The sequence below is a fragment of the Gorilla gorilla genome, chromosome 1 (genome assembly GCF_029281585.2).
Source record: "Gorilla gorilla gorilla isolate KB3781 chromosome 1, NHGRI_mGorGor1-v2.1_pri, whole genome shotgun sequence".
NCBI classification, from domain to species: domain Eukaryota; kingdom Metazoa; phylum Chordata; class Mammalia; order Primates; family Hominidae; genus Gorilla; species Gorilla gorilla.
The window spans coordinates 199,704,500-199,848,678 of record NC_073224.2 but is presented as its reverse complement, the minus strand read 5'-3'; the positions used below and the strand labels follow the sequence as shown (position 1 = coordinate 199,848,678).

Sequence of the window (144,179 nt, the reverse complement as noted above, 5' to 3'; positions counted from 1 at the left end):
AATTAGCTCAGCCACCGTGGAGAGCGGTTTGGAGATTTCTTTTCTTTTTTTTTTTTTTTGAGACAGTCTTGCTCTGCTGCCCAGGCTGGAGTGCAGCGGTGCAATCTTGGCTCAGTGCAACCTCCATCTCCTGGGTTCAAGCGATTCTCATGCCTCAGCCTCCAGAGTAACTGGGACTACAAGTGCACACCACCATGCCTGGCTAATTTTTGTATTTTTAGTAGAGACAGGGTTTTGCCATGTTGGCCAGGCTGGTCTCAAACTCCTGACCTCAAGTGATCCAACCACCTCGGCCTCCCAAAGTGCTGAGATTATCCTGGCATAAGCCAGCATGCCCAGCCTGGAGATTTCTTAATGAACTAATATTTGAACTACCATTCAACCCAGCAATTCCATTACTGGGTATGTGCCCAAAGGAAAATAAGTAATTCTACCAAAAAGACACATGCACCTCTATGTTCATTACAGTGCTGTTCACAATAGCAAAGACATTGAATCAACCCAAGTGCCTATCAATGTGGATTGGATTTAAAAAATGTGGTACATATATGCTATGGAATACTATGCAGCCATTAAAAAGAATAAAATCATGTCTTTTTGCAGCAACGTGGATGTGGTTGGAGGCCATTATCCTAAGCAAACTAATGCAGAAACAGAAAACCAAACATCTCATGTTTTCACTTATAAGTGGGAACTAAACATTGAGTAAACTTGGACATAAAGATGGGAACAATGGGAAATACTGTTCACTGGGAAACACAAAACATTGGGAAATACAAGAGCAGGAAGTGAGGGAGTGGAGCAAGGGTTGAAAAGCTACCTATTGGGTACTATGCTCACTATCTGGGTGACAGATTCATTCATACTCTGAACCTCAGAATCATGCAAAATGTCTTTGTAACAAATCTGTATATGTACCCTCTGATGTTAAACATCAAAAAAAGATTAAACGAGAAAAAAACCTGTTAGAACTAATACGTGAATTCAGCAAAGTAGCGAGATACAAAGTTAGCACACAAAAATCAGTTGCATTTTGATACACTAACAATAAGCCATCTGGAAAAAAAATTAAGAAAACTATTCCATTTACAATAGCATCAAAAAGAATAAAATACTTAGAAATTAATTTATCCAAGAAGATTAAAGTCTTGGACAATGAAAACTACAAAACATTTCTGAAAAAAATTGAAGAAGACATAAATAAAAAGACATCCCATGTTCATGAATCCAAAGATTTAATATTATAAGATGTCAATACTATCCAAATAGATCAACAGATTGAATGCAATTCCTATCACAATCCCAAGGACTTTTTTGCCTAAATAAAAAAACTCATATGGAATCTCAAAGGATCCTGGATAACCAAGACAATCCTGAAATGGAAGAACAAAGCTGGAAGACTCACAGTTCCTGATTTCAAAACTGACTACAAAGCTACAGTAATTAAAACAGTGTAGTGGTACTGGCATAAAGATAGATATATGTACAACTATATATGTATATGTACATAAAATATGTACAACTATGATATTTCCATAAATTTTATAATAATTTAGTTTTTTAAAAGATTGATATAGACCAATGGGATAGCATAGCAAATCTAGAAATAAATCCTTGCATATATGTTCAAATAATTGTTTTACAAAGGTGCCAAGACCATTCAATGGGGAAAAGACAGTCTTTTCAACAAATAGTTTTAGGAAAACTAAATATTCACACACAAAAGAATGAAGTTGGATCCTTATTTAACACTATACACAAAAATTAACTCAAAATGGATTTATGACCTAAATGTAATACTTAAATTATAAAATTCTTAGAAGAAAACATAGGACAAAACTTACAACATTGGATTTGGCAATAATTTCTTGGATATGACACCAAAAACAAAAGCAACCAAAGAAAATATAGACAAATTGGATTTCATGAAAATTAAAATATTTTGCACAGCAAATGACACTATTAACAGAGTAAAAAAGGCAACTTACAGAATGGGAGACCTTTTTTGCAAATTATATATCTAGTAAGGGATTAATATTCAGAATATATAGAGAATCTCTAAAACTCAGCAAAATAAGCAAACAAAGCAATTCAAAAATGGGCAAAGGACTTGAATAGACATTTCTCTAAAGAAGATATACAAATGGCAGATAAGTAGATTAAAAGATGCTCATCATCACTAATCCTTAGGGAAATGCAAATCAAAACCACAATGAGGTACCACCTGACACCCATTAGGATGGTGTTTGAGATAGAAAAAACCAAACTTTTCTTCCTAATCTCACACTCAGTGCAGCACAAAATGCTTCTGACACCAGATTGGGTTGCTTTTTTCCTACCCCCCATAAATCAATTCTCCAGTAGACACCAACTGATTGTCCTATAATTCAATTCAATTCTGACACTGGCCAGGTGCGGTGGCTCATGCCTGTAATCCCAGCACTTTGGGAGGCCGAGGTGGGTGCATCACCTGAGGTCAGAAGTTCGAGACCAGCCTGGCCAACAAGGTGAAACACTGTCTCTACTAAAAATACAAAAATTAGCCAGATGTGGTGGCAGCTGCCTGCAATCCCAGCTACTCGGGAGGCTGAGGCAGGAGAATCGCTTGAACCCAGGAGGCGGAGGTTGCAGTGAGCTGAGATCACGCCATTGCACTCTAACCTGGGTGACAGACAGAGACTCCATCTCAAAAAAAAAAAAAAATTCTGATACTGTCTACCTGGAGTTAGAGTCAGATCCCACAGGCTAAGGGCTCAGCCCCACAAGACTGCCCCCAGCTTCAGATGCCAGTCAAAAGTCTAGGCCTCCGGAACATCTGATGTACTGGCTATAAACCGGGGATTCCCCTGATCCCACCCTTGGGTTTGATTATTTGCAAGAGCAGCTCACAGAACTCAAGAAAGTGCTGTACTTACATGTACTAGTTTATTATGAGGAATGTTATGAGGTATACAGATGAACAGCCAGATGGAAGAGATGCATAGGGCAAGGCTGTGGGAAGGGGCATGGAGCTTCCCTGTCCTCTCTTAATGTGCCACCTTCCAGGCACTTATACGTGTTGGCAATCCAGAAGCTCTTGGAACCTCGTAGTTCAGGGATTTTTTATGCAGGCTTCATCACGTAGGCATGATCAACTATTGACTTAATCTCCAGACCTCTCCTCTTCTAGAAGTATGCTGATGGGACTGAAAGTTCAAAGCTTCTAATCTTATCTTGATCTTTCTGGTGACCAGTACTCACCCAGAAGTCTATCAAGAGTCACCTCATTAGAACAAAAAATGCTCCTATCCCTAGGGAATTCCAAGTAATTTGGGAACTCTGTGTCAGACACTCCTATCACTCTGAAAATTACAAAAGTCTAAGGAGATTTGTGTCAGGAACTGGGTCAAAGACCGAATACTAGAAGAAAAGATTCTCCTAGCACCCCTATCAGCAAGGGTATTAGGAACTCTGTCTCATGAACTGCGGCAGAGACATATTTCTTATTTCTTAATGGTTTTTATTTATTATTATTTCACAGATGGCTACTATTAAAACAACACAGAAAATAACAAGTGTTGGTGAGGATGTGGATAAACTGTAACCCTCGTACATTGTTGGTGAGGATGTAAAATGGTATAGCTGCTGGATAAAACAGTACGGTGGTTCCTCAGAAAATTAAAAATAGAATTACTATATGATCCGCATTTCCATTTCTGGATATATACTCAAACAATTGAAAGCAGGGTCTTGAAGAAATGTTTGAACACCCATGTTCACAGCAGTATTATTCACAATAGCCAAAATGTGGAAACAACCCAAGTGTTCATCGAAGAATGAATAGATTAACAAATGTGGTCTATGCATACAATGAAATATTATTCTGTCTTCTCATTCTACTTGTTTCTCCTGTTCCTAACCTCTAAAGGTAGAGTGTCACCCCTTAGTCCTGCGGTCTCTTCTCTGTTTATACTTACTCCCTAGATAATGTCCTCTGGCGCCATGACTTTAAAAACAATAGCGGTGGCTCACGCCTGTAATTTCAGCACTTTGGGAGGCTGAGGCAGGCAGATCACCTGAGGTCAGGAGTTCGAGACCAGCCTGGCCAACATGGTGAAACTCCATCTATACTAAAAATACAAAAATTAGCCAGGCGTGGCGGCAGGTGCCTGTAATCCCAGCCACTCGAGAGGCTGAGGCAGGAGAATCGCATGAACCCAGGAGGTGGAGGTTGCAGTGAGCCAAGATCATGCCATTGCACTCCAGCCTGGGTGACAGAGTGAGACTCCTTCTAAAAAAAAAAGAAGAAGAAAACCAAATATCTTTATGATGATCTCCAAGGCCCTTAACTCCTTAACTACATCCACACCCCCAGCCTTACGTCTCTGGTTGCATCCCTCACCCGGCCACCCCTCATTCACTGAGCTCTAGCACACTGGCCTCCTGCTTCTATGAGGCCACCAGGTCGACTCACACCTCAAGACATCTGCTGTTCCTTCTGCCTGAACTGATCTTCCTCCAAGTATTTGCATGTTTTTCACCCTCACTTCATTCTGATCTCTGTTCAAAGGTCACCTCCTTAGAGCCTTCCCCAAGCAATATATAGTCATCCCTCAGTTTCCGTGGGGAATTGGTTCTAGGATCTCCTCTGATACCAAAGTCCAAAGAGCTGAAGTCACTTACATAAAATGGCATAGTATTTGCATGTAACCTATACACATCCTCCCATATGCTTTAAGTTATTTCTAGATTTCTTATAATACCTAATATAATGTAAATGCTGTGTAAATAGTTGTTATACTATATTGTTTAGGGAATAATGACAAGAAAAAAAAAGTCCATACATATTCAGTACAGACAAAACTACCCTCTTTTTTTCCCCAAATATTTTCCATACTCGGTTGGTTGAATCTGCTGACAGAGAACCTGCAGATATGGAGGGCCAGTTTTATATGCTCCTATCACTCTTGATCCTCTTTACCATTTCGTTTTCCACCTAACATTATATGATATATCCATTTGTTTATGACCTGCTTTGTAAGTGACATAAAGAACTTGTCTTGTTTAATACTATATTCCTGACAACTAAAACACTTCAGAGCAGAAGCACACAACCAAGAGTTGTTGAGAGAATAAATGATCGAATGGATGGGTCTTAGATAAAGGTGGAAGATGGCTCTGCTTTTGAACACTCCAGGATGAGGGGATGTTACTCTCTCATTCCCCACCTATAGTTTCTCCTATGCTTAGTGCTGGCCTAAACCATGCTGTGTCCCTTTAATATTCAAAAGGTTCGTTCTTAGGGTGGGACCAACAAAATGGGTATAACCATGTATTGACTACTCCTTTAGGAGCTAGCCCAGAGGAGCTCTCTGTCGCCCTGTGAAAGCACTGACTTGCCTGAGTGAATCTATTGCCTCATCTGATAGTGGGATTGTGGATGCTGCTAGCTGATACCCCAATTCTTCCTATTTGTCTTTGGCAAGCCCAACTTTTCTGACACCATCTTCTGCTCAATTCCAAAACCATTGTCAGGCTCTGCAACTCTGCTCTGCCCCAGGGTCTCAGGTGCCTGAATATGTAATTCATGGCCTCAAAAAACCTAACAAGAAGTCTAAACTTATCTGCAGACCTCAAGATAGCATCTGGTTAACCACCCTCTGAAAACAGAAAGAGGATGATTCCAAACCCCACATTGTGGCCTTGGAAGCCCTACAGAGTCTGTTCCTACCTATCTCTCCAAACTCATCTCGGGCCCCTCTCCTCTTTGCTTACAAAATTCTAGCCAAAATGATCTTCTTTCTGTTTCTCAAATACCCCAAGCTTATTCCCATTTCATGGTGATGCAAGGCAGACAAGCCCCAAAATTGGGGCTTAACCCAGGAGGGTTTTGGCTTTGCCAGGAAATAATTCAAGGGCGAGCTAGTGGTGTTAGTAACTTTTATTGAAATGGCCGTGTACAGTTGCAGCAGCAGCAGTAGTATTGCTCCTTGAGGAGCACGGCTACACCATAGGCAGTGTGCCCACAGTAGCAGCTCAGTGGCAGTTCTGGAGTCATCATTATACTGACTTTTAATTATATGCAAATTAAGGGGAATATTATGCAGAATTTTCTAGAAAAAATGTCGTCAGGTCATTGCCATGGAAAGGGTGGTAACTCGTCAGGTGTGGTGGCTCACACCTGTAATCCCAGCACTTTGGGAGGCTGAGGCAGGCAGATCACGAGGTCAGGAGTTCAAGACCAGCCTGCCCAATATGGTGAAACCCCGTCTCTACTAAAAATACAAAAATTAGCCAGGCATGGTGGCACGTGCCTGTAGTCTCAGCTACTCAGGACGGTGAGGCAGGAGAATCATTTGAACCCGGGAAGAGGAGGTTACAGTGAGCCAAGATCATGCCACTGCACTCCAGCCTGGGCGACAGAGCGAGACTCTGTCTCAAAAAAAAAAAAAAAAAAAAAGAAAGAAAAGAAAGAGCAGTAACTTCGGGCGTTGCCATGGAAATGGTAAACTGACATGGCACACTAGTGGGAGTGTCTTACAGAGAGGTACTTTGGACTTTTCCCTGTTTTAGCTATTTCTCTATCTGGTCCGAGGTTCAAGCCATGCCTCTGGAGATGAGTTTCACCTCCTACCTCAATGGCATTTACGGTTGCCTCACCTTCTTCCTAAGACATTCTGTACCCAAATCTTTGCATGACTGGCTCATTCTTTTCATTAGTTTTTCAGCTCAAATGAGAGTCCCTCGGAGATGCCTTCCCAAGACCATCAGTCTACAATACAAGGCAGCAGTTTTTTATTTTCTTCAGAGCAATGTTTACTCTTGTCCATTTTTGTTTACTTGATTATTATCAAACTCTTCTCTCTAAAAGAGGACTAACCAGTAGAATTTTCTGCAATGATGGAAGTATTGTTATATTTGAGCTGTCCAATACAGTAGCCGCTAGTTACCATATGACTCCTATGCACTTGAAATGTGGCTAGTGTGAATGAGTAAACGAATTTTTAATTTAATTTAATTTAATTTTAACTGATTTAAATTTAAATAGCCAGAGGTGGCCAGTGGCTACTGTACTGGACAACACAGTTCTAGTATGTAAGCTTTGAGAGAGCACGGATTCAATCTTATGCTTTGCCATATCTCCAGAACCTAGAACAATTAAATACTTCTAACCAAGATATTCTTTGGAGGACGGAGTCTTGTCAGTGTCTAACATTGGGTCAGATGTGGCCAGCAATGAGTCATTCATTGATTTGGCTTTTGTCTTAGGAACATCAAGATGAAGATCAAGGAGATCCCTTTTCTTCAAAACATTGCTGAAAAAGATAGTGTAACAACATCGCAGAAAAAATTTTAAAAATAAGTAACCTCCTACAATTCTTCCAGCAAACATTGCAACTGTTTTAATTTTTTGCATACTGTCTTCCAGACTTTGTTCACATGCAGGTGTCTTTTCAATATTTTGCAGACACAGAGGACACCATCAAAACTTTGTCCTTGGGGGCCGGGCATGGTGGCTCATGCCTGTAATCCTAGCACTTCGGGAGGCCAAGGCAGGCAGATCATTTGAGGTCAGGAGTTTGAGACCAGCCTGGCCAACATGGTGAAACTCTGTCTCTACTAAAAATACAAAAATTAGCCAGGAGTGGTGACGCGTGCCTGTAATCTCAGCTACTCTGAGGCAGGAGAATCGCTTGAACTCAGGAGGTTGAGGTTGCAGTGAGCCAAGATTGCGCCATTGCATTCCAGCCTGTGCGACAAAGACTCCATCTCAAAAAACAAAAACAAAAACAAAAACAAAAACAAATACCTTTGTCCTTGGAGAACATCTCCAATGCCCACCCAGGTCTCAGCTCAGAAGGAGCCTGACTATTGGAGTCATTTCCTGTGGCTCACCCAGTGAAGAGATCTTACCACCCCACAGCCACTTGGAGAGCCCCATGCATTGAAGACACTGGGCTTGGCCCTGGGTATACAGCAATTGATGATCATTTGTGAAGGACAGATATTGAAGAAGGCAGGGGCTATGCTGGCTTATTCATTCATCCAACAACTACTATACTCTGCTATTGAATCTCATAAATATTTTCCTTATTTCTACAGGGTCTACTATTTTCCTTTTTATGGCTGAGTGGCAGACACACCAAAACCTACTAAACCTATTCTTTGTTGGATTGTAGCGCATTTAACTTATGCCCATTATTGGACCTTACAGAATTCTGTAATTAACTCTTCCTGCATGGAGCTTTTTACTTTTGTTGTATTATTTCCTTATAGTGTAGTAGTTGGTTATGAGTATAGGTTCTGGAAAGAGATGATCTGATTTTTAACAGTATCCATGGTAGTTTGGGCAAATTTCTTAATTTCTCTATATCTCAGTATTTCATTTATCAAGAAGGGTCACTAATAACACCTTCCTCATAGGATTGTTGTGAGAATTGAAATGAATAAATTACATGTAAAGTGCTTGGTTCTGAGTTAGTACTCGATACAGAATAACAACTGCTGTTATTATTAATTCTTGATCCAGGAGTAATTTCAAGGATACTAATATTTTCAAGACTGTTTCCAGATTGTGGTAATGGTTGTACAACTCTGCAAACATATTAAAAGTCATTGAACTATACACTCAATAAAAGCCTGTTGCTAATTATGGCTATTTTGTTTTCCCAAATGGTATTCCTATTTTCATTCCTATTCTCACCTCAATTTTATCACAATCTCATCAGAAATGGGGGCTACTATTTTAAATACACTTTTCTTTATTTGAGAAAGTTCAAATAGAATCCTTAATGTACTTTCTCTTGCATTTTTTACCTTATTGCTAGCATTTTTTACCTTATTACTGGCAACGAATGCATGTATTGTTTACTCTTTGCTTCCTATTGAATATTTGCTCCCTCTTGATCTAACTCTGCCCATTTTACTTCTGTGGCTGAAGTCCTTTTTCTTGAATAATCTATTTCTTAGTATATCTAATTTACTAATAATAGTGAGTTGGTCTCTAAAAGGAAAGCTTCGAAAAAGCTAACTGTTTTCTCCTTAAAGGGCTCCTCAATATTCTACTAGACCTATGTTCTCATTAGCCAAGGGCCTTCTCCCAACATAGTCTTTCCATCCTAATGTACCTGCAGCATTTTTCCCAGGGCCTGCACTCTAAAGACTTGATAAGAAAAAGCTTTGAACACATGCTCCTTTCTTCTTGCTCTTCATATCTACTGATTGGGCTTGGAATTCTGCCAAGATAAACAGTGTCCTCTGCTCTTCAGGAAAATGCAAGGCTTCTCAACCATCTTTGAGGGGCCTGCTTCAGATGACAATTTCACAACATGTTCACAGGGCAAACTTGGATTGAGAAGACCCCCAATTTAGAGACAATAAATCTCCAACTGGAAAGAAAGCATCACTACTTTCCCTAATACAGTAATGTTAATTGAAATATACAGAATGTTGTAACTCTTGCAGTTCCATTTAAGTGAACTAGGGATGACAGCAAAAGAGGCTGACAAGCTGGCCAAACAGGGACTTCCTAGCCCAGGGTCTGAGCTCTGTCAGTGTGCCCAAAGAGGATTAGGCTCAAAGAGTAGACTCATAATAACCAAACTCACAGGAGTTTGAAGTCTATACCTTCATAAAGGATTTCTGAAAGTTCTGTTTGTGACAGACATGCCCTGAAGATGAGGCAAGGAGTGCAGGTGTTAGTCTGTTTATGTGGGAAAGGACTGGAAACTCTCTAAGGGCACAGAGTGTTCTTTGCTGGGTGTATATTGCTTGTTCAGATGACACACTGAGACCACAGATGGGTCCTTGGCTTTTTCCTTCTGAATATACAACTGAAGATGTTAACCCAGGATAGTCTGCGGTTCAGGAGTGGCCACTAGCAGCACTTCCAGGCACTTCCATCCTGAGGGAGAACACTGCTAGGAGAAGGATGGGCAATTAGGGAGAATGAGGCTGTTGGGTCATTGCTTACTCCTTTGTCTATTGGTACCCAATAAATAAGCATCCTTCCCCTTCTTAAAATAGCCTCATGTTAGGAGGGCTCCATTCAATTGTTTCTTGTGGGTGGATTTGAAAGAACTGAAATTTCTTCTATCCTTAATTCTCTTGTCTCACTCAGGAACGAAATATGCCAGTGTATTAATAAATATGCTCTTTGATGAGAATGCTCTTCTCTTCTCAGAAGCAAAATAAAATGCTAGCAGTTCAGGCCTGAAAAGCACTAAGATCCTGAAGCTCAGCTTTATTGCATTTGGCTAACAACACTAGGCCGTTAGAAAAAAAGAGAATCTATTCAAGCGGACACAGCTCATTATTTACTTAGAAAAAATACAAACTCTTATTCTAAGTAAAATAAAAAATGCACACAAGATTATTTCACCATAACAGTTATCGAAACGTGTAGACTTTACTCAAAGTAATTGAACTATACAGGCCTCAGGAATTCCTGATTGTTTGCTGGCTGCGCCAGAGTTATTTTTATGTCAGCTACCAGAATGTGATGACTTAGTAATAGTTAAATGGCATTTTGTAATAAACAGACAAGCTAAATTATAATGATCAATGGCCCTTAGTAAAATTATATGATTATAGCCATCAGAGAAAAAAAAAGCCACAGGTAAGAAAGAATTGGATAACTGCATTAAATGTTTAATCAGGCTATGCAAAAATAACACAACAGAACACTTTTAGAGAATGTAGCTGGTCTCAAATATGCCTTCTATTTGGGAGTCATAAGTTTCCTTTTTTTTTTTTTTTTTTTTTTCGAGACAGAGTTTTGCTCTTGTCGCCCAGGCTAGAGTGCAATGGTACGATCTTGGCTCACTGCAACCTCCACCTCCTGGGTTCAAGCAATTCCTTGCCTCAGCCTCCCGAGTAGCTGGGATTACAGGCACCCACCACCACGCCCAGCTAATTATCCTTAAGAACTGCTCGGGGAGACAGATTTGAGTAATAATAAAACTCTGTTCTCCCGCACAGCAGGCTCTGCTTGAATTACTCTTTCTGTATTGCAATTCCCCTGTCTTGATGAATCGGCTCTGTCTAGACAGTGGGCAATGTGAACTCCTTGGGCGGTTACACAACTGGGATTGGAGACGAATGGAGAGTATTATAGGCAGAAGGAGGAGGCCCTGTGGGACGAGTAAGTGTAGAATCTACCTGTCATGTTGGTGCTCTTAACACTGTGGATCAGATCAAAACCACCAGAAAGCTATGTATTTGTTAGTAGCCATACCTACCAGGAAGAAAAGACCAGTAATTTTTACCAACATTTATTGAGCACTTACTATGAACCATGAACTTTCTTAGAGGTTATGAAAATTAACTAATTTAGTTAGTTAATTAAATTCAACCACCTTACGAAGTGAGCTCAATCATCCTCAATTTTCAATGTAGAAACCAAGACATGAAGTTAAGGGCAAAGTGAGACAACTAGCAAGAAACAGAATTTGAAGCTAGTAATTCTGACTACAGAGCCAAAGAACCTAACCCGACTGCTACATATAGCTTGCAAGGTCTTAGGAGACTTTAGGAGCTCATGAGGCACAATGGCATCTCGGGGTCAGACACAGTTCTGAGGAATCAACTTTTGCAAAGGATTTTAATGGCCTCAGCCTGTACATACTAAACCATTCCATCCCAGTCCAGTGCCCCTTCTCCATCACAATCAAGTGCCATAATCAGTAGTTTATAGGCAGTAGTAGTTTATAGAGGATATTTTTGACTGAGAGAGCTGGGAAGAGGAAGACATTTTGTCCAAATTAAGAGGTGTTTGCTGCCTTACCTTCTCGTGAGATCTTGATGCTTGGAATGTTTTGGAACAAACATTCCAAGCAAATACATGTTGCTTGGAATGCAAGACGTAGCATCTTCCCATAAGCCTTGGTAATGCTCTCAGATGGACACTCAAAAATACCTGATACCAGCTGGGTACAGTGGCTCATGTCTGTAATCCTAGCACTTTAGGAGGCTGAGGTGGGTGGATTACTTGAGCCCAGGAGTTCGAGACCAGCTTGGGCAACATAGCAAGACTCTGTCTCTAATTTTATTTTTATTTTTTAAAAAATATTTCTTAAAAAATAAAATGAAATAAAGACATAAAAAAGAACACCGATACCACATACAACAAGGCTGTTCCTTCCCCAATATTTAGCAATATACCAAGAGAAAATAAATTCTGAGAACATTTTCCAACAATTCTCCATACTGCAAAGAGGAGATTGTACAATATTACTGAAAGAAAAACGAAGAAACATAGAAACAAAAAGAAGATAAATCAGGTCAAGATGTCCAAGGACTGCAGACTTCTGTACCCAAAGCTGGGTGCCTGGTTTTCTTAATGACCATAATGTCCCATCTTCATTTCTACTTTATTTTTTGTGTTCTTGACATAAGTGGATTCAAATACCTTTTTTTATGAATTAGAACACAAATAAATCTATTTAATAAGTCATAAATTATTGACATAAAAATCTTTACTTATGAGAAATAAGTGCGGCATAAAGAGACCAAGAGTAGGAGCCAGATCATCTTATAAGTTTTTTTTTTTTAATTGAGACAGTCTCACTCTGTCGCCCAGGCTGGAGTGCAGTGGTGTGATCTTGACTCACTGCAACCTCCATCTCCCAGGTGCAAGCGATTCTCCTGCCTCAGCCTTCCCGGTAGCTGGGATTACAGGAACGTGCCACCACACCTGGCTAATTTTTGTATTTTCACTAGAGACGAGGGTTTCACCATGTTGGCCAGGCTGGTCTCAAACCCCTGACCTCAAGTGATCCACCCTCCTCGGCCTCCCAAAGTGCTGAGATTACAGACATGAGCCACCGAGCCCGGCTTTTTTTTTTTTTTTTTTTTTTTGAGACAGGGCTTTGCCATGTTGCCCAGGTTGGCCTCGAACTCCTAGACTCACATAATCTGTCTGGCTAGGCCTCCTAAAGTGCTGGGATTACGGCCATACCCCCAGTTTTATAAATAAAAAAGTCTAGGTCAGGTGAGGTGGCTCACCTATTAAAAATGCAAAAATTAGCTGGGCGTGGTGGCAGGCACCTGTAATCCCAGCTACTCGGGAGGCTGAGACAGGAGAATCACTTGAACCTGGGAGGCAGAGGTTGCAGTGAGCCAAGATTGCACCACTGCACTCTAGTCTGGGCAACAGAGTAAGACTCAGTCTCAAAAATAAACAACAACAGCAACAACAAATGGGGGTAGGGAGTGATGGAATAAATTATTTTTATCAATTCTTTTTTTTTGAGACAGAGTCTGGCTCTGTCACCTAGGCTGGAGTGCAGTGGCATGCTCTCGGCTCTCTGCAACCTCCCCTCCCGGGTTCAGGCAATTCTCCTGCCTCAGCCTCTGGAGCAGCTGAGATGATAAGCTTATAAGCTTGCCACCATGCCCAGCTAATTTTTGTATTTTTAGTAGAGATGGGGTTTTACCATGTTGGCCAGGCTGATCTCGAACACTTGGCCTCAAGTGATCTGCTAGCCTTGGCCTCCCAAAGGGCTGGGATTACAGGTGTGAGCCACCACTCCCTGCTTCTTTTTGGCAATTCTTTCAGCTCCAAGATTTTGTGCTTCTATAGTGTCAGATTTATCAATATAACTTAATAGTTCTCTACCTCTTTTTTTTTTTTTTTAAGGAATACCACTAAAAAGGACAGGAAAGAAAATTGTACCATATCTGGGAATTTAAATTAAAAGTTGTAGGCAACATCTCCATATTTAGATACTGAAAAGAAAATACTCAAATTTCAGTTCAAGACAATATAAATGTGCCAAACTAGTTGTGTTAACTAGGAGCCATGTATTGAGCAAAACAGTAGAATAGCTGGGCATGGTGGCGTGCACCTGTAGTCCCAGCTACTCCAGAGGCTGAAGCGGGAGGATCACTTATGCCCAGGAGTTTGAGGCTGTCGCGTATTGTGATTATGCCTGTAAATAGCCACTTAACTCCAGCCTGGGCAACATAGTGAGACCCTGCTCTAAAATAATAACAATAATCTGAAGTTATCTTACTTTTTTTTTTGAGGAGAGTCTCACTCTGTTGCCCAGGCAGGAGTGCAGTGGTGTGATCTCTGCTCACTGCAACCTCTGCCTCTCAGACTCAAGCAGACAGGTGTGGCAGCTTACACCTATAATCCCAGCACTTTGGAAGGCTGAGGTGGGAGAATTGCTTGAGGCCAGGAGTTGAGAACCAGTCTGGGCAACAAAGCAAGACCCTGTATCTACCCCTGCTCCCCGCCAAGAAAGAAAAAGCTGGGTATAGTGGCGCATGCCTGTAGTCTCAGCTACTCTGGAGGCTGAGACGGGAGGATTGCTTGAGCCAAAGAGTTTGAGGCTGTAATGAGCTACGATCACACTACTGCACTACAGGTTGGGTGACAGAGCAAGACCTGTCTCAACCAAAAACTGAAAACTAAAGTCAGAGATGGAGGATGTCAGGAGTGTAAGAGACTAATCCATGAATTTTCAAAAAGTCTTGTCTAGAGTTAAGAGTGTATTATTGGCCGAGGGCAGTGCCTCACACCTGTAATCCCAGCACTTTGGGAGGCTGAGGTGGGCAGATCATCTGTGGTCAGAAGTTTGAGACCAGTCTGGCCAACGTGGTGAAATCTTGCCTTTACTAAAAATACAAAAATTAGCCAGGTGTGGTGGCTTCATGCCTGTAATCCCAGCTACTCAGGAGGCTGAGGCAGGAGAATCGCTTGAACCTGGGAAGTGGGAGTTGCAGTGAGCCGAGATCTCACCATTGCATTCCAGCCTGGGTGACAGAGCGAGACTCCATCTCAAAAAAAAGAAGGAAAGAAAGAAAGAAAGTGCTATTAGGTATAATTTACAATACATAATTTAGATTTTTAATAAATACTTGGTTTTAAAATGTCTTTTGGAAATTTGGGATAGATATTGAATAGTGAATGCCTATATGTTTTTAAAGGCTTTGGAAATAATCAAGTGTATTCATTCAACTTATTCAATAAATATTTATTGACAGCTACAGTATCCCAAGCACTGGGACAGGTCAGTGAGCAAAACAGATGAAGACCCTTGTGATGCTTGGGGAAGACAGACAACAGCAATAGACATGCTAAATAACCAATGTAAACAATACATTCTAAGGCAATAAGTAACAGGGAATTTAAAAAAAGAAATAGAACAGGACAGGAAGGAGTGCTAGTGACTACAGGAATGCTGTAATTTTTTTTTTTTTTTGAGACAAAGTCTCTCTCTTGTTCCCCAGGCTGGAGTGCAATGGCGTGATCTCGGCTGCGCGATCTCAGCTCACCGCAACCTCTGCCTCCTGGGTTCAAGCGATTCTCCTCCCTCAGCCTCCCGAGTAGCTGGGATTACAGGTGCCTGCCACCACGCCCAGCTAATTTTTGTATTTTTTAGTAGAGACGGGGTTTCACCACATTGGCCAGGCTGGTCTTGAACTCCTGACCTCAGGTGATCTGCCCACCTCGGCCTCCCAAAGTGCTGGGATTACAGGCGTGAGCCATCGCGCCCGGCCAGGAGTGTTGTAATTTTAAATAGGATGGTCAAGGTAGGTCTCATTGAGAAGGGACACTTGTTCAAAGACTTGAAAAAAGATAGGGGATTTAGCCATGTGGTCATTGGGGGAAGAGGCTCTTAAGCAAGAGGAATAACACATGCAAAGGCTCCAAGGAAAAAGTGAGCCTGGTGTGTTTGAGAAACAGTGACTAGGCCAGTGCGCCTGAAGTAGAGTGAGCAATAAGGAGAGTGGAGGGGAATGACAATAGAGGCAGCCAGAGCCAGAGGAGGTAGAGCTTTATAGGTAGAGCTTTATAGGCCATTGTAAGGACCTTGCGTTTTCTCTAGATCAAGGTGTCTCAGTCTCAGCACTATTGACGTTTTGGGATAGATAATCCTTTTTTGCAGAGGATTGCCTAGCTCAAAACATTGTAAAATATTAAGAAGGATCCTTGGGGCTGGGCCTGGTGGCTCATGCCTGTAATCCCAGCACTTTGGGAGGCTGAGGCAGGTGAATCATCTGAAGTCAGGAGTTTGAGACCAGCCTGGCCAACATGGTGAAACCCCGTCTCTACTAAAAATACAAAAATTAGCCAGACATGGTGGCACGCACCTGTAATCCCAGCTACTCAGGTAGCTGAGGCACGAGAATTGCTCAAGCCTGGGAGGTGGAGGTTGCAGTGAGCCGAGATCACACCACTGCACTCCAGCCTGGGTGACAAAAGCAAGACTCTGACTCAAGAAAAAAAAAAAAATGAAGCATCCTTGGCCTTTTCCTACTTGATGCTAGTAGTCCCCTGCCAGTGTGACAGCCAAAAATGTCTCCAGACATTGTTAAATTCCCCTAGAGAAAAATCCTCCTCTCCTCTGATCCTTGTCAAGAACAACTAGCCTACATAATATCAAAAGCCTTTGGAGAATTGTAAGTAAAGGAGTGACATCTGACATGCTTTAAAACAACTTTATTGATATATAATTATATACCATAAAATTCACCTACAGGGTAAAATCTGTGGGTTTTAGTATACATAGTTGGGCAGCCACCACCAGAATCTATTTTAGAATGCTGTAATCACTCCCAAAATAATCTTGTACCCATTATCAGTCAGTCACTCCCCATTTCCATTCTTTTGAATGTAGATATCCAGTCGTACCAGCACCTTTTGTTGAAAAGACTATCTTTCTGATTGAATTGTTTTGGCACCCTTGTCAAAAATGAATTGGTCATAATAGGAGAATTTATTTTTGAACTCTCATTCCTATTCCATTGATCTATATGTCATTCCTACACTACCACCACACTGTTTTGATTATGGTAGCTTTGTAGTAGGTTTTGAAATCAGGAAGTGAGAGTCTCAAAATTTGCTCTTCTTTTTCAGAATTGTTTTGGCTATTCTAGTTCCCTTACATTTGCATATGAATTTTAGAATCAGCTCATCAATTTCTGCAAAAAAAAAATCCAGCTAGGATTTTTGTAGGGATTGCATTGAATCTGCAGATCAATTTGGGGAATATGTCCATTTTAATAATAAGTCTTCTGATCCATGAACATAGGAGGCCTTTCCATTTATTTAGATCTGCTTTAATTTCTTTCAATGGTATTCTATAGTTTCCATTGTACAAGTCTTGCACTTCTTTTGTTAAATTTATTCCTGAATACATTATTTCTTGATGTTATTGTACATGGAATTGTTTTCTTCATTTGGAGAACAGCCTGTTGCGTGGCCAGAGTAATGCCATTTTCAAGCAAAGCCTACATAATGACCCATATTTGACTCCTGCATACCAAGGCAGTCCCACAGAAACAATGCCTGTAGCATAGATAACCCCTCATAAAGATGCTTATCTAACTTCCCCAGTGGTCATGAGTTTTGCAAGAGCGTCTGAGACATGACTAACTGCACGTGTTTTACCAAAAAAAAACCTTGCTATATAAAGGATATTTTCTGGAGGGCAGGTGCAGGTGTCCACTGTCTTGTAGCTGCCCAAGATAACGCTCTGTTCTACCCGTCCTCACCTTCTTCCCCTGACCCATTCCCCAATGGGAAGCTTTTTAAAAATAACTCTGTTGAAAGACGTTTTTCCTCTCTTGTGCTTACCTTCATATTTCTAAATAATATACTATGCCACCATTCCTTGATTTGTCTATTTTTGGATTAAGCTAATACAATCCTCCTCTTCTCTCAATGCAGTTACAGGACTGACTGTTTTAGATCCTCTCTCTCTCTTTTTTTTTTTTTTTTTTTTTTTTTTTGAGAAGGCGTCTCGCCTTGTCGCCCAGGCTGGAGTGCAGTGGCGCGATCTCTGCTCACTACAAGCTCCGCCTCCCGGGAGTCCAAGCGATTTCCCTGCCTCAGCCTCCCAAGTAGCTGGGATTACAGGCGCCCACCACCACACCCGGCTAATTTTTTGCATTTTTAGTAGAGACGGGGTTTCACCATGTTAGCCAGGATGGTCTCGATCTCCTGACCTCGTGATCCGCCTGCCTCAGCCTCCCAAAGTGCTGAGATCCCAGGCGTGAGCCACCGCGCGCCGGCCTTTTTTTTTTTTTTTTTTAATTTACAAAAGAGGTTTATTGGACTTACAGTTCCACGTGGCTGGGAAGGCCTCACAATCATGGCAGAAGGTGAAAGCCACATCTCACATGGCAGCAGATAAGAGAAAAAAAGGTAGTGATCTTTTAGTAAAGAAACCTGAGACTGGTAGTGGGCTTGGAGCCAGAGGATCGCTTAAGTCCGGGAGTTCGAGACCAGCCAGGGTAACAAATTGAGACCCCCCCCCACCCAACTTTAAAATTAAAAAACGAAAGAAAAAATAGCTAGGTGTGGTGGCTCACACCTGTAATCCTAGCACTTTGGGAGGCCAAGGCGGGTGGATTGCCTGAGCTCAGGAGTTTGAGACCAACCTGGGCAACATGGTTGAAACCCTGTCTCTACTAAAACATAAAAAATCAGCCAGGTATGGTAGCGTGCACCTGTAGTCCCAGTTACTTGGGAGGCTGAGGCACAAGAATTGCTTGAACCTGGGAGGTAGAGGTTGCAGAGATCATGCCACTGCACTCCCAGCCTGGGTGACAGAGCAAGACTGTCTCAAAAACAACAACAACAACAACAACAACAAAAACAAAAAAAAAAAACCTCTCAAAAAAATGAAAAAAATTTAAATTTAAATTAAAAAAAAAATGCTGCGTCTGATGGCTCACGCCTGTAATCTCAGCACTTTGGGAAGCTGAGGCAGGCAGATCACAAGGTCAGGAGATAGAAACCATCCTGGCCAACATGGTGAAACCCAGTCTCTACTAAAGAAGGTACGCGCCTGTAGTCCCAGCACTCGGGAGGCTGAGCCGGGAGAATTGCTTGAACCCGGGAGGTGGAGGTTGCAGTGAGCCAAGATTGTACCACTTCACTCCAGCCTGGCAACAGAGTGGAACTCCGTCTCAAAAAATAAACAAAATAAAATAAAATAAAGCAAAAATAAAAAATGTAAAAAAAAAAAAAAAAAGGGAAAAAGGAAGCTGATTGCCTTGGTGAGTCAACACTGGGTATTTTCTGACCACTATTTGAAACAAAAAAGGAAACCACTGATATTCTATGCAAAGATCTGTTCCTGGAAGCCACTCTGCAGAGACACCAGGAGAACTTTTATCAATCCTTCATTGATTTGAAGTAAAAGTGCTAAAGCAATGGTTGTCGGTGGCAACCCATTAGCAGATCACAAAATCACTGTAGTGGGTAACTAAACAAGAGGAAACACAAGACGGCATCCTGTGTAACTGGGGTTAAGCATTACTCTCTGAAACTCATGGCATCAGTTTCCTCTTAGGCTCTTCCAACAGAGTATAATCATGTCATTTCAGTTTACAATCCTTGCAGTCCCATCGATTTGTGAGATTATACCCAGGTCATCCACAATGGAGGTCTGAAAATGTTCTTAGTTGTACTCTAATTTCACTAACTGCCAAAAGGTTTTCCAGAATAATCTCAGTTGCTTCATTCCTTTAAAGGTGAAGCCGGAAGAACGCATGGCGATTACTTTAGAGGAACAATTAGCAGCAGAGGCAGGGCTGTGCTGATCCCATCTGGCATCGCTGGGAGCTAACACACATTAAAGACATGGCACTTTGGGTCCGGGTCCAGGTCCTGGTTCAGAGCAGCTGCCACACCGTGGCTACTAAAGGATCCTTTTCCGGCTTTGGAAACTGAGGCTGACTGCACCATTTACAGAAATTTCATCATGAAGATCCTTACACTTAACACCTTAAGGTGATGAGTTTTCACATGACTGTCTTCAAGGCCACAGCCAACACCTTTAATCATCATCACTAAAGGCCTGAGACTGCTCGCCGTGCTCAACACCGACGGGAGTGGCCATGTCTTCCAGCCACGCGGCCGACCTCGAAAAGCTTTTTTTTTTTTTTTACATGGAGTCTCGCTCTGACCCCCTCCCTGGCTGGAGTGCGGTGGCCCGATCTCGGCTCACCGCAACCTCGCCTCCCAGGATCAAGCGATTCTCTTGCCTCGCCCTCCTGAGTAGCTGGGATTACAGGCATGTGCCACCACGCCAGGCTAATTTTGTATTTTTAGTGGAGATGGGGTTTCACCACGTTGGTCAGGCTGATCTCTAACTTCTGATCTCAGATGATCCGCCCGCTTGGCCTCCCAAAGTGCTGGGATTACAGGCGTGAGCCACCGCGCCCAGCCGGACACCTAGTTTTTTTAAAATGCAGATATCAGAGACTTTCCCTTTCCTTTCAGCATTCTTCCCCACGTTCACCCTCCAACTTCTATCATGTGTAGTTTCACTTTTACAAGATCAAGATGGAAAACATTTACATTCAGTCTTTCGTGCTTTGTCTATAAGCTGATGCCAAGTTGAAATCAGCAGGGACTACTTCCATTGACTATGTAATTATGCAGAGCAAAGCCAAACCATTAATTATAATTTATATAAATTAATTTATTTCCTTTCTTGCTTAGGGTTTTATTTTTTTAATTATTGTCAAAGCTGTTTATGACAAAATATGAGCAAAGGAAGCCATTTTTCCCCTACTGACAGGAAATAAAGTAGACCTTTTTTTTACAAGATCACTTAACCAGTGTCAATGGATGTAAAAATTCAAAGAGGGATGAATAAATTCAAATTTTATTTTTGTATTTATTTATAAAAATAAATAACAATAAATATAAATGTTATATTTATTATAAAAATAAATATAAATTTAAGGTATTCGATAACTTATGGGACGTCTCAATTTGTGCTTTAAGGGCGCACGGCGCAGAGAGGCGCAGCAGAGGTTTTCCCGGTTTCGGATGCCAGGGGCCGGATGGTGAACTCCTCCCTGCAGCGAATCCTCAAAAGCCACTGCTTTGCCAGAGAGAAGAAAGGGGATCAAAGCCAGCGCCACCGTCCACGCCAGCCGCACCAGGCCGCTCCTCAGCCTGCACAGCCGAAGCGGCCGCAGCAGCAAGAGTTCCAGGGTCTCCCTCTGCTGCTGTAGTAACCCAGTCCGGGATCTCGGTGGTGTTCCTGATGCCCCTCGCGCACCCCTGATGCCGGTCGCCCACCCCTGAAGATTCCGGGTGGGCGAGGGAATCGTCAGAGGGATCACGATCTTTCAGCTACTCTACTCCTATGATCGACTGCATGTAACAGAGATTTTAACGTCCAACGACAAGACGAGGATTCTCAACGTCCACTCCAGGCTCACAGATGCCAAACTGGCATTAACTGGCGAGCCGTGCTGAGCGGCGGCAGCCTCTGCATCGGAGATTCCTGGTGGTGCGCTGCCCCAGGGGAGCGAGGATAGCTTTGCAGTTCTCCAGCAGTTCGCCGAGGAGCAGCTGAGCGCGGACCATGTCTTCATTTGCTTCCACAAGAACTACGAGGACAGAGCCGCCTTGCTCCGGAGCTTCAGCTTTTGGGGCTTTGAGATTGTGAGACCGGGGCATCCCCCCCTTGTCCCCAAGAGACCCGACACTTGCTTCATGGCCTACACGTCGGGGAGAGAGTCTTTGGGCGAGGAGTAGTAGCGGCCGCAGCGGGGCCTGGGCATCAAGCTCCTGAGGCCGCCCCGGCGTCTGCCGGGTGGGTGCGAACGGTAGGCTCGCTCATCTCGCCTGGGTTTATCCACATGTTGTAAATGCAAATGAATGCTAAAAAAAAAAAAAAAAAAAATTAGCAGGGCGTGGTGGCGCCTGCCTGTAATTTCAGCTACTTGGGAGGCTGAGGCAGGAGAATTGCTTGAACCCAGGAGGCAGAGGTTGTGGTGAACCAAGATCGTGCAGTTGCACTCCAGACTGGGCAACAAGAGTGAAACTCCGTCTCAAAAAAAAAAAGAAATGAAAATTGAGACATGATATGTTGGAAGATATAAGTGCCATTAACGAAATAGAGCAGAATAAGAGGGATCAGGAATGTTGGAGTGGGAGGATTGTAATGTTAAATAGTTAGGATTTTGATGTAGAATTTTAATTTTATTTAGAATTATTATTTGTATTAGAGTAAGATAAAAATAATAAGATTAGAGTTAAATTGAATCCATGACTCTGAAAAGTGTCATTCAGCCAATGAAATGGTTAAATGTTTGCTTTGTTTTTGGCCCTGCTGACACCCTACGGTCACTGAAGATGATACATTGCAGCCCTGGTGCCTAAATCCTCCATGTTAACCTTCATAAATATAGTGGCCAGTGCCAAATCTCCAGGCAGAGAAATGCCTGATATATTTTGTTACTGATGGGAAGGAGGAATTTTTTGGGGATTTCAAGTATAATGTTGCAGGAGTCAAACAGGAAGGTTTGAGAAGAAAGTTTTCACGCCCAGGGACAGTCAAACCATGACAGGTTGAATACGGAAATCAATGCCTATAATCAACTGGAACAAGTTAAATCTATATATACACCCTGAATCCAGGATAATATAAAATAAAGAGATGTTAACATGAGATATGGTTAAAATATAGTTACAATGTAGAAGTAAATTATCAATATATGTTTATAAACATTTGAGAATATTATTTATTAAGTCAAATTATGAAAGTTCCACCTTAGAGCTATGGTCATGACTTGAGTAAACAATCACAATTATTGCCATATAAGGAAGCATTGTCCAATAGAAATAAAAATGTGAGGCAGTGGTTCACGCCTGTAATCCCAGCACTTTGGGAGGCTGAGGCAGGCGGATCACGAGGTCAGGAGATTGAGACCATCCTGGCTAACACGGTGAAACCCCATCTCTACTAAAAATACAAAAATTAGCTGGGTGTGGTGGCAGGCGCCTGTAATCCCAGCTAGTTGGGAGGCTGAGGGAGAAGAATCATTTGAATCTCATACTAGGTCTCCTCCTCCTCCTCCTCCTCTTCTTCTTCATACTAAGAATCACTTGAATCTCATAGTAGGTCTCCTCCTCATCCTCCTCTTCCTCCTCCTCCTCCTCTTTCCCCTTCCCCTTCTCCGTCTCCTTCTCCTTCTTCTTCTTCTTTTCTTCTTCAACAGGGTCTTGTTCTGTCACCCAGGCTGAAGTATACTGGCATAATCATAGCTTACTGCAGTCTTGAACTCCTGGGCTCAAACAATCCTCCCACCTCAGCCTCCTGAGTACCTGAGACTACAGGAGCACAACAACATGCCCGGCTAATTTTTACGTTTTTTGTAGAGACAAAGTCTCCCTATGTTGCCTAGGCTAGTCTTGAACTCTTGGCCTCAAGCAATCCTCCTGCCTTGGACTTCCAAAGCACTGGGATTATAGGTATAGGCCACCATGCCCGGCTTTGTACTAAGTCTTTGAAATCTGGTGTGTATTTTACTTTTTTTTCTTTTTGAGACAGAGTTTCACTCTGCCACCCAGGCTGCAGTGCAGTGGTGTGGTCTCGGCTCACTGCAGCCTCCACCTTCTGGGTTCAAGTGATTCTCCTGCCTCAGCCTCCTGAGTAGCTGGGATTACAGGCGTGCACCACCATGCCCAGCTAATTTTTGTATTTTTAGTGGAGACGGGGTTTCACCATGTTGGCCAGGCTGGTCTCGAACTCCCCTCAGGTGATCCACCCGCCTCGGCCTCCCAAAGTGCGGGGATTACAGGCGTGAGCCACCATGCCCGGCCAGCTCTTCTCAGTTTGTATTAGCCATATTTCAATTTGTATTACTCATATTTCACTAAAACTGTGATACTGGCATAAAGACAGACATATTGCTATATGTGGCCACAGGTTACCATATTGGACAACGCAACCACAGGGCCTGAAAAATGAGTTGCTTGCCAGGCACGGTGGTGTGCACCTGTAGTCCCAGCTACCCAGGAGGCTGAGGTGGGAGAATCATTTGAGCCCAGGAGTTCGAGGCTGCAATGAACTATGATGACACCACTGCACTCCAGCCTGGATGACAGAGGAAGACTCAATCCATGCTTATTGTCATAACAAATTCCCCATGTATCCAAGTTGTAAAGAAAGGTAAGATGTACCTAATGAAGGTGTGGGCTTCATAATAAATCACAGAAATATCTGTTTATAATGATAGCCAATATTTATTTAGCACTTTCTATGCACCAGGCACTGTACCACAAGCTTCACAAGGGTAATCTCATTTATGTTAATCCTCACAACACCTAATAAGAGAATAATAATGGCTGATATTTACATAACATTGTTCTAGACATTTTGCATATATTAACACATTCGATCCTCAGGGAACCCCATGATGTAGTTTCTACTAGTTTTCAATTTTAAAGATCTGAGACACAAAGAGTTTAACAGCCTTACCTAGTAAGTACAGAGCCAGCATCTGTGTACATGTATTTTAAAAATATACATTATTATTTTTATAATCTTAGAAAGAGAAGAGTCATACTGAATGATTTGATTTCAAGTACATTGAGCAAATGAATCAAAGATCATTTTATTCTGTTGAATGATACATGGCCATAAAAGATGTTGTGACTATGCAGTACTTGTTAAATTTTATCTTTATCTTTGAATAAGATAAAGCAATCCTATCAAAACCCACTAAACTCTTTATGACCCCCAAAAGGCCTGTGGAACAAATAACCCCATGAGAGATGAGCCCTCTTTTCTGATGTAATAGCCTTGGGGGAGGTGGACCAGAAAGCTGCTGAGCCTGCTCTAACTGGCACAAACAGGGAAGGAAAAAATCTCATAAAACGTTGTCTTGGGCTTTTCAACTTTCTCTGGACAGGATTCCAGTACTATTAAGGCATAGCTCAAAAGTGCCCCTAATTTCATGTCTGTGGCCAGTCATGACTATTTTAAGAACACCCTGAATTATAAGAATAGGTAATGGTGCCATCTCCTTCTATAGAAAAGCATTTTTAAAACTTTTTGTTTTATAGAAATATCCATCCTAAAATTTATGTGAAATTTCAAGAGACCCTGAATGGTCAAAACAATCTTTAAAAAGAAAAATAAAGTTGTAGGTTTTACATTTTCTGATTTTGAAACTTTTAATGAAGCCAGAGTCACTAAAACAGTGTGCTCCTGGCATAAAGACAGACATATAGACCAATGGAGTAGAAATAGAACCCAGAAATAAACCCTCCTATATATGATCAAATGACTTTTGGCAAGGGTGCCAGGTATATTCAATTGGGAAACGACAGTCTTTTCAAGAAATAATTTTGGGAAAACTGGATATCCACATATAAATGAATAAAGTTAAAACCCTACCTTAAACCATATACAGTAATTAATTCAAAGACCTAAAATAATTAGATCAAAGACCTCAAATAAGAGCTAAAACTATAAAACTTTTAAAAGAAAACATAACATTGTTTATAACGATTGTTCATAACGTTGGATTTAGCAGTGATTTCTTGAATATGACACCAAAAGCACAGGCAACAAAAGTGAAAATAGATAAACTTAAAACTATGCTCTAGGCCGGGCGCTGTGGCTCACGCCTGTAATCCCAGCACTTTGGGAGGCCGAGGCGGGCGGATCACCTGAGGTCAGGAGTTCAAGACCAGCCTGACCAACATAGAGAAACCCTGTCTCTGCTAAAAATACAAAATTTAGCCAGGTGTGGTGGTGGGCGCCTGTAATCCCAGTTACTCAGGAGGCTGAGATGGGAGAATCGCTTGAGCCTGGGAGGCAGAGGTTGCAGTGAGCTGAGATTGTGCCATTGCACTCCAGCCTGGGCAACAAGAGTGAAACTCCGTCTCAAAAAACAAACAAACAAACAATGCTCTAAAGGACACAATCAGGGTGAAAAGGCAACCCACAGAATGAGAGAAAATAATTGCACTCCTATATCTGATAAGGGGTTAATATCCAGAATATACAGAGAGTTCTCACAGCAAAACAAACAACCCAATTAAAAATTGGGCAAATAAGCTGGGCACAGTGGCTCACGCCTGTAATTCCAGCACTTTGGGAGGTTGAGGCAGGAGGATCATGAGGTCAGGAGATCGAGACCATCCTGGCTAGCACCGTGAAACTTTGTCTCTACTAAAAATACAAAAAAATTAACCAGGCATGGTGGCGTGCACCTGTAATCCCAGCTACATGGGAGGCTGAGGCAGGAGAATTGCTTGAACTGGGAGGTGGAGGTTGCAGTGAGCTGAGATCGCACCACTGCACTCCAGCCTGGGCGACAGAGCAAGACTCTGTCTCAAAAAAAAAAACAAAAAAAACCCCAAAAAAAACAAAAAGGGCAAAGAGCTTGAATAGTTACTTCTCTAAAGAAGATATGCACATGGCCAAAAAGCACATGCAAAGATGTTTGACATCACTAATCATTAGGGAAACGCAAATCAAAACAACAATGAGCTACAACCTTATACACATTAGGATGGCCACTATCAAAAATATGAAGAAAATAACAAGTTTTGGTGAGGATGTGGAGAAATCAGAATCCTTGTGTACTGTTGATGGGAATGAAAAATGGTGCAGCTGTTGGCTGGGCGCGGTGGCTCACACCTGTAATTCCGGCACTTTGGGAGGCCAAGGCGGGTGGATCACCTGAGGTCACGAGTTTGAAACCAGCCTGGTCAACATGGTGAAACCCCATCTCTACTAAAAATACAAAAATTAGCTGGTCGTGGTGGCAGGTGCCTCTAATCCTAGCTGCTCGGGAGGCTGAGGCAGGAGAATCGCTTGAACCTGGGAGGCGGAGGTTGCAGTGAGCCAGCATCACGCCATTGTACTCCAGCCTGGGCAACAAGAGCAAAACTGTCTCAAAAAAAAAAAAAAAAAAAAAGAAAGAAAGAAAGAAAGAAAAAAGAAAAGAAAAGAGAGAAAAATGGTGCAGCTGCTATGGAAAACAGTATGGCAGTTCCTCAAAAAATTAAACATAAAATTTTCATATGATCCAGCACTGATACTTCTGGGTATATATCCAAAAGAATTGAAGGCAAGGTCTTGAAGAGTTATTTGTACACCCATGTTCACAGCAGCATTCACAATAGCTGAAACATGGAAGCAACCCAAATGTCCATCAACAGATGAATGGATAAGCAAAATATGATATATCCATACAGTGGAATATTATTCCACCTTGAAAAGGAAGGAAATCCTGACATATGCTATACCATGGATGTAGCACCTTGACAACATTATGCTAAGCCAGTCACAAAAAGACGAATACTGTATGATTCCACCTATATCAGGTACTTAGTAGTCAAATTTATAGACAGAAAGTTGAATAGTGGTTGTTAGGGGCTGGGGAGAAGGGAAATGGGGAGTTGTTTAATGGGTATAGAGTTTTAGATTGCGAGATAAGAGTTTTGGAGATTGGTTGCACAACAATGCAGATGTACTTAACACTATTGAACTATATGCTTAAAAACGGACAGGTTGGTAAATTTTATTATATATATATTTTGCCACAATTAAAAAATGGTTTTGAATAATTTCACACTTAGAAAAGATTTGCAAGATTAGTACAGAGAATCCTGAAGAATCTCCACCAGAGGCATTTTATCATATTTGCCTCCTTATCTCTTTATTTCTCTCTCTCTCTTTCCATATATATATATGTATATATATATACATAAATATACACGAATTTACACCTAGTAGTTTTAGCATCCATTAATGATTCTTGCCTGGATTATTACTATAATGGCCACCAAATAGAGATTTTCCTATGTCCATTGTTTCTTCTACATTTATTACTTGAATTCTATAGTAAAGTATCATTTCCTTTCCCGTATCCTCTTTTTTTTTTTTTTTTTTTTTTTTTTTGAGATCGAGTCTTGCTCTGTTGCCCAGGCTGCAGTGTAGTGGTGAGATCTCGGCTCACTACAACCTCCGCCATCCAGGTTCAAAAGATTCTCATGCCTCAGTCTCCTGAGTAGCTGGGACTACAGGTGCACGCTGCCACACCCAGCTAATTTTTGTAATTTTAGTAGAAATGGGATTTCACCATGCTGGCCAGGCTGGTCTCAAACTCCTGACCTTAACTGATCTGCCTGCCTCGGCCTCCCAAAGTGCTGTGATTACAGGCATGAGCCACTGGACCTGGTCTCCTGTATCCTTTTTAATTAATTTTTTATTTATATTAGTGTGGGCTTAAGGATTCCCAATTTATTCAATAAGTTATAATTCCTTACAATCACAATTTACTTTGATGACTAGATTGTTCCTGATTTGGCCAGTGGGAGCCTCTTTACACTGGCTCCTGTGTTCTTTTGACATTTCTCATCTGTATTAGTTTGCTATGCCTGCTGTAACAGTGTACCACAAACTTGGTGGCTTAAAACAGCTGCAGTTCTCATGGTTCTGAAGTCCAGACATTCAAAATCAACTTCACTGGGCCCAAATCAGGAATATTAACAGGGCCATGCTTCCTCTGGGCTCTAGGGGAGAATTCGTTCCTTGCCTCTCCCAGCTTCCAGCTGGCACTTGGCTTGTGGCTGCACCACTCCAGTCTCTGCCTCCTGCCTTCTCCTTTTGCGTAATCTCTCTCTGCCTCTCTCTTACAGGGATACTTGTGTTTGCATTTAAAGTCCACTTGAATAATCCAAGACAATCTCCCCATCTCAAGTTCCTTGATCATATCTCTAAAGATCCTTTTTCTGTATATGATAATATTTACAGATTCCAGAGATTAGAGCTTCAGGGGCCATTACTTAGCTTACTACATCCTCATTCTTTGAATACTTCCTTTCTTCCTGAACCAGTAAGATTTTTCACTGCCCTAGTCACGAAGTCAGCCATTTCTCTAAGAACTTTTGGTTTCTTTTTAGTGAAGAATGATACTTGGAAGTCAAGATGTAGATGCTAGGTGCACTCATTGCTATGGGTGTGTCGGTCTTGCAAGTCCTTTCAGTAGGACAAGGAAACAAGATATCAACTAGGAAAAATATGTCTGGACACACACACACACACACACACACACAATCATACGTATGATGTACATTCCGAAGTACTGTAGTGGAGTTGGCTCATATGGACTTGCAAAAGCTGCTTGTTAAATATTCAGGAACTTTGCGGGTGGCTGTGAAACTGGTATTATTTCATGCTGGGAGTATTTACACCATGGAAATCAGCAAATGCTACAAATTAGTGTGTTTTGAAAAATCAGAAAGCCACTATACATATCATAAACACACACATCTACCCTTCTGTCTCTCTTTGTATATAATATATAATATTCACACACACACACACCCCATAGGCTCACACCTCTGACTCTAATTACAGGATTTGTTCTAGTCTTTCCCCTTTTCATACTTATTGTCTCCAAGAGTAAGAAACCTGGCTCTCACTATTCTCAATATATTTTCTTATTTGCTCAATCTCCTGACCACATGGGCCATCTCCTTGGCCCCATTCTTACTGACCCTGACCTTGAGCTGCAGGCTTTGCCATGACCCTGCCATTCCTGACCATGAGAACCATTTATTTGGCTCTGAACCTAGTTGTCCTGACCTTGTAAGCTACTACCTCAGCCCCAGACCTGCCAGCCCAGATCATCAGAGTCTCCTTGGCCCAGGCTCCACCAGCCCTAAACTCACTTAAACAACTCTTGGCCCCAGCCCTACACATTTTCTTGTTTGTCTATTCTTCCAATTAAAAACGCCCACTTCGTCATTGTTTTTAACTGCCTGATGTTGAGTGGTCAATTTGATTTTTTCACATGGTTGGGTTAAAGACAGGGTTGCCAGATAAAATACAGGATGCCCAGTTAAGTTGAATATGGGACATACATACTTATATTTAAAAATTATTTATTGTTTATGTAACTCCAAACTTAACTGGATTCCTTGTGGTTTTATTTGCTAAATCTGGCAATGCTAGTTAGAACTACAAATAAGTGGCCAGGCGCGGTGGCTCACGCCTGTAATCCCAACACTTTAGGAGGCTGAGGTGGGCAGATCACCTGAGGTCAGGAGTTTGAGGCCACCCTGGCCAACATGGTGAAATCCCGTCTCCACTAAAAATACAAAAATTAGCTGGGCGTGGTGGCAGGTGCCTGTAACCCCAGCTACTCGGGAGGCTGAGGCAGGAAGAACTGCTTGAACCCGGGAGGCAGAGGTTGCAGTGAGCTGAGATTGTGCCACTGCATTCCAGCCTGGGCAACAGAGCGAGATTCCGTCTCAAAAAAAAAAAAAAACTACAAGTAAGCATCCTTTAATCCTTCTAATCAGTCCCTGGGTCATCTGAAATACTATACTCAAGTCTGTAACCAAAGACCTCCCCGCACACAATGGGCTCCCAGTACTTCCTGTACCAAGACCTATTACCTCATACCTCGGCAGTCCCACTTTCTGTGCAATACCTTTTCCCCACCCCTGGCCTGCTCAAACTGTTTTTGCTCCCCTCCAAACAACAATCAGAGTTGTAGACAACACAGTTTAGTATACAACTAGAGCATTTGGTTTACTAATTAGCTCTTGTATTTTTATCTTGGAATACTCATAAAAGAGATAAGGCAGCCTCATCAATCCTCCAGGAAGCTTTCCCTTGCTAGATGCCAGTAGTCTCCACACCATAGCATTCTTTTCATTTCTTTCCCATTGTTCTTACCATCTTATATTGCAAACCATCTGTTTAATAGGTTTTGTTATGGACTCATCTACAGGGTAGAATGTTAAGTGTTTGTTTGTTTGTTTGTTTAAAGGAGGAAAACTCAGAGAGAGTAAAGCTACCATACACAAAGCTAACAATACACATACCATATAAAAATTGTGCTTGTATGTAAGTAGAATGCCTCTGAATGGCTGTAGAATAAACTGTTTTCAGTGGTTGCTTTCAACCAAGAGACAGGGTTGGGAGGGAGACTTATTTTTACTATTATTTGTACAGATTTTTTCAAAACCAGATACATATTTTAATTATTCAAGAATATTTAATTTTTTAAGGAGAAATTATATGTTTATGTGTGTGTCTTCCTCATAAGACAGTTAGCTGCTGCTTGAGGTCAGGAACCAGTTCTATTTCAGTTTGTATTCCAAGAGCCCAGCTCTGTGTCCAGGTCAGAGTTATAATACGGGTTCTTACGGTCTTTCTCTGTCTCTCTTATCTTTCCCCACTGATTCATTTCCATTGCTATTGCAGATAGTAGTCAAGTTAAATTAAAATGTATTAAATGGGCCGGGCACGGTGGCTCACACCTGTAATCCCAGCACTTTGGGAGGCCGAGGTGGGTGGATCACGAGGTCAGGTGATTGAGACCATCTTGGCCAACATGGTGAAACCCCGTCTCTACTAAAAATACAAAAACTAGCCGGGCATGGTGGTGTGCCAGCTACTCAGGAGACTAACACAGGATAATCTCTTGAACCTGGGAGGTGGAGGTTGCCGTGAGCCGAGATTGTGCCACTGCACTCCAGCCTGGGCGACAGAGCGAGACTCTGCCTCAAAAAAAAAAAAAAAAAAAAAAGGTATAGAACATTTCTTTCACCCCCAAAAGATTCCATTTGCCCCTTATCCATCAATTTCTACCTCACTTCTACCTCTGGCCACTGGCAACCACATAATAATTACTTTACCATTTATGAATGGATTTTAAATAGATTTAACTATACACATTTAATTTATTAATAGGATAATTTTATTACAAAACAAAAAAAGCAAAAGACTGCCTACAAGAAAGTGCACATTTGATCACATTTTTGCTCCATTTTTTTCCTGACTATTATTAGAGAATAAATTTAGCATGTAGTGTAAGAAAGGAAAGTGGAGAGACTGCCTTACCTTCAACAATAATAGCAGTTGTCATTTATTGAGCAATTATTATGTATCAGGTACCATATTAGCATGTTACATGACTCTTTTCTCATTTGATCCTCACAACAACCCTGAAAGGCAGGTACTTATTATTAAGGATGCTCCATTTTACATGTGACTCTGAAATACCCCTGACCTCAGCTATGGTTAACACAAATGGACTTCACCTTTAGCAATATTCTAAATCTCCGAGCTCTGGATAACCCACCACATGCTTAAGTAGCAACAAAGTTAGGCTTTGCAAACCAAGTCCCCTCCTTGGTTCTCAGAAATCATTAAAACTCCCACTGTCACTGCTGCTCGAGGACTGCTGACCTTGTCAATGTCTGAGCTGCCTTCTCCAAGACCTCTTAACTTTTTGTCTGTGTCCCAACTCCTGCAGGGCTGATCTGGAGTCAACTCCTGCAGGGCTGATCTGGGGCCAACCCCTGCAGGGCTGATTTGGGGCCAACTCCCACAGGGCTGATCTGGAGCCCTCCTCTCCCTCAGGTGTGTCTGAGTAGCTCACAAAGATCCTCAAACATTCCTAGGGTTTGGAGTCTGTTGTCCCAGAAACAGAAGTCCTCTAGGGGGCAGTGTGAATCAACTCATTGGGCCAACCTAATAAAGTACCTCCGCCCAAGTTAAAATTCTATTACACGTAAAGATGAACCCTGTGGCTCAGAGAGGTTAACGAACTTGGTCAAATCACCAGCTAGTCAGCAGCAGGCCTAGGATTCAATCTCAGCCTGTCTGCCTCCAGAATGACTTCTTTTCATTCTGTTGAGCTATCTTCCTAACCATTCATTAGCTTAGAGGGAAAAGGACACAGCCAGTAAACAGCAATTAAATAATTGCAGAGCAACTATTCTGTGCCAGGCACTAATCTATGAAGTGAACAAAAGAGAAAAGATGTCACTTGGGAGAAATGGTGTTCTTTGGGGAAAGCCAGGTCTAAGTTAAAACAGAGAAGAGATCGAGAATATAGGATTTTGCTGATGACAGACCATGAGTTCTATGCACTATAACCCATTCAATCACTTATGCATTCAGCAAATATTCATGTTTTTTACATCCTTGCACTGTGCTAGGCACTGAAAAATAGAGTGGGGAGCAAATAGACATGAATACTGCAAGTTTACAGTCTAGCGGAGGATTAAACAAATAAATGAATATTTAAATATATAATTACATATTTTGGTAAGTGCTATGAAGGAAAAAAAGAACAGGATGCTAGAAGAGAGAAAATTAAGGGCCTTACTTTAAGAGATCAACCCTGAAGATTGAGAAGAAGCTGGACAAGTGAAGAATGTTCCAGATAGAGGGAAGAACAAGTACAGAGGCCCTGAAGTGAGAAAAAGTTTAGGGTTTGCTGAAGGTTAATGTAACTGGGGGCCTCTGCCATGACTGGATGATATGCCCCGTTAATTGTATTTAGTACACATAGAAGGGAGTTCCAAGAAAAGGTGACAAATTGAGCAGACACAAACGCAGGAAAATTATATGTTGGGGGGTGGGGTAGCAACATGTATGGGGTGCTAACAAGAAATTCTGGTGCCTTTAGGAATAGCAGGTGATAAGGCCAGGTGGTAGAACCTAATAGGCAGGCTGAAGATTTCGATTCTATTTGAAGCAAGAAGGGACTGAACAATCTTAAACAATGGAGTCAAATTTAGGAAGATGAATCTCGGGGAGCAAGGGGATGAACTAGAAGCAGGAATGCCTGTTGGGAAGGCCTTGCAATCATTCAAGCAAGAGCAAAGTAGGGCATGTCTAACGGTAGTGGTACGATGAAGGAACTGCAGCTCCCTTAAATCCAACAAATATAAAATCTCCCAAAGGGCAGAGGAAAGAAGGATTCTCCAGGGAGACTTTGGCAGGAGGGGAAAGTCTGAAATAGCATCTGTGAGATTTTTGGATTCCCATCTCCTTTGGGGGTTCTCTACCTTTGGGCCCCCAACCCTTCATCAAAATGGGAGCAACAAAGCCTCCCAGAAGGGAATGCTGAGCCCCTGGGAAAGGAACAAAATGTTCCCAGGGTCCCAGGGAGGTGATGGCAGCAAGTCCAGCCATGGGAAATAATAATCAAAATCAGCTTCTGAAGCACATCCTCTCCCTCACCTGGAAGCCACTCTCACTCTTCAAATGCTTCTCATTTAAAGAACTTTAGAGGACATTATTTTGTGTTATCTATATACTCTCATTCCCCAGGCATGGAGAAGTAGAAGTGGGTAAGAGAAAATATGGGAGAAAGTTTCCTGAGCACAAATTAATAGGACTTAGAATCTAACCTGATTAGATTTGGGGGGTAGAGAAAGAAAGGATAAAAAATAACCGTGGGAGAAGCTAGGGTGTTGGAACAATGGTGGTTTAAGATCCTCTCATTCCCTTTACACCAATTGTACCCTCCCTAAGCAAACTTCCGGTGTTAATTTTGTTTCCCAAGCTGACTTTTCTATAGAGATAGCATTATATTTCTTAAGGTAAATTAGTAATTTGGGCTCTTGTGCCTTAATCACAACCTAGGTGAAATGATAGAATCAAGTTATTGAATTTGCAAATCAGAAATCCTAGCCTAATCAATCAGCTCCTTTGATGATCCACAATATGGGTCTGTCCTCTTGATCATTTTGTCACTCACAGGACAAAGTCGTGAAAATAGATGGCATCCATAGTCAGTAGGTGTGGAGGGACTACAGTAAAGGAAACTAAAGTTATCCTCCGAAGCTGAACCTTATAGGAGTAATACTAGTGACACTGAGTGCTTACTGTGCATCTGGCCTCATTCTCTGCTCTTTGGATAAATCTCATTAGGACTCACAACTATGAGAACTATGAGACACATGCTGTTACAATGTCCACCTTAAGATGAGGAACCCAAGGCTCAATGAAATTAAATGATCTAAAGGCACACAACGAATAAGCAGTTGGAGCTGGGATCCAAACCTAACAAACCTGACCCTAGAGCCCTCTGGATTTTACCCATATTGAGAAAAATTTACCTTGACCATAGTAGGTGTCCACAATGTTCCATGAATCTAAACAGATGGATCTTAAAAATGTAACCACTCTAACTCATCGTTTGTGTCTTACTCATGATGTATTGAGAGATATCTAGGTTCACTCAAGCCGGCAGTTGAGGTTGGGGGGTATGGGGAGGACCTGGGAGTATCCATAGAACTGGAATATGATAAAGAAAGTTGCAATTAAATTAACTGTATTATAACTTCTGAGGGAGAAAAGAATATAAAACCCAGGACTTGTTTTATTTCATGATGTATTTTTAGCCTCTAGGACAGTACCTGAAACATGGTAGACTTTCAGTGAATATTTGTTGAGTAAATGAATGATGCCACTCAACACTGTCCTGCAATCTTCCTGCACATATCTAGTATTCATTCTTTTTTTCTCACTCTAAAACAACTCTAACAAAGTTTTTACTGTCTCCTCAAAGGCTCAACATTGCCTTTCTCTACCACCTCAGCTTTCTCCCACAAGTCATGGAGCAAAAAGAAGCACCCAGGCAATGACTCCCAAATCTCCCACTGCCAAATCTATACACCTACTTGCATCTGTACCCATACTCTCTAGATTCCCTCCTTTTGAAATAAAAATACATATCTAATTTCTATTGCAGATCAAACTTCTTGTATTCTGGATGCCATGCCCTCTTGCCTTCTCAAGGACTTTTCTCCTGCAATCCCCCCACCCTGTTTTCTACATTAAATTTTCTCCTATTTTCCTGTATCATTTCAATACGCATACAACCATGCTCTAGAATCTCCTGTTGACATGGTTTGGCTGTGTCCCCACCCAAATCTCATCTTGAATTGTAATTCCCACGCGTTGTGGGAGGTACCTGTGGGAGGTACCTGTGGGAGGTAACTGAATCATGGGGGCAGATCTTTCCTGTGCTGCTCTCATGATAGTGAGTAAGTCTCACAGGATCTGATGGTTTTATAAAGGGGTGCTCCCCTACACAAACTCTCTGCCTGCCACCATGTAAGACACGACTTTGTTTCTTGTTCGCCTTCTGCTGTGATTGTGAGGCTTCTCCAGCCGTGTGGAAGTATGAGTCAATTAAACCTCTTTCCTTTATGAATTACCCAGTCTTGGTTATGTCTTTATTACAGGCATGAGAACATACTAATAAACCTATCTTTAAGAATTCCTTCCAAAACCTCATATCCCCTTAATAGCACAGCCCCAGTTTTATTCTCCTCTTTCTCAGAAAAACTTCTGAAGAGGGTAATTGCCCTGCTCTTTTTACTTTCATATCTCACATTAATTCTTCAATCTTCTTCAAACAGGATTCCATACCAGAGATCTACAGAAACTTCTCTAGTTGAGGTTACCAACCAATACTCATGATGTCACATCAAATGGACATTTGTGTGTCCTCACCTTACCCAAACTCTTGTCAGCAGCCTACACAGCTGACCATTCAGCTTCCTCCTGCCGCTTTCTTCTTTTGTCTCGAGGAATATCACACTCTTGGTTTTCCCTCTGTCTGTTCAGTGGGTTCTGAACATTCTTTGATGGCTGGATCCTACTCCTCTGACATCTTAGTGTTGGCATGATCCTGGACCCTCCTCCTTCTTTCTGTTTTGAGGTTGCAGACCGTTGGCTCATCAGTCACACTGAACTCACAGGTGGGTATTATTTGGCCTGCAGTTTTCAAAATAGGAAATCGCATTAAAAAACAAAATCAAATAAAAGAAAAACAACAACAACAAAACCAAAACTGAACTTCCAATTTATCTTGGAGAACTAGCAGACCTAGCAAAATGAGTTCTGTATTCTCATATGGCAATAATTTTCTGGAGCTGAGTACCTGCTTCTTGGGTCATTTCTTAATCAACTCATTCTTTCCAAACATCTTATACCCAGCCTGTGTCATTCATTTAGGTGAGCTGACAAAGGCTAGTAGGAATATAAATTTATGACCCTTAGTTTATACTCTCCCCAGTGGATCTTATTTAAATACCCATTTAAATACCATATGCTTTAAAAATGTCTTCTTTCACAACATTGAGTGCACACAATATGCCCGGAACTACTGTACCAGACACTGGGGATACAGCGGTGAATGACACAAGTCACTCTACTTCCAAAGAACTTACCTTCTATAGAGGGGAGACACACACAACAGTGATAACATAAAGCCAAATAATATTTGGGCTGGGCGCAGTGGCTCATGCCTGTAATCCCAGCACTTTGGGAGGCTGAGGCGAGGGGATCATGAGGTCAAGAGATTGAGACCATCCTGGCCAACATGGTGAAATCCTGTCTCTACTAAAAATACAAAAATTAGTTGGGTGTGGTGGCAGGTGCCTGTAATCCCAGCTACTTGGGAGGCTGAGGCAGGAGAATTGCTTGAACCCGGGAGGCGAAGGTTGCAGTGAGCCGAGATCGTGCCACTGCACTCCAGCCTGGTGACAGAGCGAGACTCCATCTCAAAAAAAAAAAAAAAAAGAAAAATATTCAAAAAAAAGCCAAATAATATTTTAAAAGTGGAAGGAGAGCAAGGGGATAGAAAAGGCTCTTTTAGATAGGGTTGTCAGTGAATGCCTCTATGAGGTGATACTTGAACCTCAATGAAATGAAAAAAGAAGAGTTCCACAGGCAGAGGGAACGGTTAAGTGCAAAATTCATGGAGTTTGTTCATCTTGTTTAAGAATGGCAAGGCCAATGTGGCTGGAGCCCAATGAGTGAGATAAAGTAGTGCCTGAGTTGAGAGAGGGAGCAGGGGCCAATATAGGTAGGGCTTTGCAGACTCTGGTAAAGATTTTTTCATGTTTTTCAAGGAGTGATGGGAAGTCACTACAATGTTTTGAGCAGGGGAAGCAAAGCAACCTGAATTATGTTTTAAAAGGATTAATGTAGGCCAGTCATGGTGGCTCACACCTCTAATCCGAGCACTTTGGGAGGCTGAGGCAGGTGGATCAGTTGAGGATAAGAGTTTGAAACCAGCCTGCCCAACATGGTGAAACCCTGTATCTCCTAAAAATACAAAAATTACCTGGGCGTGGTGGCACAGACCTGTAGTCCCAGCTACTTGGGAGGCTGAGGCAGAAGAATCACTTGAACCCGAGAGGCAAAGGTTGCAGTGAGCTGAGATGGTGCCACTGCCCTCCAGCCTGGGCAACAGAGCAAGACTCTGTCTCAAAAAAAAAAAAAAATCTTTTCTTCTTCCCACAAAAAATAAAAAAGAAGAATCTTTTCTTCTTCCCGTAAAATGATTAATGTAGCTATTGTGTGGACAATTGACTCCAGGAAGGCCAGAATAGAAATAGCTAGTCCCCTAAAAAGGTTACTCCTTAAGTTTAGATGGGAGATATTAATGAATAAAACTAGGGTGGTATAGCTGGAGGAAGTGAAAAAAAAAAAAAAGGTCAGCTTGGGAATATATTTTCAGTCAAGAGCCTGAGTTGGATATGGTGAAACCCTGTCTCTACTAAAAATACAAAAATTAGCCGGGTGTGGTGGCACATGCCTGTAATTCCAGCTACTTGGGAGGCTGAGGCAGAGGAAGGAGAATATATATCTATATATGGACCTCCCTTTTCTCTATTACAGAGATAAGAAGACTATATTAGCAGAGTATTTTTGTTTTTTTTTTTTGAGATGGAGTTTCGCTCTTGTTGCCCAGGCTGGAGTGCAATGGCGCGATCTCGGCTCACAGCAACCTCCGCCTCCCGGGTTCAAGCCATTCTCCTGCCTCAGCCTCCAGAGTAGCTGGGATTACAGGAATGCACCATCACACCAGGCTAATTTTTTGTATTTTTAGTAGAGATGGGGTTTCTCCATGTTGGTCAGGCTGGTCTTGAACTCCGGTCCTCAGGTGATCCGCTCTCCTCGGCCTCCCAAAGTGCTGGGATTACTTACAGGCATGAGCCACTGCGCCCGGCCGTTAGCAGAGTATTAAAATAATTTAGGTCACAGCATTTTGGGAATACTAATCCTGAGTGCTGGGAGTTCATATTAATAGAGATGAATAAAAACCTATCAGCTCGTATTGGTCAGATAGCTGGAGACAATACAAGAAGCATTGCAGCTCACCAAAAATGTTTGACCTCCTTAGCCCAGGTAATACTAGATAACAGAATTGCCTTTGACTATGTATTGGCTGAAAAAGGAGGAGTCTGTACAGTACCACACATCACTTGTTGTATCTATGTTAATACCTCTAGAGAAGTGCAGACTCAATTTAAAAGAATAACTTGGTTGGGCATGGTGGCTCACACCTGTAATCCTAGCACTTTGGGAGGCCAAGGTGAGCACATCACTTGAGGTCAGGTCTCTACTAAAACTACACAAATTAGCTGGGCATGGTGGTGGGCGCCGGTAATCCCAGCTGCTCAACAGGCTGAGGCAGGAGAATCACTTGAGCCTGGGAGGCGGAGGTTGTAGTGAGCCGAGATTGTACCACTGCACTCCAGCTTGGGCAACAGAGCAAGACTCCATCAAAAAAAAAAAAAAAAAAAAAAGCCAGGCACGGTGGTTGAAACCGTGGGGCAGATGTTGCAGTGAGCCAAGATTGCGCTCCTGCACTCCAGCCTGGGGGACAGAGCGTGACTCCATCTCAAAAATAAATAAATAAATAAAACTCAAAAGACTAATGGTTATAAGATGTTAGAAAATGGATTCTCTAGGCTGGCACGGTGGCTCACGCCTGTAACCCCAGCACTTTGGGAGGCCAAGGTAGGTGGATCACCTGAGGCCAGGAGTTCAAGACCAGTCTGGCCAAAGTGGCAAGACCCCATCTCTACTAAAAACGCAAAAATTAGCTGGTCATGATGGCACACCCCTGTAGTCCCAGCTACTCAGGAGGCTGAGGCAGGAGAATCACTTGAACCCAGGAGGCGAAGGTTGCAGTGAGCCGAGATCATGCCACTGCACTCCCGCCTGGGTGACAGAGTAAGACTCTGTCTCAAAAAAAAAAAAAAAAAAGAAAAGAAAGAAAGAAAGAAAGAAAGAAAAGAAAATGGATTCTCTAAATGACTTGTTTAGTTGGTTACCCTCAGGGCTAAGTTCATTTTTTCGTTCTGGTCTTCAAGTAATTGTTATCATAATCATAAGTATAGTTTCCATTTTCCTAGTTATCAAATTACTCATGATTCGTGTTTCAGCTTGCTTGTGATCGATAACTAAAACTAGAATAATAATTGCTTAAAAAGTTGCCTTAATTGAAAATAAGTCACACAACCAGAATCAGACCACTAAGTTATACTTTCCTTCTGTTGTTTATAATTAGGCTTTAGCTTCTTTCGGCTTATGAATTAAACATTTCCCCTCTCTGTGGGACATGACTCTCTAGGAATGAGACTTCCTAGTGATGTGAGATATAACTACTCTCTAACAAATGCTTCTTCTGTAATGCTTTCTTCAAAGATCTTGAAGAAAAGGGGAAAATGTGAAAGAAAAGGAATAGTCTGTCTATTTGGGGCTTCTAAAAGCTTAGGTTTTGTGGAAGATTGACTTTGGAGACTGAGTCACAGAGCATGACCTCTTAATCTTGACTTTTTATTATAGATTAATTTCCTTTCTTATTTTCTTGTACCTGACTCAGATGGTACCTGAGATATAAGACTCCTTGACTGAGTCTATATAAGTCTCCTTGACTGATTCTTGACTGAGATATAAGACTCCTTAGGCCGGGCGCGGTGGCTCACGCCTGTAATGTTGGTCAGGCTGGTCTCGAGCTCCTGACCTCAAGTGATCCACCCACCTTGGCCTTGCAAAGGTCTGGGATTATAGGCATGAGCCACCAAGCTCCGCCTTTAGCTTTACTTTTTGATGTTAACATGTGAACTAGTTAGTATAAATTAGAAAAAAAACAACAGGATCATAAGCTTGAATATTCCATTCAAATTGTCTGGTAAAATGAGTAGGGTCCAGGTGAGAGTCAGGGAATTCTTTAACTATGCCTTTAGATTTCACCTTGGTTCATAAACCAAGGTACGTTCTCCCCTACCAGACACCAGCTACTCACAAAATGGAGCCAGAACAATGGGAGTAGAAGTGAGAGGAGGAAGAAAAAGTAGTTGAGATAATGAAGGATAAAGAGAGGGAGGAGTTGAGGAGGAGAAATTTCAGCAGCTTTTTTATTTCAGAAATTGTTTCAGAGAATCTTTTGTTTTCTTTCTGTAAAGAAAGAACTTTATCAAAACCTCTTTTGGAAGCCTCTAAATGCCATTGAAAATAACTTTTCCAATTGCTCTGTTTTATTTTAGAGCCAGCTTATTCTAATTGAGCATATAAGTAAACTAGATTAGGCATTTCAAAGGCACACCATTTTGGCCATTATAATTTGGAGTCATTGTGAGTTATTCACGAGCAATTTTCTAAATACTTACCTGAAAAGGTGTCATGTCATATGTGTTAACTATAAATCCAGCTGGAGTTTCTAATAGTGGGTCTCTCTTAAGGAGGAAGGTTCAGTTTTAGATGCACAGTTGCCCATAGTGCATCAAAAGACTTAGGGAAAGTTGTTTTGAGATCAAGAAAGTTGTTTTGAGATCCCTAAGACCAAAAGACTTAGGGAAAGTTGTTTTGAGATCAAGTGTGCTGCTTGCGAAAACAGCTCCTCAAGGTGTCACTCTTGAGTCAGTTCTTCTCACATACAAATCTCCATGATACCAACAAACTTGGATGCTTAAGATACAGGGTAATCAATCCTTTATGTGTGCTCACCAGATTAAGCAAGGTTTCCTTTAAATTCTACTTAAGGGATTTCCTGTGAGACTGTTACTTATCAGGAGGATTAACTCAGATACTCACACTAGACCTTAGTTGCTTAAGGTGCCTTTTAGCTGGGAGAAACAGTGTCTATTATCTTCAGGACTTATTTCATCCTTATACAGAGTATTTCATAATTTTGGTCACTCAAGAAGCAAGCTTGAATTTGTCAATTGAACCAAGCCTCAGAACCTGGTTAGCTTTAAATATTATAACATTTTTGCTTAAACCACGAAGATTTACTTCCTCTTTTTAAAAATAAACTGTTTTTCACCTTATCAACATTTTGAACGAGAGAAAAAGTTGTAAAAACTCTAAGGAGTAATTCGAAACAAAAACCTTAACCTCCCAGAAAAGTGAAAGTCACAATTTTTTTTTTTTTTTTTTTTTTTTGGTGACATAGTCTTGCTCTGTCACCCAGGCTGGAATACAGTAGTGTGATCTCGGCTCACTGCAACCTCTGCCTCTTGGGTTTAAGTGATTCTCCTGCCTCAGCCTCCCGAGTAGCTGGCACTACAGGCATGTGCCACCACGCCCAGTTAATTTTTGTGTTTTTAGTAGAAACGGGGTTTCACCATGTTGGCCAGGCTGGTCTTGAACTCCTGACCTGAAGTGATCCGCCTGCCTCGGCCTCCCAAAGTGCTGAGATTACAGGTGTGAGCCAACTGCACCCGACTGAAAGTCACAAATCCATGTTCAGCAGAATCTCTACAGAATAACAAATGAAACTCCTATCTTGCAGCAGAGCTTTAATTCTTACTCCCTCCAGTTAGAAGTGTATAGCTGAAATAAAGTCTGAATCCTCATCAAAGCCAAGAGGGCTACAACCTGAGAGGAGCCTTACCAGGGATCCCCATTAGTTCCTTTGAGGGTGGATGAACAAAAGTTGTTCATGCTGGTACCAAGATTTTGGCTGTTAGTGAAATGACAGGAATCACTGGAGTGAAGGTTTGCCTTAGGTCCCTTCATGGTCGCCAAAATGTCAACCTTAATAATGAAATTCAGGCAACAGTATTAAATATTGAGTTTATTCGAGTGTAAATTTGAGGGTGGCCATCTGAGAGGATATAGACTCCAAAAAGATGGGGTCAGTGCTCTGAAATGGAGAGGTTTGAGGGTGCTTAAATAGGCAAAGTCTGGGGAAGCTTACCAGGATTTCAACATTTTGCATACAAGATTAATGCATAGATACAGCAATTTGATTGATTATATGCAGTGTTTCTTTTGGGGGAAGGGTATATTTCACATTTCACATTAAGGATGTAATAGTCAAGGGGTCTTTTTTTCTTGTTTGAGCCAAGTAAAAGAAAATAGGAAGGAAGTTAATCTATAACAAAAGGCCGCCACGCACAGTGGCTCACGCTTGTAATCCCAGGGCTTTGAAAGGCTGAGGTGGACAGATCATTTGAGTCCAGGAGTTTGAGACCAGCAACCCCATCTCTACAAAAAATGCAAAAATTAGCTTGGTGTGGTGGCATGTGCCTGTAGTTCCAGCTACTTGAGGGGCTGAGGCAGAAGGATCTCTTGAACCAAGAAGTTGAGGCTGCAGTGAGCTGAGATCACTGCACTCCAGACTGGGTGACAAAGTAAGACCTTGTGTCAAAAGAAACAAAAACAAAAAAACAAAAATGCCAGTAAACAAGAGGTCATGCTTTGTGACTCAGTCTCCAAAGTCAACCTTGCTTAGGGCCTAACAACTTTTAGAAGCTCAAAATAGACTATTTATTTTCTTTCACAATTTTAAATTAAAATTAAGTAAATAATGCTAGAATTGTAAATTTCACTTAAAAAACAATTCAGTCTTATTAAATATTTTTGTACAAATATTCCAAATGCTAATATTCATTGTCTATTTATGATTATGTAAATGTTCAGTCTTACTCTCTACTCATGTTACATCTAGACAGATAACATGTATATATCAGTGTATACGCATATGTGTGTATGGAGACAATTAAAAAAAGGAACATCTGCCACTACCAAGAAACAATACATGGTTATGCAAGAAAATGCATTTATGCTATCTAAGAGGAAGAGTATGACAAGCTAATTTGTGTTTTCTCTTACTTAAGTGCTTCTGTAGCTCGAACACACTGTACGTAGCATTTCAAAAACAGTGTGCCTATTTCTCTTAAGTAGCACAACCCAAAACCTTCAAGACATTAGGATGCAGTTGTCTTTCATTTTTTTAATGGTGGTAAAATATGCATAAGGTAAAGCTTATCATTTTATCCATTTTTAAGTGTATAGTTCAGTGGCATTAAGTACATTCACATTGTTGTGCAAGCATCACCACCCTCCATCGCCGAAACTTTTTCGTCTTCCCAAACTGAAATTCTACATCCATTAAACAATAACTCCGCTGGCCTCTCTCTCCCCCAGCCCCTGGCAACCACCATTATTCTTTCTTACTCTATGAATTTGACTACTCTATATACCTCATATAAGTGGACTCATACAACATTTGTCTTTTTATGATGCTTGTTTCACTTAGCATAATCAACATTTATCCATGTTGTAGCATGTGTCAGAATTTCCTCCCTCCTCCTGCTTTTTCAGGAATGAATTTCTTTCCTTTTTAAGGTTGAATAACATTCCATTGTATGTCTATACCACATTCATTTATTTATTCATTCATTCATTCATGGACATTTGGGTCGTTTTTATCTTTTGGTTATTATGAATAACAGTGTTGTGAACACAAATGTACAAATATTTGTTCATGTCCCTGGTTTCAATTCTTTTGGTGCCTTTCAGCTTTGAGTATATGGAGCAAGAGACGTGATAAAGAGGTTCCCTAAAGCCTGAATAGTAGTGGTAAAGAAAGCAAATATTTATCCGGGTGTGGTGATGCACACCTGCAATCCCAGTTACTCAGGAGACTGAGGCAGAAGAATCTCTTGAACCCAGGAGGCAGAAATTCTAGTGAGTTGAGATCACCCCACTGCACTCCAGCCTTGTGACAAAGGGGAAACTCTGTCAAAAAAAAAAAAAAAAAAAAAGAAGAAGAAAGAAGGAAAGAAACAAAGAAACAAAGGAAGAAAGAAAAGAATAGAAAAGGAAAAAAGCTAGGCTTGTTGTTGCGTTTCTGTAGTCTCAGCTACTCAAGAGACTGACATGAGAGGCTTGCTTGAGTCCAGGAAGGCCAAGGCTGCAGTGAGCTGTGATCATACCACTGCATTTCAGCATGGGTGACAGAGTGAGACCCTGCCTCAAGAAAGCAAATATTTAAGATTGTACTTGTGCTGAGTGCTGGATTTCAAATGATAGGGGTGCCCATGTGTTCTTTAATATAGTTACTGTGTGTGTGTGTGTGTGTGTGCGTGTGTGTGTGTGTAAGAAAGAGAGAGAGAGGTTTGTATAGTCCTCTAAAGTGTGGGACCCAGGGCAGGGCCCTTCTTGCCTGGACTTAGGGTGTATTGTCATAAGCACATACATGTATTAGAACTGGGTGAGTGTAGCAGTGAGTGTAGATAGAAAAGAAGTTGACAGACTATGCCTGGGACACTTAGAAATCGCAAAGAAAAGAGAGAATAAAAAAAAAGAAATCAAGAAAAAAAAACACCAGGAGAATGTGTAGACTTGGAATCCAAGTGAAATTAAATGTTGGGGAATTATCGACAATGCCAAATACTGCTAAGAGATTGACTAAACAAGGACTGATAATTCACCTTTGGACACACACAAAAGTAGAACTCACTGGTGATGTTAAAATGAGCTGTTTCATTGACTGGTGGGGATAAAACCTGACTGAGAAGAGTTCAAGTAAGAATGAGAAGAGGGTAAGTAGAAACAGAAGGTCTGGCCAGCTCTTTAGAGAAGTTTTTCTATAAAAGGAAGCAAAGAAGTGGGATGGAAGCTAGATGAAGATGTGGTGGAGTCACTAGAGATTTATTTTTCTTTTTGCCTAATAGAGGTGGAACAGCTGATGGCCCCACATCTTCAGCTGAAGCTCCACAGTCACACATACAAGTGCCTATATGGCATCTCCATTTAAATGTCTCATAGGAACTCACAGGAAAATCAAACTTAACCTGTTCCAAATAGAACTCTTGATTCTCCCTCACTCTATCCCCAGTCTGTTCTTTCCTAAGCCTTCCTTTTCTCAGTAAACATCATTGCTCGCCATTCAAACCAAAAGCCATGTAGCCATTCCAGATTATTTCATTTTCCTCACAAACAGTGCATCAGCCTGTTAGTTCTACTTCCAAAATACATCTCTAACTTGATCATCTGGAGTACTACAATAGGTTCCCTGCTTTCATTCTCGCCTCTCACCACCTATTCTCATATGGCAGCAAGAGTGTAAATCAGACAAAGTTACACCTCCACTTAAAGCTTTGGTTACTCAGTAAAACAATGATTACTCAGTACACTTCAAATCCCCACTGCTTACCTTGAGCTATACTGTCCTACATGACCTGGCTCTCTGCTCCTTCTCCAATCTCATCTTCACTTCTTTCTCTCTCTTGCACCATACTCCAGACATGCTGGCCTAAACCTAATTATTTGTATTACAAAGATACAAAAAATAGAGAATAATATTTATATATATATATACATATATATATATTTTTTTTGAGACAGAGTCTTGCTCTGTCGCCCAGGCTAGAGTGCAGTGGCGCAATCTCGGCTCACTGCAACCTCTGCCTCCCTTCACGCCATTCTCCTGCCTCAGCCTCCCGAGTAGCTGGGACTACAGGCGCCCACCACCACGCCCGGCTAATTTTTTGTATTTTTTTAGTAGAGACGGGGTTTCACTGTGTTAGTCAGGATGGTCTCAATCTCCTGACCTCGTGATCTGCCTGCCTCGGCCTCCCAAAGTGCTGGGATTACAGGAGTGAGCTACCGAGCCCAGCCAATAGGGAATAATATTATTAGATATTATATATATTATTAGATATTATATTAGATATTAGATATTAGATATAATATTATTAGATATAATATCTAATAATATTATAGATTGTAGAGCCAGATCTAATACTTTAATTAATACTTAGCTACATGTACCATTAAAATATAAACTACATGTCTTTTCTGAATCTCTATTACCTGAAAAAGTGCCTAACACATAACATATGCTCAATGCATCTGGTATAATTGAACATTTGCTTCACATCAATAAATAAGTAAAACATTACAGATACAGTGAATGCTCCTTATACCTCCTTCCCTTCCTCTTTCCCCAGAAGAACTACCTACCATTCTAAAGGTGATATATGCCATGCCTATAATATCCCTAGTTTTAATATTTTGTTACTTGAGCATTTGTTTTCTATGTTTTCAAAATTTACAGTATGGAATAATACGTTAAATATCCCTTGCAATTTGTTTTTTTATCATGCTTTATGCCTATTATGTTGATATATGCAGTTTTCATATGTTTTTTGGCTGTATATTTCAGTGTGTGAACATACCATAATTTGTTTATCTATTTCTTACTGTTGAACATTTAGGTCGTTTCAAATATTTTGTTATTCCAAATAGTGCTGCAATGAATATGAGCAACATGACAGTTAAGAGGGTGGATTCTAGAGCCAGACTACCCAGGATCGAATTTCAGGCACCATCACTAGTTGTGTCACTTTGGGCAAGTTACTTCTTTGTGCTCTAGTTTATTTAATTGTAAAATGATGGCAATAAATTTTCATGATATTGTTAGTAGAATTAAATGAGTTAATACATATAAAGAACTTCGAAAAGTGCCTGGAACATATTAAATCTCAATGAATATTGACCATTATTATTATTACCCTTATTATTAGGAATTGCTTAATTACAGGACATGTACATCTTCTATTTCATTAAAATATTACACATTATTCTCCTAAGTGATATGTCAATTTATGCTTCCACCAGGGGTATATAAGTTCCATTTTCCTATTTCCTATACTAATTAAAAATTCCTGTCAATCTAATGGATATGAAATTGTTGTTTTACTTGTACTTTGATAGTTACAGCAAAATTATATATTTTTTCTTGGGTTTATTGGCCATTCAGTTTTCTTTTTTGGTGAACTGCCTTTTTTCCTACTTTTCTTTCTCTCTCTCTCTCTCTTTTTTTTTTTTTTAGTGTCCCTCAGGCTGGAATGCAGTGATGCCACCTTGGGTCAATGCACCACAGCTTTGATTTCCAGAGCTCAAGCGATCCTCCCACCTCAGCCTCCTAAGTAGCTGGGACTAGAGGCGCATGCCACCACGCCTGGCTAATTTTGTTTTCATTTTTTGTAGACACAAGGTCTCACTATGTTGCCCAGGCTGGTCTCGAACTCCTGAACTCAAGCAATCCTCCCGCCTTGGGCTCCCAAGTACTGAGATTACAGGCATGAGCCAAAACGTCCAGCTTTTTAATGTACTTTTCTATTGGGTTGTTTGCCTTTTTCGATTTTGGGAACTATTTGTTTGTTTGTTGAGACGGAGTCTTGCTCTGTCACCCAGGCTGGAATGCAGTGGCGCGATCTCGGCTCACTGCAACCCCTGCCTCTCAGGTTCACGCCATTCTCCTGCCTCAGCCTCCCGAGTAGCTGGGACTACAGGCGCCCGCCACCACGCCCGGCTAATTTTTTGTATTTTTAGTAGAGACAGGGTTTCACCGTGTTAGCCAGGATAGTCCCGATCTCCTGACCTCGTGATCTGCCTGCCTCGGCCTCCCAAAGTGCTGGGATTACAGGCGAGAGCCACCTCGCCCAACCCGGGAACTGTTTTGGATACTAATCAAAACAATGGTTATGGCTGGGCGCGGTGGCTCACGCCTGTAATCCCAGCACTTTGGAAGGCCAAGGCGGGCGGATCACTTGAGGCCAGGAGTTCGAGATCAGCCTGGCCAACACAGTGAAACCCCGCCTCTACTAAAAATACAAACATTAGCCAGGCATGGTGGCGGACGCTTATAGTGCCAGCTACTTTGGGAGGCTGAAGCACGAGAATCACTTAAACCTGGGAGGCAGAGGTTGCAGTGAGCCTAGATCGTGCCACTGCACTCCAGGCTGGGTGACAGAGTGAGACCCTGTCTCAAAAAACAACAACAATAAACAATGGTTATATATATGGGGAATATCATTTAGTCTGTGGCTTGTCTTTGTGTGCTTTTTCAACTTGTTATACGGAAGTAACACATTTTAATACAGTCAAATCTAAATATTTTCCCTTATGGTTTGTGCTTTTCCGGTCTTATTAAGAAATTCTTAGCCGGGCGCGGTGGCTCACGCCTCTAATCCCAGCACTTTGGGAGGCTGAGGCGGGCGGATCACCTGAGGTCAGGAGTTCGAGACCAGCCTGACCAACATGGAGAAACCCCATCTCTACTAAAAATACAAAATTAGCCAGGTATGGTGGCGCATGCATGTAATCCCAGCTGCTCCGGAAGCTGAGGCAGGAGAATGTTTGAACCAAGGAGGCGGAGGTTGCGGTGAGCTAAGATAGCACTGTTGCACTCCAGCCTGGGCAACAAGGGTGAGACTCCGTCTAAAAAAAAAAAAAAAAAAAAAAAATTCTTCCCTATTTTTGACATTATAAAGCTATTTTTATTTTCTGAAAAATGTTTTCAGGTCTTTAATCCATCTCGGCCTTATTTTTGGATATGGTTTGAGGTAGAAATCTAATTATTTATTTCCCTTTTGGAAAAAATGTCTCATCGCCATTTATTGAAGAGTCCGTCCTTTCGCCCACTGACTTGTAATGCCGTCTTTATCATAAACCAAGTTCCCTTGATGTTACTCTTCATTTCGGCCTCACAATTTTTGCTTGTTTTCCTTCTACCAGGGATGCTTTTCGCTATGTTCCTTTCAGGGCTACCTTCCTCTTGTCCCTTCAGATCGCAGTTCAAATGTCATCCCCCTCAAATCTAGATTGCTCTACAGGCATTTCTGGCTCCGTGATCCCATGACCTCAAAGGGGTCTAGGTGGGCATAGCCTCTAGGCAGTTATTGCTAGGCTGTTGTCAGGACTGGCGATGCGTAGGCCACTGAGAGCACCCGGAGTCCGAGTGACGGAATCAGTCGGGCGCCCGCGTCGCTAAGGAGTGCGTCACAGTGCGCGGGCGGCCGGGGGCAGGGCCAGGGCTGAGTCACGTGGCTTGGTTGCCTACGCGCTGGTGGGCCGTGGGAAGATGGCGGACGGAAAGGGAGACGCCGCCGCTGTCGCCGGGGCTGGGGCTGAGGCTCCGGCGGTAGCGGGAGCCGGAGATGGAGTCGAGACTGAGTCCATGGTTCGGGGTCATCGCCCCGTATCTCCAGCGCCGGGAGCCTCGGGACTGCGGCCGTGTCTGTGGCAGCTGGAGACAGAGCTGAGGGAGCAAGAGGTGTCGGAGGTCTCATCTTTGAACTACTGCCGGAGCTTCTGCCAGGTGAGGGGCTGACTGGCTGGCTGAGGGCGGCGGGGCGGGGAAGTCAGGGAAGGAGGCCCTGGATCCTCTGCAAGCAGCCGGGTCCAAACTGAAAGGCGCCACCTCCGTGACTCGCCGCGCCCCCGGGCCGGGAAGGCCCAGCTCGGAAGCTCGACCGCTGGCCCCCCTGCGCCACTGCCCGACTTTGGCCACCGCTGGGGCGTTTTGCTCTGAGCCTTATTGAGATCCCGGAGGGCCCTGGCGGGTCCCTGGAAGGGCTGTGCCCTGTCGCCGTTGCCTGTGTCCTGGCCGGGTGGTTGGAGCGCCACTGCCCTCTGAGGGATTGATTGCTTGTCCCTGCCGGGAGATCCTTTTTTGAGTGGAGTGCAGATCTCCGAACTGGTAAACCCGGGTTTTTCTGAATAATCCAGAGAGGTGTGTTGGGGCCAGAGACTTATTTTTGGAGTTAACATCTTCTGGGCTCCTAAAAGGTATGACAGTTGGCTTCGAAAGGCGTCTAGAGCTTTCTGATTAGGGATTGCGGAGCCGGTTGGTTGTTTGGTTTTTGCTTTTTTTTTCACGTTTAAGCCGTTCTTTCGTCTTTTCTGTATTTCTTTGAGAGGATTGTGCTACCGAGAATAAGGCTGACTCTTTGAGTAGAAGAGGATGGGAAGAGGGATGTAGAGTGTGGCCTCTTTTGGCAGTCGTATGATCATTTCTGTGCCTTGGTGGGTCCTAACCTATGATTACATATTTATGGGTGTGTTTAGTTTAGTCTCCATGACCACTCCGAGATTTTTCTGTATGTTTTCAAGTCTTTTACAAATATAAATATTGGCCATTATTATTTCTGCTTCCAATGTTTGTTCTGTCAGGTTTCAGAGGCACCCCTCAGCTCCTTATCTGTTGTACCTTAGAAAATGCAAAATAATCGTAGTATGTTGGTACTTGGAGTCTAATAAGTAGTCCAGTATGCTGAATAAATTGCGGCGTTCTAAAATAATAATTTTGGGGGGCAATTTGCTCTGTTGGTCCGGAGTAGAATAAAAGTTAGCTTGCTTGATTGCTTTTCTTCCCTCTCTCTGTCGAGGCAGAAGCACCTCATCTCTCTGAATGGAATTTTGTCCTTACTAATCTTTTCCATGGATTGTACCACTCCAATTTTTGTGTGTACAACCTGCAACATTGCCCTGTACTATTAAATGTTAACGTGTTGTTGTTCTCTGCTTCCTTAGTAGTAGTCATCCTTGTTTAGTAAGCTCATTTATTTTACAGATTTTTACTGACTTCATAGGATAGTGCCAGGGACTTTACCAAGTGCTGGGGAAACATGAGTAAGACAGCACTTAGCCTTGATGAACTTACAGTTGGTGGGAGGTGGTAGGAATGACAGTATTTCCAGTGCGGTTTTGGTAATGATGGAAAAGGAGGTGTTGTAGAGACAATGGTGAGGAGAGAGCCCTCATGGGATATCCTGATGGGAAAGACAATTAACTAGTAAAAATAAGTAAAAAGATTAATTGTAAATTGTAATATGTGCTTAGAAAGAAGTAACTGGGAGAGGCCACTTTAGTTAGTAAGACCCTATGGGCTGCAAGGATGAAAATGAGTCACGTGAAGGTCTGGGGTGGGGAAAGCATCCCAGTGCCAAAGGTAGAGATTTGTAAGGACCCAGAATGCTATGGGAGGAGGGGAAACTAATGGAAGGAGAGGGGTGATGCAGGAAAACAACTGTGGGTTTTGGGTAAGGCTTCAAAGCTTGAGTTGTCTCCCTGGAAAGATGACAAGAATGAATGTAACCAGTCACATTGAAGCTTGTCAAAGGATCACATATATATGTATTCTGCTTTATGTCTAGTGCTTGCAACTGCAGTTTTGTTTAACGTAATGTTTTAATGTCTTGAGTCTTGGTGACACCAGAGATGTGATGGCCCAGAAGAATTTTTAAAAGAAAGCATGTGTAATTTGTCTTTTCTATGAAGTTTTTTTTAACCTAAAATTTTCCCAAAAAATGTTTTTTAGACTAATAAATGAAATAAGAAGTATTCCTGTAACACTGTATTGTAATAGAAAGCACATGGGATTGGGAGTTAAGTTGGGTCTTGACTGTGACTTTACCACTTCTTAGCTAATAACCTTGGGTAACCATGTCTGCAAAACTATCTTATTTTCTGACCTTTATCCCCTTATAATGCTTTATACAATCAGAATAGAAAATTTGTGTACAAGTCTTCACAAAATTTATCATATTTTTGACACATTTTCCCCTGTAGTCCAGATAAGATCAACTGTGTCCTTGATGACCAGATAGAGAAAAAGTAAAAATTGTATGAAGAAGCAGGAAAATTTTCACCATCAATAAATTTTGTTGAATAGCTCTTGGTTTCACATTTGAAAAGAAGAATAAGATATATTCATTTACTTAAGGAACACTGATTGTGTGACAGTTCTGAAGGTGGGAGCCTAGTTAAGACAGTTTTCTCGGACTCTAGGAGAGGAGCACATAATATATAAAGATAGATTGTAGGCATTTTTACATTATAAAGGTCTGACCCCTGCTTATGGGATGCTTAATACTACAAATGTATTTTCATTAGTTATTTAGTTAGAAATGTCCTAGAGACTTAGATTGTACCAAGTAGGTCCCTTTTGCAACATCCTGGGACCATATTCTCTCCAACTCTTGCAGCACTTAAAAGAAATGGCTCTATCTTTGGAGTTGCACCAAATCAAGAAATAAACTAACATATGAGTGAATAGAGAAGCTTGTCTCATTCTGGGCATATTTTCAATTTTCATAAGTTTGTGAAGATGATAAAATGAAACACTGAAAGTAATAGTTACTAAGAAAATGATACTTAGGTCAAACTGTATTCAGTGAAAATTGGTATTAAGTGACTATGGGATGTGGTTTGTTTTCCTCTTTCCTTCAGTTCCTTTTCTGAAACCACTGCCAGACAGTGTGGATAAGATTAACTTTAGAAAACAGTCTTTGTTTTCTTGAAAAATTGATGATGTCTTCTCAAGTTTTTCCTGTATTTTGGGGACCAGGATTCCTTAAGTTTTACAATTGGTGTCTCTATTTGTAACACAAATTTTGAAGACTTTTTTTTAGTAAACTTCATTATCAAAATTGATATTGAGTGATTATGTGATTACACTTTGAGAATACTAGGCAAAGTAATTTTATGAGTAAACCACGTTTATATGAGACACTTTTAGGTTCAAGACTAACAGTGACTTCGTAGATTTTTGATGGCCAAAATAAGTAAGTACTGCATTAAAATTTCCATTTTTCCTAGATTAGTGATGGGGAGTACAAGGGCTCTGAGTCAGATAGCCTATGTACTGGCTTCACTATTGAAACAGTTGTGTGACCTTGGGCATGTTATTTTCCTTAAACGTTAATTCTTTTGCAAATGGATAATAGTACTTAAGTTTTGTATGCAAATTCATTGTTGTAAGGACTTAATAAGAAAATATCTATTTTTAAAAATGCCTTCAGAATTGTCTGTGTTATCCAGATTTCTTAGCTTTGTAATAAAAAGTTTTCACAACCTTGGTCTCAGCATGCTTTTCAGCCCTCCCCTCGTCAGTCCCATCACCTGAATCCAACTTGTTTACTCTTATTCAGGAGTTCTTTACTTGGAGTCAGTCAATGGACCAACATGTGATTGCAGTTATTCCTGTGATTAAAATTTTGTCTGTAAGTTTCCAAGCACATAATTTTGGGAAAGATGATTTTAATTTTCATTTGACTTTTCAAGATCCAATAAACGTATTAACTACGTTAACAAGATCTCAGGCCGTGTCTTTCCCTTTCATTGTGTGGTTCTCTCATTTTCTGCATGGGAGATTTTTCTTCTTTAGGGCCCAGTATAAATGTCATCCCTTCTGTGAAGCTTTTCCTGATTTACCAGATAGGTTTCCTCTTACTTGTTTGGGATTTTTTTGGGGGGACACTGTACATACCTGTAGTTTTAACTCTTAATTTTATTGCTGTCACTGTCTTCATTCAGGCTTTCTTCTGTTGCAGCAACCTCTTCACTAATCTCTTGTTTTCTGACTGACATCTGCAGTTCATCTTTGTGTTCTAAATTATAAATATAATCTTGTTCGTCACTTTATTCCCTAAAATACCTCAATTTCCCCCCCCCCCCCCAAAGGAAAGATAAAGTTCAAACTTATTAGCTTGGTATACAAAGCCTTTTAGAATCCAGACCACCAACTCCCATTTTCCCAGCCTCATTAAAAAAGTTGGTTTGATCCCACCTTCACCACTGTGTCCATTTCTCACTCTGCCTAAATAACACGGGGTCTTCCTTTCCCCATCTACCTATTTATCCTTTAAGACCTGGCTCTAATATTATGGTCTTTCAGCTTTTTCTGATTTCAGCAGGCAGAATTAGGTGGTTCTTTCTCCAGTGCATTCTATTAGCTTCCAGTACATAAACGTGGTGCCTACATAATTTGTTTCCATGTTTGTCTTTTGTATTGACTTGTAAATCAACAAGAGCAGGGGTCTTGTTTATTCTTTTTTGTATACTTAGTACCTAGCAATTAGTATGATGCCTGGCACACAAAACTAATTTGTTAAATCAATTGTAGGGACTTCATGATACACACATGAGATAGACACTTAAAACAGTACTTTAGGGGGAACCTCTAATGTAAAATCTAGCATGTAAAAAGCAAATTTACCATAAGAAATTACTATAAAGGGAGAGGTTGTGGAGAAATAGGAACACTTTTACACTGTTGGTGGGACTGTAAACTAGTTCAACCATTGTGGAAGACAGTGTGGCGATTCCTCAAGGATCTAGAACTAGAAATATAGAAATACCATTTGACCCAGCCATCCCATTACTGGGTATATACCCAAAGGATTATAAATCATGCTGCTTTAAGGACACAGGCACACACATATGTTTATTGCGGCACTATTCACAATAGCAAAGACTTGGAACCAACCCAGATGTCCATCAATGATAGACTGGATTAAGAAAATGTGGCACATATACACCATGGAATACCGTGCAGCCATAAAACAGGATGAGTTCATGTCCTTTGTAGGGACATGGATGAAGCTGGAAACCATCATTCTGAGCAAACTATTGCAAGGACAGAAAACCAAACACCGCACGTTCTCACTCATAGGTGGGAATTGAACAGTGAGAACACTTGGACGCAGGGTGGGGAACATCACACACGGGGGCCTGTTGTGGGGTGGGGGGAGGGGGGCGGGATAGCATTAGGAGATACACCTAATGTAAATGACGAGTTAATGGGTACAGCACACCAACATGGCACATGTGTGCATGTGTAACAAACCTGCATGTTGTGCACATGTACCCTAGAACTTAAAGTATAATTAAAAAAAAAAGAAATTACTATAAAGGAACAGGATAGGAGCTTTTGGCCATTTCTTGGAGACATTATTTATCAATCTAAGCCTACATTCATATAATAATGTATACATTTACATGTGTGCAGTGAGGAATAGCATTGATGGAGAGAGAAAATGAGAGGCCTAGTATTGAGGAAGAGTAGTCACCTAGTAGGACAATAGTTTGGAGATGCCAAGATGGGTATAATCAGTCCCCTTACCTTGAGGTTGATGGCCATGAAGGCTCTTGAGCCTTACGTCTTTCATATATTTCAAGAAGTTTTTAATGCATTAGCTTCTCTTCTTGCGCTGCCTTCTTTTTAGCGATATCTAAATAGAAACTACATGACAAGTAGTTATCATAGCAAAAGCTAGCTTTGTAATGCACATGACAAAAACATAGTATAAATGTGACCCGTGAAGCAGTGAAAACTTTGGGTGCTGTCATTTACTGTGGTACCATCTTGTCTCTTACTGTGTACTGTGACCTCTAGTGGTTTCTGTTTCTTCCATGGATCATACTCTTCTGAATAGTGTTGACAAAAACTTACTGCAAGACTGCAAAGACTAAAACGTGTTTTATTTTCATTCAGATCTAGATACTTGTCACCTTTCCCAGTGACCTTCCTTGACTGTCTTATCTAAAATAGCACTTCCCCATTGCCTTTCACCTCTTTAAGTACTGCTTTATTTTTCTTCAAATCACTACTAATCTTGTATGTCCATCTCCCCAACTGGGATGTAAGTGCCATGAAGGTGTTGGCTTTTATTTACCTAGTGCCTAGTCTCTAAAACTTAATGGGTACTCACTAAATGCTTGTTGATCTTTATCTCCTCCCTTTCCTGTATCTCCCACTTGAATTTTTGAGAGTAATAAGCAAGTCTTAACTGTCTTTATCAAGAAATAGGGACATTTGGCTGGCTGTGATGGCTCATGCCTGTAATCCCAGCCAGCACTTTGGGAGACCAAGAAGAGAGGATCCCCTGAGCCCAGGAGTTCAAGACCAGCCTGGGCAACTCTCTACAAAAAAAAAAAATTAAAATTAGCCAGGTGTGGTAATGCATACCTGTGATCCCAGCTACTCAGGAGGCTGAGGCAGGAGGATCACTTGCGCTCAGGAGGTTGAGGCTGCAGTAAGCCATATTTGTGCCACTGTACTCCAGCTTGGGCAACAGAGTGAGACCTTGTCTCAATAAATAAATAAATAGATAGAAAGATACTTTTTGTTTGTTTGTTTGTTTTTGAGACAGAGTCTTTCTCTGTTGCCCAGGCTGGAGTGCAGTGGTAAGATCTCAGCCCACTGCAACCTCCGCCTCCTGGGTTCAAGCGATTCTCGTGCCTCAGCCTCTAGAGTGGCTGGGACTACAGGTGTGTGCCACCACGCCCAGCTAATTTTTATATTTTTAGTAGAGATGGGGTTTCACCATGTTGGCCAGGCTGGTCTCGAACTTCTGGCCTCAAGTGATCTGCCCACGGCCTCCCAAAGTGCTGGGATTACAGGCGTGAGCCATTGCACCCGGCCAAGAAAGAAAGAGACATTTTTTTGTCAACCAGTTTATCCTGCTTCCCAGCAGGGATCACACCTTATTGTTCTTTGTATCTTGATCACCTAAGAGTAGAACCTCATTTTTATTACATAATAAAATGTTTCATATAAAATGCATTAAATTTTATATAAATAATATGTTTTGGCCGTGCACGGTGGCTCTCCCCTGTAGTACCAGCACTTTGGAGGCCAAGGTGGGTGGATCACCTGAGGTCAGGAGTTCGAGACCAGCCTGGCCAACATGGTGAAACTCCATCTCTACTAAAAATACAAAAAATTAGCCGGGATGGCAGGCACCTGTAACCCTAGCTACTCAGGAGGCTGAGGCAGGACAATCACTTGAACCTGGGAGGCAGAGGTTGCAGTCGGCAGAAATCATGCCATTGCACTCCATCCTGGGCAACAAGAGCAAAACTCCGTCTCAAAAAAAATAATATGTTTTAACATAAATATTTATATAATAAAACTCATTGCTGTCACAAGGCCAATATACAATCCATTATATGAAAAATTTGAGGGACTGAATAATTTATTGAGGATCTTTTTGCGTGCCAAGCCCTCAGGTGGGTAGTGTGATTTTTCATTTTACAGACAGAAAACTGAGGTCCAGAGAAGTTAAGTAACTTTCCCAGGATCACACAGCTGGCAAGTGGTGGTGAGTTCTTTAGACTGTAGAGCCTATGTTCTTTTTTCTTATATCAGAATTTCCTAAACTGTGTTTCACTCCATATGATATATTTATTAATAAGTGCTTCTTGAAATAAGGGTTCTATGTTCATATAAGTTGGGATAAGCTTTTTTTTTTTTTTTTTTTTTTTTGAGATGAAGTTTCACTTTTATTGCCCAGGCTGGAGTGCAGTGACGTGATCTCGGCTCACTGCAACCTCCGCCTCCCGGGTTCAAGTGATTCTCCTGCCTCAGCCTCCCAAGTAGCTGGGATTACAGGTGCTCACCACCACACCCGGCTATTTGTATTTTTAGTAGAGATGGGGTTTCATCATGTTGGCCAGGCTGGTCTCGAACTTCTGACCTCAGGTGATCCACCCACCTCACCCTCCCAAAGTGCTGGGATTACAGGCGTGAGCCACCGCATGCGGCCATGGGATAAACATTTTAAATGTTAAAATACGTTGTGAATTTCCAAGAGAGACATTACGTATTGTGCAGCATTTGCCAAACTTACCAGGTCTAGAACATTTTGCCATATTCTAAAGCCTTTATCAGCTCAAGAGTCACATTGCTTTTTTTTTTCACTACAATAAAGCAAAGTGCAGAGGTGAAGAGGTGATTGCCTTGTCTTTCTGCCTGCCACTAGTTTTAATTATTTAGTTTTAGCCTAAAACATAATTCTGAGCTTTTTTTTGTTTTTTGTTTTTGAGACAGGGTCTTGCTGTGTTGCTCAGGCTGGAGTGCGGTGGTGCAATCACAGCTCACTGTATCCTTGTTAGCCTCAACCTCCCAGGCTTAGGCAGCTGTCCCAACCCAGCCTCTCTAGTAGCTGGGACCACAGGCGCGTGCCACCACACCCTGCTAATTTTTGTATTTTGTAGAGACAGGGTTTCGCCACGTTGTCCAAGCTGGTTTCAAACTGCTGAGCTCAAGTGAGCCTCCCAAAGTGCTGGGATTACAGGTGTGTGCCAACTTGCCCAGCCTCCTTTCGTTCTTTAGGCATGTTTCCTTCAGTTCTTTGAATATACAGTTGGTTCTCGCTATTTGCAGATACTGTATTTGTGCATTAGCCTACTTGCTAAAATTTATTTGTAAAACCAGCTGACTCTGACTGAGCTTTTTATAAAAAAATTTCACCTCCAAAGGTTTTGCAGGGATTAAATTATGTGTATTTGTTACATATGAAAAATATTTTAGTGTATTATAATTTGGGGAAAGTTGAGAATGAGTTATATTTCAGACGTATCTTGAGTCAAGATTTATTCTTATAGGTTTACCTATATTGCTGCAATATAGGTAGGCCGGGATTACTAATGTATTTGTTTATTTCTCCCCACTTTTGTGCTAAGTCTGATTACTGTCTTTTTGAGTGCTATTGTTGTTATTATTAGTAGTAGTATTATTTGGATCTAGCAGCTTATGGTGCCGACATTTGATTTGATAGTGTTTTTTTTTTTTTTGTTTGTTTGTTTGTTTTAATTTAGAGACAGGATCGTACTCCCTTGCTCAGGCTAGAATGCAGTGGTACAATCTTAGCTTACAGTAACCTCAAACTCTTAGGCTCAAGTGATCCTCCCACCCCAGCCTCTCAAATATCTAGGACTACAGGTGCATGCCACAGTGCCCAGCTAATTGAAAAATAATTTTTGTAGAGACAGGGTCTCACTGTATTGCCCAGGCTGGTCTTCAACTTGAGGCCTTAAGTGATCCTCCCACCTCAGCCTCCCAAGGCACTGGGATTAGAGGCATGAGCCACCACTCCCAGCCTGATTTCTCAGTATTCTTACTCCCAAGGAAATAACCTGAATGTGTCATGTTAGCCAGCACAGTTTCTTATTAATGTGGACATTTGTTATAAGAATTGTTATTGTATGTGATAAAATGTATATCCTTGCTTGGGAATTGCATTTTTATGATACATAATTTTATAAAAAGGCGTATTTTTGTGATTCTGTTGTCTTTGCTTTTTTCAGGTATATGTTTAAAATATATAAGGTATCCTAAAGTAATAAAGCAGATGTAAATATTTTAGTTTTTGTGACTCAAAACTAGTGGATGCTCATTATAGAAACTTAAAACAAGATTTACAAATAGATGAATTAGATAGTGAAAGTACCATATAAACTCACTTTTAATAGCTTGGTGTATTTATCAGATTTTTGGAAAAATACATATAGAGTGTGTGTTTATATAAATATTACAATTTCTAATTGTGCAAACAACTCATGCATACATTCTAATTGTTAAAAATTAGAACAGTATAAAAGGGGAGAATAAGAAGTAAAAGCTCCTGTCATATACACTCTTATGTGTTCCAGTACTACCTTTTCCTAGGTAGACCATTGTTAACAGTTTAGGAATGCATATCTATAGAATTTTTCTGTATGATGTGTACATATATATGTACTATTTTTAGAAAAGGTTTCAAGCTTACATACTAAAACCTGCTTATTATTGTAGACATCTTTTCACGTAGAATATGTGTAGACTTACTGTATTTAAGAAATAAATGCATGGTATTCCATCAGAAATTGCATTGATTTTAAATTCTACAGGTAGCAACACCTTCAACACTCTTAACTAAAAAAAAATTTTTTTTAAACTATAAAAGCACTTCTTGTGGCAAAAAATACAGTACAGAGGGTTTAAGGAAAAGTAAAAGCCTCTTTCCTTCTGCCCTCAATCTTTCCAGTCACTTCCCAGAGGAAATTACTGTTAACAGTCTTGTGTGTCCTTAAAAACACAAGTACTCACCCTTTTGCAATTTACTTTTTAATTTGATATGTTGACCCTTTATGAGTACATTTGGAGCATGCACCATAATTTAAACATTTGTGTTATTTTGTTATTATAAACAGTGTCCCATGAACTTCCTTAAATATTAAGTGCTGGTTATTTCTATCTATAATATAAATTCCTGGAATTGAAATTGTAGGATTAGGCCGGGTGTGGCGGCTCACACCTGTAATCCCAGCACTTTGGGAGGCTGAGGCGGGTGGATCACCTGAGGTCAGGAGTTCGAGACCAGCCTGGCCAACATTGTGAAACTCTGTCTCTACTAAAAATACAAAAATTAGCAGGTAGTCCCAGCTACTCTGGAGGCTGAGGCAAGAGAATTGGTTGAACCCAGGAGGCAGAGGTTACAGTGAGCTGAGATTGCGTCACTGCACTCTATCCTGGGCAACAGAGTGAGATGCCGACTCAAAAACAAAAATGACTGTATTAAAGAGGATGTTTAAGTTTTGATGGATACTTGCCTGTACTCTATCCTGGGCAACAGAGCGAGACACTGACTCAAAAAAAGAAATTACTGGATTGAGAGAATGTTTAAGTTTTGATGGATACTTGCCCACAAAGAGTTGAATATGTACTTCCGCCAATAGTGTTTGGGAGTCCCCGTTTTACTAAATCCTTGCCAATGCTTGTATTATTAAACTTATTAATATTTGACAATCTGATAGGAAAGAATTATCAGATTGTTACACTAATTTGCATTTTAGTAACATTCAGTTTTGTTTTTTTGTTTTTTTGTTTTTTTTGAGGCAGAGTTTTGCTCTTATTGCCCAGGCTGGAGTGCAATGGTGCGATCTTGGCTCCCCGCAATATCTGCCTCCCGGGTTCAAGCAATTCTCCTGCCTCAGCCTCTTGAGTAGCTGGGATTACAGGCATGCGCCACCACGCCCGGATAATTTTATATTTTTAGTAGAGATAGGGTTTCTTCATGTTGGTCAGGCTGATCTTGAACTCCTGACCTCAGGTGATCCTCCCGCCTCGGCCTCCCAAAGCTCTGGGATTACAGGTATGAGCCACCACGCCTGGCCTACATTCAGGTATTTTTATATGTATCAGACATTTACATTTTTTTTTGTGAGGTTTACCTTTTTCGTATATTATGACTATTTTAAAATGTTGTTAAAAGTCATTAAAACTAGATTTTGTCCAATCATTATGATCATGTGATTTTTTTTTTTTTTTTTTTTTAAGACAGAGCCTTGCTCTGTTGCTTAGGCTGTAGTGCAGTGTTACAATCTCAGCTCACTGCAACCTCTGCTTCCTGGATTCAGGTGATTTTCATGCCTCAGCTTCCTGAGTAGCTGGGATTACAGGTGTGTGCCATCACACCCAGCTAATTTTTTGTATTTTTAGTAGAGACGGGGTTTCGCCATGTTGGCCAGGCTGGTCTCAAACTTCTGGCCTCAAGTGATCCGCCCACCTTGGCCTTCCGAAGTGCTGGGATTATAGCCGTGAGCCACCGTGCCAGGCTGATCATGTACAATCTTGAGATTTTAGGTCTCTTTGAAGTTCTCATGAAGCAGAACATGTCCAAAGAATTATAATTAGAGCTATAGCCTAACCTGAAGCCATTGGAATGTGTGATACACTTTTGTGATTGATGGTGGCTCTGTGAGAGGTTTGTCAGTGTAGTCATTTATTGATCATTTATTGATCTCTTATAATCAATTCTTCTAAACTCTGGAAGACTAAGTCATAGCTGAGTAACTTGAAAGACTGTAGTGCTTTCCATTAGCTAACTTTAAAAAATGTTGTGACCTGGCCGGGCACGATGGCTCACGCCTGTAATCCCAGCACTTTGGGAGGCTGAGGCGGGTGGATCATGAGGTCAGGAGTTTAAGACCAGCCTGGCCAAGATGGTAAAACCCTGTCTCTACTAAAAGTACAAAAATTAGCCAGGCACAGTGGCAGGCGCCTGTAATCCCAGCTACTCGGGAGGCTGAGGCAGGAGAATCGCTTGAACCCTGGTGACAGAGGTGGCAGTGAGCCAAGATTGCACCACTGCACTCCAACGTGGGTGACAGAGTGAGACTCTGTCTCAAAAAAAAAAAAAAAGTGACCTTTATATGTTTTCAAATAGAGTGCCACCAAATGGGTGTATGACCTTGGGGCAAGTCAGCTTGTTATTTGGGTGCCTCATATTGCTCCCTAAATGAGATGCTCTTTAAGGTTTGATTCTGCTCCAAAATTATATAACTCTATTGAAAAATGTTTGCTATATAAGATTTATTTTCTAAGTCATCTCCAAATATTTGTCTTGTATATTCTTATCAAAATAAATTAATCTTTTAAAAGTATGTTTTATTTGTACCATACCTATATATTGTATAAAACAGACACAGAAATACATAAAAGGGGTGAGATTTTTAAAGACTCATTTGAATATAAGTATTAATATTATATTCCTTCTCCCTGATGGATTATTATTTGCCCCTGTAGAATAAATGCCCATGCCAGTGGAAACTACTGATTAGAACTGAAAGTATTTGCGTTAGTTATGCTCACTCTCTTTATTTGGTTTTTTCTTCATAGTGAAATATTGATTTCAGTCTTTAAAGGACATTGTCAATGAAAATGTTAAATCAAGGGGCCAAGCACAGTGGCTCACACCTGTAATCCCAGTGCTTTGGGAGGCCAAGGCGGGAGGATCTCTTGAAGCCAGGAGTTCAAGACCAAGACTGGGCAACGTAGTGAGACCCTGTCTCTACAAAAACTTTTTAAAAGTTAGTTGGGCATTGTGGTGTCCTAGCTATTTGGGAGGCTGAGGCAGGAAATCCCTTAAGCTGAAGAGTTTGAGGTTACAGTGAGCTGTGTTTGTGCCACTGCATTCTAGCCTGAGCAGGAGAACCAAGACTCTGTTCTGTTATGGTGGGGCGGGGGGGGGGGGGAGTTAAATCTAGACCAGACGTTCCCATAAGGTTCTAACAGTAAATGTGCATAAAACATTACATTTGGATCAATCTTGTGTTTTATTGTCACGTGAAATGGAGAACATATATGTATATTTGAACTTAACAAGATTTCACTTAAAATTCTCATTCTGGCCAGGCACGGTGGCTCACGTCTGTAATCCCAGCACTTTGGGAGGCCTAGGCAGGCGGATCATGAGGTCAGGAGTTCGAGACCAGCCTGGCCAGTATGGTGAAACCCTGTCTCTACCAAAAATACAAAAATTAGCTGGGCGTGGTGGCAGGTGCCTGTAATCCCGGCTACTTGGGAGACTGAGGCAGGAGAATTGCTTGAACCCTGGAGGCGGAGGTTGCAGTGAGCTGAGATCGAGCCATTGCACTCCAGCCTGGGCGACAGAGCGAGACTCTGACTCAAAAAAATAATAATAATTCTCATTCTATTCGGGAGGCTGAGGCAGGAGAATCTCTTGAACCCGGGAAGTGGAGGTTGCAGTGAGCAGAATTGTGCCACTGCACTCCAGCCTGGGTGACAGAACAAGACTCCATCTCAAAAAAAAAAAAAAAAGTACAATTTCGTGCGTTTTGGCATATCTTAATATCCATGAAACCATCAAGATTATGATTATATCCGTCATCCCTAGAAGTTTCTTCCTACTGCTTTGTATTCCCTTTCTTACCCTCCTCTTGTATACCTACCCTCCCATCCCAACTTAACTACTGATTTGCTGTCTCTATAAATTAGATTGCATTTTTAAGAATTTTATGTAAATACTATACTCATATAGTCTCTCTTTTTTGGTGTCTCTCTGTATAATTATTGAAATTCATTCATCTTGTATATATCAGTAGTTTATTTTATTGATGAGTATTCATTATATGGATATATCATGATTTATTTACCTGTTGATAGACATTTGAATTGTTTCCAGTTTTTGACTACTACAAATCAAGCTGTTACGAACATTTTGTGTGGAAGTCTTTGTATGGACAGATGCTTTTTCTTTTCTTTTGGGTAAATACCTAGGTGGAATGGCTGGGTCAGATGACAGGTTTTCCAGAGTAGTTGTATTTTACATTCACATCAGCGCTGTATGAGAGTTCTAGTTTTCTATCTCCTCACTAACACTTGGTGTGGCCAGTGTTTTTCATTTTAGCCACTCTAAAATTGCTGTTAGTTCATTGTGATTCTAATTTGCATTTCCCTAATGGCTTCTTAAAATTTTGAGATAGGGTCTTACTCTGTCACCCAGGCTGCAGTGGTGTGATCTTGGCTCACTGCAGCCTCTGCCTCCCAGGCTCAGGTGATTCTCCCACGACAGCCTCCCAAATAGCTGGGACCACAGGCTTGTGTCACCACACCTGGCTAATTTTTTTGTATTTTTTTGTAATGGCGGGATTTTGCCACATTGCCCAGATTGGTCTCAAACTTTTGGTCTCAAACGATCCTCCCGCCTTGGCCTTCCAAAATGCTGGGGTTACAGGCGTGAGCCAGTGTGCCTGGCCCTAATGACTTATGTCACGTGTCTTTTCATATGTTTGTTTGCCATCCTTATATCTTCTTTGACGAAGTGTCCAAATCTTTGCCATTGAAAAATAATTGTTTTCTTATTGTTGAATTTTGAGAGGTGTTGTGTTTGTGTTTCTGATAGATGCTTTGCAAAGATTTTCTCCCTAGGTTGTGCCTTCTCTCTTTTTATTATTCTCTTAACAGTATATTTCTTTCTTTTTTATTTCTTTCTTTTTTTAATTAATTAATTTTTTTTTTGAGACCGAGTCTCACTTTGTCGTCCAGGCAGGAGTGCAGTGGCGCGACCTTGACTCACTGCAGCCTCCGCCTTACAGGTTCAAGCGATTCTCCTGCCTCAGACTCCTGAGTAGCTGGGAACAGGCGCCCACCACCACACCCAGCTAATTTCTGTATTTTTAGATGAGACAGGGTTTCGCCATGTTGGCCAGGCTGGTCTTGAACTTCCGACCTCAAGTGATCTGCCCGTGCTGGGATTATCAGCGTGAGCCACCACAGCCGGCCTTAACAGTGTATTTCTTTCTTTCTTTCTTTCTTTTTTTTTTTGGAGACGGAGTCTTGCTCTGTCACCCAGGCTGGAGTGCAGTGGTGTGATCTCAGCTCACTGCAAGCTCCGCCTCCCGGGGTCACACCATTCTCCTGCCTCAGCTTCCCAAGTAGCTGGGACTACAGGCGCCCGCCACCATGCCTGGCTAATTTTTTTTTTGTATTTTTAGTAGAGACGGGGTTTCACGGTGTTAGCCAGGATGGGGTCTATCTCCTGACCTCGTGATCTGCCCGCCCCCACCTCCCAAAGTGCTGGGATTACAGGCGTGAGCCACTGCACCGGCCAACAGTGTATTTCTAAGAACGTAAATTCTTAATATTGATAAATTGTGTTTTTCCCATTATATCTAAGAAATCTGTCTAATCCGAGACCACAGAGATGTTCTGCTCTTTTCTTCTGGAGATTGTATAGTTTTAGGTTTTACATTTAAGTCTATAATTCATTTGGAGTTAATTTTTATATACGGCGTGAGGGATGGATGGAAAGTTCTTTAGATATAGATATAGGTATATCTAAAGAACTTAAAAAAAATCACTCGTGCTTGCTTCAGCAGCACATACATTAAAATTGGAACAATACGGAGAAGATTAGCCTGGCCCCTGTGCAAAGATGAGCTGCAAATTTTTGACGTGTTCTGTATTTTTCAGGGAGTCTCAGGCCAAGGATGTCGTCGAAGAGTACTTCAAATGCAGTAAATGAACAGATAAATCTTTGGCTCACAAAAAAATAAAAATAAAAACATATATATATAGATAGGTATATAGATATATCTATAGATATATATGAGTGTTATATAAGTATATCTATAGCTGTGTATATGAGTGATTTTTTTTTAAAGTTGCAGCACCATTTGTTGAAAACCTATCCTTTCTCCACTGACTTGCCTTTGCACCTTATTGAAAATTAGCCATACATGTGTGTCTCATTCTGGATTCTATTCTGTTTCATTGATCTGTTTGTCTACTCTGATGCCAATACCACACTCTTATGTTGCATTTTCAAACAAAATATAATATACTATAAAAGCTATTATAGCACATAGAGACAGGAAATAGAATAGTGGTTGCCAAGGGCTAGAAGGAGGGGAGAATGGGGAGTTGTTTTTTAATGAGTTCGGAGTTTCAGCTTTGTAAGATGACAGGAGTTCAGGGGGTAGACGTTCGAGTGGCAGCACAACAATGTAACAATGTGAATACTTAATACCACAGAAATATATACTTAAAAATTGTTCAGATGGTAAATTTTATATGTATTTTACCACCATTTTGAAAAAATAGTTTGAACCCAAAGCTGTCTTTGGTGGGTTTTTTTTGTTTTTTTGTTTTGTTGTTTTTTTTTTTTGGAGAGATGGGATCTTGCTATGGTCTTTTTTGTTTTGTGTTTTTTTTTTCCCAGAGATGAGGGCTTGGTATAGTTAGCCCAGGCTGGTCTCAAACTCCTGAGCTCAAGCAGTCCTCCCGCCTTGGCCTCCCAAAGTGCTGGGATTACAGGCATGAGCCACTGGTATCCAGCCTTATCACCATTTTTTATTTTTATTTTTTGAGATGGAGCCTCGCTGTGTCACCCAGGCTGGAGAGCATTGGTGCGATCTCAGCTCACTGCAGCCTCCACATCCTGGGTTCAAGTGATTCTCCTGCCTCAGCTTCCCCAGTAGTTGGGACTACAGGCCTGTGCCACCACACCCGGCTAATTTTTGTATTTTTAATAGAGACAGCGTTTCGCCGTGTTGGCCAGGCTGGTCTGGAACTTCCGGTCTCAGGTGATCCACCTGCCCGGGCCTCCCAAACTGCTGGGATTACAGGCATGAGCCACCACACCCAGCCTTTACCACCGTATTTAAGAAAGCTATTTTGTAGGATGCTGGTACAAAATGGGTAGTCAATTTCAGTTGACTGACTTCAGAAAATGAGACCCAGAGAGGTTATCTGGTAATTGATGGGGCAGAGATTTGAAACTGTAGCCAGAATGCCTGTTATTTCCCTCTGTTGTTACACAACTACCTCAGAATTGTAATACTTTTACCCAGCATGATAAAGTTTGAACTTTACAATCTCCAGATTTAAGAAGTATTGTAAGTCAGTCCTTTTAGTAATAATGGCTCGCTAATGCAGAAATGGAGGATGGTTTGAATTTATCCTCCCTGTCCCCAGCCCTCGTCGTCTTCCTTTTGCATGATCATCCACTTCAGTTTCTTGAAAATTTCTAATCCAAAATCTCTAGACTTAAAGTTAACTTTTTTTTTTTTTGGTACTTTTATTGTGGTAAAGTATACATAACATAGAATTTGCCATCTTAACCATTTTTGAGAGTACAGCTTAGTGGCATTAAGTACATTCACATTGTTGTGCAACCATTACCTCCATCCATCCATCCATCTCCAGAACTTTGTCATCTTCCGAAAGTGAAACTATGTACCCATTAAATACTAACTCCCCATTCCCTTTTTTCTTCACCTTCTGGCAACCATCATTCTACTATCTGTCTCTATGAATTTGACTATTCTTAGGTACCTCATATAAGTGAAATTGTACAGTATTTGTCTTGTTGTGACTGCCATATTTCACTTAATATAGTGTCCTCAAGATATATCATGTTGTATCATGTCAGAATTTTCTTCCCCTTTAAGACTGAATAATACTCCATTTTATGGATATATCACTTTTGTTCATCTGTTCATGAACACTTGGATTTCTTCCTCCTTTTGGCTATTGTAAATAATGCTGCTGTGAACACACGTGTACAAATGCCTCTTCAAGATCTGCTGTCACTTCTTTGGGATGTGTACACTGAAATGAAATTGTTGGATCATATGGTATTTCTGTTTAATTTTTGGAGGAACCACCATACCATTTTCCAAACCACTGCAGCATTTTACATTTCTACCAGCAATGCACAGGGGTTCCTATTTCTCCACACCCTTGCTAACACTTTTTCTGTTCTTTACTTTTCTTTTCTTTTTTTTGAGACAGCGCTTTGTCACCCAGGCTGGAGTGCAGTCGCATGATCTTGACTCATTGTAACCTCTGCCTCCCGGAATCAAGTGATTCTCCTGCCTCAGCCTCCTGAGTGGCTGGGATTATAGGCGCCCGCCACCACGCATAGCTAATTTTTGTATTTTTTTCAGTAGAGACAGGGTTTCACCACGTTGGCCAGGCTGGTCTCGAACTCCTGACCACAAGTGATCAACCTGCCTTGGCTTCCCAACATGCTGAGATTACAGATGTGAGCCACTTGGTCTGACCTCTTTTATTTTACATAATAGTCATCCTAATGGGTGCGAAGTCGTATCTCATTGTGGTTTTGATTTGGATTTCCCTAATTAGTGGTATTTCATATCTTTTCATGTGCTTATTGGCCATTTGTATGTCTTCCTTGGAGAAATGTCTTTTCAAGTCTTCTGCCCAATTTTTAATTGGCTTGTTTGTTTTGTGTTGTTGAGTTTTAGGAGGTCTTTATGTGTTTAGATATTAATCCATCAACAGATACAAGATTTGCTGTATTTTCTCCCATTTTATGGGTTTCCTTTTTACTCTCTTGATAGTGTCCTTTGATGCACAGAAGTTTTTAATTTTGATGAGGTCCAGTTTATATATTTTTGTGTTGCTTGTGCTTTTGGTATCATAGCAAAAAATAGTTGCCAAATCCAATGTAATGAAGCTATTTATCTATGTTTTCTCCTGAAGTTTTATCATTTTAGTTCATATGTTTAGATCTTTGATCCATTTCAAGTTGGTTTATGTTATGGTGTAAGGTAAGGTCCAGCTTCCGTCTATTGTATGTGAATATTTGGTTTTCCTAACATTGTTGAATGAAAAGGCTGTCTTTGGCCAGCTGCAGTGGCTCATGCCTGTAATCCCAGCACTTTGGGAGGCCAAGGTGGATGGATTACTTGAGGTCAGGAGTTTGAGACCAGCCTGGCCAATATGGCGAAACCCCATCTCTACTAAAAATACAAAAATTAGCCAGGTGTGGTGGCTCATGCCTGTAGTCCCAGGTACTTGGGAGAATGAGACAGGAGAATCGCTTGAACCTGGGAGGTGGAGGTTGCATTGAGCTGAGATGGCACCACCGCACTCCAGCCTGGGCAGCAGAGCGAGACTCCATCTCAAAAGGAAAAGAAAAGAGAAGAAAATACTGTCTTTTTCCCTTTGAATGGTCTTGGCACCCTAGGTGAAAATCATTTTCATTTGACCACATATACAAGGATTTATTTCTTGGCTTTCTGTTAGATTCCATTGGTCTGTGTGTCTTTTATGGATAACTCTGTAGTAATTAGGTGTTTAGATTATTAAAGGAATATATGAAAAATTTTCTTGAACTGCAACAGTGATGAAAAGAATGTAAATTGAATAAACAAAGTATTGTATTTCTTCTATTAAGCTGATCCTCACAAGTTATATTAAAATTATAAAATCTAATAATTGTTACAGCTTCTCAGTCTGTCACCCTGTAACACCAATAATAGGAATGTACATTGGAACAAATTTTCCAGAGCAGAATTTGACACTGTGTAAAGCCTTAAAAATTATGCACCCAGCAATTCCATTTATAGGACATTATTATAAGAAAATTGTCATGGATACATGGGAAAAGTTAGATAAGGGGTGCTCATTTTAGTGTTAGAGGGGTGTTCATCTTAATATTTTATATATAATACTGCAAAGTTAGAAGACAGTATGTCCATAAATAAATAATAGGGTAATAAATTGTATCCACACAAAGTTGTGCAGCCATAAAAACACTGACATTGAAGAAAACTTTACAATAAATGGAAAGACGTTATAGCATGATTCTATTAAAATGTTCGGTTTAGGCATTTAAAAAAACCCTCAAGCGGCCGGCATGGTGGCTCATGCCTGTAATTCCAGCACTTTGGGAGCCCGAGGTGAGCAGATCACGAGGTCAAGAGATCGAGACCATCCTGGCCAACATGGTGAAACCCCGTCTCTACTAAAAATACAAAAAATTAGCCAGGCATTGTGGTGGGCGCCTGTAATCCCAGCTACTTAGGAGGCTGAGGCAGGAGAGTCTCTTGAACCTGGGAGGGGGAGGTTGCAGTGAACGCAGATTGTGCCACTGCACTCCAGCCTGGTGACAGAGGGAGACTCCGTCTCTAAAAAAAAAAGAAAAGAAAAGTAAAGGAAAACCCCTCAAGCTTAATGTATTGCCTGTTAATAGTGGTCTATTTCTGGGTGGTGGTATTATGGGTTATTAAATTTTTATTTTTGCATATGTATGTAACAATGTTATGTTACTTTTATGACAAGACAGTAAAAGGCATTTTTGAAAATTGAAAATGAAATAAAACTAGAAAGCATAGTTAAATCCTGTGGCAGAATCGGTATCTAAAAATAATCTTAGTAGGCTGAGATTGATGGACTGAATCCAGTGAAATTGAATCAGGATGGATGAAAAAAGTATAGATAGATAGATAGATAGAGTAATAAGTTAGTCATATCACTGGCTTTAAGAAAACCACCTATAACCAATATAGAAAATGAGGCAGGGGGCATAGTGGCAGCATATGTTAAAGACTTAGGGGGTTTAATTTACTCTAGCCACTTAACTTTCTGGTTGTAAGCAGCCAGCTGTTCTCTCCCCATTTCATTTCATCTCACTCTCAGCTTAGTCTCTTGATGGGAAACCTCCATCAAGAGGTGCTTCCTCATACTGACATTTAAGTCTCTTCAGCATTTACTCTGATCTGTTCTAGTCATCTAGTTGTCTATTCATCTTTTCTGACTTTTTTCATGTTCTTTCTTTGGAGTCCTCCTGTTCCCCTCACTTTTGCTCGTACTTCAGAGATCCATCTCAAGTGCTGCCCTCTCCTGGAAGTCTACCTCTTGTAGTGCAGTCACATTTTACTGAAATGTATAATTCTGGGAATTTCACATGCTGAGAAATTTAAATCAAAGTTTCTTGCTTTATGTGCAAAATTTGAAATAATCCAAACCCCTCTCTATTAGAAAACACGTAACTTCCTATTGCCATAGAACATACAGCTTTAAAAAGAAACACTAGCTATCTTTTGTCAGTTTTTTGTGACCCACCAGCATTCTGAAGTACAGGATATCTGTCAGTGCCATTGCTTGAAAACATTCCCCAGAAGCATTCACTTTAGAATGGAAGTTAGATGTTGTAAACTCGGGAAGAAGGCCAAATGATGACCATGACACAACTTGCTACAAAATATTAAAGCTGATGCTGGGGGTGAGGGGGCAGAATTTAAAAGCACACTTAAAATAGTTGAATTGTGAAAAGGCATAAAGAAAGTGTGGTGATTAAGTGTGGGCTGAGGAGCCAGATGGCTCTAGTTCAAATCCTGAATCTAACACCTATTGGATGACTTTGCCCAAATAATTCAGTCTCTCATGTTTCCTCATTTAAAAAAAAAAATTCCCAAAAGACAACTTGACAGTGGCTCCTCATTTTTGAAATGGGCTGATAATAACTCCTAGCTCATGGAGTTGTGCATATTAAATAAGTTTAGTGGCCGTAAAGCTCTTAGGAAGTGCCTAACCCATACTATGTGCTCAGTAAATATAATTATTTCATTAGGAAAGTTAATCCTGAACTATTTGAAATTTAAATTGGAATGTATTCTTTAAACATTAAATGTGACCATCCTGAAAGAAATTCTCCTTTCTTGATAGTTTCAAAGAATAGTCAGAATGCTGCCAAGCTCCTTGAAACCATGTAGTGAGAAATGCAGAGAGAATTGAGGGTGAGGGGAGATTTGTTTTGCTTTGAAAATGTAATCATGCTTATTAAAGAAAATTTGAGAAGTTTAGAAAAGTATAAAGATGACAAAAATTGCTCATATTCCTGCTACCTCAGTGCAAACCATGTAAGCATTTTAGTTAATTTCTTCTAGTCATTTTCCCCTTGGACATTAATTTTTTCAATGTACAGACGTACGTGATTATAACACATATACAGAACTAGAGGTTATTTAGCCTAGAGAAGTGAACCAATGTAGCAGTCTAGATGAGGGATATTGGGGGCCTGGTTTGGGTGAATGGCTACAGAGATAAAGCATAGGGACAGGAGACAAAGATATTTCTGAGATAGAATCAACAAACTTTGGTGTGGTGGTTTCAAAGATAGTTTTTTAGCTCTGGCTCCTGAAAGGAGGCAGATGGAACATAGGAGGAAGAGCATATTTGCTGGGGAAGATGTTTGGTTTTGGACATGCTGAGTTTGAGATTTGAATAGGACATCCAGATGGAAATATGTAATAGGCAGTTGAGGTATATAGCAAGGACTTGAGAGAGTAATTTGAGGGTAATCTGCTTGGGATGTGAATGAGAGCACCGAATAGTCAAATATGGTGCCTAAGTGAGCTAATTTTTTACTTATATATCTGACCCCTTAGTATATATCATAGCCTTTCAAGGGCAGGAATAGAGTCTCCATCCTTACTTCCCAGCACAGTACAAAATAGTAGGTATTTGTGGAATGAGTTTACTGGAACAAAAGAGAGAGGTCATTAATTTGGTCACTGTAGAATGAACTTTAGGAGGTCATCTTTATCATTTATTGCCGCTTTTCTCTTCAGTTGTGATTTCAGTTCCTAAAGAAAAATAAGAGACCGTGGCTGGGTACAGTGGCTCACACCTGTAATCCCAGCACTTTGAGAGGCCAAGGTGGGAGGACCACTTGAGGCCCAGGAATTTGAGACCAGACTGGGCAGCAAAGAGACCCTGTCCCTACAAAAAAAAAGTTTTTTTTAATTGGCTGGGCATGGTGATGCCCTTCTCCAGTCCTAGCTACTCAGGAGGCTGAGGTGGGTGGGAGAGAGGATCACTTGAGCCTAGGAGTTTGAGGTTACAGTGAGCTGTGATTGTACCACTGAACTCTAGCCGGGTTCAAGCAATTCTCCAGCCTCAGCCTCCCAAGTAGCTGGGACTAGAGGCATGTGCCACCACGCCCAGCTACTTTCTGTATTTTTAGTAGAGACAGGGTTTCACCATGTTGGCCAGGCTGGTCTGAACTCCTGACCTCAAGTGATACACCTGCCTCGGCCTCCCAAAGTGCTGGGATTACAGGCGTGAGCCACCTTGCCTAGTCCAGTTTTTTAAATGCAAGATTAGGTTGAAAGGATTACAGCCATCCTGTTATTTGGATGGCTGTAATCCTTTCAACCTAATCTTGCATTTAAAAAAAAAAAAAAAAAAGCCGGGCGCAGTGGCTCCCAGCACTTTGGGAGGCCGAGGCAGGCAGGTCACGAGGTCAGGAGCTCGAGACCATCCTGGCTAACATGGTGAAACCCCGTCTCTACTAAAAATACAAAAAAAAAAAAAAAAAAAAATTAGCCGGGCATGGTGGCGGGTGCCTGTAGTCCCAGCTACTTGGGAGGCTGAGGCAGGAGAATGGCGTGAACCTGGGAGGTGGAGCTTGCAGTGAGCCAAGATCGTGCCACTGCACTCCAGCCTGGGCCGACAGAGTGAGGCTGTCTCAAAAAAAAAAAAAAAAAAAAAAAAGCAAAAAAACCCCCAAAAAACCACAAAGGCTGGATGTGAGGTGGCTTTTGCCTGTAATCCCAGCACTTTGGGAGGCCAAGGCAGGCGGATCACTTGAGGTCAAGAGTTCGAGACCAACCTGGCCAAAATGGTGAAACCCCATCTCTACTAAAAACAGGAAAATTAACCGAACCTGGTGGCGCACAGTTGTAATCCCAGCTACTCGGGAGCCTGAGGTGGAAGGATCCACTTGAATCTGGGAGGTGAAGGTTGCAGTGAGCCGAGATTGCACCACTGCACCCCAACCTGGGTGACAGAGTGAGACTTGATAAAAAAAAAAAAAAAGAAAGAAAGAAAGAAAATGCCTGGGTAGCCACAGTGGTTCATGCCTGTAGTCCCAGCTACTTGGGAGGCTGAAGTGGGAGGATCACCAGCAGTGATAGAATGAGACTCTGTCTCAATTTAAAAAAAAAAAAAAGGTGATAATGAAGAGGATTGATTATTCCAGCCATTCTTCACATACCCAGAGTATGCTTATAGTGGGTATAAGAGATCTCACTACTTAATTTGAACCAACACATGAGGAGGTAAAGATTTAGGAATATAAAAAGTATAAATTAGTATAGAGCAAACTGGAAGTTCCTCAAGAGTATTGAATCTTTGAAATTGTGTAACTTACAGAAGTCCTGGTGGAATGTCTGTCAGAAGCTATTAGATTGGTGGCAAGAGCGTTCTAAGTGGACAGGTGGATTGTGGAAAGACTAACCCCATCTGTATGCACTCTGTCCTTCTCTTTGCATACTTTAGTTAGCAGTTGGTTAATTTGCATGTGTGGTTTCAGCCATTATGTTGTATTGACTCATTCTGAAAGCTCTGTGAGGATAGGCCACATGTCTGCCCGCCCCCACCGCATCTAGCACTTTATGTGTGATAATCTATTGAAAAATATTTGTCAAATGAATAAAATGGTGAATGTATTCAGCAGACATTTAGTGAGACTTGAGAATGTCCTGTGGGGGTGGAAGTGGGTAGAGGAGTGGTAGGCCTATAAGGATTGATGAGACATAATGTCTGACTTTAAGGAACATAAATCTGGCACTAAATGTAAATTTTTGAAACTCCTTAATTCTTAGATTAGCCAGTGCAGACAGTAAGTAACTTACTGACCTAAACCAGAATTTTTTTTGTAACATAGATTTTAATAAATTTCTTTGTTTTTTTTTTTGTTTTTTGTTTTTTTTTTTTTTGAGACAGTCTCGCTGTGTCCCAGGCTGGAGTGCAGTGGCGCAATCTTGGCTCACTGCAACCTCCGCCTCCCAGGTTCAAGCGATTTTCCTGCCTCAGCCTCCTGAGCAGCTGGGACTACAAGCGTGTGCCACCACACCCATCTAATTTTTGTATTTTTAGAGACCGGGTTTCACCCATGTTGGCCAGGATGGTCTCGATCTCTTGACTTTGTGATCCGTCCGCCTCAGCCTCCCAAAGTGCTGGAATTACAGGCGTGAGCCACAGCACCTGGCTGATTTTAATAAATTAGGTGAAATCTTAGTTATATAACAGACACCCATTCTGCATTCTTTCTCTACTAATTCAGCTGGGAAGCAGGATTGCTTAGGGGTCAGTTTTATAATGTTACTCAGTTTTTTTATTTTATTAAAATTAGGGATTTGATTAAGTGGTGACATGATGCTCTTCTGAAATTACAGAAGGGCATTTATCTAAAGTGACTGTGACCAAGTAGCAAGATACTTAATTGAGTAGGTCGGTATACTAAAAATAGCTCAACTGACTGTAATGATTCAGGTATGCAAAGATCAGATAATGCAATATATTAGTTAAGGGAACTTTTACTGTATATGGTATAATGGTCTATGGTATATTTCCTTGTAAGTTGTTTCTCTCTCTCTTTTTTTTTTAAATGTTAAAGTAATCGAGATGATGCTAACAGTCAGTTACCAGAACTCATACGGGGACCATTTATGTGGAAACTAAAGCTGCAGAAAATCCAGCAGAATCCTGCGCTACTTTTGTAGTTGTTTAGGCAGAAAAATCAAAGACAGGAAGTTAGGAATGTTTGAAGACATTATTATTCTAGGGTAATGAATTCAGATAAGATGTATTTCACTCATGTTAAAGCTATCCTCTGAAAATAAGACTTGCCTATAGAAGTATCCCCAACCAAAAGCCTATTAGGAACTCCCTAGCCCAGTCAGACAGAATGTGTATTCCAGGGAGAAGGCTGTATCCTGCTTATGTTAGACTGTACTACATACTTCACGTCTTAACTAGATATACCAATTAAGAATAGGCAAAACCTAATCAGTTGTCAGAAGGAAGATATATATGAACAAGAGAGAAAACAACTCCATGGAACTCAGAAGGAGAGTCCCCAAACATGAATTTGGCAGTGATTTTTCAACACTGTCCAGGGAGAACATAAGCCAGCTTTCCACCATCATTTGGACAAATTCTTAGTGATAGGACACACATAATTTATCAGGCTTTATTGTGGTTTCATTTTCTTTTGGTTTAGATTCAATACTCACCAGATAACTTCTCAGATGCCACAGTGTGAGGAATAGGGTACCCTGTGTGGTAAGAGGACTATTCCCCCCATTGTAACCAAATAAACTGGCATTTGGCCTATATGGTAATTTTCTTCATAAACTTTATAAAAAATAAATATATATTTTGTTGAGGATACAGGGCTAGTGAAAAATAAAAATATCAATATAACATTAACCTTTTACAAATTAGTTAGCATAAATTAACCCTTGGAAGCCTAATCAATTCCATGTGTCCAGAAAAAAAAAAAAGGATTTTATGGCGCTGTAGAACTGAGAGTCATACTCAGGAATAATTCATCTCTTGTTGTAGAAGGCAGGGATCATAGTCTTATTCTTATGTACCCAGCGCTTGGCACATGGTTGAAAACTCATTATTGAATTATAGAGATGGCAACTCCAGACCTATAGTGAGAACAACTAGACATTTTATGGCTCTACTCTTAGAATTATTCTGACATCAAAAGAGTAGTTCTGCCATTTCTTTAACTCAGCAGAAATCATTCATTAAGTGATGAAAATAGAATCTTCTAAACAAACCAGAGCCTTAAAAGGCAAATAAAAGGTATATGCATCTGTTAGAAAAAAAATGGGAGAGCTATGTGGTGTGTTTGAGGACAAAGACAATCTGTTTCATTATTTTTATTTGTAAATAATTTTTAATTTTATTTTGTAGACCTTATTGCAATATGCAAGCAACAAGAATGCATCAGAACATATTGTGTATCTTCTGGAGGTATATCGACTTGCCATCCAAAGCTTTGCCAGTGCACGTCCATACTTAACTACTGAATGTGAAGATGTCCTCTTAGTGCTTGGCAGATTAGTACTGTAAGTTTGAGAACTTAAATCACTCTTAAAATTGAGTACCATTGGTCGTATTGTTTGCCTGGTTTCTCTTTACAGTGGCATCACATTTATTCTTCAGAGCACCATTGGAGTCATACCATTGAATGAAATTTCCTTCCTACTCACGTTCCCAGGAGATATAGTCCAAGTGAAGCTCCAGCCAAGCAACATCATCTTTAACTTGCCTCTAGAGTCCCTTTTCCTATTCAGGCTTGGAATCTGAGAATGATATATTTCTATCCCTTAGGTATAGATTGATTTAAATGACAGAATACCTGGAAACTGGTAGTTCTTGAAGAACATCTTGGCAAAAACAACATGAAATTCTGCAATTTGATTATATTTGAACTAAGAATAATTTTATTAGCAAAAAATATCAGGGTACAGTATAAGATTACCATCCTAAGAAAGAGATCATGATTTAGCGCGGGCATGGTGGCGCACGCCTGTAATCCCAGCACTTTGGGAGGAGGCTGAGGCACGAGAATGGCTTGAACCTGGGAGGCAGAGGTTGCAGTGAGCCAGGATGGCGCCACTGCACTCCAGCCTGGATGGTGGAGTGAGACGGTCTCAAAAAAAAAAAAAAAACGTGATTTAGCTGTTGTTTTAATATTTAGCTGCATAGTAGCAGACAAAATTACACCTTTATTGTAATTTTCATCTGCAAATTGAAAAGATACCACAGCCAATCAGTTTTAGCTGGGCATCACCTTGTTCAACTTACAGATTGTTTAGTGAGATGACTTCTAGTCTAGATGGTTTATTTTATTTTTTTTCTAGCCTCACCTGTTTTCCTTCCTATTTTCCAGTGGCCCTTTATGGAAGACCAGCATTCCTGGTTTTATGATCATATTTTTCCTTCTACCAAGTCCTAGTTTCTGTTTTACCTATTGTAATCCCTAAGGGGTAAAGGATTATTCTGTAGGGTTTTAGAGAGATGTTGATTCATTGGTATTTTGAGTTGCTCATTATTCAAGTTGTAGTGCATTTCTTTTTTCAAAAAAATCTTCCTGTTATTTCTTTTCTGTGTCTTCTGGATAATAGTCAGAAAAAGGAAACTCTTTTGCTTGGTTTTTTTTTTTACAGGTAAAGAAACGACTTTGCCAGTCTTCCTGCTTCCTCTGCAAGTGACAGAAACCTATAGATAACAGTTACATATATTTATCATTTATCATTTTATCAGCTGAATTGACAGTAGTATGAGCTCCCATTTTTGTCTACTGGAATTAGAATTGTCCCATATGGGTGCCTCTTCACACCCAAATAAACAAAATAAAACTGCTTGGAATGTGATTTCTAAAGAGCTTATTATATTCTTACCAAATGTACTAAAGCAACAATGTAAATATAAAGCCTTGTGGTCTTTCTTTTTTTCCTCCTTTTTAAATTGAACTGTCAATATAACAACTCTGAAGCAAATTTTGAAGAGTAAAAACATTTAAAATAGTCTAAACAAATGTAAAATAGATTTTTAGTATTGCTGTCATACTCTACTTAATTATTACTATAACCACCTTTATATACTTACTCATTTTTATTGTAGGAGTTGTTTTGAATTACTGCTTTCAGTGTCTGAAAGTGAACTGCCGTGTGAAGTCTGGCTACCATTCCTTCAGTCTCTACAGGTGAGTTGATTTTAACTCAGAAAAGTTTTCTGTATCCAAGACACCTAATTAATTACTCCCAGCAAACTAAAATTGGAAACTTAGAACAAAAACAAGTTTATTATATATTGATATTAGGTCATGAAATGATAAAAAGGCCCTTCACATGAAGGGGATGTATTAAAAATGGGTTTTTTTAAGTTGGTTTTGTTTGCCTCTACATAGTTAGAAATCAACAAAAAAGTTTCATTATCCAAACATAAAGTTTAGACAGCATAAAGCTATCAAAATCATACACGATTATAAAGTAACAGTATTTGTATCCTTCGTAGCATACTTATTATTGGTAACCTTCAATATACAAAACACTATTTCATTACATCTAAGGTTCACCTTTTTCTTCCTAACACTTTAAGAATTGTACCTGGCTGGGTGTAGTAGCTCACGGCTGTAATCCCAACACTTTGTGAGGCCAAGGCAAGTGGATCACCTGAGGTCAGGAGTTCGAGACCAGCTTGGCCAACATGCCGAAACCCTGTCTCTACTAAAAATACAAATATTAGCCGGGCATGGTGGCGGACACCTGTAATCCCAGCTACTTGGGAGGCTGAGGCAGGAGAATCGCTTGAACCCAGGAGGCAGAGGTTGCAGTGAGCCAAGATCGCACCACTGCACTCCAGCCTGAGCAACAGAGTGAGACTCTGTCTCGAAAAAAAAAAAAAAAAGACGTAATAAATAATAGACCGGGCATGGTGGTACATACCTATAGTCCCAGCTACTCAGGAGGCTGAGGCAAGAGAATCTCTTAAGCCCAAGAGTCCGAGGCTGCAGTGAGATATGATCACACCACTGCACTCCAGCCTGGGTGACAGGGCTCATCCCTAAAATAATAGGACTCATCTCTAAAAATAAATGCATGCAGTCATTCATTTATTGATCACTAATTATGTACCAATCACTGTTTTACACTACGTTTTACTTGTTTTATATCTTCTAATCAAATTACAAACCTTATAGTATGAGAGTTATTTGAATCTCCATTTACAAATGGGGAGACAGGTGAAGAGAGGTTAATTAGCTTGGACAAAGTTACACACAGATTTCAAACCCTGAGCTTACTTTGCTAACTACTTCCTTGAGGACACAGCTTAGACCTGTTTCATGGAGGCACAAATAAAGACGTGCATATTAACAGACACACTTCCTTATCTGAACATTTCTTTCCTCTGGAATACATAACCCAAAATGAAATGATATAATGTTCTCTTTAGTGAGAAGAGGATTCTTTGTCATGTTCTTGGCCTATTTAAAGCCCTGTAATGCAGTCCTAATACTCTCACATATCCGTACAGCTGCTAAAATCATCTTTCATGCGTAGCACTTTGATTTTTGTCACTCTGTGTTCTGAAGCCTGCCAGTCGTTTTGTTCTGGCATATGGCATTCTAGAAGGGCAAATCCTAATTAGGACTATTACTACTATATTAATACTGTTTGAGTATCCCATATCTCAAATGCTTAGTATTTTGGATTTTGGAATATTTGCATTACACTTAGTAGTTCAGCATCCCTAATCTGAAAATCCGAAATGCTCCAGTGAGCATTTCTTTTGAGTATCGTGTTGATGCTTACAAAGTTTTGGATTTGAGGAACATTTCTGATTTCAGATTTTTGGATTAGGGATACTCAACCTCTATCCTTTTTAGAGGGAAATCTCTCATATTTCTTTATTCTTTTCTTAGATAGCTTGCTTGAATAAAATAGTTGCCTCTTTTTCCACTTGCATAAGCTTTTTCAGGTTTATCAGATGTGTAGGATATATTTTTTAACATGTGTTCAGTAAATAAATGTAGTAGGGGTACAAATAAATGTTAAGACATGATCCCTGTTGAAATCCAAAAGATAAAAAGCCCTTAATTTTTCTTGTTTTATATTATAAATGGACAAGGCAGCAAATGGTATTAAGGATACTTTTGGTAAGAGAATAGTTTTTATCAGAGCAGGCTGCAGGTAGAATATTTCTCAATTACTATTTACAGCTGAGTAACTTTTTTCCTATGGACATAAAAATATACACTCTGCAAATGATTTTTTAATGAAAAATGAGAGCCTATTTTCTGCAACTTGGTTTTTTACATAATAATCATGGACATATATCTAAGATTGCATATGTAGATCTCCTGTTTTGATGATCACCTAGAATTCTGTTTTGTGGTTGTGCCTTTAATTGACCAATGTCTTGCTATTTATTGTAAATGGTGCAAGAGTGAACATCTTGAAAAGGGTGGCAGAGTGGTCTTAGCAAAAAAAAAAAAAAGAGTGAGCATCTTGTGCTATTATTTCTGTATTGTAGATTTCAAGAACTGGGCTAGGATATTTCCACCTTAAAAAGAAACAAATTGAAGTTTTAAAATTATTCTTGAAATGCTACCATCGTTTTTGTAGTTTTGTAGATTTAATGTTATTTTTAAAAAATAACTTTGCTATATTAGATGTCTATTGGTAACAAAGGATTACACACCATTCTTATTCTGAGTAAACTGTATTTTGAACTTTAACAAATGAGAAAGTAGGGAACTTTTAAAAAGAAACTCAAACTGTTTTTTTTTATTTCAGTTGCTGCATATCATGGTGGGTGGTAGTATTTTCTGCTAAAGTGTAATGGTACAGGTCAGTTAGACATTATAAATATAATAAACCTGACACCTCAAATTTTTAACTTTTCACATGGACTCTTTCTCCTCACTCCAAAGTAAACGCGAGTCATTCTAAGTTAAGAAGAAAGAAGCCTGAGGACAAGTCAAGCTGTTAAAGCAAAATTGCAGCATTTGTTAAATATTGCTATTGGTGAACTAATAATTAGAAATATTACTTTCTGTATCAATTCCATATTTTAAGTCCTTTCTCAGTGGAAAATAATGCAACATATTGGGTGGGTGTGTGGGTGGGTGTATATGTGTAGTAAAAGCCAATTTTAACATGAAAGTTAAGGGATGGGGGAGACTTTATATCTTGTAGTTTTCACTTGAGTGAATACTAAACTATTTTCTTATGCCTGTGAACATTTTTGGCTTATATTTTCCAAAGAAATGTTGACGTAAATGGAAGCTTATGTTCCTAGAGAATTTCAGGAGTTTAAAATAAGGGAAACAAATTAGAATTTTAGAACATGGGAACAAGCTCACCATAATCAATAATCCTCAGTAGTAATAGAGGACAGTGAAACATATACGTAATCATTTATACTGAATTACATTTCTGACTCCTTTTCCCTCACCCTTGAATATAAGAACTTTAATGAACAAACTATTGGTAAATACATTTTGTTTGCTGAGTTAATAACTTAGACTTTTCAGGACATTTTATATAGAGCCACCTGTCATTTAAATAGCAATTTTTTAGACGAATTTAAACAATTATATAACGATTTGTGTCACTAAGTAATACTCCTGTAATTCCTGTTAGAGGAACAGGCAGCCTGTGTGAATACTGCAGAATTCTTTAAAAGAAAGCGGCACCAATGGCTTTCAAATAAATAAATGGGCACAGTGGCTCATGCCTTTAATCTCAACACTTTGGGAGGCCGAGGCAGGTGGATCGCCTGAGGTCAGGAGTTCGAGACCAGCCAGAACCAACGTGGCAAAACCCCGTCTCTACTAAAAATACAAAAATTAGCCAGGCGTGGTGGCAGGCGCCTGTAATCCCAGCTACTTGGGAGATTGAGGCAGGAGAATCGCTTGAACCAACAAGAGCGAAACTCCATCTCCAAAAAAAAAAAACCAACAAAACCAAAAAAAAAAAATCAGCCTCCACCAGGGCTATCATTCAAGTCTTCAGAGTCTGCTAGTAATATGAGTATCCTAATAGTAGGGCACTCCAAATATCCAACAGTAATGCAAGGACCTAACTTGAATTGTGATAATTTTACCAGGGAGGAATTCAGGAAAACATTTTAAAGGCACTCTTTTACTTAGTGAAAACATCCTAGTTATTTATTTATTTATTTATTTATTTATTTATTTATGAGACGGAGTCTTGTTCTGTCACCCAGGCTGGAGCGCAGTGGCACAATCATGGCTCACTGCAACCTCCGCCTCCCAGGCTCAAGTGATTCTCCTGCCTCAGCCTCCCGAGTAGCTGGAACTATAGGTGGGCGCCACCACGCCAGGCTAATTTTTTGTATTTTTGGTAGAGACAGAGTTTTGTCATGTTGGCCATGCTGGTCTTGAACTCCTGACCTCAGGTGGTCCACCGGTCTCGGCCTCCCAAAGTGCTGAGATCACAGGCATGAGCCACTGTGCCTGGCCCCATCCTAGTTTTTTTCTAAAAACAGCAACAGAGGCTGGACGCGATGGCTCAACACCTGTAATCCCAGCACTTTGGGAGGCCGAGGCGGGTGGATCACGAGGTCAGGAGTTCAAGACCAGCCTGGCCAAGATGGTGAAACCCTGTCTCTACTAAAAATACAAAAATTAGCTGGGCGCGGTGACAGACGCCTGTAATTCCAGCTACTCAGGAGGCTGAGGCAGGATAATTGCTTGAACCCAGGGGGTGGAGGTTGCAGTGAGCTGAGATTGCGCCACTGCACTCCAGTCTGGGTGACAGAGTAAGATTCTGTCTTTAAAAAAAAAAAAAAGACAGCAACAGAATTTCACAAGGCTTTGAGTATAGTCTTTTTTGGTTACTTATTTTTAGGAAATCCAAAGTATAGGTTCTTTCAATTCCTAGGTGTATCAGATATGTTGAAAAGGTAAAACTAATTTTTATATTGTTAACTTATTTTCTGGGTGTGCTGTTCTTGTTCTAGGAGTCACATGATGCATTATTGGAATTTGGGAATAATAACCTACAAATATTGGTTCATGTTACCAAGGAAGGGGTGTGGAAAAACCCAGTTCTTCTTAAAGTTCTGTCTCAACAGCCAGTAGAAACGGAGGAAGGTAAGTCTTAAGACTATATTGGATGAAGATTTAGTTCTGAGAAAGTTGGAATTGATTATGGGTTAAAATTTTGGGAATTTAACTTGTGTATATATCTAGTCTTTCTGTTTTTACTTTGAGTAGTAAAAATTAACTATTAGCATTTAATGTTTTGCTTAAGTAAGGATTCTTGCACTGTTAGTTTTAAGTCCCTTTGCACTCATTTTTAAATTTTGCATTGAGTAGCAATGTTCATACAAAGTTCCTGAGATAGAAATGAATAATCTGCTGTAATCTTTGGTGTGTGGTAGAGCTTTGCTTATACTTTTCTTTTCTTTTTTTTCTTTTTTTTCCCGAGACATCTCGCTCTGTCACCCAGGCTGGAGTGCAGTGGCAGGATCTCGGCTCACTGCAACCTCTGCCTCCAGGGTTGAAGCGATTCTGCCTCAGCCTCCTGAGTAGCTGGGATTACAGGCACACGCCACCACGCCTGGCTAAGTTTTGTATTTTTTAGTAGAGACAGGGCGTTACCATGTTGGTCAGGTTGGTTTCGGACTCCTGACATTGTGATCCACCTGCCTTGGCCTCCTAAAGTGCTGGGATTATAGGCACGAGCCACTGCGCCCGGTCTGCTTATACCTTTTTTATTGGCTGCAACAACTGAGGGCCATGAAAAAAATTTCTTTTTTATTTTATATATATGAAATAATTGGAATTCATTGTTTTATAGAGAGATGCAAAGAATGAAGTTTTTGTTGTTTTTGTTTTGTTTTGTTTTAATTTGAGACAAGGTTTTACTCTGCTACCCAGGCTGGAGTGGCACAATTATGGCTCACTGCAGCCTCTACCTTTCAGGCTCAAGTGATCTGCCTGCCTCTGCCTCACAAGTAACTGGGACTACAGGCATGCGCCACTGTGTACAGTTAATTTTTCTATTTTTTGTAGATATGGGGGTCTCACTATGTTGCCTAGGCTGGTCTTGAACTCCTAGACTCAAGAGATCCTCCTGCCTTAGCCTCCCAAAGTGCTGGGATTACAGGCATGAACCACCATATCTGGCCAGAATGAAATATCTTATTTGCAAAATTGTCAATCGAAGACCAGAAAAATTATGGATTTGAATTGACATTTGCATTTTAGATACACAAAAGTATCTTCTTTGATAGAGCCAACAACTGTAACTTCATTTACGTCAAGTTAGTGGAAAGTTCAAAGGGTTACACTCTTTTAAGTACATTTTTTGCTATAAAAACAGACTTTAGAACAATTATTACACATTTTGAGATATCTTTAGGTCTTAGAACTAGCCATTTGATTGTCGATCCTTTAAAATATCCCAGTTAGTTTATCCATTCACCAAGCTTGAGCACCTACCATATACATGGTGTTTGGACCTCTCTGTATAGTGAGAAGATGGGCATAAAGGCACTTAGATTTTCTCTTGATCTGTTTCCTCTGATCATTCTAGTGCTTACCAGTTGCACTGACAAAAAAAGAATAAGGAAAAGAGCTGTTAAACAGAAAAAGATTGGTGTTTATAGTTTTCCATTGAGGTCCTCAATAAACGGCATCCCCTTGTAAATGTAGGTAGATAGAGGCTAAAGTATCACCTTTGTTATTGACAAAAGCTGTTAGAACCAGGTAATTTCAGAAACATCCCAGAATTGGGCAGATCCTGTCCAGATAAGTCTTGACTGGGGCAGAGGAGATTGCATGTTTTGTGCAGGCAGGCCCAAGCCCAAGAGGAAAAAATGGTGGGGTTGAGTTAAACATCCTTAGTGTATTTTCCCCTGATATACTAATCAACTGTGTCACCCCACCTCTGGAGTTAACAGTAATGAATCATTTTTAACATAGAAAAACATCAAGAAATGGGGAGAAGCATTGCTTACCTAACATTCTTGGTATCTTGTTTATTCAGTAAATATTAATTAAGCACTCACTATCTTTAAGACTCTGAATAGGTACATGATACCTACATATCCAAGGAATTATGTTGAGGACCACAGTATAAGTGGTGGGTAACATGTAGCCTGCCTCCTTTCACAGTTGGCCCTTAATCTAATTTCAGGTCAAAAGATTAAAAAGCTTTCTTTATATCTCTGCTGCCCCTGCAGGCCAGATATTTAACATATTTGATACCAAAAAGCAGTGATGTTCATCTCACTGATTGTCTTCTGTAATAAGTGCCAATTGTTGATAATTTTACCTGATATTCACCTGACATGATCAGTAAAGATGCCACGGAAGAGCTGTTTTTCTTTTCTGTTTTTTTTGAAATGGAGTTTCGCTCTTATTACCCAGGCTGGAGTGCAATGGCGTGATCTCAGCTCACTGCAACCTCTGCCTCCGGGGTTTAAGCGATTCTCCTGCCTTAGCCTCTCGAATAGCTGGGATTACAGGCATGTGCCACCATGCCCGGCTAATTTTGTATTTTTAGTAGAGATGGGGTTTTTCCATGTTGGTCAGGCTGGTCTCGAACTCCTGACCTCAGGTGATCTGCCCTCAGCTTCCCAAAGTGCTGGAATTGCAGGTGTGAGCCACCGCGCCCGGCCTCTTTTTTTTTTTTTTTTTTTTTTAAAGACAGCGTTTCACTCTTGTTGCCCAGGCTGGAGTGCAATGGTGTGATCTCGGCTCACTGCAACCTCCGCCTCCTGGGTTCAAGTCGTTCTCCTGCCTCAGCCTCCCAAGTAGCTGGGATTACAGGCATGTGCCACCACACCCGGCTAATTTTTTATATTTAGAAATGAGTTTTCACTATATTGGTCAGGCTGGTCTCGAACTCCTGACCGCAGATGATCCACCTGCCTCAGCCTCCCAAAGTGCTGGGATTACAGGCGTGCACCACCGTGCCCGGCAGAGCTGTTTTTCAACTGGATCTTAAGTGTTACTGTTTTTACATAATGAAGTATATAGTATAAGATGTCTGCACCTTTCTTTTAAATGGTTCTGAAAAAGAGAAGGCAAAGAAATGTGGCAAACCAGTTCAGTTGTTAAATCTAGATGGAAGGAAGGGTATAAAAACTAAAAAAAAATTTTGTATTGAAATGTTTGAAGAAATGAGATACAGAAAGGATTGTGATTGGGAGTGAGACATATTGTTGTAAATATTGAAGCATATGGTAGATTTCCTTTCAATAAAGAAATTTAAAGATTGATATCTTCAAATGATTTGTAAAATACAAGATTGAGCTATATGTTAAAATTGATTTAGCAGCAGTTTAACTGTAGTTATAATTATTGAATAAAATAGCTTACCACATAGAAATAATAGCTATGATTTTCAGAGTGCCTGCTATGTGTTGGGCACTGTATTTGTGCTTTCATATCTCATGTAATCCATGAAACAGGCGAGAGATTACACATACCCAAGACCATGTAGTTAAAATTGTGGAGGCAGAATTTGAGCCCAGGTGAGGTGACGTTAAAATGTTTTTGATTGGAGAGTGATGACCCTTCAGCATGGTTTATTAAACATCCGTAATATACAAGGCCTTGTGCTTAGTGCTGTAGGGAATACAGAGGCTAACAAGACATGATATTTGTTCACAAATTGCTGACAGTGTAATAAAGGAGATATCAGAGACAATAGTAAGTACTATTAAACATTTACTCCATGTTTGGCCTTGTGGTGAGTCTTATCTGCATTTCTAGTATTTCTTTAATTTGTTTATCCATGTGAGATGGATATAACCTTTTTACAGATGAAGAAACTTGAGTCTCAGAGAGGTCAGTTAATTTGTCCAAGGGTCTCACAGCTATGTGTCAGAATCAGGTTTCAACATCAGATCAGTGATTCTAAAACCTGAAATGTTAACGTTTGTACACTGTAATCCCTTATCACTGTTCTTCAAGAAAACTAAATGTGGGGAAAGAAGTAAAATGCTGTGGGAATTTGTAAGGCGATAGGTTGTGTAGGTAATACGCCTGTTATCAGGTATGTTGCTTCCTGTGGGATTTGCAGAATTGCTTAAAACCTCATATGGCAGATAAATAGAGCAGAATCTGATGTTAGGCAGGCAGAATAGGATATAGGGGAGACATGTGACAGGAAATAATAGGCATGAATTAGATTGGAGATAATTAGAAAAGAATTACTAGGACATAATAACTAAGTTGATTTCCTTGAGGAAAGGAAGTATCAAGGAAAGATAATGCCAAAATTTTATTGTTGTATAATTGAGAGAATATCATTGCTGAAAATAGAAGTAGGGAATAAGGAGCTATGTGAGTGAAGGGTATGACTGTGAGTTCATCTTGTGGAATTTAGTAACTGTGGGACTAAAATGGAAAAGTCCAAGTGATTGTGACCTGTTTTCCCTCCATGCTTTGACCTTGACTACATATTAGAGTATCTATGGAATTTAAAACCAAAAAACATACATCCCAAGGTCCAGACTCCACTTGCTAAATCATAATCTCCAGAGTTGGAGCTCTGGAATCCAGAACTTTTTGAAGTGCCTTAGGAAGTGGGCACTTACATATTGCTGATGGGAATATAAATTGGTACAATTTTCGGAGAGCAGTTTGGCAGTATGAGTCAGTATTACAAATGAACAGAGCCTTTAATTTAGCAATTCCGCATCTAGGAATTTGTTCTGTAGATTTATTCACATGTTTCAGATGACCTGTATATAGGGTTGTAAGTTGCAGCATTATTGATGATTGACAGAGATTGGAAACAGCCTGCAAGTGTATCAGTAGGGGATTGGTTAAATAAATTATAGCACATCCATACCACATAATGCTATTCAGTTGTTAAAAATAAGAAGGTAGCTCTAACTGCACAGATGATAGAATAACCTGTATCATATATTAAGTGGCAAAAGAAAATGTCTTCCATACTCATAGAATATTTCTGGAAGGATAAACAAGAAATTGGAAACTTGTTGTTTCTCAGGGTGGGAAACCAGAGCACTGGGGTCAGGGTAGGAGGGAGAAAAACTTTAATTGTATAGCTTTTTCTGTCCTTTTGAAATCTGTGATTATATATATATATATGTTTTTCTTTATATTATTTTAAAGGATAATGTTATGATTGATTCTGATATGTAGTTAAAATTGGGCCAGTGGTTTATCCTTAGTATAAACCATTGCTACTCTACACACACACACACACACACACACACACACACACACACACACACACACACACACACACACACACACACACACCCGTGGTTTATCCTTAGTATAAACCATTGCTACTCTACACACACACACAAACACACACACACACACACACACACACCCAGTGGTTTATCCTTAGTATAAACCATTGCTACTCTACACACACACACACACACACACACACACACACACACCCCAGTGGTTTATCCTTAGTATAAACCATTGCTACTCTACACACACACACACACACACACAAACACCCCACACACACACCTCACACCCCCCCACCCCCCGCAACCGAGCTTGTTAGAAAAGCAAAATTTCAGGTCCCAGACCTAATAAATCAGAATCTGCATTTTAATAAGCTCCCTAGGTGATCTAGGCACTTTCAAGTCTGAGAGATACTGTTTTAGATTAACCACCTAAAGCAGTTTGTTTACTCACCACTTGGCTTGACATGCAATATTCTCACCTCTATTCTTTAAGTAATACTATGTAGTGATGTCACATACTTGTTGGATATTTACTATTCAAAAATTGAGGGCTCGGCCGGGCATGGTGGCTCATGCCTGTAATCCCAGCACTTTGGGAGGCCAAGGCGGGTGGATCATGAGGTCAGGAGATCGAGACCATCCTGGCTAACACGGTGAAACCCCGTCTCTACTAAAAATACAATAAATTAGGCGGGCATGGTGGCGGGCACCTGTAGTCCCAGCTACTCAGGAGGCTGAGGCAGGAGAATGGCGTGAACCCGGGAGGCGGAGCTTGCAGTGAGCCAAGATCGCGCCACGGCACTCCAGCCTGGGTGACAGAGCAAGACTTCATCTCAAAAAAAAAAAAAAAAAAAAAAATTGAGGGCTCATCCAGAGCACTGTACAGTCAATGCCAAGTGCCTAATATTCAGTACAGCTCAGAAGTACTGAGCTTCAGTACTTCTGAAGCTTTCAGAGTAGCATTTTCCAAAGTGTGTACTGAACCAGGAACACATGTTTTACAGGTTACTAATATGTATAAAAGGGTTCTCTGGTCAAATCAGTTTAGGAAACATTGGGTTTTTAAATAAAAGCGAACAGTTTTCTTTATTGCAGGACTGTTCAGAGATTTGACCAAGGAATCCTTTTTTTTTCTAGGACTATCTCTCAGGTCTTTTGGTCGGTGGAACACACTTTGAGAAATGCCTGGTTTAGAGGAAAGAGCACCACTGGCTTTGGAATCCTTGGCAAGTTACCTAACTTCTGTGAATATTAATTTTCCTAACCTTAGACTGGGGATAATAATACTTGCCTTGGTGGTGGTGTGAAGAATAAATGAGAGGTATATAAAAATTTGCAACTTAAAACTTGATGTCTCATAAGCATTCAGTTGATAGTTGTTAAGATTACATAGGTTACTTGCTTCATTTCTTGCATTTATGCTTATAGTTCATTTCACTATTTCTTAATTTTCCTGTCATCTCTATTAGATGAATATTGAGACCAGAGTAAACTTCTCATTTATATAAACTAAATTTTTATTAACTAAAAATCAAATAAAAAGATCTCAAACTTTCATCTTAGCAAGTCTGACATGTTATGTGGTATGTTGTCAAACTGTTTTATTTTTCATTTTTTCTAGTCAATAAATTGATTGCACAAGAAGGACCTTCCTTTCTGCAAATGCGAATAAAACATTTGTTGAAATCTAACTGCATCCCCCAGGCTACTGCTTTATCAAAACTATGTGCAGAATCTAAAGAAATTTCAAATGTGTCATCTTTTCAGCAAGCCTATATCACATGTTTATGTTCTATGCTCCCTAATGAAGATGCTATTAAGGAGGTGAGTAAAGTAAATAATTGTCGTCATTCAAACTTGGTATTAATTTAATAGATTTATATATATATTGCATGGTTTATTTTTTCCCTTTAGAATGAAAACCAAGATTCATTTTTTTCAGGCTACCAAAATGTATGATTTTAATTGTATATTTAACTGCTCGACAGATAGAATGTAATATTTTAGAGTGGATTTGAAAAGTAGATTAACTAAAGAATATACAGAGGCATGTTTACTTATTTGGGTGATGATTTGCTGTGAAATCTTTAAATGTGAAAGTTGTTTTTTCTTTTTAAAGTAATGACGTCTCCATGTTTGGGGAATGCAGAAGTTGTTAATCATGGCATCAAGGGACAAACTAAAGAAAATGGCACTTAATTTTAGCTTAAGTTACTTTATATATTTAATTTTGTAAGCAGAAAAGTATAGGACTCTAGATTCCATGACTACATCCTGAACAATTAAGTGGCCAAACTGGATATCATGGAAAATAAGGGTTGAGTCTTTTTTTTTTTTGAGACAAGGTCTTGCTCTGTCACCCAGGCAGGAGTGCAGTGGTGCAATTTCGGCTCACTGCAGCCTCTGCCTCCCGGGTTCAAGTGATTCTTGTGCCTCAGCCTCCCAAGTAGCTGGGACTAAAGGCATGCGCCACCATGCCTGGCTACTTTTTGTACTTTTTAGTAAAGACGGGATTTCACCATGTTGGCCAAGCTGGTCTTGAACTCCTGACTTCAACTGATCCACCTGCTTCAGCTTGTACTACTAAAAGTACAAACATTAGCCAGGCATGGTGGTGGGCGCCTGTAATCCCAGGTACTCAGGAGGCTGAGGCAGGAAAATCGCTTGAACCCGGGAGGTGGAGGTTGCAGTGCATCGAGATCGTGCCACTGCACTCCAGCCTGGGTGACAAGAGTGAGACTCCATCTCAAAAAAACAAAAAACAACTATTTTATCTATCAGATTGCATCCTTTAAAAAAAAAAAAAAACCTCAATTATTATGTTTCTTAAATTTGGAGTTAGACTTCTCTAATGGTTTTTGACATATTATACAGAAAAAAACTAGAGATTCTTAAGCTTTATTTCATCATCTACCTTTAATCCTCTTATCTGCCATTCAATTCTGACATATGGATTCTTACTCTGAACTGAAATTTTTTATTAGATGTAGGAGTCCCAAGGATCTGGTTTTATGCTGTAGTAATTCTGAAACTTTTACTTGTAATATCTTACTCTCCAAATACAATTGTCTATCTTTCTACCTTACTCCCTTTAATATACAGTCTCCACCAGGATCAATCAAGATCTATTGATCTTGTCACCTTTTCATTCTCCCTTATCCCCCTTATGTATTCACTTCCCTATTTAACTCTGCTTTGTCATTGTCAGATCATCATCATCACTCTCAAAGAGCGAGAGGTCCTCTCTCTTTTTTTTTTTTTTTTTTTGACAGAGTCCCGCTCTGTTGCCCAGGCTAGAGTGTAGTGGCGCGATCTCGGCTCCTGGGTTCAAGCAATTCTCCTGCCTCAGCCTCCCGAGTAGCTGGGATTACAGTCGCCCACCACCATGCCTGGCTAATTTTTTTGTATTTTTGTAGAGATGGGGTTTCACCATCTTGGCCAGGCTGGTCTTGAACTCCTGACCTCATGATCCACACGCCTCGGCCTCCCAAAGTGCTGGGATTACAGGCGTGAGCCACTGCTCCCAGCCACTGGTCTCTCTCTTAATTGTACTTGTTTGACTACCAGTATCCTGATTATCCCTAAATCTTCACCTACTCTCTATGTGTTTACCTGCACTCATGGGGCCAAATTTACATGGAGAAAAATCTGCCAGCTAATTTTACTCCAGGCTAGAGTGTGGTGGCACACACTGCTCACTGCAGCCTCAAAATCCTGGGCTCAGGTGATCTTCCCACCTCAGCCCCTGGAGTAGCTAGGACCACAGAAACATGCCACCATTCCCGGCTAATTTATTTTTTATTTATTTTTTATTTTTTTGGAGAGACAGGGTCTTGCCATGTTGCCCAGGCTGGTCTCGAACTCCCAGGGTCAAACGATCCGCCTACCTCAGCCTCCCAAAGTGCTGGGATTACAGGTGTGAGCCACTCACTGCGCCCAGCCTATATTTCTTTAACCCATTCATTCTCCCTCTCTTAGATAGTTGCATAGTTTTTTCTTATTCTTCAAAACTATACTGTAATACTTTCTGCCCTGTTTCACTCTCTGTTGCTGAACTTAACTCCCTATTTCTCTGAAAAAAATTGAAGCGCTGAGAAGATAAATAAGAGAATTTTCATAAGGTCTGTCTCTGAAACATCTATTCATCTACCAGCATCTATGAATGTACATCTTCTCTTCTGTTACTAGAGATAAATTATATCTGTTCTCCTAGCTAAGGCCAGCCTCCCTCACTTCTGTATTTCAATTGATGTTGTCTCCCTTAAGGATAATGCTACAGCAGTTCTCCTTTTCTCTATTACATCATCAATTTCCCCGTCTCTGTTATAACCACCCCATTGGCATTTATGCTATTATTTATTCTGTCCTTAAAAAAGAGCTCTTCTTAGGTCCAGAGGTGGTGGCTAATGCCTGTAATCCCAGCACTTAGGGAGGCCGAGGCACAAGAATTGCTTGAGCCCGGGAATTGCTTGAGCCCAGGAGGCAGAGGCTGCAGTGAGCTGAGATCACGCCACTGCACTCCAGCCTGGGCAACAGAACAACAGAGCGAGACTCTGTCTTCAAAAAAATAAAATAAAATAAAAATAACGCTGCTTTAGATCCTGTTTCTACTTTTAGCTACTGCCCCATTTCCTTCTGGCTTTTTAAGCATAATTTCTTTAACAAATTGTCTTAATTTACTATTGAACATTTTCCTTCTTTCTTTCTTTTTTTTTTTTTTTTTTTTTTTGGGACAGAGTCTCGCACTGTCACCCAGGCTGGAGTGCAGTGGCACGATCTTGGCTCGCTGCAAGCTCCGCCTCCCAGGTTCACGTCATTCTCCTGCCTCAGCCTCCCGAGTAGCTGGGACTACAGGCGCCCGCCACCATGCCCGGCTAATTTTTTTTGTATTTTTAGTAGAGACGGGGTTTCACCGTGTCAGCCAAGATGGTGTCCATCTCCTGACCTCGTGATCCACTCGCCTCTGTTTCCCAAAGTGCTGGGATTACAGGCGTGAGCCACGGTGCCCAGCCCATTTTTCTTCTTTCAAGACATTCTAATATGACCTTTGCCCCTGGCAGTATACCATATCACTAAATCTAATGATGACTTTCAGTTTTCTGTCTACCTCATTGATTACTCCTTTCTCAGTTCTACTTTGCTGTCTAATGAGTACATGTTGCAGTACCCAGTGACTCTGTCATTGGGTCTTCTCTTTTTACACTTAACTAGGCTTATTTCCTTCATCTTTGGCTTTAAATACCAACTATGGTCTGACTCCCAAAAGTTTTCTCTCCAGCCCTGTTCCCTCCTCCAAACTCCAGACCCATATCCAGTTGCCTAATTACCATCTCTACTTACAGATTTAACATGTCCATAACTAAGCTCTTGATATTCCTGATATTTGGACTTTGCTTTTATGAGGGTTTTTTTTAGTCCTCACTGTGTGTTTGGCACCATGCTAAATGCTTTATATACTTTGCTACATTTAATCAGCACAATAGCTCTGAGGTAGCTCCATTTTATTGATGAGGAAAGTCAGGCTCAGATTAGGTTGTGTGCTTCAAGGTTACAAAGCTAAAGTGGTTAAGCTGGGATTCAAACCTGAGTTTGGTGTACTACCAGTAATATTATATTAAAGACATAGGATAAGGAATATTATCCTTGTTGGTATTTACCTTAGAGTTTATATGCCAAATGCTGTGTTAGGCATTGGGGTTCAAAGATGAATGCAGAAGTCTCTGGACTGGCATACTTGGTTTTACTGTTGGCCTCTACATTTTATCTTGAAAATAGCCAGAATAATCTCTCTAAAACTTGTCATGCCATGCCACTTCTCTGCACACAATTATCTAATAGCTTTCCATCTTACTCAGAATACATTCAGAATTCTTTATTCTATGTGCCATGGGCGCTGGCTGCTTTTCTAACGTTCTCTCACCTTATCTTGTAATCTTAGTGCCCACTACTCTCCAGCCACCTTGTCTTTGCTGTTCTTTGAACAAGCCAAGGATGTTCCTGTCTTAGAGCTTTGTGCTTGCTATTCCCTCTGACCAGAATTGCCTTCCACAAGATAATTTGAATGGCTTACTCCCTTACCTCATGTCTGCTCTAAATGTTCTCATGTCTGTTCAATATTACCATATCAGAGAGGCCTTCCTCGCTGTCTCATCTAAATTATTACCCTATCCCCCTACTCTGCCCTAAATATCTGCTGTCATTATTATAAATATATACTAACCCATTTAAAATGACCCCTATCACTTTGTCTTTCTGCCTATTTGTATTTTCTTCATAGTACACATTACTGCTTCTACTAGGCATCATATTTGATTATTCAGTATTTCCTCCCACTAGATTGTAAACTCCGGAAGGACAGGAACATAGGTTGTTTACTGGTATATCCCTGTATTCTAGAAGAATGCTTAGCCATGTAGGCACTCAATACTTATTGAATGAATTAATGAAAGGTGTAGCCTCATCCCTTGATCTTTTGTTACTAGGATTTCTAGCTTTATTACCTGAGTTATGACCAGAATGTCAAAGCTGGAACATTCCACTCATGCTTTCTAAGTTTTTAAACTTTGCTTGGAGGTCTTTTTGAATTTTAAAATTGTGATTTTATATTTCTCTCTCTCAGCTTTATTTTATTTTGAAATATAGTTATGCTATCTGTATATTTGTAAAAATATGAACCAAGATGAAACCAAGTACAGTGTTGTGATTCAGATTTCTGTATAGGTTGATTGCATCCTGCATCAGTGCTTGGGTCAATAGTTATTTCAAATGGCTAAGACCCCCCGCTATGGCCCAGATCATATCTCCCCACTGTGAGAATCTTTTATCAGATTTTTTTGTTGAAAAATTTTTTTTTTTGGAGACAGAGTCTCTGTCACCCAGCCTGGAGTGCAGTGGCGTGATCTCGGCTCACTGCAGCCTACACCTCCTGAGTTCAAGCAGTTTTCCTGCCTCAACCACCTGAGTAGCTGGGATTATAGACGTGTGCCACTACACCTAGCTCATTTTTGTATTTTTAGTAGAGACAGGGTTTTGCCACGTTGCCCAGGCTGGTCTCCAACTCCTGACCTCAAGCAATCTGCCTGACTCAGCCTCCCAAAGTGCTGGGATTATAGGCGTAAGCCACCACGCCCGGCCCCTTGTTGAAATTTAAGAGGTACTTATATCTGAGATACTTCCCAGTGGCCAAAATACTGACTCCAGGAATCTGTGATTCTGTCCTGGCTCCTAGTAGTCTTTGCATTTCTATCAACTAACTTATTTTTTCAAGTGCTCACAGACTTTATTCTGGGATGGATATTGGGTTAGCAACATTCCACTTGGAAGCACTGTGGCCTGGTCTTTGAGATTTAGTAGTAACTTGAATCTGAGAGGATTGTCTAGGCAGGGAAAGTATAGATAGAGACAGAATGCTAGTCATCTTTGTTTTGGGGAATGACCTTAGACAGGAGCACAGATACGGGATGCAGAGATGAAACAGCCAGTTGGTGGCTATGAAGTGGACAACATGTAGTTTCCTCAAATGGGGATTGAAGCTATGACCTAGGGCCTCATTAATAAATGTTCTTATTTGTTAGACTTTCTGGTGATAAAGAAATCAAAGGATAAGATGCTTTGCACTGCCTGTCTTTTCAGACTTTCTACTTGAATCTTAAATATAACTGCAGAAAACATTTATTGCTCACTTGTCTATTCCAAGCACTGTGCTGTGTGCTTTAAATGTGTCGGTATCTAATCCTTATAAAAATCTATTAATTTAGGCCAGGTGTGGTGGCTCATGCCTGTAATCCCAGCACTTTGGGATGCTGAGGTGGGAGGATTGCTTGAGGCCAAGAGTTCAAGACAAGCCTGGGCAACATGGCGAAACCCCATCTCTACCAAAAAAAATGCAGAACTTAGCTGGGCGTGGTGGCATGTGTCTGTAGTCCCAGCTACTCGGGAGGCTGAGGTCGGAGGATTGCTTGAGCTCTGGAGGTGCAGGTTGCAGTGAGCTGAGATCACACCACTGCACTGCAGCCTAGATGACAGAGTAAGACCCTGTCTCAAAAACAAAAATACTTTGAATTTTATAGAAATTAACTGAGGCTCTGAGAGATGATATTACTGGCCCATAGTATTAAGATGTCCAGTAAGTGGTGTGCCCAGGGTTTAAATCCAAGGTGATCTGCCTCTGCTTTGCTTTTATACATATTAATCTGACACTCACACATCTCATGCACATGATCCAACTCACTGTCACTGCCAGCCTTCTGGTTCTTTCTGGATTCTGATTCTTAAAGTAGACTTGTTGTGCAGGCAAGTTTTTATTTCTTTTGTTTACCCAGAGGGGAAACTTCAGAAAAGATGGGAGGGGACTTTGAAGTTCTGAGGCTTGTGGGTGGCTCATTACTGGACTGGATTTACTGAGGAGCTTAGGTAGAGTATGTTTTTCACAAGACATCTAGAGAAGTGAAAGCAACAATCAAAATATGTAGGCTTGAATCTTGACATTGTCATTTACTAGCCATACAGCCTTGGCCAGGTAGCTTTATTTTCCTTATCTATAAAGTAGGCACAACAGTAGTAGCTGTCTCACAAAATGGCTGGATAGTTTAAATGTGATAATATCTAAAGCACTTAACACAGTTCCTGGCATATTTTACACACCTTACAAATATAGACCCTAGTATAAGAATTCTTTAAGCCTGGGGTGCAGAACTAGGGAGGATCAGTCGAAGTCAAGATTGATCAGAGGTGAAACCTGAATTTGCACAGAGAAACAATGTGGTATACACAGAGATAGCCTCCTATGACTTCATCTACATTTTTAAAAGCAGTCATATGGGCTGGGCAGAGTGGCTCATGCCTGTAATCCCAACACTTTGGGAGGTTGAGGCGGGCAGATCATGAGGTCAGGAGTTCAAGACCAGCCTGGCTAACATGGTGAAACCCTGTCTCTACTAAAGATACAAAAAATTAGTCAGGTGTGGTGGTGTGCGCCTGTAATCCCATCTACTCAGGAGGCTGAGGCAAGAGAATCACTTGAACCCAGGAGGCAGAGGTTGCAGTAAGCCAGGATCGTGCCATTTGCACTCCAGCTGGGGCGACAGGGCGAGACTCCGTCTTAAAAAAAAAAAAAAAAGGCGATCATAAGAGACCAACTATAAACCTGTATGCTAATTTATTTATTTGCAGTATCAGGTAGTGTAAGGAGATAGATTGCTTACCTCTAATAGCAGCTGCAGTATTTTATGTTTGGGAAAGTTAATCAGACTGAGATGTAGTAATGGTTATTCTCAGCACCTGACACATGCCAAAAGAATTCAAAAGCAGCAGCAAAACACTACATTTTGGGTTTGATTCCTCATCCTGTAATAATAACAACTTTACTCTCTCAGCCTTTGCTTAATTAAAACCCGTTTTGTTTCTAATGTTGTATTAGGCATTAGCAAATACAGCAAACTGTATGGCCCAGTTTGTTTGCCAAAAATAGTTACAGAAAGATAAGTACTAAGCTCTATGATTACTGCCCTAAATTCAGTAGAAGTGTAAAGATAGAGAATTCTGTGTTTATAGAAAAATTGATCCTTGAATTGGAGCTTTAAGTAATGGTGGGGTTTGGATGGGTGGAAAGAATGGTTTGGAGATGACTGAATGGTAGTAAAGCACAGGTACTAATGAGTACTTTGCAGCGATCCACTGGAGAATAAATACCCTGCTTAGGGCAGAGTGGTTATTGAAGTCTTGTGAGAAATAAGACCTGTTGGGGTTGAAAAAGAAGGGCTTGGAAACTCCATTGCATTAATGGTTAGATTTGATGCAGTAGAAATTAAGAAGGCTTTGCAGTTAGGAAGTGACATGACTGAAGTGGTGTTTTAGGAAGATTAGACAGAAAGAATATGTATTATGTTTAGGACAAGAGATTGTAGCCAGCAACAGGACAAAGGACAGGACTTGCTGACAGGGCAAAAACAGAGGAGGATGTACAGAGATACCTTCAAGAGGCTCATAAGGCTTCTAGCTTGGGAGACTGGAAGAATAGTGGTGCTCTGCTGCTAATTAGAAGAAAGAATGGGTGGAGGGACAAGGGAGAGTCTGGGAAGATGATAAGCTTTGTTTTATACATGATCTTTCCTGGTTTATTAATAACAATGTTTGGAAACAGGATTTTTCCTGATTGTGTTGAGTTTGCAGGGAACTGTGTTATAGGAAATATGATTTGATACTATTCACAACAGGGGGTTGGCACCCACCCAGCTACCTGTTTTTATAAATAAAGCTTTATTGGCACAAAGTCTTACATTCATTTCTTGTCTGTGGCTGCTTTTGTGCTACAGTGGCAGAGGTGAGTAGTTGTAACAGAGACTCTCTGGCCAGAAAAGCTAAAAATATTTTCTGTCTGTCCTTGTACGAAAAATGTTTGCTAACCTCTGCTCTACAAGAATTAAATTTTTCAGTCTATTTCAGTGGTTTAATATCTGTTGGTCTAACCCTCCGTGTTCTACAAGTGATGAAACTGAAGCCAAGCTGATAATGTTTCCAAGGCCCTTCCTGCATTAAGCTAATTAGAGAGGCCAAGCGCAGCTGGAATGCAGGTCACCTGGCTCCTTGGTCAGCCTTCTTTCCACTCTACCACCTATTTCCATGTGTTAGACATTGATAAGCCATGGTCTGATTGGGAACATCTTGGTGATATATCATTCTGTTCATATTTATACATATAGGTGTGATTTAAAACATTTTTATCATGATGTGGATTAATTTGTTAAATATACCGATGCAAAAACATTTAGTACACATAAAGTTATCTTAAAATTATTTTAAAGGAACCCTAGTATCATCGTATCATCATAACTAGTCAGTCTTTTTTTTTCCTTTCTTTTTTTTTGAGATGGTGTTTCACTCTTGTTGCCCAAGCTGGAGTGCAATGGCGCGATATCGGCTCACTGCAACCTCTGCCTCTCGGGTTCAAGTGATTCTCCTGCTTCAGCCTCCCGAGTAGCTGGGATTACGGGCACGTGCCACCACGCCTGGCTAATTTTTTGTATTTTTAGTAGAAACGGGGTTTCACCGTTTCTACTGGTGACCAGCTGGTCTCAAACTCCTGACCTCCTGTTATCCGCCCGCCTCGGCCTCCCAAAGTGCTGGGATTACAAGGCATGAGCCATCATGCCCAGCCATTAGTCAGTCTCTTATTCTAGTGATACTTTTCTTTTTTAAGTGTCAACAGAATTAAAAATAATCTGTAGTCTGCTTTGGAAAATTACTAGTGAGTCACTAGATGTTGATTAATTAGAGTTTAAATTCAGCATATGTTCTAAAGTAGCAGAGTTACACACATATTTGCCATCTACTTCACCTGAGTTCAGGAGAAGAGTTAACTTGAGCAACAGCTGGGAATAAAAGTACATTGTATGTTGGTACCTGGGGGTATCCCAATAATAGGCATATGTAATGGGAAACTGCTGCTGGGGAAGATTTAGCCAGACACTTACAATTAAGATTAATTGACTGGGTCATCTGAAAGTAAAAATTCAGAACCTAGTGGGTAAAGAGTGAGTCCTTTCAGATATCTGGTAGGTCTGGAAGGCAGAAGAATTTCATGGAATCCTGGAGTTTTAGGTTGTGATACTTTATTTATGTAGAATTGAATGAGATGACATTGCTATTAACTTTACATATTAAAGGATTTTAATAAAAGTTATAGACTTGGCAGTGGCTCAGTGTCCCAAGTGGATGTTTCCTATATTTTTTCATTACTGAAAGGGGAAGTCTTTGCAAAGATCAGGTTTTCAACATAGAAAAGATAACATTTTAAACATCAAGCACTTCTATTTTAAAGAGCTCAAGAAATCTGTCAGCAGAGTTCTTGGCGCAGTTAAGGCAGGGGTCCGTTTCATTCTTAATCCCTGAATGAACTACATCTTCGGTATCTGATGTGGTTGATAGACACAATAGCAGATGGTTGTTTCTTTTCCTGATGGGGAAAGGAAAGGACAAACAGGATCCAATTTACTTACCAGCCTAACACTGTTGGGAATTGACACAGTCACTAGGTATAAATGATAGAGCAGATACATTTAAACAGGACCCAGTGGGAATTCAGTTTGGGAGCAGAAGAAAAAGTAAACAGGAGTATAGAAATTCCAGATGTAGTTTAAGTAAGAATCAAGATTAAGATGAACTCTGAACAAGGAATAATTACAAAAGGTTTAATTAAGTTTAAAATATGCCACCTCCACCACCTTCTTTTATGCTGATTGGCTGCCTGTTAGACCATTGGTGTTTAATTGCCTGATTATTTTGAAAGTCTTAATACTTTTACTTTATCCTTGTGATTATACAAGGAATGAGATAATACACTCAGAATACACTAATGACAGAAAGTCTGTGTAAAGAAATTGAGGATTTGCTTGTTTAGGTATTTTATTTCCTAAAGCACAGTTCTTTCAAATAGCTTTGAAGAGACGTCTTCCCAGAACTTTGTATACATCTGAATCTCACTTCTGATCTTACTTTCATGGGTTATGTGTGGGTATTTTGGTTGGTGTATGATTGCACTGGAGGGGGTCATTATGAAGAGTCGATCAGACATATTGTCAAGAATTCAGCAGGACATTTCAGCCTTCTTTCAGATACACACTGTGATAGGGTTTAAATGGAAGCATTGGTTACCATTTATTTCTTTAAGAAATATATAAGGTCCGTGCAGCATCATAGTACTGGTCTGTAGCATTACTGCAGTTCAAAAGGAGTCTCATGTTTTTAAAACTGGTCAGTATTCTTTTTTCCCAGGTAATGTCTTTGAAGCTAACAGATGATTTTCCCAAAGATATCTAGGGTTACTTGAAATGTAAGTTTGCTAACTGTAACTCCCACCTTTCTTCTACTCAAGGATGCAAGTGAATGAAGTATTATTATATGAATAAGCTTAAATCTACTTTGATTCCTATTTGAAAAAATAAAACATTTATCAACTTTGATTTTTAAAATCTATTACTAGGAACAAATTGTTTTCAGTATACCTCAGAACTAATCAGGGAAATACTGCATTGAAAACCACTATTCTAGAGAGGGGTAATGATAAAATATTAATGGCACTGGCCGGAATACTAGTTTACATTGATAGCCTAAGCAGGAAAATAACTTAGGAACGTAAGTATGCTGCCTGTACCCACCTTCTGTTATGCCAGTTGGCTGCCTCTTATGCCTGTTATTACTGTTGTTTAATTGCCTGATTATTTTGAAAGCTAACTGTATCTAATCTTGCCTTTTCCTAATTTATTTTCTGCAGTGGCCAAGGTGATCCTTTTTCTTTTTTAAGTAAAATTAGATATTTTATTTTGAGGTAATTTTAGGTTCACATGTAATTACAAGAAATAATGCAGAAATGCCTTCCATTTATTCAGTATACATTCATTGGAGGTGTCTGCTGGGCAATGGGGATACAAGAATGAACAAGACAAAAGGGAGAGAAACAACAGACAGTGTTCACACAATGTGAGACTTAGAGGAGAGGTCTGAGCTGGAAATTAAGAGTTCTAATCACCATTTGAAACCAGAGAGTGGATAAGATTAACTTTTTTAGAACTCTGAAAAATAAAGGCTTTACAGCAATCTGAGGAGGTTTTACTCAAGAAAAAGAAATAAATCTCATAAGAATATCACCTTTGACCTCAGCTGGTAATATGCCTGTCAGGTGGCTCAAATTTTTTTGTCACACTGCGCATGTTTGTGAAGTGACCACAAAGGTGCTCTGATTATTGATTGGGGGGTTTTACAAATAAATTTTAGCAAGTAGGCTAATACACAAATACAGAATCTGCAAATAGTGAGGCCCAACTATATATTTAGAGAACTAAAGGAAACATGCTTAAAGAATTAAAGGAGGCCAGGTGAGGTGCCTCACACCTGTAATCCCAGCACTTTGGGAGGCCGAGGTGGGAGGAGCTCTTGAGACCAGCCTGAGCAACATCTACATGTGCAACATGTAGAGACCCTGTGTCTACAAAAAAATTTTTCAAATTAGCTGGGTGTGGTAGTGTGCACCTGTAGTCCCAGCTATTCATGAGACCGGGGTGGGAGGATCACTTGAGCCTGGGAGGTCAAGGCTGCAGTGAGCTGTGATCATGCCACTGCACTCCCACCTGGGCAAGAGTGAGCCTGTCTCAAAAAAAAAAAAAAAAAAAAAAAAACTAAAGTATGAGAACAATGTCTCAGTAAATAGAGAATATCAGTTAAAAGACAAATTATAAAAAACCAAAATGAAATTCTGAAGTCAAAAAGTGCAGCAACTCAAGTTAATTCACTAGAGAAGGTCAGCGTCAAATTTGAATTACCAGAAGAAAGAATCAGCAAACTTGTCCAGTCTGAGAAATGATAGAGCCCAAAATGCATGAAATAGCAGAATCAAAGCGGCAAATGGACAATTCAAATATGAGAGTTGGAGACTTTAATACCCACTCTGAATAATGGGTAGAACAACTAGGCAACAAAGAAATGGAAGACTTAAACAATACTATAAACCAACTGGACTGAGCAGACATCTATAGACTACTCCACCCAACAGCAGCTAAATATACATTCTTCTCAAATGCACATGGTCTATTCTCCAGGATAGACCATGTGTTAGCCCATAAAACAAACCTAAATAAATTTTAAAGGATTGAAATACATAAAGTATGTTCTCTAACTACAGTAAAATAAAATTAGAAACCAATAGCAGAAGGAAATTTGGGAAATTCGCAAATAAGTGAAATTTAACCTACCTTCCCAAATAAGCAATGGATTAAAGAAAAAAAAAGAAATTAGAAAGTAAGTTTTTGTTGTATTTTGTTTTGTTGTTTTTGAGACAGGGTCTCACTCTGTCCCTCAGACTGGAGTGCAGTGGCAGAATCATAGTTCACTGCAGCCTTGAACCTCCTGGGCTCACGTGGTCCTCCCACTTCAGCCTCCCAAAGTGTTGGGACTACAGGCATGAGCCACCATGCCCAGCCCAGAAAATACTTTGAGATGAATGATGAAACACAACATACCAATATTTATGGAGGGAAATTTCTATTTGTAAAATGTTGATTTTAAAAAAGAAATATCTTAAGCCAATAACCTAATGATTCACCTTAAGAAACTAGAAAAAGAAGAGCAAATTAAACTGAAAGCAAGCAGAAGGAAGGAAATAATAAAGATTAGAGTATAAATAAATGAAATAGAGAATATAAAATCAATAAAGAAAAGTAATAAAGTTCTTTGAAAAGATTGACAAAATTGATATACTTTCAGTTAGGCTGAACAAGAACAAAGAGAATACTCAAATCAGGAATAAAAAAGGAGATACCATCAACCTTACAGAAATAAAAAGGATTATAAAGGAATACTCTGAACAACTGTTTGCCAACAAATTACATTACTGGATGAAATGAACAAATTTCTAGAAAGATAAAACCCACTGAGGCCAGGTGCGGAGGCTCAACGCCTGTAATCCTAGCTCTTTGGGAGGCCAAGGCGGATGGATCACCTGAGGCCAGAAGTTTGAGACCAGCCTAGCTAACATGGTAAAACCCCGTCTCTACTAAAAATACAAAAAACAAATCAGCTGGGCGTGGTGGCACACACCTGTAGTCCCAGCTACTCAGGAGGCTGAGGCAGGAGAATCGCTTGAACCCGGGAGGCAGAGGTTGCAGTGAGCCGAGATTGTGCCGTTGCTCTCCAGCTTGGGCAACAAGAGCGAAACTCTGTCTAAAAAAAAAAAAAGAGAAAGAAACCCACAGAAACTGACTCACAGATAAATAGAAAATCTGAATATACCTATGACTAGTAAAGAGGGTAATTTAAAAATTTCCCACATCCACAGGGCCTCACTGGACAAAACATTTACAGAAGAATTAATACCAGTCCTTCACAAAGTATTCCAAAAAATAGAAAAAGAGGGAACACTTCCCAACTTATGCTATGAAGCCAGTATTACTTTGATACTAAAACCAAACAAAGGCATCCTAAGAAAGAAAACCACAAACCAGGCCAGGTACAGTGGCTCACGCCTGTAGTCCCAGCACTTTGGGAGGCAGAGGCGGGCAGATCACTTGAGGTCAGGAGTTCGAGTCCAGCCTGGACAACATGGTGAAACCCCGTCTCTACTAAAAATACAAAAATTAGCGAGGTGTGGTGACACGCACCTGTAATCCCAGCTACTCAGGAGGCCGAGGCAGAATTGGATGAACCCAGGAGGCGGAGGTTGCAATGAGCTGAGATCGTGCCACTGCACTCCAACCTGGGTGACAGAGTGAGACTCTGTCTCCAAAAAAAGAGACAAGAATTCCAGAGTGTCCACTCATGCCACTTCTGTTCTTATTGATCTCTTTGCCTCTATATTCTCCTCACCTTCTCCTTTTTTTCTGGGCTGTTGAATACATCTGTAAAAACTCTTACTTAAGGCTGGGTATGGTGACTCATGCCTGTAATCGTAGCTCTTTGGGAGGCTTAGGTTGGGGGAACGTTTGAGGCCAGGAGTTCAAGACCAACCTCGGCAACAATATGAAACTCCATCTCTACAAAAAAATAATAAAATAAACTGGGCATGATGGCGGGTGACTGTAGTCCCAGCTACCTTGGAGGCTGAGGCAGGAGAGAGGGTCACTGGTACCTAGGAGTTCGAGGCTGCAGTGAGCTGCCATCGTACCACTACACTCTAGCCTGGGCCACGGAGCAAGACCCTGTCTCTTATAGTAAAAAACAAATGGGCCGGGTGCAGTGGCTCACTCCAGTAATCCTAGCACTTTGGGAAGCCGAGGCGAGCAGATTGCCTGAGGTCAGGAGTTCAAGACCAGCCTGGGCAACACGGTGAAACCCCATCTCTACTAAAATACAAAAAATTAGCTGGGCGCGGGAGCGCACGCCTGTAGTCTCAGCTACTCGGAAGGCTGAGGCAGGAGAATTGCATGAACCCGGAAGGCGGAGGTTGCAGTGACCCGAGATTGCGCCACTGCACTCCAGCCTGGGCAACAGAGCAATCCGTCTCAAAAAAAGAAAGAAAGAAAGAAAAACCCAACTCCTACTTAAGTCACAACATAGCATAAGGTAAAAGAAGTAACATATAACCAGCATAGTATCACCTTTCTTTAAAATATGTATATATTTGCAGTAGTCACATATTAAACCCATGCTGTGTAACGTGTATGTAGACATAATATTGGAAAAAAATTCACATTGTTAATACTGGTTATCATTGAGTTGTAAGATTTAAGGATAGTTTTTATTCTGTTTTCTAGGTTTTCTATCGTAAATATTTTTGTAATTAGCAGAAATCTAGTAAATAGTAATTAAACTACAGATTTCAAGTGATTTCTTTTGGATGTATATCCAAGTGAAAACAACAAAATTATCTGTTTTCCCCATAAAACCCCGTAAGTTTCAGATCCTTTAGTCTTCTGTTATCATTGGCCTGTATGATAACTTTGTGGAAATCAGCAAAAAGTACCATCACCCTCTAACTCCACCTTCATATGGTTGCCTTTCAAAGGTCTTCCGCCTTCTGAGGGTAAAAGCCTCACTGGGGCTTGACAAGTGGACTGAATTTCAGCCCCCACTAACTCCCTTGGCTGGTTACTTTTGTGCCACGCAAAACTGCACAACTCTGTGACATGGCCTTATTCAGTCTGTCTTTCCCCCAGTGTATGATTTAGCTCTATCCTAAGTCTCTAAACTTGTTTAATTTAACCTTTCATTCACTGAGTGTCAGCTACGTGACATCACGCATTGCCGTTACATCAGATAACCTTTTCCCTCCTCACATGCCACAATTACTCTCATGTTAATTAGTTTGCTCATTCCAGCTTTTTATTTTTGGGCTACATTCTCCCCTATCCATCTAGACTGCTATCTCCCCGAGAATTCTTTTCCTTGGAATCTTTGTGGCTTCCTTCAGTCAGTATTATTCTTCCTGTCTTCAGTCTTCTGTCCCATTTATTCTTCATGTTATTTATCTTATAGTTATTTTTCATTCTAACAAATAGTTATTGATGTTCATTCATGGGTCTGGCACTGTTGTAGGCACTGAAGATACAGTGGTGAAAGAAACAGACTTTTGCCCTCAGGGAACTTACATTTTAGTGGTAAAATAGTTAGTAAACATAATTGATTCTTTGAAACACGTGTTCAGTTTGTCTTAACAGCTATAGAATTGTAAGCCCCAGGACTAGAAATTATATTTAAGAACAAAAAATTGTTTCAGTATCTTAAGTATGTTTCCTGGATACTCATTAAAACTCTCAAAAGTTTGTTGGTGACCTTCATTTTAATTTACTTTAGCTGAGAAGTATTTTGTAGCATATATTTGTTTTTTAGTGTGGTCTTAGGTATTTATTGCAAAAGATTGAGGACAAGTAGTATAACCATATTTTATTAGTGAGGTGTTATCTCATTTTAATTTACATGAATTTTTTCAGTTATTTATTTACTTTTATTTCTTTATCGTATCTTTTTTCCTCTATATTCAAGAAGGTACAGGTATTTGGGGCATAATACTGAGATTCTCTTCAAGTCAAAGGATATTAACTGAGTGCTTGTCATGTGAAGATCCTAAAACAGGTGCTAAGGGGGATAAAAGTATAAAATAAGATCTAGTACCTGTTTTCAAGGGATTTAGAGTCTATAAGGAAGAACAGATAACAGATATGAAAAAACTCTGGCTTCAGTTTTTCTCATTTGTAAAAATGATCAGATGTCTCATTTAGTTAAATGACAGTGGAAAATAAGTCTAGAGTGATATTCCTGTAATATTAGCTCAGATAAGTGGGTGCAAGGCAAATGAGCTCTTGAATTGGAAGCTTATACAAAGCCCCCACTATAAACTAGTTCCGCCTTCACAATAGAAACCTTGATGGAAGTAAAACAGTCAAGTTAATAGGTAATGAAAATGTGTGTGTGAGATACCATGCTTAGGAGTTATGAACCTCTTGATCAGAAATTTAATTATCAGGCATATTCGTGTATTTTAAAATGCCAGGTAAACGGCAATATTAAGAGCTAATTAAAAGAATGTTAGTATTTGCTGAAACTGCATAATTGGAGAAAGTTAAGTTTAATTTGAGACATTGGTAGAGAAAGTTAAACTTTGCTTGTTTAGGCCAGTGCAGGAGCATGTTTACCAACAACCCCTGTGGTAACTTAGAAGGCATGGAGATAATGATAATAGAAAAACAGAAGTACCGGCCAGGTGCGGTGGCTCACGCCTGTAATCCCAGCACTTTGGGAGGCTGAGGCAGGCAGATCATGAGGTCAGGAGATTGAGACCATCCTGGCTAACATGGTGAAACTAAAAATATTAAAAAATTAGCCGGGCGTGGTGTAGTAATCCCAGCTACTTGAGGGGCTGAGACAGGAGAATCACTTGAACCTGAGAGGCAGAGGTTGCAGTGAGCCAAGATCACGCCACTGCAGTCCAGCTTGGGCGACAGAGCGAGACTCTGTCTCAAAAAAGAAAAGAAAAAAACAAAAGTGCTTCTACTCCTAGCAACTCTCAAGAGTTGATGCTCCCACAGTTTTTGCTGGGTTACCCACAACTATACTGAAATATTTTATTTCTGTTTCTATGCCATGCTCACTCTTATTAGGCCACTGCATGTGTTTTTCTTGTCCTGGACTATCTTTCTCAGTTCACTCTCTCTTTCCCATGGCTTATTCCTACTCATTCATTCCTACTCATCTTAGGTGCCACTTTACCCAGAAAGTCTTTTTTGGTCCCCAAATTTGAGTTAGATTCTTCCTAACAAAGGTATTTTTAAAAAGTATACTCTCTCATTGTAGCTATTTGATTCTTAGTAACTGCTTCCTTACTAATAACCCTGACTAGACTGTGATATCCATTAGGGCAAAAATTAGATTGGCTTGCATCTCCAGTACTTAGCATGGTGCAGGTATTTAGCAAATGGCACTGCTTTGCTAGGCACATACATTTTGATATGGCTATTTTTCTTCTTACAGGATTTTGTTTACAGTGGATTTGGGATATTATTTATAGAGCTGTGCTCTTGTCCTCAAGTTTATAGTCTAGCTGGAGAGCCACAGTGAAAGTGCATAAAAAAGTAAAATAATAGGGCCAGGGCATTGGTTCACAACTATAATCCCAACACTTTGAGAGGCTGAGGGAGGAGGGATCACTGGAGGCCAGGAGTTTGAGACCAGCCTGGGCAGCATAGTGAGACCTCATCTCTACAAAAATTAAAAAAAAACAAAACAAAAAACAAAACTGTGTGTGGTGGTACACACCTGTGGTCCCAGCTCCTTGAGAAACTGAGGCAGGAGGATCGCTTGAGCCCAGAAGTATGGAAACTTCAGTGAGCCGTGATTACCCTAACTGCACTGCAGCCTTGGCAACAGAGTAAGACACTGTCTTAAAAACACTAAAAATAATAAAAGGTAAAGGCCAGTATGAGTAGGTTAAATGTTGGCCCAAGGCAGAATAAGTAGCCCAATTTAAACATTTTTAATTTAAAAATGAACTTTGGACTCAATTTATATTTGTGAAATAGAAATAATATTGCCTGCCTTGCCAGTCTTACAGATTTGTCATGTTGAGATATGACAAAAAAACAAGATAATACAGTAAAACTTATTTGAAAAAATAAAGTTCTAGAAATAAGTGCTACAAAGGAGAAATTTGAGAGTGTTTGACAGCGAACCAAATAACATGACCTCAGAAGTTAGGAAAGGATTCTGTAAGAAAATAACATTTGAGCTGAGCTTTAAAAAAAGCCTTTCTGCACCTACCTGAAGATATGACTAAAATTAGAGCCTTAGAACCACCCCCTTGTAACTGCGTAGCACTCTGGAGGAGTTGAGCTGTTTACCTCATTTGCTCTGATGCAAAAAAAAAAAAGGCCGGGCGCGGTGGCTCACGACTGTAATCCCAGCACTTTGGGAGGCCAAGGCGGGTGAATCACGAGGTCCGGAGATTGAGACCATCCTGGCTAACACAGTGAAACCCCGTCTCTACTAAAAATATAAAAAATTAGCTGGGCACGGTGGTGGGCGCCTGTAGTCCCAGCTACTCTGGAGGCTGAGGCAGGAGAATGGCTTGAACCCGGAAGTCGGAGGTTGCAGTGAGCTGAGATCGCGCCACTGCACTCCGGCCTGGGCGACACAGCGAGACTCTGTCTCAAAAAAAAAAAAAAAAAGAGAGAAAGGAAAGGAGCCCCAGAAAAATTTGATTGATTTGTCCAGAGGGTTTTTATTTGTTTTTTTTTGTTTTTTTAAGATTTAAGTCATATAAATGAAAAGATGTATTTCTAAAAAGGGTTTTGATGGTCTGAAAAACTCATTAATACACTAGATATTTTCCTTCTACGAAAAAATGATGTTAATGTAGCATTTGTATTTAAAACAGTTCCTGAACTGGCCTCCTTTAGCCCCACTGATATTGAAGATAAGCCATATGTTTTACTATCTGTAACCAGAGTGACCCAGCTGTGGTCATAGATACTAGGGGAAGACAGGAACAGGAAAGAAAAAAAAACATAGTAATACTTCAGGTAAAAATAACCTGAGATTATTATATATAATTTGACTCATCTATATGGTAGCAATGTTTGTAAGTAATTTTTTTAAACTGCAAAAATGTTTTTATCTGTATTGAGACTGTAGTAGAACTTCCTTATAGTGTCTTTTCCCTTCTTTAATATTTTCTTATGTGAAATATTCATGCAAGAAGACTCATTCATTAGCAGGAGAAAATTATGTCTCTAATTTTTGCCTCATTAAGAAGTTTCACATTATATAACAAAGTTTACTGAAAAGTCACCATTTTCTTTTTGACTTAGTCATCTCATTTTTGATAGATTGCAAAGGTCGACTGCAAGGAAGTACTAGACATCATTTGTAATCTGGAATCTGAGGGGCAGGATAACACAGCATTTGTTCTTTGTACGACTTACCTTACCCAGCAGCTCCAAACTGCAAGTGTATATTGTTCTTGGTAAGTATATTTAGTTTTACACTCTTTATTTGTTAGTACATAGTATAGCATTTAGGATTTATGTAAAATGTTAATTTGTTTCTAATTTAAAACCTAGCATGACCTGTGAATAGCTTCTTGCTTCCACACACAATCATTTAATTAAAAATATCATTGGTTTAATCTAGTCAAGAAAAGGTAAAATGTTCCTGTTGATCATCCCATAATGGGTTGTCTGTTAACTCCAATATATGTCTTCTACCTTGAAGATAAAATTTTGTCAATATGAAACAAACCTGTGTTAGTTAGATTGTTTTTCTTTTCATTTTTTTAGTATCTTCTGGGTAGTCACTCCCCATTCTTATTTGGGAACCCACAAATGAAAAGGATCAAATTATCTAGGTTTCTAGGTCAAACTAGCACTAAAAAAGGAAATTCACTTGAATAGTAATCTCTTTTGCAACTTTGGAACTATATAGTTGAATTGCATTATTTTGGTTTTAATTCAATTTATATCTTGTTTGCCTACAGAATACTTAGTTGCTAAAAAGGAAACAGTAAGTGTATCCGTGGTTCTTTCATTCTAACTGTATTGAATCTATTTAGGCCAAAGGGACAAACCTGATACACAGGAAACCTCTAAAATGTAAGACTCTCTGTCAGTAAGTATCAGATTAGTGGTATGGATAATGCTATAGGAGATCAGAGAGAGGTGCTCACTGTATACCAGAGTATTAAAGGTGTCAGGGAGGAAGTAATATTTGAGATTTAATTCTAAGAATGGGTTGGATTTGCATTATCTTGATTAGAGGAGCTCTGAGTATTTCAGAACCTAAGGATGGCTTAAAATTGGAAATGAGCATTTTGTTTATAGGAAAACCTAGTAAAGCCTTTTGTGTACTTCAGCCCTCATTGATCTCCCTCTGGATCGTCTGTCTATTTTTATAGTTTTATGGTTAATACCATTGTATGTTACTATATTTCTTTTTGTTTATTATTTTATGTAGAAATTTTGTGTACTGTAATCTCACCCAGTCCTCATAATAATCATTGCACAGGTGAGGCAGTGGGAGGATCATAGGGACCAGAGAAAACTTGTAATTGTCCATGGTCTCAAGGCTAAAGTGGTAGAGCTGAGATTCAAGCCCAGGTTTTAGACTTCTAATCCAGTGCTTTTTTTCTGTATACTTGTTTTCTTGGCATAGGCCAAAATTCAAATTGTAGTTTTTTACCACCAAATCCACTATGCCAGAGTTATACCTCCTGTGAGAAGGGAGATAGTGGGATAGGGACTTAAATATAATTTCTTTATAATGAAAAAATATCCACCATTATAGCTAGGTTTTCAGTATGAATAATAAATTAAATCATATATAGAATGTGTTATAGATTGTGTTTAAAATATTTCTCCGCTTCTTCAGTCAGCCACCATTCACTCTTCCAGAGCTGTTAGTGGCTCTAGGATTAATGCTGTTCTTCTGTAGCAGGAAGAGATGAATGGAGATTTCCCTTTGTGGCCTCCTCAGGAGCTATAATGAGTAAAGGAAAGAAAATCTTAGTCATTTCACACTTTGTTAAAAGGAAGCTTCTTTCAAGCAATTCAAGGAGCAATTGCATCTTTTTTTTTTTTTGAGACGAAGTCTTGCTCTGTCACCCAGGTTAGAGTGCAGTGGTGTGATCTCGGCTCACTGCAACCTCCGCCTCCCGAGTAGCTGGGATTACAGGTGCACACTGCCACGCCTGACTAATTTTTGTATTTTTGGTAGAGACTGGGTTTCACCATGTTGGTCAGGCTGGTCTCAAACTCCTGACCTTGTGATCCACTGCCTCAGCCTCCCAAAGTGCTAGGGTTACAGACGTGAGCCACTGCGCCTGGCCACATCTTTTTTTTTTTTTTCCCCCTTCCATTGTTTTCGAAAGCCTTTTTTTTTTTTTTTTTTTTTGGGTAGTGGGATGCTGGAGTTAGAATATTAGAATAACATAAAACATTGAATTTTGGCCAGGCATGGCTCATGCCTGTAATCTCAGCACTTTGGGAGGCCGAGGTGGGTGGGTCACCTGAGGTCAGGAGTTCAAGACCAGCCTGACCAACATGGTGAAACCCCGTCTCTACTAAAAATACAAAAATTAGCCAGGCATTTTGGCAGACACCTGTAATCCCAGCTACTCGGGAGCCTGAGGTACCACAATCACTTGAACCTGGGAGGCGGAGGTTGCAGTTAGCCGAGGTCATGCCAGCCCAGGAGACAAAAGTGACTCCATCTCAAAAAAAAAAAAAACAAAAAACATTGAATTTTACTAAGGAAAATTAATCACAGGAATTCCGTTCATATGAGATAGATCTTTTGTTATGCTTGAGGTAGTGGGACATAAGGAGTATTTGTTTAGAAAAAAATTTTAAATTAAGTGGTATTTTGGATAAGAGAGATATCAGTATTTTTTAAATGTGACAATAAAGTTAAAATACAATAATAAAAGTAGTCATGCTTTTTTTAAACACATACGCTAGAATTTATGTCTTGGGAGTATCATTCTTGAGTGTAGTTACCATGAAGATAATATTTGAAATGTAAACTATGTAGCTATTGGCCAGGCGCAGTAGCTCACGCCTGTAATCCCAGCAATTTGGGAGGCTGAGGCGGGTGGATCATTTGAGGTCAGGAGTTCGAGACTAGCCTGGCCAACATGGTGAAAACCCATCTCTACTTAAAATACAAAAATTAGCCAGGCGTGGTGGCGTGTGCCTGTAATCCCAGCTACCCTGGAGGCTGAGGCAGGAGAATTGCTAGACCCCTGGAGGCAGAGGTTGCAGTGAGCTGAGATCGTGCCACTGCACTCCAGCCTGGGCGACAGAGCAAGACTCTGTCTCAAAAAAAAAAAAAAAAAAAAAAAAAAAGCCAGGCGCGGTGGCTCATGCCTGTAATCCCAGCACTTTGGGAGGCCAAGACGGGCGGATCACAAGGTCAGGAGATCAAGACCATCCTGGCTAACACAGTGAAACCCTGTCTCTACTAAAAATACGGAAAATTAGCCGACCTGGTGGCGGGCGTGCCTGTAGTCCCAGCTACTCGTAAGGCTGAGGCAGGAGAATGGTGTGAACCTGGGAGGCAGAGCTTGCAGTGAGCCGAGATCGCGCGCCATTGCACTCTGGCCTGGGTGACAGAGCGAGACTCCGTCTCAAAAAAAAAAAAAAAAAAAAAAGCCAGATGGTAGTGGTACGCACCTATAATCCCAGCTACTCAGGAGGCTGAGGCAGGAGAATCGCTTGAGCCTGGGAGTGGAGGTTGTGATGAGCCAAGATCACACTGCAGCACTCTAGTATGGGTGACACAAATGAGACCCTGTCTCAAAAAATCAAACAAAAACAAAAAACTATGTAACTGTCACTCAGAACGGTTTTTATTATTTTAGAAATTTCGCTCAGAGACATTTACAAACCACAGTAAAAGGTAAAAATGTTTTAAACTTTATAGCAGTTATTGTTTAACTTATTTATTAATCTTGACCCCAAAAGATTTTTGGCTGTTGAAGAAAATTAAAGAAGTACTAGAGGAGTAAGCTACCTGTAGATGCCTCTCAGTGGTAACGTAATTGGAATAGTCATGCATTTGAAAAAGATGACCATTTTGAGTGAGATGATGTTTGTATATAGAGAGGTGTAATTACTGCAGCCATTTTAAAGTCATAAAGTTGAACTTTGAACCTCCACAGTAAGCTTTCAGTGAGTATTTGATAGACTGGCCTTTGCTTTCTGTAATGTGCTAAGCTTAAATTTTGTGTTACACATTTGTATTTCTTCAGATGTAGTTACATGTCTGTTCTGCCCCAGCTAGACTGTGATATACCAACCAATATGTTGTCTAATTCACAGTTGTGTCCTAAGTAACTGGCGAAGACTAGCATATTTGTTTTATTTAACAGAATTGTATGGGAGAGAAAAGAGGTCATGGGGGTCAATTACTATTGTAATAGTTTAAAAAAATTTTTTTTTCTGTAATAGCCTTTTTTAGGGGATGATCATCCCTTAATTCCACAGTTTTATTTACTTCATTCCTAAAATACCTAAATTCTGAATCTCAGTGTAACATGTTAACTGGACTTCATGGGCTTCTTGCTATGTAGAAACACAGAGTGATGTTTGTATGTATATATGTGTGTATGTATTTATTCATTTGTTTTTGAGATAGAGTTTCACTCTTGTCACCCAGGCTGCAGTGCAATGGTGCAATCTCAGCTCACTGCAACCTCTGCCTCCCGGGTTCAAGTGATTCTCTGCCTCATCCTCCTGAGTAGCTGGGATTATAGGTGCCAGCCACCATGCCTGGCGAATTTTTTGTATTTTTAGTAGAGATAGGGTTTCACCATGTGGGCCAGGCTGGTCTCGAGCTCCTGACCTCAGGTGAGCCACCACACTGGCCAAAACACAGAGTAATTTAAAGTTCTTGCTTAGTAGCTAAATTCCTACCAAAATGTGCTTCTTGCTGTTAACAGAGCTAAATTTCCTTTCCGATTTTTATAAATGTATGTATAATTTGTTGAAATGAGCTAGGTAATGGGCTAAATCAAGGGTACAGTAGATCATCTGAACATTGGCAGCATACATACAGTGGAATCATTTTCCATGATTTTCAATGTTTGGCTTTGTTTAAAAAAGTCACATTATTGTAGTAATTGAAGAAGAACTTATCCTAGTGCATGTTTGATCTGTCAGGCTGTAGGTTACTATTGGATGTTGATTTCAGTGTTCCAGTGTACAGATTTGAATGGATGATTGAAGTGACATCTTGCATCCTCATGAGTAACATACTGGCTGTCGTGGTTTCAGGCATGTTTATATATTTGGGTGGGTAATCATTTTACATCAATTTATAACTATGCAAATATTTTTACAAAATACACCATAAAATGCCCATTTTTGATCATGCTTATTTGGAGTTAACATACCTGGAGCCTGAAATACTTAATTTGGAATAAACCAAGTCCTAGACATTCTGACTTACTGTTTTAAAAATTATTTGAGTGGCCAGGCATGGTGGTTTACGCCTGTAATCCCAGCAGTTTGGGAGGCCAGGGCGGGTGGATCATGAGTTCCGGAGTTCAAGACCAACCTGGCCAAGATGCTGAAACCCTGTCTCCACTAAAAATACAAAAAATAGCTGGGGATGGTGGCGGGCATCTGTAATCACAACTACTAGGGAGGCTGAGGCAGGAGAATCGCTTGAACCTGGGTGGCAGAGGTTGCAGTAAGCCAATATCGCACCACTGCACTCCAGCCTGAGCGACAGAGCAAGACTCCATCTGGGGGGAAAAAAATTATTTGAGCGTGTAATCCCAGTACTCTGGGAGGCTGAAGTGGGTGGATCTCTTGAAGTCAGGAGTTCGAGACCAGCCTGGCCAACATGGTGAAACCCCATCTCTACTAAAATTACAAAAATTAGCCGGGCATAGTTGCATGCGCCTGTAGTCGCCAGCTACTCAGGAGGCTGAGGCAGGAGAATTGCTTGAACTTGGGAGGCAGAGGTTGCAGTGAGCTGAGATCATGCCACTGCATTCGAGCCTGGGCAACAGAACAAGACTCCATCTCAAAAAAAAAAAAAAAAGCCAGGCGTGGTGGCTCATGCATGTAATGTAATCTCCCAGCACTTTGGGAGGGCAAGGTGGGAGGATCACCTGAGGTCAGGAGTTCAAGACCAGCCTGGCCAACATAGCGAAACCCTGTCTCTAAAAATACGAAAATTAGCTGGGTGTGGTGGTGGGTGCCTGTAATCCCAGCTACTCGAGGGAGGCTGAGGCAGGAGAATCACTTGAACCCAGGAGGCGGAGGTTGCAGTGAGCCAAGATCATGCCATTGCACTCCAGCCTGGGCGACAGCGTGGACTCCATCTCAAAAAAAAAAAAAAATTATTTGAGACACCTTAGTTCTCAACCTGCCTTTTACCACTTTAATGGATTTACCTAACTTTGTTGCCAGGCTGGAGTATAGTGGCAAAATCGAAGCTCGCTGCAGCCTTGAACTCCTGGGCTCAAGTGATTCTCCCACCTCAGCCTTCCAAGTATCTGGGATTATAGGCATGAGCCTCTGCCCAGCTTTAGTTAGTGAATTTTATTTTATTTGAGAGAAGATATTACTCTGTCACCCAGGCTGGAGTATACTGGTGAGATCACAGCTTACTGCAGCCTTAAATCCTGGGCTCAATGACCACCCTGCCCGCCCCCCGCTGCCTTTGCCTCCTCAATAGTTGGGACTACAGGTGTGCCACCAAGAGTGGCTAAGCTTTTTTTGTTTGGTTGGTTTTAGGGTCTTACTGTGTTGCTCAGGCTGGTCTTGAACTCCTAGCCTCAAGTAATCCTCTGCTGAGGTTATAGGCATGAACCACCATGCCCAGCCCTGCAGTAAATTTTAGATAGTTGACATCATTTACTCGTTTATCGTTATAATCAGGATTTACTGGCTTTGATAATTTTTATTCTGTTCAAATAGGACAGATTTCACATACATATGAGAGATTACAAAAATTTTTATTACTTAACGTGCTTAAATCTGAATAAAGCAATTGTGTGTTTAAAATGAACAGTTATCCCAGCTTGCCTGGTTGGTGGCTATTTTCACAGCTGGCCTATCTCAATTTTCACTTCTTGTGGTTAGGAAAGTAGCACTAGCCAAATAAAGGCAAATATTTAAAGGCATTTTAAATTAATTGTATTGGTTATAGCTCATATTTGCCATCCTGTTAAGCTTCATTCATTTATCTTTTTTTTTTTTTTTTTTTTTTTTTTTGAGACAGAGTCTTGCTGTGTCACCCAGGCTGGAGTGCAGTGGTGCAATCTCAGCTTACTGCAACGTCCACCTCCCGGGTTCAAGCAATTCTCCTGCCTCAGCCTCCTGAGTAGCTAGGATTACAGGCATGCACCACCACACCCAGCTAATTTTTGTATTTTTAGTAGAGACGGGGTTTCACCATGTTGGCCAGGCTGGTCTCGAACTCCTGACCTTGTGATCCACCTGCCTTGGCTTCCCAAAGTGCTGTGATTACTGCCATGAGACACCGCGCCCGGCCAGTCATTTATCTTTTGAGACACCATATATTCATTTCAATCTTTGAAGCAAGTTTTATAACTACTTAAAAATTTCACCTTATGCCAGGCACGGTGGCTCATGCCTGTAATCCCAGAACTTTGGGAGGCCGAGGCAGGCGGATCACCTGAGGTTGGGAGTTAGAGACCAGCCTGACCAACATGGAGAAACCCCATCTCTACTAAAAATACAAAATTATCCAGGCGTGGTGGCACATGCCTGTAATCCCAGCTACTTGGGAGGCTGAGGCAGGAGAATTGCTTAAACCTGGGAGGTGGAGGTTGCGGTGAGCCAAGATCGTGCCATTGCACTCCAGCCTGGGCAACAAGAGCAAAGCTCCGTCTCAAAAAAAAAAAAGAAAAGAAAATCACCTTACAAGAGCCCCAGTTCTCTCTTTAGAAATATAAGAAAATAAATTCCGTTAAATATATTTACTTTAAATTACATGTTTTCATTTCTTAAGCTTTGGATTTGTAGCCAACTTTCTGGGAGACAGTCTGTTAATAGCAATATAGGATATCAGTGTTTTTAAACTGGCTTATGAAAAAGTACAGATTTTTAAATGAAAATTATTTAATCAGTATCCATTGATTTACTTAAAAGAGCCACATGTATTAAGTGATAGCATTCTTTTTAGTTTAGTGGTTTTTTTTGGTTTTTTTTTTTTGAGATGGAATCTTGCTCTGTCGCCTAGGCTGGAGTGCAGTGGCGCTATCTCAGCTCACTGCAACCTCCACCTCCCGGGTTCAAGCGATTCTCCTGTTCTCAGCCTCCCAAGTAGCTGGGATTACAGGCATCCACCACCACACTCAGCTAAGTTTTATATTTTTAGTAGAGACGAGGTTTCACCATGTTGGCCAGCCTGGTTTCGAACTCCTGACCTCAAGTGATCTGTCCCCTTTCACCTCCCAAAATGCTAGGATTACAGGCATGAGCCACCCGCCATGCCCGGCCTCTTTTTAGTTTTGCTATTAGAAGTGATAATTTAGTTTCACTATTAGCTTTCCTTGCATTCACATTTTACATTCTCTCATTAGCATTTCTATCCTTGGCATTGTTGAGTTTCTAATGCTTTTTTGCTTGAGTGTTTCACCCATTAAATGTTTTTCTTTAATTTATTATTTTCAAGCTTTCCTTTTGTTTCCATAATGAATCTTTGTGAGATTCCTGTATTTTAGCCATTTCCAAAAAGTGCCATTTTACTTATTTCACTGGAAGTATTTAACCATTCCAAACTACAGGCTCTAAGTAGCATCCTGACATTTTAGATCTGGAAAGGGCCCTTTAAGATCACTGTATAGAAGTGTACCATTAGAGTGTCTATTTGTTGTATATATATTTCGTTGTTAGTTTAGTGATGGCTGATTATTTCTGCCCATTAGGACAGGGCTTAATTCAATCAGTATATTAATCACCAGTGTGAAGGATAAAACCTTTTAGAACAACATGGGATCTAAATAAGTTTTTTTTAAATGCCACTGTTAAGGAGGTAGTGTTTTGTTTTTATTTTTCCCCCTAAACACAAGAGAGAAGTCAGGGAATTGTTACGGAGGATTCTTAACAATTTTATCAGTTTGGGAGAAAGCAGTGGTGAATACAGACAGCTTTTAATCTAGTTTTTGTTTTCTCTACTGTCAGCTTTCTACAGATCAAAAAATTGGGTTGCCGGGGGCAGGGCAGCAAATACTAGTTACTTTAAATGTTTTACCATGATCTTCTTTTTTTATAGGGAACTGACTCTTTTTTGGAGTAAACTGCAAAGAAGAATTGACTCTTCTTTAGATACTTTTTTGGAGCGCTGTCGTCAGTTTGGTGTCATAGCTAAAACGCAGCAGCATTTATTTTGCCTCATTAGAGTTATACAAACTGAAGTGAGTACTTTATGCCTTCTCTGCTAACCGTAGCTGGAGGAAAGAAATGAGTGGGAAGATAACTTCTCAGGAAATTCCCTTTAAAGGAAGATAAGAAATAATGAGTTTTAATAAGATTAATGGAATTGACCACATCTGACTGTTTCTCCAGATTGACTTCCTATAATTAATCAGAAACAAATTGATGGTCAAACAAGTTAGGTGATATTTATTTCTAATTACTGTGAATGAAGTTGTGTCTCCTGTCACATTAAGAACATTTTAAGAGGCCAGGCACAGTGGCTCAAGCCTGTAATCCCAGCACTTTGGGAGGCCAAGGCGGGTGGATTACTTGAGCTCAGGAGTTCGAGACCAGCCTGGCCAACCTGGTGAAACCCCGTCTCTACTAAAAATACAAAAATTAGCCGGGCATGGTGGCGGGCGCCTGTAATCCCAGCTACTTTGGAGGCTGAGGCAGGAGAATCGCTTGAACAGGGAAGGCGGAGGTTGCGGTGAGCCAAGATTGCACCGCTGCACTCCAGCCTAGGTGACAGAGTGAGACTTGGTCTTTTTAAAAAAAAAAAAAAAAAAAAGAACATTTCAAGGTAACTATAGAACTTGGCTGTTTAAACAATTACTTTATAATTGGCCATTAGAACATTTTGTTTTGTTTAAAACTTTAATAAAGGTACTAATTTTCTATTGTTGAATAACATCACAAAAATTAATACTTAAAACAATGTCCGTTTTTATCAGTTCAGTTTTGTAAATCAGAAATCCAGCACAATGTGGCAGGATTCTCTTCTAAGATTATCATGTTGGCTAAAATGTAGTTTGCCAGGCTAAGTTCTATCAGAGGCTCTGTGGAAAATCCACTTCAAAGCTTATTCTTATTGACAGGTTTCAGTTCCTGTGGTTGTAGGACTAAGGTTTCTGTTTTCTGGCTGGCTGCCAATCAGGGTCTGTTCTCAGGTGCTAGAAGCTACACTCAGTCTTTACCTCTATTTTCAAGCAGCAAGGGTACAACAAGTTGGTGCTTGAAACCTGACATCCTCCATCTCTGACTTTAGTTTTCAGTTTTTGTTTGAGACAGGTCTCGCTCTGTCACCCAGGCTGTAGTGCAGTGGTGCGATCATAGCTCATTACAGCCTCAAACTCCTTAGCTCAAGCAATCCTCCTGTGTCAGCCTCCAGAGTAGCTGAGATTGCAGGCGTGTGCCACTATACCTGGCTTTTTCTTTTTTGGCGGGGAGCAGTGGTAGATACAGGGTCTTGCTTTGTTGCCCGGACTGGTTCTGAACTCCTGGCCTCAAGCAATTCTCCCACCTCAGCCTTCCAAAAGTGCTGGGATTATAGGTGTAAGCTGCCACACCTGCTTGAACTTGGGAGGCAGAGGTCGCAATGAGCCGAGATCACACCATTGCACTCCAGCCTGGGCAACAGAGTGAGACTCTGTCTCAAAAAAAAAAAAAAAAAGCAAAGATTAAATGACTTGGCTATATCCTATGTGCGCTTGCAACAGTATGCCAAGTCACTCTTGATCCCTCACCTTCCTAGTTTAAGACCCACCAATTTCTTCAAAATTCAGCTCCACATTCCATATCCTGATTCAGATTTATTCACTACTCCTTTCAGTAACTTTTTGGCATATCTGTTCAGAATATATAATAGTATTTCTGGTTACTTTTCTTTGAAAAGTGTTGTTAGTGATTTTTCAAATGTTACCATCCCAGCCAGATTAGGCTGTTTAAGAAAGAATGGCCATTCTTTGCTGTCCACCTCACAGTCTTCCAAAAGGAGTTAGTAACTTGTTGAGAAACTGAATTATTTTAAAATTTAGCTGACTTTCCCCAAGTCCTCTCTGCTCTTACTTACAAATGATAAACTTATATCACATCATCCTAATAAGTCAAGAGACCCATGGTCTAGTCCTGTGGAGCCACTAAAGCAACATGGCCTGTTTTACTTGGACTACATTCCAAATGAGAGGGAGAAACTTCTATATTCTTTAGGCCACTACTGTTGTGGGAAGTCTGCCATTCACAACAGAACCAGATCCTAGCTGATACAGGCTAGGTAATGCCTCTCTTTCAAAAAAGCTAGAGTCTCAGCTCGTCTGAAAGGTAGGGAGTTATCTCAATTGATTGTTCACAGTCAGTTACAGACTGAACTCTGTTCTACTCTTTCCCCCTTCTCACTATTACACTTGACTAGTTTTAAAGAAAAAAAGTTGGAGTCTCAGTTTGCAAGGGATTCTACACTCACTCACTCCCTTTTCACCTACCAGTCCACATCTCTTCTACTCTTCAGGCCAAATATCTTCTTTTTTTTGAGATGGAGTCTCACTCTGTTGCCCAGGCTGGCATGCAGTGGCGTGATCTCAGCTCACTGCAACCTCCGCTTCCCAGGTTCAAGGGATTCTGATGCCTCAGCCTCCCAAGTAGCTGGGGCTTTGGGCCTGCATCACCACACCTGGCTAATTTTTTGTATTTTTATTAGAAATGGGGTTTTGCCATGTTGGCCATGCTGGTCTTAAACTCCATGCCTCAAGTGATGTGCCTGCCTTGGCCTCCCAAAGTGCTGGGATTACAGGTGTGAGCCACTGTGCCCGGCCTAAATGCTTTTAAGTCCTTGCTCCTCTGCTCACTAGTTAATGACATTGGGCAACTTAACCTTCTGAGTGTTGGGGGTTTTTTGTCTATAAAATGAGGATAATATGTGCAAAAAAGTTTATTTCAAATAAGTGCCTAGGCTGTAGTAGGGGTTCTGTAAGTCAATGACAGTGATTTCTTTGTGTTCCCAGCATTTAGAATGAATGATGCCCAACACAGAATTAAATGCCTGGCAAATTGTTTACTGATTTAAACAGTGGAATTTACTCCATTATTTTACATCGTATTCTGTTAAATAGTTACAATGTGCCAGCGTTATTATTTCATCTTTATAACCTTAGGAGGAAAATCTGTTATTAACATTACTGTTATCATTTTACCAATAAGGAAACTGAAGTTTAGAGGCTGAGAACTTGTCACTTGTTGTGAAGCTGGGGTTCAAAGGCAGTCAAAGTCTGATTCTAAAGTCTCTGCTCATAGCAGTGCGTTTTAAGCCACTCTGACATATCTTGCTTTTCTTTGCTCATGTCATTTTTGTATTTTATTTCAGCCTCTCAGATAAAAAGAGTTATCTTGTATGTACCAAGCTTTTATCACATATGACCAGGTCTTCCTAATTTTAAACTAGTTTCTGAGAACCTGCTGCCATAGCAAGATTTCTGATTTCTGTTTTTTCCCTGGAAAGCTGAGATTCGGTACACCTGTGACGGTGACTATAAATTACCAGATTCTTTCAGGAGGAAATGGAGAGTATCATTTATTTATCTTTGAAGTTTTGAAAAATCCAAGTGTTCATGATACAGAGAATTTTTTTTTGAGACGGAGTTTCGCTCTTGTTGCCCAGGCTGGAGTGCAATGGTGTGATCTTGGCTCAACTGCAACCTCCACCTCCCGGGTTCAAGCGATTCTGCTGCCTCAGCCTCCGAGTAGCTGGGATTACAGGCATGCACCACCACACCTGGCTAATTTTGTAGTTTTAGTAGAGACGGGGTTTCTCCATGTTGGTCAGGCTGGTCTCAAACTCTCGAACTCAGGTGATACACCTGCCTCGGCCTCCCAAAGTGCTGGGATTACAGGCGTGAGCCACCGTGCCCAGCCAAAGAGAATTTCTTAAATTGAATTTAATCTTAGACTCACATCTATACCTGTGTTTCCTGTTGCTGCCATTTTAAACCCTGCCCCTCTACTCAACATCATTCTATTTTGAATCCTCCAGTGACCATTTTTATCCTGAATTTCTTTGGATTCACATGCATTTATTGTTTATGCATTCGGGGTACAGATAAATTCCTTGGAAGTAAGGAACTGCTTTAATACACAGTGCCTAGTAAATGTACATTGTTTGTAGTTGTAGCATCTAATTCAGTTCTTTGCATGTTTAGACAAGAAATATCTAAATGTAACTTTCATGAAGAAAGATTTAAGATAAAATTTAGGAACTCTAAAAGTTTTTACAAGCTAAAATTCCTTATCAGTGAAAGTTATATAATCTTTCTGTATGCAAAAAAATAATTTTTTTATCCTCTTTTACTTACAGGCACAAGATGCTGGTCTTGGGGTGTCAATTTTACTGTGTGTCAGAGCTCTTCAACTCAGATCAAGTGAAGATGAGGAAATGAAGGCATCAGTTTGTAAAACAATTGCCTGTCTTTTACCAGAAGATTTAGAAGTTAGACGAGCCTGTCAGCTTACAGAATTCTTAATTGAACCCAGTTTGGATGGATTTAATATGTTAGAAGAACTATATTTGCAACCAGATCAAAAATTTGATGAAGAAAATGCACCGGTTCCAAATTCTCTTCGATGTGAGCTCTTACTAGCTTTAAAAGCCCACTGGCCTTTTGATCCTGAGTTTTGGGACTGGAAAACTTTAAAACGACACTGCCACCAACTTTTAGGACAAGAAGCCTCAGATTCTGATGATGATTTAAGTGGCTATGAAATGTCCATTAATGACACAGATGTTTTAGAGTCATTTCTCAGTGACTATGATGAGGGTAAAGAAGATAAACAATATAGAAGAAGAGATTTGACAGATCAGCATAAGGAGAAAAGAGACAAAAAACCCATTGGCTCTTCTGAAAGATATCAGAGGTGGCTTCAGTACAAGTTTTTCTGTTTGTTATGTAAGCGGGAATGTATAGAGGCTAGAATTCTTCATCATTCTAAGATGCATATGGAAGATGGAATTTACACCTGTCCAGTTTGTATTAAAAAATTTAAGAGAAAAGAAATGTTTGTTCCTCATGTGATGGAGCATGTTAAAATGCCACCAAGCAGAAGGGACCGCTCTAAAAAGAAATTACTGTTAAAAGGCTCTCAAAAGGGTATTTGTCCTAAGAGCCCCTCTGCAATCCCAGAGCAAAACCATTCATTGAATGACCAAGCCAAAGGAGAGTCTCATGAATATGTCACATTCAGCAAATTAGAAGATTGCCACCTGCAAGACAGAGATTTGTATCCATGTCCCGGTACAGACTGTTCCCGTGTGTTTAAGCAATTTAAATACTTAAGTGTGCATCTCAAAGCTGAACACCAAAATAATGATGAAAATGCCAAGCACTACTTGGATATGAAAAATAGAAGAGAGAAGTGTACTTACTGTCGACGACATTTTATGTCTGCTTTTCACCTTCGAGAGCATGAGCAAGTGCATTGTGGGCCTCAACCTTATATGTGTGTATCTATAGATTGCTATGCTAGGTTTGGATCAGTAAATGAACTACTTAACCATAAACAAAAGCATGACGATCTGCGTTACAAATGTGAATTAAATGGCTGTAATATTGTTTTCAGTGACTTGGGACAGCTTTACCACCATGAAGCACAACACTTTAGGGATGCATCTTACACATGCAACTTTCTTGGCTGTAAGAAGTTCTATTACTCCAAAATTGAATACCAGAATCACCTTTCAATGCATAATGTTGAAAATTCAAATGGAGACATAAAGAAATCAGTGAAACTTGAGGAGTCTGCAACAGGTGAAAAGCAAGATTGTATTAATCAGCCCCATCTACTTAACCAAACTGATAAATCACATTTACCTGAAGATCTTTTCTGTGCAGAATCAGCTAATTCTCAAATAGATACAGAAACTGCAGAAAACCTGAAAGAAAACAGTGACAGTAATTCTAGTGATCAGTTAAGTCATAGCTCTTCAGCTTCAATGAATGAAGAGCTAATTGACACACTAGATCACTCTGAAACTATGCAGGATGTATTGTTATCTAATGAGAAAGTCTTTGGGCCCTCCAGTTTAAAAGAAAAATGTTCCAGTATGGCAGTTTGTTTTGACGGGACTAAGTTTACCTGTGGTTTTGATGGCTGTGGTTCCACATACAAAAATGCAAGAGGAATGCAGAAACATTTACGGAAGGTTCATCCATACCATTTCAAGCCCACAAAGATAAAGACGAAAGATCTGTTTCCCTCTTTGGGTAACGAACATAATCAGACAACTGAAAAGTTGGATGCAGAACCTAAACCCTGCTCAGATACAAACAGTGACTCCCCAGATGAAGGTCTAGATCACAATATTCACATTAAATGTAAACGAGAACATCAAGGTTATTCCTCAGAATCCTCCATTTGTGCTTCTAAAAGGCCCTGTACAGAGGATACCATGTTGGAACTTCTGTTACGCTTGAAACATTTAAGCTTGAAAAACTCAATAACACATGGATCTTTCTCAGGGTCATTGCAGGGGTACCCATCCAGTGGTGCTAAGTCTCTTCAATCAGTTTCATCTATCTCAGACCTTAATTTTCAGAATCAAGATGAAAATATGCCAAGTCAGTACCTTGCACAGTTGGCGGCTAAGCCGTTTTTCTGTGAGCTTCAAGGATGCAAATATGAATTTGTGACCAGAGAGGCTCTGTTAATGCATTATCTTAAAAAGCATAATTATTCAAAAGAAAAAGTCCTTCAGTTAACCATGTTCCAACATCGGTATTCCCCATTTCAGTGTCATATTTGCCAAAGGTCATTTACAAGAAAAACACACCTTAGAATTCATTATAAAAATAAACATCAAATTGGCAGTGACAGAGCAACTCACAAACTATTAGATAATGAAAAGTGTGATCATGAAGGCCCATGTTCAGTAGATAGGTTGAAAGGTGATTGTTCTGCAGAACTTGGAGGTGATCCCAGTAGTAACTCTGAGAAACCACACTGTCATCCTAAAAAGGATGAATGTAGTTCTGAAACAGATTTGGAATCATCTTGTGAAGAAACAGAAAGTAAAACATCTGACATTTCATCACCAATAGGCAGCCATAGAGAAGAACAAGAAGGAAGAGAGGGCAGAGGTAGCAGGCGAACTGTTGCTAAAGGAAATCTGTGTTATATTTTGAATAAATACCACAAACCATTCCATTGTATTCATAAAACTTGCAACTCCTCATTCACCAATCTAAAAGGCTTAATTCGCCATTACAGAACTGTACATCAGTACAACAAAGAACAGTTATGTTTAGAGAAAGACAAAGCAAGAACCAAAAGGGAACTTGTCAAATGTAAAAAGATATTTGCTTGCAAATATAAGGAATGTAATAAACGCTTCCTGTGTTCCAAAGCTCTTGCTAAGCACTGTAGTGACTCTCATAACCTAGACCATATTGAAGAGCCTAAAGTACTTTCCGAAGCTGGATCTGCAGCAAGGTTTTCTTGTAACCAGCCTCAGTGCCCTGCTGTTTTTTACACATTCAACAAGTTGAAGCACCACTTGATGGAACAGCATAATATTGAAGGGGAAATACATTCAGATTATGAAATTCATTGTGATCTTAATGGCTGTGGCCAGATTTTCACCCATCGCAGTAATTACTCACAACATGTATATTACCGACATAAAGACTATTATGATGATTTGTTTAGAAGCCAGAAAGTAGCAAATGAGAGACTACTAAGGAGTGAAAAGGTATGTCAAACAGCTGACACTCAGGGGCATGAACATCAGACCACCAGGAGATCATTTAATGCTAAGTCTAAAAAATGTGGCTTAATCAAAGAAAAGAAAGCCCCAATAAGTTTTAAAACCAGAGCTGAGGCCCTCCATATGTGTGTGGAGCACTCTGAGCACACACAGTACCCCTGCATGGTTCAAGGATGCTTATCTGTGGTGAAGTTGGAGAGCAGCATTGTGAGGCATTACAAACGCACTCATCAGATGAGTAGTGCCTATTTAGAGCAACAGATGGAGAATCTTGTTGTTTGCGTTAAGTACGGTACCAAAATTAAGGAGGAACCCCCTTCTGAAGCAGATCCCTGTATAAAGAAAGAAGAAAATAGAAGCTGTGAATCAGAGCGCACAGAACACAGCCATTCCCTGGGTGACAGTAGTGCACCCATCCAGAACACTGATTGCTGTCATTCAAGTGAAAGGGATGGAGGTCAGAAAGGGTGCATAGAAAGCAGCTCAGTATTTGATGCAGATACTCTGCTCTACAGGGGAACTTTGAAATGTAACCATAGTTCCAAAACCACTTCCCTAGAACAGTGTAATATAGTTCAGCCTCCTCCTCCTTGTAAAATAGAAAATTCCATACCTAATCCCAATGGGACTGAAAGTGGGACTTATTTCACAAGTTTCCAGCTGCCTTTACCAAGGATCAAAGAATCAGAAACTAGGCAGCATAGTTCAGGGCAAGAAAACACTGTAAAAAATCCAACCCATGTCCCAAAAGAGAATTTTAGGAAACATTCACAGCCCCGGTCATTTGATTTGAAGACTTACAAACCTATGGGATTTGAATCTTCATTTCTGAAATTTATTCAGGAAAGTGAAGAGAAAGAAGATGATTTTGATGATTGGGAGCCTTCAGAGCACTTAACATTAAGTAATTCTTCACAGTCCAGTAATGATTTAACAGGGAATGTTGTGGCAAATAATATGGTGAATGACAGTGAACCTGAAGTTGACATACCTCATTCTTCCAGTGACTCTACAATTCATGAGAACCTGACTGCAATCCCACCTTTAATAGTAGCTGAAACAACAACAGTTCCTTCCTTGGAAAACCTGAGGGTTGTATTGGACAAAGCATTAACAGACTGTGGAGAGCTTGCCTTAAAACAGCTTCATTATCTTCGGCCAGTGGTGGTTCTTGAAAGATCTAAGTTTTCCACACCAATTTTAGACTTATTTCCAACAAAAAAGACAGATGAGCTTTGTGTAGGAAGTTCATAAGTAGCAATTTTGTTTTAGTAACAGACTGGCTCCAACACTGCAACATGGGGACATTTGCCAACTCGAACAAAGGCTGAGAAGCAGCCACACCGTTGTTTAGGGTAGAATAGGCTGTGTATTTACATGAATGTATAATATCTATGTCAGCAGTATTGGCTGAGTCCATTAGCTCTCCAGTTGGTTTAATGATTGGGTTTATTTTTGTTTGTTTGTTTATTAAAAAAATGGAACTGTACACTTGTTTGGTGCTAATTAATACATCAAAATATACTGGGGCTTCCTTTTTCAAATTAAGTGTGCATGATTGTATATGGAACAAATACTAAGGTCCCAGGGTGGGAGGGCTAGGGAAAGGGATATGGAGTTCTTACTTGACTTGAATGTGCACCTGAGGGTGCTTTGTGTAATATATTGTACACTACAGCATCTTATATTTTTTGAGTTGAGTTTCAATAAATTACAATTTTTCACCCATTCGTTGTTTACTCATAATGAGCTTTCATGCCACATGTAAACTGAAATTGCACTTGTATTTTCTGAAATATGCCATTCACATTTTACCCCAGTAATTTTTTTATTTATTATTAGCTAAATCATTCAGAACAAGGTTCTTTTTTTTTTTTTTTTTTTTTTAAGACGGAGTTTCGTTCTTGTTGCCCAAGCTGGAGTGCAATGGTGCAGTCTCGACTCAATGCAACCTCCTCCTCCCAGGTTCAAGTTATTCTCCTTCCGCGGCCTCCCGAAGTGCTGGGATTACAGGCATGAGCCACCGTGCCCATCCCAGAACAAGGTTCTTTTTATCTTAAAATTTTTGTTTTTGTGGAAAGATAATTCTGAGATTGAGTAATTAGCTGTGGGAGTCAAGATAGCTCCCAGAGGATGTCCAGATGTTGGCCGAGTAGAAAGGAGAGGATATGCCAACCAGAACATGAAGGACGTAGCAAATTCAGAGGGCATGTTTCTAGGAAACTACAAATAATTTGATATGCCGGCAATAAAAGGGGAACAAGAGAGTGACATCATTGTAGAGATAGCAGGAACTAAATCATGAAAACTAAGGAGTTTGGATTTGAGTCTATAGGCATATATCAGTTGAAGTGTGGAGTGCTCACTTGATTTGAGAAGCTGAAATTGGAAACAGTATACTTGAAGTAATTGAGGCAAGCTTGGTGAGTGTATTGACTGACAATTGCAGCAGAAGGCAGAGTAGATGAAATTGAGATATTTAAGGAGACAGGATTTTGGGGGCTTGGAGAGAAGGAAAAGATTTGGTACTGATGCAACCATTTTAAGTAGGTATACAAAGAAGGAATGAATATTTGGGAAGATAATGGAAACCAAGGTGAGTTTGGCTTTTAGATGTGTTGAGTTTCATTGGACTGTGGGATGTCTGTGTCTAATGAGGATAGCAGTATGTCCTTTTAATACAGCAGCTTTATTTCCTGTTGCTTGTGAAGTTTTCAACTACTTTCATTAGCTAGTAATGAAGCAACTCAGACAACTAACATCTCTTTCTCATCCTTGTGGTTAGATTTTTTTTTTTTTCCGACAGAGTCTTGCTTTGTCGCTCAGGCTGGAGTGCAGTGGCGCGATCTCGACTCACTGCAACCTCTGCCCCTCCAGGTTTAAGCAGTTCTCTGCCTCAGCCTCCAGAGTAGCTGGGATTACAGGCGTGTGCCACCACGCCCGGCTAATTTTTTGTATTTTTAGTAGAGACAGGGTTTCACCATCTTGGCCAGGCTGGTCTTGAACTCCTGACCTCGTGATCCACCCACCTCGGCCTCCCAAAGTGCTGGGATTACAGGCGTGAGCCACCACGCCTAGTCTGTTGTGGTTAGAATTTCAAGACCTTTTCTCTGACTCTTAAACCTTATTTTCTTGTTTTGTCAGCTCTTCAGGAATTTCATTCTGTCACCTCACCCTGAGTCTAAAGCACTCCCATAACCAAGTCATTTATTGTCTCAGATCCCAGTAGGTAACAGAGGATTCTCAGAAATCTGAGTGATCTGAGTAAGACTCTGTTGAAGGAAGTGGCAGAAACAAGGATCTTAGAGACTGAGACCAGTATTGTTTCTTTGGAATCAAGCTAATTTCTTCAGTGGCTTTAATTTCCTCACTTACGAAGGGAGGAGGTAGAGGTGAAAGGTCCCTTTTTGTGATATGAGCATGAGAAGCACCTGTAGGCCTAGTAAAAATTCCTCATACGAGAGAGATGGTTAGTCCAGAGTAAGAGAAAGCTACTAAGACTGAACTATATCCATTCAACCACACAGAACTTGTAGCCCCTGGAAGGACCAAGTGAGGCCATTCACAGTGGAACTAAACCCAGATTTTAATAACCCAATTAGGCCGGGCGCGGTGGCTCATGCCTGTAATCCCAGCACTTTGGGAGGCTGAGGTGGGCGGATCATGAGGTCAGGAGATCAAGACCATCCTGGCTAAGACGGGGAAACCCCGTCTCTACTAAAAATACAAAAAATTAGCTGGGCGTGATGGCACACGCCTGTAGTCTCAGCTACTTGGGAGGCTGAGGCAGGAGAATCGCTTGAACCCGTGAGGCGGATGTTGCAGTGAGCCGAGATCGCGCCATTGCACTCCAGCCCAGGTGACAGAGCGAGACTTGTCTCAAAAAAAATAAAATAATTCAAGTATAAGCCTAAGTAGTTGATCTTAAGATCACTGTCTATCCCAGTTAGAGCAGCTTGCATCATTTGATCTTTATTAAAGACTTTTGGCTGGGCGCGGTGGCTCGCACCTGTAATCCTGGCACTTTGGGAGGCCGAGGCGGGTAGGTAACCTGAGGTCAGGAGTTTGAGACCAGGCTGACCAACATGGAGAAACCCCGTCTCTACTAAAAATACAAAAATTAGCTGGGTGTGGTGGCAGATGCCTGTAATCCCAGCTACTCAGGAGGCTGAGGCAGGAGAATTGCTGTTGGACGCTGAAGGTGGAAGTTGCAGTGAGCTGAGATTGCACCATTGCACTCCAGCCTGGTCAACAAAGCAAGACTCCATTTCAAAAAAAAAAAAAAAGACTTTCCTGTTTAAACCAGCATGAGTGACTATACGATAATACAGGGCAAAGGGTTATTTTTTTAGCTTGTAGTAATCATTTTAACTTGATATCTCTGGAATTTGTCCCAACCCTGGCACAGACCTGAAAGTACTGACTTTGTTTTCAAAACTTTTTCAATTCAAGAGTGCCTCCAAAATGGTGAGTAGGAATGAAGACTTCCAGACATTTCTATTCTTGCCTTTACCCAGAATTCTCTTGCTTCAGTGTTTTCCCCATTTTCATGAGCCCATGTGTGAAATAGGGTAAGGAACTGTGGAGGAGAAAGTTTTTTATTAGCCTTCCTCAGGGTATTCCATTCTCAATCTATCCTTTCTCAGTCCCAAAAGGCCTACTGAGCTGAACTGCCTAAGACATAATCATTCACCAAATATTTAAGTACGCACATTTAAAAAGATACAATTCCAGATGCAATGGGACACCAAAAAAAAAAAAAAGTTGTCAGGGCCATCAAGAAGCTTTCACAAGGTGAAGGGAGGGCTGGAGTATCTCAGAACATTGTTACTTAAAGTGTGGTAGTGGGCCAGCAGTATGGGTGTCACCTAGGAGATTGTTATTAATAAAAATGCATAAATTCAGGCCCTACTCGACCTACTGGACCCAAATGTGCGTGTTAGTAAGATCTCCAGGTGATTCTTAGGCACAGAAAAGTTCTAGAAGCACTGGCCTGGAAGTGGAAAGTACTGTGAGAATTCAGGGTAATTGTGCTTTTTAGCATTTTACATAAAATTATGTTGTTGAATTTTCATAATCCTATGAAGTAGGTGCTGTTACTATATTTGACAAAGAACGAGATGAAGCGTCTTGCCTGGCTGGCACAAATAGAGGTGGAGCCCAGTTTCCAATCTCTTCTGACTAGAAGAATGTCAGAGAGGGACATTTAGTATAAAGGAATAACAGACGGAAAGTTGCAGGTGTATTTGAAGTACCAAAAATACCACAGTTCTGTAATGTGAGTGTTGTTTGTGAAGGTGAATAGTGGGAAATACAATTTGAAGTGTAGGTGAAAGCCAGGTTATTCAACTCAAACTCCACAGTCATATGGTGCTGACATTTCTTCATTTGAGTATAGAGATGGGAAACGTGCATATTTTTTTCTGTGAATAACATGTAACCTACGAAAAAGGCAAGTTTTCTTTCCTGAAAGAAACTTACTCATTTTTGTTATTTTTTGAGACGAGGTCTCATTAGGTTGCCCAGGCTGATCTTGAACTCCTGAGCCCAAGCAATCTTCCCACCCCAGCCTCCCAAAGTGCTGGAATTGCAGGCATGAACCGCTGCACCCGGCCAGAAACTTCTAAAACTCAGAAAAATTGCTCCTCCTCACCTCCTACCCCAAGGTAAACTGTGATACCTCCTGGTTTTATACTACTGATTTTATACCCTATTATGTAGAACTGTGTCTAGAGAGAGTGGCCTATCCCTCTGTGACCTTCTTGGTCTACTCCCGCAGGAGTGGCTTCTGTGACAGACTGCATTTGGAGGTTTGATTCACTCTGGGGAAGGTAACCAGGATAGGCAAGAGATTTAAAAATCTGTCAGCATGTATTTGACAGGTATAACCTGAAAAAAAAGACCAGAGGCGTAGGAAAGCTATCTAAATGGTTAAGAAGCCAAATATTTACAAAGGATATACCATCTGCTAGCCCCTGGGTGGTAGGTGTTGAACAAGACTCATTTCCTGCATCATAGAGATTTAAGAATCCAGTAAGGGACTGGGTGCGGTGACTCATGCCTGTAATCCCAGCACTTTGGGAGGCACAGGCAGGAGGATATTTGAGGTCAGGAGTTTGAGACCAGCCTGGCTAACATGGTGAAACCCTGTCTCTACTAAAAATACAAAAATTAGCCGTGCTGTAGTGGTGCGTGCGCCTGTAATCCCAGATACTAGGGAGGCTGAGGCAGGAGAACTGCTTGAACCCAGGAGGCAGAGGTTGCGGTGAGCCAAGATCAGGCCACTGCACTCCAGCCTGGGCAACAGAGTGAGACCCTGTGCCCCCAACCTCCCCACCCCCAACAAAAAAAATAATCCAGTAGGGAAGACAGACATTAAAACAGTACAAATAATAAAGTAAAAGTGCTTTTAAACAGGGGGGGTGGAGGGGCTTATGAGAAGGGGACCAAAAAAGGACAGCAAAAGCTTCATTGAGGATAATGTTTAAACTGAAACCTAAAGAATCAATAGAAGTTAGCCAGGCAATAAACTGTAGTCCCAGCTACTCGGGAGGCTGAGGTAGGAGGATGGATCACTTGAGCCCAGGAGTTACAGGCTGTACTGTGCAATAATCGCACCTGTGAATAGGCATTGACCTCCAAGCTGGGGGAGGAGGGGGAAGCTAGGCAAAGAACAAGAGTAATCCAATTATGTGCCAAGGCTTTGTGGTTCAACAGCTTGGTGTGTTGGTGACATTGATAAAACTACTATAGCTGGAGTTGAAAGAACAAATGGCAGAGGAAGAGAAGATTTGGTAGGTAAGCAGGGACCAGGCATTTTAGTGCCCTGTTAGCCATGTTACAGATTTTGGATTTTGTTTGAAAGGCAACGAAGAACTTATAAGAATTTTTCAAAGGCGGACTGGGTGCTATTTCTCATGCCTGTAATCCCAGCACTTTAGGAGGGCAAGGTAGGAGGATCACCTGAGATCAGGAGTTCAAGACCAATCTGGCCAATATGGTGAAACCCCGTTTCTACTAAAAATGCAGAGATCAGCCAGGTGTGGCACATGCCTGTAGTCCCAGCCACTCAGGAGGCTGAGGCAGGAGAATCGCTTGAACCCAGGAGGCAGAGGTTGCAGTGAGCTGAGATCGCACCACTGCACTCCAGCCTGGGCAACAGAGCAAGACTCTGTCTCAAAAAAAAAAAAAAAAAAAAGAATTTACCAAGGGCTTGAAAGTAGGCATTGCATAAGTCAGTAAGTCCTAATAAGGCATGATGTGGAAGACTACTGAGTGGAAGTGACTGACAGATGAGTGGGTGGATGCCACTATTAAAGGTAAACTGAAGGCCGAGTGTGGTGGTTCACGCCTGTAATCCCAGCACTTTGGGAGGCCTAGGCGGGTGGATCACGAGGTCAGGAGTTCGAGACCAGCCTAACCAACATGGTAAAGCCCCGTCTCTACTAAAAATAAAAAAATTAGCCAGGCGTGGTGGCACATGCCTGTAATCCCAGCTACTCAGGAGGCTGAGCCAGGAGAATCGCTTGAACCCCAGAGGCAGAGGTTGCAGTGAGCCAAGATTGCGCCACTGCACTCCAGCCTGGGAGACAGGGCGAGACCGAAACCCCGTCTCAAAAAAAAAAAAAAAGCCCTGTTTATATCCTATCTCCTTGCTGGGTGCAGTGGCTCATGCCTGTAATCCCTGCACTTTGGGAGGCCAGGGCATGTGGATCACTTGAGGTCAGGAGTTCTAGACCAGCCTGGCCAACATGGTGAAACCCCATCTCTACTAAAAATACAAAAAATTAGCCAGGCGTGGTGGCGGGCGCCTGTAATCCCAGCTACTCAGGAGGCTGAGGCAGGAGAATCGCTTGAACCTAGGAGGCATAGGTTGCAGTGAGCTGAGATCGCGCCACTGCACTCCAGCCTGGGCGACAGAGTGACACGCCAGCTCAAAAAAATAAAAATAAAAATAAAAAATCCTATCTCCTCACATTTCCATTCAACCTCAATACAACTCAGTTTTTTTTATTATGTGAAAACAGCTGCAACAGCTGCTGTCCATTTGAATTGTTGGAAATGTAGATCTACACTAACCAAGAGAGAAGCCACTAGCCACATGTGGCTATTTAACATTTTTTTTTTTTTAGATGGAGTCTCGTTCTGTCACCAAGGCTGGAGCACAACATCAGCTCACTGCAACCTCTGCCTCCCAGGTTCAAGTGATTCTCCTGCTTCAGCCTCCCAAGTAGCTGGGACTACAGGTGTGCACCACCACGTCAGGCTAATTTTTGTATTTTTAGTAGAGACAGGATTTCACCATGTTGGCCAGGCTGGTCTCGAACTCCTGGGCTCAAGTGACCTACCTGCCTCAGCCTCCCAAAGTGCTGGAATTACAGGCATGAGCCACCATGCCCAGCCAAATTTAGTTAAAATGTAAAATTCAATCTCTGCTGCACTATTCACATTTCAGGTAAGTAGTGGTTACCATATTGGACATGGCAGATAAAGAACATTTTCATTATTGCAAAAAGTTGTACTGGACAGCACTATGCTAGAGCCAGAACTAGCCAAAGATCAGATAAAGCAATATGAATGAACTGAAAACCCAGGCCGGTGCCTGGTTGGTTTTGAGTAAGATTCATTGGTTGGGTGAGTGGGAAGCAAACTGATCTTTGGAACAGTGACATCACAAACCACAGCTCACAATGGCTCTGGAATACCTAGGCCCCCAGACTACTCCCCCTAACTCATATTTAGATTCCTGAAGCTTCTGCACATGTAGTTCCTGGAGCTGCTGCTTATTAAAATGTCAACATCTTCATCTTCTAGCTGGGACAACCTCTTACAGTCTCTCTCTCTGAGCACAGTATGGAATTGGATACAAGCAAGTTTTTTGGGAGAGACTAGTGCACTTCAGCAAACAAGTTTGGGACTATTAGATAATCTTGCTCCAGCTGTGCAAATCATCTTGAGGATTTCTTTCTTGATTTTATTGGGAATAGGAATATATGCCTTATGGAAACGAAGTATTCAGTCAATTCAGGTTATACTCTTTTGTTACAAACATTTATATAGTTATAAATTGAAATTTGATTAGTTCTCTCCCATATTGCTGCCACCAGTTTTAAGATCATGCAGATGTGCAAAGGCGAACCTTTGTCTCTTAAGTTGGCAGAAACTAGGTTATCCTTGAAAATCTCCATCAATTAGGCTTTGGGCATAAAAATGCTTTTCTCACAATGGTCTTTGGCTTGTCTTCTGTAATAAAATAGACCAAACATGTTGGTAACCTGAAAAGACAGCCTTACCCTCAAAAATTTTTGATCACTTATTCATCTTTGAGTGCTACTATGTTTATAGAATAGGCACCAAAGTAGCTAGGATCACGAGTATGGCCTTTCTTACTATGCCATTGTTCTGTAACTGATAAGGAGGCATATGTATTAAGTCATCACAATGTGTTCATTATTGTGTTTTAACAAGATAAGGCTCCATAAGTATATAGGAGCTCTTTGGGGAGTAGGAATTTAACTGGCTGGGATTGTGAGAGACAGGATTTTACATACTTCTATGTAGTCACCAATAATAATAGTTGACATACAATATAGTTGAATGCTTTGAGAATCTCAAAAATTCCATGAAATGGATGGAGATTATTTTCACAAGTGAAGAAACTGAGGTGCACTGAGGTTCAGTGGAAACTTAAGGTGACAGGCTTTTAAAACGGCTTTCTTAGAGTGACAAGTTTACTTGATAAATGCAGAGAGAAGTTGTTATTGGATCATTTTTTAGCATTCACTTATTTTCATATGTCACTATTGTTTAGTAATCATGGTCACAGGTCCTTTCTATTTTAAACTATCACAATCCTGCATAGCAGTCAGGGAGAGATTATTTGCTCCATTTTGTGGATGAGAGAACTTGATTGCTACCCACCCAAGTTCACATAGTTTGTAAGAGCTGGCAAAATTGGAGTTTGAATCGAATTTTTAGGATTTGAAATTCAGTTCTTCTCCAAAATCTCATTTAATGTAAACCAACTGACCTAAATCTTGAACAGGAGTGTGTGTGTGTGTGTGTGTGTGTGTGTGTGTGTGTACACGCATGCACATATATATGTGTATTGTGAGGATTAAAGAAGATATTGTATGTGTAAATCTTAGCACATATATTCAATAAGTGGTGCTACGGTGAAACCCTATCTCTACTTAAAATACAAAAATTAGCTGGGTGTGGTGGTGGCACGCGCCTGTAGTCCCAGCTACTCAGGAGGCTGAGGCAGAAGAATTGCTTGAACCCGGGATGTGGAGGTTGCAGTGAGCCAAGATCGTGCCACTGCACTCCAGCCTGGGCGACAAAGACTCTGTCTCAAAAAAAAAAAAAAAAAAGTGGTGCTAGTTGTTATAATAAGGGAACAAGATGATTTTTTTTCTTATCCTAGCAAGAATCTGTCCTACTATACATATGCTTTTGTTATTTATTTATTTATTTTGAGATGAAGTCTTGCTCTTGTCCCCTAGTCTGGAGTGCAATGGTGCGATTTCGGCTCACTGCAACCTCTGCCTCCCAGGTTCAAGCAATTCTCCTGCCTCACCCTCCCGAGTAGCTGGGATTACAGGCGCATACCACCACACCCAGTAATGTTTTGTATTTTAAGTAGAGACAGGGTTTCACCATGTTGGCCAGGCTGGTCTCGAACTCCTGACCTCAGGTGATCCGCCCACCTCGGCCTCCCAAAGTGCTGGGATTACAGGCATGAGCCACCGTGCCCAGCATATGCTTTATTTTTATTTTTATTTTTTTTTTATGTTTTAGAGACAGTGTCTTGCTCTGTCGCCCAGGCTGGAGTGCAGTGGTGTCATCATAGCTCACTGCAGCCTCAAATTCCTGGTCTCAGGTGATCCTCCTGCCTCAGCCTCCTGAGCAGTTGGAACCATAGGCATGCACCACCAGGCTTGGCTAATTTTTAAAATTTTTTTGTAGAGACAGGGTCTTGCTACGTTCGCTATGTTGCTCAGGCTGGTCTTTAACTCCTGGCCTCATGCAATCCTCCCATCTCAACCTCTCAAAGTGCTGGATGCAGTGGTCCACACCTATAATTTATTTTATATAAATAAAATATATATATATATATATTAATTTTTTTAAGAGACAGGGTCTGGCTATGTTGCCCAGGCTGAAGTGCAGTAGCCATTCACAGGTGGCATCATAGCACACTACTCCTGGGCTCAAGTGATCCTCCCACCTTACCCTCCCTAGTAGCTGGGACTATATGTGTGTGCCATTGTACCCAGATCTCTCCTAGTATATTTTAAAAACCTTTTCCATGACCAAGAAATCCAGTTTTTCAGACTACTATGTCCTAAAGTGTACTTGGAAGTGTGAATTTCTGGATTCCTGTCCTGGCTCTGCCACTTCCAATATATAACCTTGGACAATGACAGAGTTCAAACTAGAAGGTATATAGTTATCCAGTTGTGTTTTTTCTGCATAAATAGATCATGCAAAGGCAAAGTTACTTCCAGACATTCAGAAAATGGTTATCTATTATTACAATCTTGATTAAATGCAAATAATAATCCTGCCTGACCTGCCTACCTCTCCAGTTTGCAGTGAAAATCAAAAGATGAAATAGGTGTGAAAATATTTTGCTAAGGCCGGGCATGGTGGCTCATGCCTGTAATCCCAGCATTTTGGGAGGCCATGATGGGCGGATCACGAGGTCAGGAGATCGAGAACATCCTGGCTAACACGGTGAAACCTCGTCTCTACTAAAAATACAAAAAATTAGCCGGGCGTGGTGGTGGGCGCCTGTAGTCCCAACTACTCAGGAGGCTGAGGCAGGAGAATGGCGTGAACCTGGGAGATGGAGCTTGTAGTGAGCTGAGATTGCGCCACAGCACTCCAGCCTGGGCGACAGAGTGAGACTCCATCTCAAAAAAAAAAAAAAAAAAATTTGCTAAATGGGAGACTTGTTATTGGAATGAGGAATTATTTTTACTATTAGGTTTTTGTTTTGTTTTTCTCTTATAGATAGTAAACTGTAGCAACTAACACTCAACTTCTGTTGTTCCATTTTAGAAAACATTGTTGTTTGTAATCACACTCTACAAACTTTACAAGAAGGGCTCACATATTTTTGAGGCTTTGCTAGCCAACCCAGAAGGAAGTGGTCTCCGAATTCAAGACAATAATAATCTTTTCCTGTCCTTGGGTCTGCAAGAGAAAATTTTGAAAAAACTTCAGACAGTGGAAAACAAAATGAAGAACCTAGAAGGGATAATCGTTGCTCAGAAACCTGCCACGAAGAGGGATTGCTCCTCTGAGCCCTACTGCAGCTGCTCTGACTGCCAGAGTCCCTTGTCCACATCAGGGTTTACTTCCCCATTTGAAATGTGATGGACTCCAATCTTTTCCAGGAAAGCACTGTTTCCCTCGTGTGCAGTGGTGTATCAATAAAGATAAAGAACGCTATTGAAATTACCTTGCAAAGACTAGCTCTCTATTTAGTAGGGCTGAGCTTCTACTTGTATGGATGGTGGGGTATAGTGGGGTATAGTGGTAGTTAAAAATGTCTCTAGGATTGTGGTGTACACTCAGCAGGCTGGAGACCGTAAGCTGCCATAGATGGGAGAGGATAGCTGGGCTGGAATCTAAGGCTGTAGGAAGAGAAGGGAGGGTGGTCAGGTACATGGCCTTGAGGTCCATGCTGACGAGGTTAGACTAAATATAATAAAAAGTAGGAAAGTGCTGTTTGAGGGCCCTGCAGTGGACTGTCCTTTAGAGGTAGGCTGACCCCTGTGCTGGTCTTTGGCCTAAAGGTATATATGCAGTCCAGGGGTCTCCTACATTAATTACTCAAAAGTGGGCAAGGGTGGGAGTAGATACAGACTGACATAAAGGAGACTAATTTTATCCAACTTTTACTGATACCTACTCTATGCTAAGCATTGTGATAATCCCTAGGAATCTTTCCTGAGTGCTTCAGGAGCATTCAGTTTGGCTGGATGGACAAGTAATTTCAGATCAGGGAATTATAATACAGTGGGGTCATAACTTTTTTTTTTTTTTGAGTCAGAGTCTCGCTTTGTCACCCAGGCTGGAATACAGTGGCAGGATCTCTTCTCACTGCAACCTCCGCCTCCTGGGTTCAAGTGATTCTACTGCCTCAGCCTCCCAAGTAGCTGGGATTACAGGTGTGCATCACCACGCCTTGCTAATTTTTGCATTGTTAGTAGAGACAGGGTTTCACCATGTTGGCCAGGCTGGTCTTGAACTCCTGGCCTCAAGTAATCCACCCACCCTGGCATAACCAAGTGCGGGGATTACAGGCATGAGCCACTGCACCTGGCCATAACATCTTGAACTGAGGAGAATTCTCCTTGGCAGGGAGGGAAGAATGTAGAGATTCCACTCAATGAGTATGTACCCTGAGAGAGAGAGATGGCCCACCTGGGAGGTGGCAAAAAATGGTTCTCTCAGCAGGCCTCAGATTCCACCAACCTTATAGTGTGTGCATTTTTGCCCCAATAAATGAGATCATGGTCATATGAAACACTGTGTAACTATCTGGCACCTAAATGAAATATTTCATACCCACAGAGGAGGTCTACAGAAAAAAAAACATTTCATCTGGTATGCAGATAAAGTGATTTGTTGCCTTGCTGGAGAAAAACTGGCTATGCTGCTCAACAAGACACAACGTAAGGCTGGGTGCAGTGGCTCACGCCTGTAATCCCAGCACTTTGGGGGGCCAAGGCAGGAGGATTGCTTGAGTTCAGGAGTTCGAGACCCACCTGGGCAACATAGTGAGACCTTATCTCTACAAAAAATAAAAAAATTAGCTGGGTGTGGTGGTGCACACCTGCAGTCCCAGATACTCAGGGGGCTGAAGCAGGAGGGTCACTTGAGCCTAGGAGATTGCTGCAGCAAGCAGCCTGGATGGCAGAGTGAGACCCTGTCTTTAAAAAAAAAAAATAGCAGTCTCCAAAGGGGCATCTTCCTAAGGGAAGGGTAATCTTGACCATTTGTAATTTCTGCCTGATCCACTGGAGTTAAAATGCCACCCCTGGATGAGACTTCACTGTATCGTGTACTAAATGCAAAAACAGGTGGGTGAATACAGGGTGGGGCCAGGAAAGGCTTTGCAAAGGAAGTGACATTGAGGTGTCCCATAAATGATTACATAGGCAGACAAAGAAATGGAAGATAATATTCCTGAGCGGGATCATCATGGAAGTATATTTTTATTTTTATTACTTTTTGAGACAGAGTTTCGCTCTTGTTGCCCAGGCTGGAGTGCAGTGGCATGATCTCAGCTCACCGCAACCTCTGCCTCCCAGGTTCAAGTGATTCTGCTGCCTCAGCCTCCTGAGTAGCTGGGATTACAGGCGCCCGCCACCACGCCTGGCTAACTTTTTGTATTTTTAGTAGAGATGGGGTTTCACCATGTTGGCCCAGCTGGTCTGGAACTCCGGACCTCAGGTGATCCACCCGCCTTGGGCTGCCGAAGTGCTGGGATTACAGGCATGAGCCACTGCGCCCGGCCCAGAAGGATATATATATATGTATATTTTTTGAGACGGAGTCTCGCTCTGTTGCCCAGGCTGGAGTGCAGTGGCGCAATCTTGTCTCACTGCAACCTCAGCCTCCCGGGTTCATGCCATTCTCCTGCCTCAGCCTCCCAAGTAGCTGGGACTACAGGCACCCGCCACCACGCCTGGCTAATTTTTTGTATTTTTAGTAGAGACAGGGTTTCACTGTGTTAGCCAGGATGGTCTCGATCTCCTGACCTCATGATCCACCCGCCTCGGCCTCCCAAAGTGCTGGGATTACAGCCATGAGCCACCGCGCCCGGCCAAAAAAGAAGGGTTTTGAAGAGTAGACTCATGTCAGGTAATGAAGGACCTCGAAGGTCATACCATATATACCATATATAGGTTGGGCTTTATACTATCATAAATGGACCATTATAGGGTTTTTGTTTTTGTTCTTTTTTAACAGGGAGTAACACAGAATTAGTAGCCTATATGAGAGATGGAACGTATGACCTAGAAAGTAGAATGAGCTAGATGCAAAAGAAATAACAGCTGCTTTTGTAAGGGTACCCAGGCTGGAGTGCAGTGGTGTGATCTCCGCTCACTGCAACCTCCGCCTCCCAGGTTCAAGCGATTCTCCTGCCTCAGCCTCCAGATTATATGCGTCCACCACCATGCCTGGTTTTTTTTTTTTTTTTGTATTTTTAGTAGAGATGGGGTTTCGCCATGTTGGCCAGGCTGGTTTCAAACTCCTGGCCTCAAGTGATCCACCCACCTCGGCCTCCCAAAATGCTAGGATTACGGGCGTAAGCCACTGCGCCCAGCCAAGGGGGATCATTCTTTTCTTGAGGCCAGAGCACTTATGGCCAGAGTTTCAATTAAGGGACCTTGAATGCTTGGTAAGCAGAGAATCAAGGCAAGATAGGGAAAAAGCTTGAGAGCAACTCTATGATTTAGGTTAGACAGGGTAGATGGACTACCCTACAGCAATGTCTATCACTCTAGGGATAATTATCTTTCAAATTCAGTCATTTTCCTTTATTTTTATAGAGATGAAGTCTCACTGTGTTGCCTAGGCTGGTCTCGAACTCCTGCACTCAAGCAATTATCCCACCTTGGCCTCCCAAAGAACTGAGATTACAAGTGTGAGCCAGCACACCCTGCCAGTCTTTCTCCTTTAGCAAAATCCTGCCAACAGCCTGTTTTGAGGTTCCCATTTTTAGACTCCACACAGGCCAGCCCTTCTATTAGTACTGTCTTTCTGAAAAGAGAAACAAGTGATTATTCACTTTCCATAATTCACTAGTTCTCCACTGCCACCACATTAGTCTGCACTACCATCTCTCACCTGGATTCTTTTTTCTTTTTTTCTGATATCCTTGGCAACTGCTAAATCACCTGGATTCTTGAAATGGCCTCCTAACTGCACTCCCTCCTTCCATTCCCCATTGAATTTATTCTCCACGTTGTAATGAGAAGGATTGTCTGCTCAAAACTCTGCAATGCTCTGCTCAAAATCCTGCAATGGCTTATTCTTTCATTCTAAGTAAAAGTCTTTTAACTAAAAGACTGCATGATGGCATGGATCTGCACTCCCCCTCTTCCTTACTCTTTCCACAGCCTCTTGCCATTCCTCAGATATGATAAGCATTGGCCAATCTCAGGGCCTTTGCACTTGCTCTTCACTCTGACTGGCAGTTTCCTCAGATATCCACACAGCTTCTTCTCTTACTTTTTTTGGGGGACTCACATGCCAGTTAATCTGAGAAGGCTTCCTTGACCAACTTATGTAAAGCAGCACCCCTCACACCAACATGCTGTATTGCCTTTTTGCTGCTTTTTCTTCACAGCACTTATCACCACTTCCACTTTTACTATTAAATATTTGCTTATTATTTATCAAACACTGCATCCACCCCAGCTAAGAATGCAAGCTCCAGGAGAGGGGCTTTGGTTCACTGCTATATCCCTGGCACCTGGAAATGCGTCTGGCATTTCGCAGACATTCAGTATTTATTGAATGAATGAATTCCAGTCAGTCTTGGCTTTTTGACACCTCGGCCTCCTACTCTCCTATCTCTTCAGACACATGGTGACAGATCAATGCTATGATGCCCCTCTCCCAAGCAGTAGCTAACCTTTATTGGGCACTAAGGGCCATCTACATTGCTAGGAGCTTTACATGAATTTTCTCATTTGATCCTAACAATACAAGAAAGTAAGTACATACTATGTTATTCTCATTTTACTGATGAGGATCTGATGCACAGACAGATTAAAGAACTTGCTAATACATGGTGCAGCCATGGCTGGCAATAAGCAGCTTGACTCTAAACCTGTGCCCTTAGCCACAACGCTTGGGTGGTAGAAGCTCCTGTGAGGCTGTGGACTCAGACAGCTGAAGTCAAGAGTGAAGAGGGAATAGCAATGATGGCCTGAGGGAAAGAAAATTTTGAAAAAGTGTTTACCTCTCATATATTTAAGTTGGTATCTAACTGGTTCCATCATAAATTCAAATAGTTGCAATGGATGTAAATTCTTGCAAATTGTAAATACTGACATTTTAAGATAAAACTGTTAAATCATTGCAACTTTTCAGGATAAAGAAAAGAATTTTAAAAACTGTTAAATCACTCTTTGTAATGTATCCAAGAGAATCTACATAACAAC

The 144,179-nt window shown here is 40.8% G+C and overlaps 2 protein-coding genes, 1 non-coding gene and 1 pseudogene across 3 annotated transcripts; all 4 read left to right on the top strand.

The window, feature by feature from the left end:
• The first annotated feature begins 20,790 nt into the window (after positions 1–20,790).
• On the top strand, positions 20,791–21,505 carry LOC115931017 (ornithine decarboxylase antizyme 1-like; annotated as a pseudogene).
• A 27,897-nt stretch (positions 21,506–49,402) lies between these two features.
• On the top strand, positions 49,403–128,715 carry RLF (RLF zinc finger). The gene is made up of 8 exons (XM_004025531.4): positions 49,403–49,716; positions 76,774–76,928; positions 78,490–78,571; positions 83,356–83,488; positions 90,212–90,414; positions 110,397–110,533; positions 119,317–119,458; positions 123,586–128,715. Exons 1-8 carry the CDS (start codon positions 49,480–49,482, stop codon positions 128,239–128,241), a joined length of 5,745 nt encoding a protein of 1,914 aa, XP_004025580.3. The 5' UTR covers positions 49,403–49,479; the 3' UTR covers positions 128,242–128,715.
• On the top strand, positions 65,609–65,715 carry LOC115932162 (U6 spliceosomal RNA). Its single transcript, XR_004068484.1, has one exon. It is a non-coding gene; the product is annotated as a U6 spliceosomal RNA (small nuclear RNA).
• Positions 128,716–135,698: 6,983 nt separating the features above from the next.
• On the top strand, positions 135,699–139,455 carry TMCO2 (transmembrane and coiled-coil domains 2). Its single transcript, XM_004025532.4, has 2 exons — positions 135,699–136,015; positions 139,054–139,455. Exons 1-2 carry the CDS (start codon positions 135,779–135,781, stop codon positions 139,369–139,371), a joined length of 555 nt encoding a protein of 184 aa, XP_004025581.1. The 5' UTR covers positions 135,699–135,778; the 3' UTR covers positions 139,372–139,455.
• The last annotated feature ends 4,724 nt before the right edge of the window (positions 139,456–144,179 follow it).

Bases quoted from the DNA above. Each gene is read 5' to 3' on its own strand.
- RLF (XM_004025531.4), top strand. From the start codon at position 49,480: ATGGCGGACGGAAAGGGAGACGCCGCCGCTGTCGCCGGGGCTGGGGCT. The intron at 83,489-90,211 runs GTAAGTCTTAAG...CATTTTTTCTAG, and splicing joins GCCAGTAGAAACGGAGGAAG to TCAATAAATTGATTGCACAA. The intron at 110,534-119,316 runs GTAAGTATATTT...CTTTTTTTATAG, and splicing joins GCAAGTGTATATTGTTCTTG to GGAACTGACTCTTTTTTGGA.
- TMCO2 (XM_004025532.4), top strand. From the start codon at position 135,779: ATGTCAACATCTTCATCTTCTAGCTGGGACAACCTCTTACAGTCTCTC. The intron at 136,016-139,053 runs GTTATACTCTTT...GTTCCATTTTAG, and splicing joins GAAGTATTCAGTCAATTCAG to AAAACATTGTTGTTTGTAAT.